We start from the raw sequence: 109,531 nt of genomic DNA, 5'->3' as shown, positions 1-109,531 counted from the left end.
ACCCCAGAGGGACTCCTCAGCCCTAGCAACTAGGAGAAGGAGCCAGGAAATAATACCCAGAGGTTTCCAGAGGGAGGAGTTTTGGCCCCTGGAGTGGTATTACCAAAGTGTCCTCATTCAGTGCAACCCTGAGTCTCTGCCCATCACATCTACTTCCTGTTAACTTCATACCCTCTCTTGACCTCCTTGTTGACTTCAACTAAATAATCCCTAACATGCCTTTCCTGTCACACTACTCGCTTCTTCTAAAACCTTCTGTGGCTCTCAAAAGTACCACACTCCTTAACACGACATGCATGGCCTTTCATGATCCAGCCCCAGTTATTTCCAGCTTCCTTCCTCCACTCCTCCTCTTGCCTACACCTTGTTTGTACTAAGGTCAAACTCCTCATTGTCTGTTCAACACTCTGTACAACCACACCTGCTAAAGCACTTCCCCATGTCTGGAATGCCCTCTTCAGGCTGTTCTAAATTCATGTCTTTCTGTCTTCAAGATTCTACTCACCTCTTCTTCCTCTAGGTAGCCTTCCCTGTCTCCACCCATGCGTCCAGAGCTACCTTGATGGACATTTATTTGTTCGCTGAACAGTAAGTGATGGTGACTAATTGTGTGTGTTTATGTGTATGTGTCTTCCCAAGTGCATGGCTGGTATCTCAAGGGTAGAATCTCTGTCCATATTCTCCCCACACTGGGCCTATGCTGGGCCTGGCAGAGTAGGTGCTATTCAAAGGCTTAGTAGTTACACAGCTCAAGAAGGGTGGCTGGCACAGAAGTCTACACCTGGCCCCTCTACCCTGGTATAAGAAGCATGCTATTGGGGACAGTGTTTTGGTTCTCCAAGCCTAGGGAAGGGGGTTCCTGGCATATACACTGATACCCTAAATGACCTGGATTCTGCTCCCAACCTTAGCTGATCCCCATGTACAGTCTGCTAGGGCAGATTCCAGTTTTCAGCTTCTTTGTAGAGTCAGGGGTAGCAATGGAAGTAGCGGGCTGGGGCCCAGTGGAGTCCCATCCTGAAACTCCTGGGACCCATCCCTCTCCACTACAGAGATTTATCATCAGGGAGGAGGAAACCTAAAACCTTAATTCATCCAAACTCCTTATTTTATAGGTGGAAAAACTGAGGCACACTAAGACATAGCGAGAGCAAAGTATTTGGTCCAATTGTCTTAACAATTAGAGCGTGGGCCTGGGCACTAAAGGGTCTCGGGTTTGATTCCAGGTCAAGGGCACATACTGGGTTGCAGGTTCGATCCCCAGCCTCCATTGGGGCTCCTGTGGGAGGCAACCAATCAATGTTTCTCTCCCCCCCCCCCCCCGCTCCCTTCCACTCTCTCTAAAAAACAATGGAAAAAATATCCGTGGGTGAGGATTTTTTTTTTTAAAAAGTACTTGATTAGAATTATAAAGCAGCAGAGCCATCTGCTGACACTGACCCCAAGGAGTAGACTTAGTATTCTGGGTCCCTCACTTGGGCCTAGGGGCTATAAAAAGAGGCAGTGAGACCCATGCTGGGGGTGATCCTGGAGTCTCATTTCTGATCAGATGTAGGGTGCCACTCCTGTGTACGTACATGGATAGACATGTGCATCTATGCATATACATGAAGGCATCCATATACAAACATACACACATGTGCCCATGAGCTCACACCCGCAGGGTCAACACATGCCCATCCAATCCCTGACCAGATGTAAGCACTTGCCCAATTTTATGGGCCCCAAGATTGGAAGTCAAGAGGCCACCCTTTCATTCCAGTTAGGGCTTTGGGCTTGCCCTCACAAAACCCTGGGGGCTCCCCAATGACTTGCCTCTCCCCTCCCCCTCCCCCTACTTCAAAGAGCAGAAATGTGTCAGCCTGGGTGTGTCCTTCATGGGACTTTAGGTGTACTCAAAGGTATAAATAAGCCTACTGGAGAACTGAAACCCAGTGGGTAGCTTGGAATCTGAGTTGAAACCAGCAAGGCCCTATCATGTAGAAGCAGAGTCTTCCCTCCTCCCCTGCCCACTAGGTTTACGGAGTTAAACAAGTAATATTAATGATGATACTATTGGGATTTCTATGTGCTAGGTACTATTCTAATCCCTTACCTGTGTTGATAACTCATTTAATCTTCACAAGAATCCCCTAATATAGATAATACTACAGGCCCAGTGCACAAAAATTTGTGCACTTGGGGGGGGGGGGGTCCCTCAGCCTGGCCTATGCCCTCTTGCAGTCTGAGACCCCTCGGAGGATGTCCACCTGTTGGCTTAGGCCTGCTCCATGGGGGATCGGGCCCAAGCTGGCAGTCAGACATCCCTCTGGCAGCCCGGCAGCCCTTGGGGGATGTCCACTTGCCAGCGGGGAACAGGCCTAAGTTGCAGTTGGACATCCTTAGTGCTGCTGAGGAGGCAGGAGAGGCTCCCACCACCACCACTGTACTGGCAGCCGCCAGCCTGGCTTGTGACTGAGCAGAGCTCTCCCTGTGGGAGTGCACTGACCACCAGGGGGCAGCTCCTGCATTGAGCGTCTGCCCACTGGTGGTCAGTGTGTGTCATAGTGATCAGTCATTCCCAGTCTTTCTGATGTTAGTGTCAGTTTGCATATTAACCTTTTATTATATAGAATAGAGGCCTGGTACATGGGTGGGGTCCGGCAGGTTTGCCCTGAAGGGTGTCCCGGATCAGGGTGGGGGTCCCGCTGGGGTGCCTGGCCAGCCTGGGTGAGGGGCTGATGGCTGTTTTCAGGCTGGCCACACCCCCTTTAGGGTGGGGGATCTCCACTGGGGTGCCTGGCCAGTCTGGGTGAGGGGCTGAGGGCCATTTTCAGGCTGGCCAAGCCAACCCCTCACCCCCCCGCCTGCCGGTGACAGAAGCTCCCAGCCTCTCCTTTTTCTCTTTTTTCTTTTTTTATCCTGGAATTTATTTACCTTCTATAATTGAAACTTTGTAGCCTTGAGAGGAGCTCAGAGCTGGCCAGGGCAGGCGGGAGGGAAGCTTGGCTTCCTCCATCACCAGGGGCAACCAAGCCTCCTGCTTGCTCCAGTTCCATGGCTGCCGGCCGCCATCTTGGTTGGGGTAATTTGCATATAGTCGCTCTGATTGGCTGGTAGGCGTGGCTTAAGGCATAGTGGAGGTACGGTCAAATTGCATGTTTGTCTTTTATTAGTGTAGACTAGAGGCCCGGTGCACAAAAATTTGTGCACTCGGGGGGAAGAGGGGGTCCCTCAGCCTGGCCTGTGCCCTCTTGCAGTCTAGGACCCCTTGGGAGATAACGACCTGCTGGCTTAGGCCTGCTCCCGGGTGGCAGAGGGCAGGCCCAATCCCTAGGTGCAGCTCCTGGTCGGGCTCAGAGCAGGGCCGATTGGGGAGTTGGGGCGCCGCCCCTGTCATGCACAGAGCAGGGTGGATAGGGAGGTTGCAATGCCACCCTCAGTCACGCTCAGGGTAGGGCCGATTGGGGGGTTGGGGCACCGCCCCCTGTCACACTCAAGGCAGGGTTGATGGGGAGGTTGCAGCGCCACCCCCTGTCACCCACAGAGCAGGGCCAATCTGGGGGTTGGGGCGCTGCCCCCTGTCATGCACAGCGCAGGGCCCATCAGGGGGGTTGGGGCTCCTTACCCTGTCAGGCACAGAGCAGGGTCGATCAGGGGGTTGGGGAGCTCCCCCCTGTCACGCACAGAGCAGGGCCCATCAGGGGGTTGAGGAGCTCCCCCCTGTCACTCACAGAGTAGGGCTGATAGGGGAGTTGGGGCACCGCCCCCTTTCACACACACAGCAGGGCGGATCAGGGGGTTGGGGCGCTGCCACTCTCACACTCAGGGCAGGGCCGATGGGGAGGTTATGGCTCTACCCCATCACACACAGAGCAGGGCCCGTGGGGGGTGGGGGGGTTGGGGCGCCGCTGCCTGTCACACACAGAGCCGCAGGGCGATCAGGGGGTTGGGGAGCTCCCCCGTATCAGGCACAGAGCAGGGCTGATCAGGAGGTTGGGGCGCCTTCCCCTGTCACGAACAGAGCATGGTGGATAGGGAGGTTGGGCCCCGCCCCCTGTCACACACAGAGCTGCAGGCGATCAGGGGGTTTGGGCGCTGCCCCCTGTCACACTGATCCCGGTGCCTGGAGGCCTCTCAGCTCCGCTGATCCCGGTGCTGGGAGGCATATTACCCCTTTACTATATAGAATAGAGGCCTAGTGCATGGGTGGGGCTGGCTGGTTTGCCCTGAAGGGTGTCCTGGATCAGGGTGGGGGTCCCCACTGGGGTGCCTGGCCAGCCTGGGTGAGGGGATGATGGCTGTTTGCAGCTGGTCACACACCCTTCAGGGTGGGAGTCCCCACTGGGGTGCCTGGCCAGTCTGGGTGAGGAGCTGAGGGCTGAAGCTCCCAACTGCTCCTTTTTTTTCTTTTTTTTAAATTCTGGGCCAGCTTTAGCTCTGGCTCCAGCTCTGAGGCCTCTGCTGCTGCTGAAAGCAGGTATCTGGTTTGTTTAGGTTCTATAATCGAAACAATGTATAACTCCAGCTCTGAGATCCTGGCTCGCTGAAAGCAGGTTTCTGGGGTTTTGTTTAGCTTCTATATTTGTAACAATGTTTCTTAGCAGCTCAGGGGCCGGCAAGGCAGGCGGGGAACATTGGTTTCCTCCGTCACTGAAGCAAGCAAGCCTCATGTTAGCTTCAAGCTGCCTGGCTGCCGGCCGCCATCTTGTCTGGCAGTTAATTTGCATATCTCCCTGATTAGCCAATGTGAAGGGTAGCAGTCGTATGCTAATTACCATGTTTTTCTTTTATTGGATAGGATTCTTCCCATTCTACTGGTGAAGAAACTGAGACAGAGATGGGAAGAAATTGGATTGGCAAAGCCACCTAAAGTAGACATACTCACAAATTCCCCCAACAGAGAAGCCTATATTTTACCAAGGAGCCATATCCCCTGAACTCCTATGCAAAAAGCTTTGTTATTCAACCCAGAGATGTCTGCATTGAGGGTAACTCTGTGTGTGTGTGTGTGTGTGTGTGTGTGTGTGTGTGTGTACATCATGAAAAACTGTGGTCTGATTGTCAGTCAATCCAGATTTCAATCATGGTTCTATTAATCCTGGGCTCACTGCCTGTCCCTGGACAAGTCACTTTCTCTGTCTGAGCCTCAGTTTCCCATCTGCAAAATGGCTGGCTCCAAGATTTCTAAACAGTACTCCATTCCCAACCTCCAAGCATCTGTGTTTGTTTGTGTGAAATGTGCTTACTGCCCCTGATGAGGAAGTGATGGGGTCAGTACAGGATTCATTTCAGGGAGAGGAGGCAGGTGGCAGGAAGCCAAATTCTGGTCTTAGTTTTAGTCCATCTGTTCATAGTGTGAGGGTGGGGTGGTGACTTTGGTGTTCTGTGGGTGTGCTCTGAGTGTGGACAAGTACCCAGTGAGCTGCTCTGGTGTGAGTGCCCTGCATGAATTCACACATTTGGAACTTTTGAAGGAAAATGGTTGCATCCCCTCCAGCTTTGAGGCTGGGAAGGAAAGAGTAGACAACAGGGTTCCCAGCCACTCTTCTGGGAGCAAATGGTTTCCCCTAAAGCTCAGAGCCCTGTCCTTTTCTGCTCACAGCTTTTCCTTGCCTCCCTACTACTTCTAGATGCAATTCACACTGCTGGCCAGGCATCCTCTCATGGTACCTGGTACACCGTAAGCATTCAATAAGTGACGACAAGAGGCATGATTGAAGCTGCCCTCACCCACCCTGTTTATCCTGTCAACACACACACACACACACACACACCCTGCGCAAATGATCACACTCTAAACCACCATCAGCCTTCCTGCTTCCAGGATTTTGCTCTTGCAGTTTCCTCCTCCTTTGGAACCCTGTCCACTTACCCACCCCATCTCCTGTGTTTATACCCTCTCTATTCAGGACTAATCAGCAGCTTATATTTATCTAGCATTTACTTTGTGCCTGTAACTCTCCAAGATGGACTCTGCTGTTATCCCCATTTTATAGATGAGGAACTTGGTGCTCAAACTGCTGAGGCTCAAGATCACTGAGCTAATAAGAGCCAGTGCATATTTCTGTATCTTTAACTGTGCTTAGAAATATAGTATATACACATGTGTGCAATAATAAATAGCATAAAAGTTATAAAGCCTACATGTGAAAAATATACAGGTTTTTTGCCTATCACTCCCATGTTAGCCTTGAAGGAACAAACTGCCATGTTGTTGAGATGGCCACATAGCAAGGACTCAGGCGGGGTCTCTAGAAGCCAACGGAGGCCCCCAGTTAACAGAGAGCAAGAAAATGGGGATCTCAGTAACATGGCCACACGTAAATGAATTCTGCCAACAATCTGAGGGAGCCTGGAAGCCAAACTTTCCCTAGTTGAGTCTCCAGATGAAGACACAGCTGGCCAACACCTTTCAGCCTTGTGGGTCCTGGAGCAGAGAACGCAGATAAGCTGTGCCTGGACTTCTGACTTATAGAGCTGTGAACTAATAAATGCGTGTTGTCATATATATATATATTTAATGTGGCACATCTTATTTATTTTAAATTTTTAAAATTTTTCAGTTACAGTTGACATACAATATTTATATTGGTTTCATGTGTACAACATAGTGGTTAGACATTTATATATCTTAGGAAGTGACCACCCCAATTAAATGGGTGTTGTCATAGGCCCCTAAGTTTATGGAGGTTTGTTACACAACAATAGAGAACTGCAACACATATGTTGAAAAAGTTTTTGCATAAAAATTAAGAGGCAGCTTGAGTTACTAATTTAACTCTAGTATATTTTGTCTCAGTGCAAATATTTTTGTGAAGCTCATTAAAAGTGTTATAACTTGGAACAATGATTTTTTTTAAATATATTTTTATTGATTTCAGAGAGGAAGTGAGAGGGAGCAAGAGAGAGAATCATCAATGATGAGAGAGAATCATTGATTGGCTGCCTCCTGCACGCCCCCCACTGGGGATAGAGCATATACCAGGAATCAAATAGTGACTTTCTGGTTCATAGGTTGATGTTCAACCACTGAGCCACTCTGGCTGGGTGGAACAATGATTTTTTCTATCTTGTTTTTTTTGCCAAAGTCATATAGTTGAAATGGAATAATTTGAATATGTGAGTTATAACTCCAGGATATCTATTAGCCAAAGGGCACTTCCTCCAGGAAGTTCTCTAAGATCTCTCTGGGAGAAAGTAACCTCTCCTCAGAGGTCCCCAAACACATGATTTTCCTGTCTCTTTGAGCACTACCTGCTCTCAGTTCACCACACACCCGGGAATGCCTAGTTACCTTCTGGAAGACAGATACCTTTTCTGTACTTGAGAATCTCATTCAGTGTAAACAGAAACATAGAGACATTATGATTCAGGGAGATAAAGTTTAGGAGAGTGAATAAGCCCGGGTGCTAGGGGAATCTAAAAAAAAAAAGTGGGGGTGGGGAGATTTGCCCTGGCTGGTGTGGCTCATCTGGGTGTTGTTCTGTGTCCCAGGAGGTTGACTGTTCAATTCTGGTCAAGGGTGCATGCCCAGTTGCAGCTTTGTCCCCTGTGGGCGGCTCCCTCTTTCCCCCTCTCCCTTCCTCTCTCTTTAAGAATCCATGACATTGAAGGTGTTAAGCCTGAACCATGTGGGACCCTGGGATTTCTTTGGGTAATGGAGGTATCTGGGCTCAATGGTATCTTTCAAAGATTCTGATCCATTCTCTGGATCAAGCTGTTCCCCTCATCCCTTCCCTTGGTTTTACCTACCCCCCCTCTGGGCCCAGAATGGCAGCCTCAGTCTTCACCATGGCCTGCTCTCTGTCCTCAGAAGCCCTCCTATTCTATGAAATTCTTTTGGTCCAACTCCCTTGATTCCAGCCAAGAGTTTACCGCCAGGAGCTTTTGGCAGAAAAACCAGGAACAGAGGTTCTGAATAGAGTGTAAATATCTATCAAGTCCTGGAGTTGCCTGGAGACTCCCTGCTTATTCTCCATTGCTTGTCTGGTTTTCTGTGGATACTGCCCTCCCTTTCCTGCCAGAGGACTATTCACTGGGCCTACTTTGCTCCTGGGGGCAGAACCTTACCTGTGAACCTTAAAAAAAAATGTGCCTTCTTGTAGGAGAATAAACCCTTCCACCTGTAATGGAATGGTTATTTAAACATCATTTAGTGGACTAAGTTTACAAATGAGGAAACTGAAGCCTAGATGAGGGGGAAGGACTTGTGCAGGGTAACAGAAGGAAAGAATGAAAGGGGTAAGGGATAGGACAGGAACTTGAGGCTTCTACCTCCAGTTCTTACTGCTTCACACTCTCCTAGAGTTCAAATACATTCAACCTGTATTCTCTCAAAATTTAGTATATAGCCCTAGCCAGTTTGGCTCAGTGGATAGAGTATTGGCCTGCAGACTGGAGGGTTCCAGGTTCAATTCCAGTCAAGGGCACATGCCCTGGTTTCAGGCTCAATCCCCAGTAGGGAGCATGCAGGAGGCAGCTGATCGATGATTCTCTCTCATCATTGATGTTTCTATCTCTCCCTCTCCCTTCCTCTCTGAAATCAATATGTATGTGTGTGTGTGTGTGTGTGTGTGTGTATATATATATATATATGTATATATATATATATATATACATATATATATATATATATATTAAACCTAGTATATAAAGTTAACAGAATTGTAGTATATTCATCCAATGGACTATATTAGGCATTTAAAAAAGGAATAAACTGATATCAGCAAAAAATGTGGATGGACCTCAAAACACAAGGCTGAATAGAAGAAACCAGATGCAAAAGAGTAGATACCATATGATTTCATTCATATGAGCTCCTAGAACGGGTAAAAGTAATATGTGCTAACAAAGCAGATCAATAGCTGCTTGGGGGTGGTGGGAGGACCGACTACAAACGGGAACAAGGGACTATTCTGCAGTGATAGAAATGCTGGATATTTCCTGTTCGTATACTAAATCTAGTTGGATGGGTGCATTTACAGCGTGTCCCCCAAAAATGTATGCACACTTTAACAGCTGATAGCTCAATTTTGAAAATGAAATGTATTTTAATAAACACTGCCTGTATAATTATTCAAAATATGTGTATACATTTTGAGGGACACCTTATATTTGTCAAAACTCATTACACCTCAACTAAATTGGTTTAAAAAGAATAAAAAGGCAACATTTAAGTATACTTATTCAATTCAGTCAAGAAAATACAATATCATCACTGACCTACATGCCCAAAATCAACATTGACCAACTCATTTGAGAAGGGCAAAGTCAGCAGTTCATAATTCCCAGGTCAGATGTTTTTTCCATGTTTGAAATGAAGTTGTCACAGATTTGGGTCAGAACATCATTTTCCTTAGACTTTTTGTTCAAGAACTTCCTCTGTCATAATAACTATTCCTGATTTGAGTCAAATTAGAAAGCTAGTGACTAATGCCTCCTTGATGTTTAATACAGGTAACTTATTGACTTGCCAGATTTAATTTTTCTTCTGAAGGAGCCTTCAAAGCTTTTTAGCGCTGTCCTTTAAAAAAGTATTTGCACAAGTGTTAATAATCATGGCTAATATTGATTGCCTTCTGTGTTCCAGGTATTCTAAAGGTTTTTCATGTAATCTCTCATTACAGTTTCACAATGATCCTGACAGGGAGCTACCCTTATTATCCACATCTTGCAGGTTCTGAAACTGAGGCACAGAGAGTTTGAGTTATCTGCCGAAGGTGTGAGAGCTACTAACTGACAGACTGGTATATGAATCCTGCCAGCCTGGCTCTTACACTAAATTCCTGCATATCTAGTTGGATGGGTTCTTCAGATGACCTCTTTCCACTGAATGGACTGAGAGAGAGATATTTTTGGAGGTGGAAGAAAGAGTGGTGGGGTATTGAAGGGGTTGAACAGAGAGGTAAGAGGTCGGAGCCAGCCGTCCCCATTTTTCTGGGCTGCCTTGCTCAACCTCACATTGATCAGGACCTCTGGAAATATGACCCTATGGTCAATTGACTCTGGTTTTCAGCCCAGAATACCAGGGACAGGGAGCCAAGTAGGTGAGAGGTGACAGATGAGGCTCTTTGGAATGATGCCAGCAACAGCCCAGGTGCCTCCTTCTGAGCCAGGGTGTCCTTAGGGAAAGCAGGTGAGACAGGGGGCATGACATGAATCCTCCTTTCAGAAGGAGAGTCAGCCTCACTCCTTTGCCTGGGGGTGGTTGTACTATCTACCTGAAGTCAATTTTTAAAAATTAAAATGTAGTGCTGGCTGGTTTGGCTCAGTGGATAGAGTGTTGGCCTGTGGACTGAAGGGTCCCGGGTTTGATTCTAGTCAAGGGCACATGCCTCGTTTGTGGGCTCAATCCCCAGCAGGGGGTGTGCAGGAGGCAGCCCATTAGTGATTCTCTTTCATCATTGATGTTTCTATCTCTTCATCTCTGAAATCAATAAAAATATTTTTAAAAATTAAAATGTTTTTTAAATGATACAACAATTTACATAAATATTGTATAAATTCCAAGCAAACTTTTTAAAAATATATTTTTATTGATGTCAGAGAGGAAGGGAGAGGGAGTGACACACAGAGAGAAACATCAATGTGAGAAAGACACATGAGAGAGACACATCAATTGGCTGCCTCCTACATGTGCCCTAGAGATCAAGATATGTGCCCTTGACCGGAATCGAACCTGTGACCCCTTCAGTGTGCAGGCTGACACACTATCCACTGAGCCAAACCAGCTAGGGCAAACCTCACTCTTTTTCACACCTGCATTGTATTCCCATTGTAGTATGCATAGTATTTACCAGTCTCCTAATGAAAGAAAAGTTGTTTCCAATATTTTATTACTACAGATAATACTGCAATTAATATTTTTATCCATTATTTTGCATATTATTTGTAAGAATATCTATCAGTAGGGATTAGTAGGTTGAGATTATCTAAAAAATTTTAGTAGCAATGTAAAGTTGATAGATATTGCCAAATAGCTTCCAGGATGTAACAATTTATACTGCTTGTAAGTTATTTTGTTTCTACATCAATCTATACTCTGTCCTGCAGAATCACATTTTTCACTCAGCAATATAACTTGGAGTTCTATCTATGTCAATACATGTAGATATACCTCATTAAAGGAAAACTGCCTTACAGTTTCCCATTGTATGGTTGTTAGATAGCTTATTTAGTTGATCACTTATTGATGGACATTTGGGTGGTTTTCAACCTTTTTGCTATCACAGACAAATGCTCTAGTGACTATTCTTGTATGACTAGAATAGACTCAGAGAAGTGAATTGTAAGATGATAGGTATACATATTTCAATTTTAAATAGATGCTGTTGAATTGCTCTCCCAAAGTATTGTACCAATTTAGACTTCTACTAATGGTGCATAAGAGCTTTAGGTTTACATTTAGGACTAGCCCATGTACTTCCTCCTGAATCAAAGTTCAAAGTCCCAGTTATCACTGGGATCATTCAGGCCCTGATACCCAGCCCCCTATAGAATCTGAGTGGACAAGCTGAGTGTTGGGAAGGATGAACACATATGAGGGCCAGGGTGTCCCCCATTAGTCAAGTGGTCACCCAGATAACACAACTCTTTCCAAAGAAACGGCTACTTTGGGAGAAAATGAGCTCTCCCTATCTCCAGAAGTGTTTGAGTGGAGGTTCGGTATCAACAAATGCATGGAGCAAATTTCACTGTGTCTAGGGTTGTCGTCTTGACCCAGAGATGAGTCAAACCCAGATCCTGCCCTTTCAGAGCTTGATACTCATGGGGAAAATAGATAAGTAAACAGATAATGACATTCTGTCTACTAAGTATTGAGTTGGCCTTCCTTTTCTGAAAATATCTGGAATTTCCTGCTACACACATGGAAATGCTGAAAATAAACACAATAAACATCCTTTTAAATGTACAACAGGACTTGCAATAGTTTGGATTTTAACAGACAATTGGGGAGAGGAAGCCTTGAGCTTACATGAAATTTGAGGTTCTTGATAAACTAGGACCCTTTGGGTCTAGTCCACATTGAAAGAGTGGACTAGGGATAAACAAACAAACAAATATCTGACTACTAGCAAAGGAGACAAAAATCCGTGTGTCCTATGTGTCTGTCTTGACTTGGTCTTTAGGTGGGAGAAAAAACTATTTCCTGAGAATTTGAAACCACATGCCTGACCTCCGTGTATCTGGGGTTCATATTTATATCACCTGCATGACTGGGAATCCCTGAGGCTGAGAAATCAATATAAAAGGAGGCCTACTCCAGAACTCTATCAGATGCCTAGCAGAGACAAATGCAAACCCTTCACCCACCCCCCATTGCAGACTACATAGGATTCCTATATATAAAGCCCTTCCAAACACTAATTCGAAAGGAAAAAACTGATGAAATACACAAGGAAAAATCCACCACAAGTAAGATTCAACTAACAGAGGAATCACACTCCCAACAACTTCAGGTAACAGAATGATCAGACCGCGATCATAAGTGTGGGACAGAGGTAGCTGGTAAATGCTTTGGGAGCACAGAGAAGGAACTACCTCCCTGATGGAATCAAAGTCTTCATAAAGGGATGGGCCTTGAAGGATATGTAGGACTTGGCCAAGTAAGGACAGACGCTGTTGGGAGTAGCCAATGGGGTGTACATAGTAGAATGTACCAAGGGAATGGCTACTTATTAACTTATTTTCTCAGGTGCAAAGAGGGCAGAAACATAGAGGAAGAGGGAAGGGAGGAAGGGGGATAGATCATGCTGGCCCTTCCTTTGCAAGCCATCTTAAGGACTTAGTTCTTTTTAAATATATTTGTATTTCAGGAAGGACGAAAGGGAGATAGAAACATCAATGATGAGAATCATTGATCGGCTGCCTCCTGCATGCCCCCCCCCCCCCCAACTTGGGCATGTGCCCTGACTGGGAATTGAACCATAACTTCCTGGTTCATAGGTCAATGCTCAACCATTGAGCCACATTGGCCAGACAGGACTTAGTTCTTAAACTAAGTGCAAAGGAAAGCCAGTGAAGGGTTTTAAGTGAGAGGTTAGTGATATTCATTCATTCATTCATTCAACAGCGGTGTCAGGGATAGAGAACGAGTTGAGAATGAAGAGTGGCAACAAGAGACTATTCAAGAGAGTATAACAGACATCTAGGTGAGAAATCCTGGTGGCTTAGACCAGGGTGGTGGCAGTGAAAATGCAGAGGAGTAGATGAATTTGATTGATATCTAGGTCAAAGTTTGAAGATAGATTGTATACAAGGGATAGGGAAGTGGGAGATACCTAGACTGATTCCCAGGTTTTTGGCTGAGCATGTGAAACATTGGTGGTGCCATTCACAGAGATAAGAAATTGAGTTTTTGGCACAAATGTCATTAATTGGGTATTTGTTTTTATTTTCCCAGGCCAGGGTGATTTAAGCTATGTATTCTCTGGTTAGGGAAGATGTCTAGCGAGCTGGCTACAAGCTGCCCAAACACCATTTGACTTTATTTAATTTTCTTCTCTCAGTTTCCCCATTCCAGTTGCCCAGGAATTTTCCTAGCTTCTTACTATCCTGCCACATTTTCTTTCTTTCTTTATTCTTTTAAAATATATTTTTATTGATTTCAGAGAGGAAATGAGAGGGGGAGAGAGAGCGAAACATCAAAGATGAGAGAGAATCATTGATTGGCTGCTTCTTACACTTCCCACACTGTGGATTAAGCCTGCAACCTGGGCATATGACCTGACCAGGAATCGAACCATAACCTCCTGGTTCATAGGTCGACACTCAACCACTGAACCATGCTGGCAGAGACATTTTAATTTCTTGATAGTGTCCTTTGGAGTACAAAAGTTTTTAATTTTGATGAAGTTCAAGTTATTTCTTCTTTTGTTGCCTGTGCTTTTGTTGTTATAAGAAGCCATTGCCTAACTCAAGGTCATGGAGATTTACTAGTATTTCTGTGTTTTCTAGGAGTCTTCTATGACCTTATATTTAGGTCTATGATCCATGCACACTCCTGTTTAAGAACCACTGGTTTGGGTTACATTTTCTACTTATCATGGCTAATCACTGTTCTTCCCAAAGACAATCCAAACCCTAAGAATTTTTAAGTCATTTGTTAGGATAATACAAATAATAATAAAACAGTTAACAATGTATATATTGAGCACTTGCTATGTGCTAAGCATTTTACATTACATAATCTTGCTCAATCTTCACTATGTTACCTAATCTTGCTCAATCTCCTCCATTTTTCAAGATGTAATATACTTTACTTGAAGATGATGTAATACATATCTCCTCCTTTTATGTAAAAGGAAATAACAACACTTGTTTTGTACTGGTCTCAGCCTGTCAATAACCAGTATTGTAGCTGGACCAGCCCTTGTGGTTCTGACTATGATTTCAAGATGCCTTTTAGCAATAACCATCAGGAAACTTTGAAAAGATAAGGTTTATTACTTACAAGACCTGCAAGACCTGAAAATTACACAGCACACCTGGGGCCACATAGCAAGGTTAAGGAGAGAGAGAGCACACACTAACAGGCCACAGGCCTGAGTGGCTGCTTTTATTGGGCAGCGGCCTAGAGTTTGTAGGTGAAATTTAAAACTCATGGGCTCACACTTTATTGGTGAATTTAAAAAGCAGGAATTTAAAGCCCCAGAAGAAAGCAAAATAAACAAGTAGCCCAAATGATGTTATTTAAATCAACCAATATCTCTAAAACAAAGGAGTCTCAATAGGAGGAGGCCATCTGGCTCTTAATCTTAATTGTGTGACTGGCAGCGTGTTTATTCAAGATAGCTGTCTTTGAAGTGGATGCCTTGGCAATCAAAGCTTAGGACAGGTATTTGCGTAACATAAAAGAAAAAAAAAACCCAAGGTCAAGGCCTACGCTACACATTTACATCTTTAGGAAAGAAGGTTGTACAGACTAAGCTAATGTGTGTTAAAAGTATGGCACAATGCTTAGCAGAGCAGGGCTCGAAGGATGAGAGTGCCTTTATTCCTTCATGATCCCCTCTCCCAATGGAGACCTGCTCCTCCCAATGGTCGAGAAAGCTATCTGTTCCCAGGCTGATTTTTGCATTCAGCTAGCATCCTGTTCTTTCTTCCTTCTCTCATCATGGTTTGAGATTTTATTTTTATTTGTGTTATTCTTAAGACTATCACATCTCTGCAACTGCTCTCTAAGTTCCATAAAAGCAAGAAATAAAACTTTGTCATTGCAATATTCTCCAACACCCAGTATAGATCCTGAGGATGTAATGATCTTAAAAAAAAAAAAAAAAAATATATATATATATATATATATATATATATATATATATATATATATTTGTTTAAAATTCTCCAAAGGCACATGCATTGCACTTTGAATGAAGCCCAAATTCCCAACCATGGCGAACAGGTCCCTACCTGATTCGCTCCTATCTGCCTTTGCATCCACACCTTCTATTCTACTACTCTCTTCTTGGACCATACCTTACTTGTTCTCCTTCTTTCTGACTCAGCTTGGAAGCTCTGATTAATTTCTCATCTTTTAGATCTCAGCTTAAATGTCACCTCTTCTCAGAGCCTTCCCTGATCACCCTGTCCAGTGTTAATGTTATCATCATAATTAGGTAGTTAATATGAATAATAGGAAGAGAGCAAAGGGGAGGCCAGCCATTATAAGCATGGTCATCTAGGTAGCTTCTGCAGGAAGCTACAGCTTCAAGCTCCCCAGGGAACCAGTGGTCCATTCCCTGCAGATCGGTGGGGGAAGGGATGGAACCAAGGGGGAGATGAGTGTATGGGCTGTGAAGTCTGGGTGACATAGGGAAGGCTCTTGCCTATCAGTTTAGCCTGGGGAACAATAAATTGGCTAGGGGGCAGACCCCATCAGAAGAGTGCAAAATCTTGGAAGGTCCTGGTTAAAATTCCCAGACAAAGAGTTCCCTTCTCTTGTCTCTTGCTCTTGTTCTCCTTTGCCCCTGACCTGTACTCCCCGGTGTGCTCGCCTGCCATGTGGGTTTAAGCAGCCTCATGGCCCATGCCTGTGCAGACCCCACACACAATGGATTGCAGCTAGGAATATAAGCTAAACTAGCCAGTTGCTGGACTGGACTGGACTTTAATATGGAATAGAAATTCCGGGCTGCTGAAGACAAGATTGGACTTTTCCCATGGTGGGACCTTGGAGGGGAACCTCCTTAATTTTACATCATCAATAAAGCTTTCAACAAGACCTTATCCTCCCACTGGGGCCCTGGGAAATTCTTTTCCTCATAGCACCCACTTCCATGGATAACATTACCACTACCCTTCCACCAAGTTATTCTTCATCATGTAACCTGTTTCATTTTGTTTACAGATCTGAAATTTCTTCATATATTTAATATTATTATAGCTAACATTTAAGCACTTTTCATACATTAATTAATGAAGTGGTGTGCTTCTGAATTCTTATCAAAGGGCTCTCCAAACTATAAAACCCTGATTTGGAGTGTGTGCTCACTTCTGTAATGTAAACACTCCCATTAGGAGGGATTTCAAGCTACCAACCTGTTTTCACTGAACACGGATTTGGGAAGGGCAGGGCAGTAGTACACAATATCTATATATATAAAAGCCTAAGTGACCATCACAACTGAACGGACAACCAAACAGGCTGCGTGGGGCGGCCAGGCTGGCAGGGGGGTTAGTGAGGGGTGACCAAACGACTGAGCAGCAGGCTGCGTGGGGCAACCAGGCCAGCAGGGGGGTTAGTGAGGGGTGACCAAATGACTGAGCAGCAGGCTGCATGGGGCAACCAGGCCAGCAGAGGGAGGTAGTGAGGGGCAACCAGGCTGGCGGAGGGAGCCGATGGGGGCGACCAGGCTGGAGGGGGAGGGCAGTTGGAGGTGACCTGGCCAGCAGGAGGGGCAGTTAGGGGCGATCAGGCAGGCAGGCAGGTGAGTAGTTAGGAGCCAGTGGTCCTGAATTGTGAGAGGGATGTCCAACTGCCGGTTTAGGCCCGATCCTGGGAATCGGGCCTAAACTGGCAGTCGGACATCCCCTGAGGGGTCCCGGATTGGAGAGGGTGCAGGCTGGGCTGAGGGGACCCCCCTGCCCCCATGCATGAATTTTGTGCACCGGGCCTCTAGTTATACAATATTTGCCTTAGTGAAATACCAAACCACCTCAAGAGCACAGTTAAAACAAAGTGTAGTAAAAACAATTAGGAAGTGATGAGTTTTGAATAAATATTCAAAAATAAATACTACCTTGTTTTTAATAAAATTTATTTAGTTGTAAGTTTATATAATTTAATTTTTTATAATGGCTGTGTTTAAAAGTGGGAGAATTTCTAAGCATTCCTCAGTTGTTTCTAGCAGGCCAGCAGGAGCCAACAGCCAGTTCATTTTTCAGATGAGAGATCTGAGGCACGGAAAGGTTAAGCAACTGTTCCAGGCCGCAGGCCTAACACATCTGTCTCCTAAGCCAAAATGTATCCTCAGAATCCAATATAGTGCCTGAGAACAGATGTCGTTCAATACACAATTGCAAATACATGAATACATATTTGTCTCTAAAAACATAAAAGAGAAACACTTAAGCATTAAAAACAAACACACCAGAGCGAAACTAACATCTCCTTAAAACTCACTCACAGCCCCACGGAGATCAATCCCTCATCTGCCTACTCTCCGCAGCGCTCCAGCTCCTGAGCGCCTTTACAGTTCACCAGCTGTCACAGGAGACGTCGCCCACCCCTTCGCCACCGGCTTGACTCGCCCGGCTTCCCGTCGTCCCGCCCTGCCGGGCCGCAAGGCTTCCTGGGAGTGGTAGTCCCCTGTCAGGCAGCTGCGGCGGCGGCAGCAGCCAGGCGCTCCGGGCCGCGGAACTACAGGGGTGGCGCACGGGCCTGAGGCTCTTCCGCATCGCCTATCGCTCCCCGGCGGCGCGCCGCCGCAGCTATCATGGCGGCTCCCTTGGCCCTGGTGCTGGTGGTGGCCGTGACGGTGCGGGCGGCCTTGTTCCGTTCCAGTCTGGCCGAGTTCATCTCCGAGCGGGTGGAGGTGGTGTCCCCACTGAGCTCTTGGAAGAGAGGTGAGGCCACCGGCTCGAGTAGGCGGCCAGGTCCCTGTGCTCTCCGGGCCTCTGTGAATGGGAGACGGGGCAGTGGCCGCCAGCACCACGCTCTGACCCGCTCCGGCGCCCTCCGCGGGCGGGAGGGCGGGGCCTAAGGACGCGTCTTCCTGGGGGAGGGGGCGAGGGACTGTTTGGTGAGGGTTGGGCCCAGGAGCGGGATTACGGGCGGGATGGAGAGCTGAGGGGGTGTGTCCCACTGGGGCCTTGAACCCAGGGAAGTGGCCTGAGGAAGGGATACTTAGAGGGCGTGCAAGGTGGAGTGGGAATTGAGGGGGGCTTGGGATTTCACGCGGGGTCCGTGGCGGTGCTCCCTGGAGGGTGGGACGGTGTGTGAGGGGCGGGGGGGGGGGTACCCCAGGTGAGGTGTTTAGACGTCTACTCTCAGTCTAAGCTCGCAGTGCAGCTTTTCCTACTGTTTCTTCTTTTTTCTTTTTATTATTATTTTTAAAATTTATCGTTATTGTTCAAAGTATTACAGATGTCCCCCTTTCCCCCCATTGACCCCCTCCACTCCACTCCCCCCAGGCCTGCACCTCATTATTGTCTGTGTCCATGGGTTATGCATTTATGAATTTAAGCTCTTTGGTTAATCTCCCCCCGCTTCCCTCTGAGATTAGTCAGTCTGTTCCATGCTTCTATGTCTCTGGGTCTGTTTTGTTCATCAGCTTATTTTGTTCATTAGATTCCACATGAGTGCGATCATGTGATACTTGTCTCTGACTGGCTTATTTCCCTTAGCATGATACTCTCCAGGTCCCTCCATGCTGTCTCAGAGGGTAAGGGATCCTTCTTTTTTCACTGCTCCATAGTATTTCATGGTATAAATGTACCACAGCTTTTTTATCCACTCATCTACTGATGGGCACTTGGGCTGTTTCCAGATCTTCGCTATTGTAAATTGTGTTGTTATGAACATAGGGTTACATACATTCATATATATACACTGAGTGGCCAGATTATTATGACCACCCCATCAGTACTTCATTGGGCCACCTTTTGCCTTCAATACTTCGGCGATTCTTGGCTCCACAAGATGTTGAAAGGTGATGCGAGGAATCTGACACCATGCCTGATGAATAGCACTGTCTAGTTCTGTGAGATTTGATGGTTGTGGAACCAGCTGCCTGATGGCTCTTTTAACTTCGTCCCACAAATGCTCAATTGGATTGAGATCTGGTGATTGTGGGGGCCACCTAAGCAAGGTAAAGTCTCCCTCATGTTCTTGAAACCACTCCTGCACAATACGAGCACCATGGCATGGCGCATTGTCTTATTGGAAGAAGCCATCTCCATTGGGATATGCCATCAACACGATAGGATGAACTTGATCAACAACGATACTTAGGTATGTTGTGCTATTCAGACATTGTTCCACATGAATTAAAGGGCCCAAATCATGCCAGGAATACATGCCCCAAACCATAACACTGCCCCCACCAGCTTGAAGGGTTGTATCATGTAAGTGGGGTGCATGCTTTCATGCTGTTTCCGCCAAATTCTCACTCTGCCATCTGCATGATGCAACTGGAAACATGATTCATCGGACCACATGACTTTTTCCCAATGCTCGACTGTCCAATCCTCGTGGTCCTGTGCGAATTGGAGACGTTTTATCTTGGTAACTGCAGACAGAAAAGGTGTTTGAACAGGCCTTCTGCTGTTTTGCTGATACTCGCTCCATGTCTCCGAGCGCCAACAATCATCCCATGTTCAAAGGCTGTTAAATTGCGTTGTTTACCAATATCTTCAGAAAAAAATCACTTCTACTGTCGTCGTAAACAACCTCCTTCCCTATTTATAATGGTCTGGCCCTCTAGCAACTTCAGCGCAAAATTATAATTTGCCTACAAACATCAGGTCGTCATAATAATCTGGCCACTCAGTGTATATATGCATATATATCCTATATAATAAAAGGGTAATATGCAAATTGACCCTAATGGCGGAACGACCAGAACGACCGCTTGACCAGTCACTATGAGGCATGCTGACCACCTCTCAGTCCCATCCCCCGCCTGACAGGCTACAATCGCCCGATGGCAAACAGAGAACTGGGGTGGGTGGCGGCCGTGGATGGGCCGGCTGCGACCCCTCGGGGGATGACCACCTGCTGGCTTAGGCCCGCTCCCCGGGGGATTGGGCCTAAGCTGGCAATCAGACATCCCTCTGGCAGCCCGGGAGCCCTCGGGGGATGTCCACTTGCCAGCGGGGAGTAGACTTAAGCTGCAGTCTGATATCCTTAGTGCTGCTGAGGAGACGGGAGAGGCTCCCACCACCACCACTGTACTGGCAGCCATCAGCCTGGCTTGTGGCTGAGCAGAGCTCCCCCTGTGGGAGTGCACTGACCACCAGGGGGCAGCTCCTGCATTGAGCGTCTGCCCCCTGGTGGTTAGTGTGTGTCATAGTGACCAGTCATTCCCAGTCTTTCTGCTGTTAGGGTCAGTTTGCATATTACCCTTTTATTATATAGGATAGAGGCTTGGTGCATGGGTAGGGGCTGGCTGGTTTGCCCTGAAGGGTGTCCCGGATCAGAGTGGGGGTCCCGCTGGGGTGCCTGGCCAGCGTGGGTGAGGGGCTGATGGGGGTTTGCAGGCTTGTCACACCCCCTTCAGGGTGGGGGTCCCCACTGGGGTGCCTGGCCAGTCTGGGTGAGGGGCTGATGGCTGTTTGTAGGCTGGTCAAGACCCCCCAGTGGGGACCCTCACCCCATGGAGGTTTGGCCAGACTGGGTGAGGGGCTGATGGCTGTTTTCAGGCTGGCCACACCCCCTTTAGGGTTGGGGGTCCCCACTGGCTTGCCTGGCCATTCTGGGTGAGGGGCTGAGGGCCGTTTTCAGGCTGGCCAAGTCCCCTGGTGATGGAAGCTCCCAGCCTCTCCTTTTTTTCTTTTTCTTTTTTTTTTATTCTGGGATTTATTTACCTTCTATAATTGAAACTTTGTTGCCTTCAGTGGAGCTCAGACCCAGCCGCGGCAGGCGGGAAGCTTGGCTTCCTCCATTACTGGAGCAACCAAGCCTCCTGCTTGCTCCAGCTCCGTGGCTGCCGGCCGCCATCTTGGTTGGGTTAATTTACATATAGTTGCTCTGATTGGCTGGTAGGTGTGGCTTAAAGCATAGCAAAGGTACGGTCAATTTGCATGTTTGTCTTTTATTAGATTAGATACATAATTTATTTTTAAAGAAATGTTGAAAGATGTGAAGTGTAGGGTCAGCTTTAGCTCAAGTGGTTACTTCGGTTTCTGCTCGTTGCGGACACATAACCCTGCCTTAAGATGTGAAGTGTCCGAAGCAGGGTTTGAAGATTTTCTTTAAAAACATTTTTTTTACTGAAGTACAGTATATACAGTGCCCAGAAAATAAATGTAGAGCTTAATGAATTTTTGCAAACTGTGTATACCATGTGGGCAACACCCAGATCAAAAAACAGAACATTACCAGCACCCCAGAAGTCCCCTTCCTGTGCTTGAACTTTAAATTCTAGAGTTTTGATGTTATAAATTTTTTTTTGTTGTTGTTAATTTTTACTAGAGGATATTTTTAGTGTTTATTTTTGTTGTTAATCCTCACCCGAGGACATTTTCCCATTGATTTTTAGAGAGAATGAAAAGGTGGGGGAGGGACATAGAGAGAGAAACTTCGATATGTGAGAGACACATCGATTGGTTCCCTCCCACACTCACCCTGTTTGGGACAGGGATTGTTCCTGCAACCCAGGTATTTGCTCTTTACTGGGAATTGAACATTTGAGTGTACGGGCATCCCTCTAACCACTGAGCAACACCAGCCACGGCAATCCCATAAATATTTTGGAATGGGAAATGGCATAATAAGTGAGTGTTTAAGAATAATTAGAGCCCGGCCAGCATAGCTTAGTGTTTGAGCTATGAACGAGGGGGTTATAGTTGGATTCCTGGTCAGGGCATATGTGGGCTCAGTCCCCAGTAGGGATGTGCAAGAGACAGCTGATCAATTATTCTCTCTCATCATTGATGTTTCTGTCTCTCTCCCTCTCCCTTCCTTTCTGAAATCAGTAAAAATACTTTTAAAAAAAGAATAATTAGAGCTAAGAGTTCTAAAAATACTATATATCATTGACTGACTTATTTCACTTAGCATGGTATGCTCCATTTACCTCCATGCTGTCTCAAAGGGTAAAAGATTCTTTTTTACTGCTGCATAGTATTCCTTGGTAATAAATGCACCACAACTTTTTCATTCATTCGTCTATTGATGGGCAATTGGGCTGTTTCCAGATCCTAGCTATTGTAAATTATGCTGTATGAACATAGGGGTGCATATATTCTTTCTGATTGGTGTTTCGGGTTTCTTAGAATATATTCCTAGAAGTGGGATCACTGAGTCAAATGGCAGTTCCATTATTTAATTTTTTAAAGAAATCCCATACTGTTTTTCCATAATGGCTGCACCAGTCTGCATTCCCACTAGCAGTGTAGTAGGGTTCCCTTTTCTTAACATCCTCACCAACACTTCTCATTTGTTGATTTGTTGATGGTAACCATTATAGTATCTACATGATCTCGCTCATGTGGAATCTAATTAACAAAATAAACTGATGAATGGAGTGGATCTTGAGACATGGGAGCATGGAACAGAGTGCAGAATCTCGGAGGGAAGGTGGGGGAGGGTGGATGGGTGGGAGGTAATCAACCAAAGAACTTGTATGCATATATGTATAACCCATCAACACTGACAGGGTGGTGAAGGCCTGGGGTAGGGGATGGGGGTGGGCTGGAGGGGGTCAATGGAGGAAAAAACAGGGACATATGTAATACTTTCAACAATAAAGATTTTTAAAATAAGTAAATAAATAAATAAAAATTCTGTATAATAGAGATTATGATAAGCCTCATTTTATCCTCCAGTTATTCTCTGTTAGATGGTGTTATTTTCCTCATTTGACAGTTGAGGAAACTGAGATTTAGAGAAGATAAGTAATTTGTCCCAGTTTCCCAGGTGACAAATGGTAATAAAGGTAGTAGTAATTCATATGTATGATGGTAAGAACTTAGATTTTATATATCTGCATATAATATTTGCATTTAATTTTTTGTTGAAGCCACTTGGTTCCTGCTTTCTTCTGGATACCATAAGACCCAAGGCAGTATTAGGCCCTCCTTCCTCTGCTCTCTTAGCAGTTTATACATACCTCTATTAAGAGCATTTCTTTTTTTGTTTTTTATATTTTTATTAATTTCAGAGAAGGGAGGAGAGAGAGATGGAAACATCAGTGAGGAGAGAGAATCATTGATCAGCTGCCTCCTGCATGCCCCACACTGGGGATTGAGCCCACAACCCAGGCATGTGCCCTAACCAGGAATTGAACCATGACCTCCTGGTTCATAAGTTTACTCTCAACCATTGAGCTATGCTGGCTGGGCTTAAGAGCATTTCTCATTTTATATCATAATTCTTTGTTTATATCTAGTTTCTCTACTGTATTATGAGTTCCTTGAAGATTAGAACTGTTTTAGTCATCCCTGAATTCTTTGTGTCTGGCATAGAGTAATTGCATAGTTAACTACTTATTGAACAAACTAGAGGCCCAGTGCACGACTTCGTGCACGGGTGGGGTCCCTTGGCTTGGCCAGCAATAGGGGCCAATCTGGGCCATGGGAGGTTGGCTAGGGGGAAGGCCCGAGGGAGGTTGGCTGGCAGGGGGAGGGACCATGGGAGGTTGGTTGTGGGAGTGCACTGACCACCAGGGGGCAACTCCTGTGTTGAGTGTCTGCCCCTTGGTGATTAGTGGGCATCATAGTGACCGGTCGACCAGTCATTTGGTCGTTCAGTCGCTTAGGCTTTTATATATATAGATATGGAAGAAAAGAAACCATAAGATCTGGTTGCTTATAGGATTGACAGGGTGAAGGATCCAAGATGAGGCAATGTAGTATGGTCATTAAGAGCACAGGGCAATGGGGGGATAAGCACACATTTGTAATACCTTAATCAATAAAGGAGAAAAAATAAAAATAAAAGAGCACAGGGTCTGGGATCTTAAAGAGGATTTTAGTCCCTCTCTGCCTCTGCCATTTACTATCTGTATGATCTCCAACATCAGCTTTCTCATTTATAAAATAGGAAGTTATAATATGTACCCCATTAAATTAGATGATCCATGTTGAAGTTCTTAGCACAGTAATGAAAGTCAAAATGGCTAATTCTAAGATTTTGAGTTTCAATAATACGAAGAACAGTGATGATACTGGCTGAAGTAAGTGAGTCAGAAACGATAGCAATTTAAATAAATCTCCATTAATGGACATTGGGATTATTTTTAATTTTTCCCCACTCTTGAGCATGGTAATGAACTTTCTTCTTTGGATAAATTGCCCTGAGAACAATCATTTCTGAGTCAAAAAGCATACACTTAAAAGGTACATATTGAAGAAAAATTAATGCAAATGTCAAACAAAGCACATAAGCAGCGGTTCTCAACCTGTGGGTCGCGAACAATGAAAATACATCCTGCATATCAGATATTTACATTATGATTCATAACAGTAGCAAAATTACAGTTATGAAGTAGCAACGAAAATAATTTTATGGTTGGGGGTCACCACAACATGAGGAACTGTATTAAAGGGTCGCGGCATTAGGAAGGTTGAGAACCACTATTAGTGATTGCTCATTTCACCACCTATGAGCAACGTTTCTCACAAGTTTCTAATTTGTTATCTTACTGTGTTTTGAAATGGAGCAGAATATACATAAATGAAACAGTTTAAAGTAGGTGGAAGTTACAAGGAGATCAAAGGAAATTTATAGTTTAATATAAAACGTTCCCATAATGAATGGTTTGCCACAAGGGAAAGGGATACTGTATGGAAGAAAGCTCCCCATTATCAGAAATGTTCCAATCAAGACTTAGACCCACTTTCTGGGAATAAGGTTAAGGGGTTTAGATAAACTATAAGGCCTTTTTTTTTTTTTTGTCCTGGGAGTATCTAACACTGGCTTATGGCCATCTGCATATGTCTTTGAAGTAAAATGAACTTGGATGTCTTACTTTTCAGTGGTTGAAGGCCTCTCACTGTTGGACTTGGGAGTGTCTCCATATTCAGGAGCAGTATTTCATGAAGTAAGTGTTCTTGTTTTCTTTTATGGGTACTAAGAGTAATTTATAGCCACAAATACCAAAGCCTAGCCTCCAGTTAGTACAAACATTTAAAAAGATCTATTTTTTGAAAATCATATTTAGAAATAGCCCTTTTGTACATGTCCTTCACATAAGAAGTTTTCATGGTTGCAGTAGAAATGATCCATATTAAGATTGGACTTTGGGGAGGCACATGAGACTTCTGTAGAGGTTACCATTTTTAATGGCAAGTGAATTATAAACAGTTCCCAGTTTCTGAATAGGTTGTATGCTAATTGGCATGTAATTGGTTCTTTGGAACATGTTTTCCCATGAAAATTGTGATAGCAATGTTGGTTTCTTAGAAAGCCCATAAAAGCCTATTTAACCCATAAAATTAGTTCGTAAGAATAATAAAATCACTCTTAATTCACCATTCTTGCTTGGGTTACCTGACAAATCTTTTTTTTTTTTTTAGCATTTGTTTTTAAATATATTTTTATTGATTTCAGAGAGGAAGGGAGAGGGAGAGAGAGATAGAAACATCAATGATGAGAGAATCATTGATTGGCTGCCTCCTACATGCCCCCTACTGGGGATTGAGCCCACAATCTGGGCATGTGCCCTGACCAGGAATTGAACCATGACCTCCTGGTTCATAGGTAAATGCTCAATCACTGAGCCACGCCTGCTGGGCTTGACATGTCTTTCTGCATCATCTTGCTCCTTTATTCTGCAGTCAGAGCCATCTTTGTAAAATGTGAATCTGATTTTGTTGTTGTCCTGCTTAGTACCTTTGAGTGCTCACCATTGACCTCAGGATGAAATTCAAACACCTTTTGGGGCATAATGCCTGGTGGACCCTACTTACCACATCAACCATATTTCTTTCCATTCTTCCCTTCCTATTTTATTTTTATTTTACAGAGAGGAAGGGAGAGGGATAGAGAGTTAGAAACATCGATGAGAGAGAAACATCTATTAGCTACCTCCTGCATGCCTCCTACCAAGGTACATGCCTTTGACCCGAATCAAACCCGGGACTCTTCAGTCCACAGGCCAACACTCTATCCCAGGGGTGGGCAACCTTTTTGTGAGTGCGTGCCAAAACCAGCAAAATCTCTGACTCAAAATTCTTCTGTGTGCCAACCCTAATTTTTTGAGAACATGTTACACCTACTTGATATCTCTTAAGGTGTACATATGTGAAGAACCTTGAAGAAATAATAAAATTCATTCGAGCGACAAAAACACAGTATATGATGATGAAAAATACATTTATTTTTTAATGTATACATGTACACTGATAGTCCGACAGAAAACTTTATGACTCCATTTGATATTATCAGTGGGACTTTTGCTGCTGCATCACTGATGACAGAGATTTTACATCAGGTTTATATTTCGTGACCTTCAGAGATATGCATGAGCTACTACTTTCATCCGTCAGGCTACTCCTAATTATGAGACTTAACAAAATTCATCACTGAGAACAAAGATTCACAAGCGTATGTGGATGAAACCAAAACACTGGTCGGATCTAGGAAGGCAGGGAGAGTTAAGGCAGAGGCATTGCTCTTCCCCTCTCTCATCAATCCATGTCTATGGTCTTTAAGATAACTTGTTAATTAAAATTATTTATTTATCTAAGATGCAACTACACTGAATTTATCTGACAAATAAAGAAGTCGATATTAAGAAAAAAATTGTAAATGGAAGATTATAAGAGAGGGTTTCGCGTGCCAGAAAAAGTTACTGGCGTGCCATGTTTGGCACTCATGCCAGGGGTTGCCCACCCCTGCGCTATCCACTGAGCCAAACCAGTTAGGGCCTTCCTATTCTTATTGACCATATTATTTTAAAGTAGAAGTTTTCTAATTTGACCATTTAATCCCCAAATTTTACAGATGTCTCCCTAATACCTACTTTGAGCACTATTTTTTTTCTTTCATCTCATTTTCTAAAGCATTATTCAACCTAGTTCTCATGGAGATAACAATTGTCTTTTGCATTCATAATTCATTATCTTTGTATTGCTATCTAATCAAACCATAATAACAAGAACTACTAGCAGAAGTAGGTTAGGAATAATTTAAGAGAATAAGCACACAGTTCAGTTATTGGGAACAGGCTGTATGGGCATACCAGAGAGTAGCCCACTAGCCAGGAGGGCTCTGGGTGCTATAGGCCCTGGGCAGTATGTTTTCTAGACAGACTAGGAATCCCCTGAGAGAATCCTGACATACTTTCGTTATGCTCCAGCACCATATTATCTATGTATCTTTTTCATGCCATTGTCTCCTTATGGAGGGCCATTCTTCCCTTTTTGGGGGGGTTTGTTCTCTATTCTGATATTAGCTTAGGTTTTACCCTTCCAGGAGCCATTACTCATCACCTTAGACTAGGTTTGATGTTCCTCCTGTATTTTGCAAAGTATCTTTGCTTATCCTTTTTATGACTCATATCACACTCTTGAAATTACCTTTGTACATGTTTCGCCCATTATAATATATGCTCGTCAGAACAAGTACTGGCACCTTTTCATTTATTTTTTAATACTAGTGTGTAGCTCTGTATCTGCATGTGTATTCTAATCCCTCCTTCCCTTCTCTCTTCCTTTAATAAAAACTTGTTAAATATATACCAAATGCCAGCTATGCTGCAAGGTGCTGGGGATACAGAACAAAATACAACCCTTGGCCTCATGGTACTTATATTTCTGAAAGAAACAGACAGTGAGTTTGTAAGAAAACAAACATTTCAGCCGAAACCGGTTTGGCTCAGTGGATAGAGCGTCGGCCTGCGGACTGAAAGGTCCCAGGTTCGATTCCGGTCAAGGGCATGTACCTGGGTTGCGGGCACATCTCCCAGTAGGAGGTGTGCAGGAGGCAGCTGATCGATGTTTCTCTCATCGATGTTTCTAACTCTCTATCTCTCTCCCTTCCTCTCTGTAAAAAACCAATAAAATATATTTAAAAAAAAAAAAAAGAAAGAAAAAAAAAAAAAAAGAAAACAAACATTTCAGAGCAAAGAATATCACCAGGGATAAGGAAGGTGATTTCATCACAATAAAGATGTCAATTCATCAAGAGGACATAGCAATTTAAAATTTTTATGTACTTAATGGCAGAGTTTTGAAATACATGAAAACTGATAGACCTGCAAGGAGAAATAGACAAATTTACAGTTATAGTCAGAGATTTAAATATTCTTCTCTCAATGATTAATAGAATAAGCAGATATATAAAAGACTTGAAAAACACTATCCACCAACTTGACTGCATTGACATTTATGGAACATTCCATCCAATGAGCAAAACACATAATTTTTAAGTGTATATGAAACATTGGCAGGATAGATTATATTCTGAGCCATAGAATAAAACTCAATAAATTTAAAAGGGTTGAAGTCATACAAAGTATATTCTCTATCTACTATGGAACTAAATAAAAAATTGGTATCAGAAAGATATCTGGAGAATCTCCAAATATTTAAAAATTAAGTAACTAATCCCTAAGTAACCCATGAATTAAAGAAGAAATCAGAAGGGAAATTAGAAAGTATTTTGAACTGAATGAAAATGAAAATACACCCTGTAAAAGTATATGGGATGTCACTAAAGTAGTACTTAGGGGGAAATTTACAGTTCTCAATGCCTATATGAGGAAAGAAAGGTCTCAAATGAATGACCTCAGTGCTACCTCAAGAGACTAGAAAAAGAAGATAAATTCAAAGTAAGCAAAATAAAAGAAATAAAGATCAGAGCAGAAAAAAGTGAAATAGGAAACAGAAAAACAATAGAAAATTACTGAAACAAAGTTGGTTCTTTGGGATGAACATAAAATTGATAAATTTTGGGGGATGGTGGATAGGTTGTGGTGATGGTTTCATGAATGTATTCTTAGGTCAAAATTTATCAAATAGTATTTTATACTGATTTTTCCTCTATAAAGCTAAAGTTTAAAAAAATGAGATTTCAATTAAGTGGTAAGTACATGTAGAAAATTAAAGTTGGGTAAAGGGAAAGAGTGACAGTCATATATGTGTTAATATTAGATAGTGTTCAGGGAATACTCTCTAAGGAAGTGAAATTTGAATAAGAGATCTAAATGAAGAGAGTAAGCTATATGATGTCCCTGATTTGGGAATGAGCTTGGCATTTGTGAATTGCAGAAAAATGGCCAGTGTTGCTAAGGCAGAATGAACAAAGAGGAAAATAATAGAGATAAATTTTGAGAAGAAGTTAGGGGCCAGATTATGTAGAACTTTTTATAGACATGGTTAGGAATTTGGATTTTCTATTCATTTTTAATATAATTATTTTTAATATTTTTATTGGTTTCAGAGAGGAAGGGGGAGGGAGAAAGAAACATCTACATGAGAGAGAATCATTGATCTGCTGCCCCCCACTGGGGATTGAGCCCACAACCCGGGTATGTGCCCTTGACGGGAATCGAACCCAAGACCCTTCAGTCCGAAAGCCGACGCTCTATCCACTGAGCCAGATTGGCTAGGGCAATATAATTATTTTTAATGTCCAGAGTTTGTAATAGGAGGGCCAGAGCTTCCTCCAAGATTCAAGTTTATAAAACCTTAATTGGCTAGTGAGGCCTATTGGGATACTTCTTATTTAATTTGGTTTCTGGGAGGACTTCATTCACATCCTCAATGGTCATTTGAGCAAATGGAATTATGTTCTTCATGTTCTCCAGCCCTTTCATGTTCTTCAGTCGTGATCTCTGAGGGAGACAAAAAACTCAGCAAAACTTTAACATCTTTTTTTTTCTTTAGTATCCACTTGGACAGTTTATTTGTCTTCTGGCACAGGCATCTTCAGGACATTAAGCTTCTCAAAGCCATGTGCCAAGCTGGCCTTCACCCATGACCTTGTAGTAATCCCAATCAATAACAGTGGATTCTCAGGTAGAGTAGCCAACCTGGAGGTAAGGATCTCATTTTGGCATTTCAGTGAGTTTTAGAACAAGTTTTCACCCAGCCATCATGAGATCTTTCAACAACCCCACTGTCCACAATAGCAAGTAGATTTTACTTTTACATATTGAAAGACTTTTAAACCAGGAAAGAAGTGTTCATATTTATTTTACATTTGATAAATATTGTTGTGGACACTGTGAGGAAAATTGAATCTAGGGGCAAGAAGTGAAGCAAGGAAGAAATGGTGAGGATACTTATACAGTAGTCTAAGCAGGATGACGGTGGCTTGGAACTAGAGTGGTAACAATTAATATGGTGAAAAATTATTAGATTCTTTAAAAAGTGATAGATTCAAGTTATATTTTTAGAGGTAGACTTGTTAATAAATTGGATGCAAGATATGAAGGCAAGAGAGGATTTTAAAGATAGCAGACTTTTGTCCTAAGCAGTTGAGTGAATGGTGGTGTTATTTAATGAGATGAAGCATACTAAAGGAGGAACAGGTTTTAGTGGGGTGGAAAAAGAGTTCAGATTTTACCATGTTACTTTTGAAGTGCTTATTGGATATCCAAATGGCAGTGTTAAAGCAATTGGTTATACCAATGTGAAATGCAAGAAGACAGGTCCAGGCTGGAGGTATAAAATTGGGATCAATCTATAGATGATATTTGAAAACATTAGACTGGATGCCATTACCTAGCATGATAGCCAGCTTCCATCCAAGATGTCCCCTAAAGATTTCCAACTTCTGGTATTCACAGTATGTAATCTCTTTCTCATTGTACCAAAGTTGGTTTGTGTGACCAGTAGAATATGTTAGAAATGGTGGTGTGTCACTTCCTAGATTAGGTTATAAAAGACACTGCAACTTCTGTCTTAGACTTCTGCAGCTTCTTTCTCTCTCTTGGATCACTGGCTCTGGGGGAAGCCATGTCATGACCAACCTTATGGAGAAGCCTTTATGATGAGGAACTGAATCTTCCTGTCAACAGCTCAATGAGTAAGCTTAGAAGCAGATACTCAAACCCCTTTAGAGACTGCAACCTCATGAGAGACTCTGTGCCAGAGCCACCCAAATAAGCCACTCCTGGATTCCTGACTCTCAGACACTGTGTGACATAATAAATGTGTGTTGTTTTAAGATAAGTTTTAGGATAATTTGTTACAGAGAAATAGATCACTAAGACTCATAGGGAGTAAATTTACATAAAGAAGAATACAGATACCTAGAGCACTCCAATATATCAATGTTGGGAAGGCGAAGAGGAACTAGCAAATAAAGTTGAAAAGGAGGAATGCTAAGATAATGTAGTACATGGAAGCCAGATGAATGAAGTGCTTTAAGGAGGGAGTGAAAATTGTGTCAACTGTTATTGCAAGATGGGGAAAATTTGGACTGAAGATTGATTTGCCCAAATTGAGATCTTTAAAAACTTTGGCAACAACATTTTCAGTGGACTATTGGGACGAGACTGATTAAAGTATACTGAGGCAGATACAACCTTTGTGAAGAGTTTTGCTCTAAAAGAGGCCAGAGAAATGGTATGGTAGCTAGAGGAGATATCTATGAAGACTTTTAAAATATTAGTATCTGCATATTTAATTGCTATTGGAAATAATTCTATGGATCAAGAAGTTGATAATGTTAGAAAGAGATGATAATTGAATGAACCGTGTCTTTGAGGAGGCAAGAAGGAATGGGATCCAGTTGATAGGTGGAGGATTTGGCTTTAGATAAGAAAAAAGGAAATTCATCACTGTTAATATGAGACAGGTAGAGAATATAGGTATAGATATAGAAAGTTGGTCAACTGGGTAAGAGGAAAATAAGGTAGTTCTCATTCAATTGTTTCTCTTAGTGGAATAAGAAATGAGCTTGTTGGTTGAAAGTAAGAAGTGGGGAGGGAGGTTGGTGGTTGAGGAGAGGGGAAGATATGAAATAGTCCTTTCAGAAAGTGTATGTTGAATGAATAAATGGAAGAGCTATGTCTAACCTCTTAACCATAGTTTAAAATGTCATTTCTCTGGGAAAATGCATTCTTAGATACAATGAGGAAGGCTAGAACACATTGTTACTCTTTTTCAGGTGTGTGTGTGTGTGTGTGTGTGTGTGTGTGTGCACATGCACTTGTATAAAAGAGGATAAAGGCATGAGATAGTGATTTCTAGCTAGAAGAAGCATGTTAACTCATTCTTTACATGTATAAAATAATCCCTTTAGGACTGTTAATTTTTTTAAACATATATTTTATTGATTTTTTTACAGAGAGAAAGGGAGAGGGATAGAGAGTCAGAAACATCTATCAGCTGCCTCCTGCACACCCCGCACTGGGGATCGAACCTGGGACCCTTCAGTCCACAGGCCGATGCTCTATCCACTGAGCCAAACCGGTTAGGGCTAGGACTGTTAATTTTTAAGAACTCTGGATGCAGGGGCAAAACAGCTGCTTCCCTCAAACACAGGGGAGACAACTTCAAACTCAGAGCCCTTTGCTCCTCATTCATGATTATGGGTTAATTTTCTTATAAGCTGGGTGTTCATAAATTTATAGCCAGCTGTAGTTTAGTATTTTGGAGTAATAAAATATAAATAAATAAAATTATGTCAAGCCAAATGAAAAGAATACTTTTGAAAAGAAAGTCCATCATTGCTTTGCATTGTTAATCTTCAACAGATTTTAGTTCTTAGGGAAAGGTGAGAATAGGTGAAAGTGGAGAAGGAAAATCTGTACAGGAGAGAAAAAAGGAATTTAGCAACCACAGGTTAGATTTAATGACTTCCTTCAACAGATGTGCTGTGTTCTATGTTTAGCTAAGTATTGATAGTTAAATTGTGAATTTAACAACCTTTATTGGGAGTGTAGGCTTCTCTATAAATAGTATTATATGCAGTTAAACTATTGCATATATGTTAGTTCATAATGGAAACCAGCCCATTTACTGATAGGCTTTTTGAGAACTATTTGTTCTGATATTTCTGAGACTAATTTAGAGCCATTCTAAACTATCTGAAACATCAAAACACTTTGAAAGGAGGCTATTGGTAATATAAATATCAAGTTACTACTTTTTACTAACAAAGATAAATGGGGAAAAAAGAATCCATTAGTAGATAGTTGTAAAAGCTTAATTCTTTTAGAACTTTGAAAGGCAAAGCTGATGCCCCCATTTTCAAAAAGAGGTAAAAAGTTGATCTCAGGTAGCTAATAAATTGAGGTTTACTGTATGCTAAGTACTTTGTGCAAATTACACTTCATCCTTCCAAGAACCCTGTGAAATAGGTCACTATTCTTATTTTACAGCTGAGGAAACTAAGGCTCAGAGGGGAAACAACTTGTCCAAAGGTACACAGGTGAAATCTGGTTTTAATATACTTCTATTGATTTCAGAGAGGAAGGGAGAAAGAGAGATGGGAACATCAATGATGCGAGAGAATCATTGATCGGCTGCCTCCTGCACGCCCTGAATTGGGGATCAAGCCTGGACCCCGGCCATGTGCCCTTTAGTCCGCAGGTCAATGCTCTATCCACAGAGCCAAACCAGCTAGTGCAGTGGTTCTCAACCTTCCTAATGCTGTGACCCTTTAATACAGTTCCTCATGTTGTGGTGACCCCCAACCATAAAATTATTTTCGTTGCTACTTCATAACTGTAATTTTGCTACTGTTATGAATCGTAATGTAAATATCTGATATGCAGGATGTATTTTCATTGTTACAAATTGAACATAATTAAAGCATAGTGATTAGTCACAAAAACAATATGTAATTATATATGTGTTTTCCAATGGTCTTAGGTGAGCCCTGTGAAAGGGTCATTCGACCCCAAAGGGGTCTTGACCCACAGGTTGAGAACCGCTGAGCTAGTGGAACCTGGTTTTAAACTTGTGTCTGATTCCAAAGCTAGCTTGTTCTCACTACAAAGCCTGTCGATGACCTTTACAATATTATAGGACACATTTTTGTGTGTATTTGGGTTTGGGAAGAGGCGCTCCTGAGTCACCAGCATGGACTCACTAAAACCAAGTCATGCACTTTCCTATTACAGTAGCAGACCAACCCTCCTCCATAGAACAATTAGAAAAGCAGGATGAATACAAAAAAACATCTGCTTGAAGTCACTGGAAAGTACCAAGATAGCCAAGATTTAAGAGGCTGAGGTTCCAGAGAAGAAAGTACAAAATGTGAGACTGACATTCCGAGCTGCTTTCTCCTTGATGCATTTACCAATTTATAAGAGGCACAGGCTGAGAGGCAGAAAAACAGAACAGAAATTGGCTGGTAGAAGGTTAAGGAATTATTGGCGATCTTATGGTGCTCGGGAATATGAATTTGAATGCATGGCTAACCAAGGTGGCAGGGCTCTGGTAGAGGACTTGGCTTTCACTTGGGCCCTCTGAAGGACTATTCTCAAGAAAGAAGGGTAGATATTATTATAGACTAGTTTTGTAAAGACTGAATCCAGCTTCTAATTTGCTAAACCCCTGATTAGATTAATGTGATATAATTCTATTCTAATTGCTTGCCAGAACTTAAAGAAATCCTTTCTGGCTTGACTGGTGTGGTTCAGTGGTTGAGTGTCAACCCATGCACCATAGGTCACTGGTTAGATTCCCTAGTCAAGAAACAAACATGCCTGAGTTGACCCCTCAGTAGGGGCCTGCAGGAGGCAGCCGACTGATGTTCTCTCTCTCCCATTGGCTTTTCTATCTCTTACTCTCCCTTCCTTTCTCTCTAAAAAAAACAAAACAAAACACCAAAAAACATACACAAAATAACAAAAACCTTTCTGAAGGAAAATAGCCTCATTTAGAATCTCTGCAATTTTTCATACACAAATGTTCATCATTCAGTCCAAAATTACTAAGCATAATAAGTGGCAGGGAAAAAAAGCAATAAAAACATTCACAGGTGATCTAGATATTGAGTTATCAAATTTGGATTTTAAAATACATAACTGCAACCAATAATTAATATGTTCAAAAAAGAGATGCCAAGACAGAGAATTTTACCAGGGAACTGTAATATGTAAGGATGAATCAAATGGAAATTCTAGAACTGGAAAACAGAATAACAAATTAAGACTTTAATAGCAGGTTATACAAAGGTAAAGAAAGGATTAGTGATCTGGAAGATAGGTCTGTAGAAAATATTCAGATTGGAACTTGGAGAGAAAAGGATAAAAAACGGAGAAAAAAAAAGCTTTATGAGACACAGCAAAAAAGGTTTAACATACATACAAATGGAGTTCCAGCATGGGAAAAGAGACAGAATGAGGCAGAAACACTATTTAAAGGGGTGGCTGGAAATTTTTTCAATGTTTTTGAGAGATTTTAATCCCAAAGCCCTATAAACACAAGCAGGATAAATTAAAAGGAAAGCATACATCATAAAAACTGCCCCAAACCAAAGATATTAAAAGTAGCCAAAGAATAGTAAAATGGAAACTAACTTTTCACCAACAAAAGTGGTGGAAATTCAAAAGACAATGGAGAGTTAGAATTATCTGCCAAACATAGAATTCTGTATTAAGTGAAAATATCTCTCAGAAATGAAGGCAAAATAAAGGGACTTTCAAGCAAATGAAAACTGATAAGGCTCTGGCCGAGTAGCTGAGTTGGTTAAAGAGCATCGTCCCAAAAAATCAGGATTGCGGGTTAGACCCTGCTTAGGGCACATACAAGAATCAACCTATGAATGCATAAATAAGTGAAACAACAAATCAGTGTTTCTCTCTCTAAAAAAAAAAAAAAAATCAATAAAAAATTTAAAAATAGATAGAATTTGTTGCCAAGACTGTTGCATTAAAATAATACAAAAGAACAGAAGGATTATGTCCTTTACAGCATCATGAAATATAGGAAGGAGTAAATAACAATGAAAATGGTAAAAATGTGGGTAAATCTACATAAATATTTACTGTATAAAATAATGTCTTGTGGGTTTTATATATAGAATTAAAGTTGTAACAACAGTAATACAAAAGACTGGGAGGAGCTATATGGAGTTAAAGTGTTCAGAGGTCTTTATATTGTCTAGGAAGTAGGAAAGATAATAATTTATATTATATTCTAATCAAAGCCAATGATTTACATCATAATGTGAAGGTTTACCATTGAAAGAATAGTAGGGGGGGGGGGGGCAAAGAGGAACAACTGTAATAATCTGAACAATAAAGATTTAATTAAAAAAAAAACACAAAAAAAACAAAAAAAGAAAAAGAAAGAATAGTAGCTAAATATATAGGGTGGGGCAAAAGTAGGTTTACAGTTGTTTGTATGGAAAATAATAATAAATAATAATACAAGAATAAACTCTTACCCTGGCTGGTTTGGCTCAGTGGTTAGAGTGTCCACCCTTGGACTGAAGGGTCACTGGTTTGATTCCCAGTTAAGAGCACGTACCTCGGGCCCTAACCAGTTTGGCTCAGTGGATTAGAGTGTCGGCCTGCGGACTGAAGGGTCCCAGGTTCGATTCCAGTCAAGGGCATGTACCTTGGTTGCGGGCACATCCCCCGTAAGGGGTGTTCAGGAGGCAGCTGATTGATGCTTCTCTCTCATCGATGTTTCTAACTCTCTACCCCTCTCCCTTCCTCTCTGTAAAAAATCAATAAAACACATTTTTTTAAAAAAAGAGCACGTACCTTGGTTGTAGGTTCCCCAGCCCCGGTAAGAGTGTGTGAAGGAGGCAACCAATTGATGTGTTTCTTTTACATCTATTTTTCTCTCTCTCTCCTCCTCCTCCCTCCCTTCCACTCTCTCTAGAAATCAGTGGGAAAAATATGTCCTTGGGTGAGGATAAAACAAAGAATAAACTGTTTCACATACTCACAACTGTAAACCTACCTTTGCCCACCCTGTATAACCAACAAGCTAATAGAGAGGAAAATGGAATAATAAAAATATGCAGAAGCAAGCAAGAAAGGAGAGACAATAGCATAGAGAAAATGGGACAAATGGAAAATAGTAAGATTAAAACAAAAGTAAATCAATAATTAGATTAACTGTAAATAGACTAAAAATCTAACTAAAAGGTAATCATTGTCAGATAATATTAAAGACAATTATATGCTGTTTTTAAGAAATACATCTTGCATACAAGGACACAAAATTGAAAGTAAAAATATGGAAAAAGATATATCATGTAAACATTAACCCAAAGAAGCTATTATATAAGTCTTAGAACTAAAGTTCACCTTATACCTGTAGTGTGTTAACACTTCTTAAACAGATATTTATCGTGTTGGGTTTTGTTTATTCTCTTTATTCAATTCAGCAGATATTCCTAGTGGCACAAAATTATCCAGTGATACAAATTTATTCTCCCTCATATGTACACTGGCCAGGTAGCATAGAACAGTATTCTAGGAAAAAAAGACATTGTTACTGACAGGCTAGCTTCTAACCCCACCCCCTACTATGGAAACTGATAATAGTAAGACTTATGTTAATTTGCTTGTTTGTTTTTCTCCTGCAGACTCCATTAATAATATACCTCTTTCATTTCCTGATTGACTATGCTGAATTGGTATTTATGGTAAGCAACCTTCCACATAAAATGAATATGTATATATTTTAAATTTTATTGTCTTTAATCTTTTTGTTTGTAAGAAAAAATCTATTTCAGGAGCCCAGGAGTTTCTTAGAATATAAAAGCAAAAACGTATTTTTAATTTGGATTCATGGAACTAATTCTACATTTGACCCTTGAACAATAGGAGGTTAAGGGTGCCAACCCCGCACACAGTTGTCTCTCAGTATCCAGGGGCATTGGTTCCAGGACAACCTCTCCACCCTTTCCCTGCCACCCCATGGATATAAAAAAATGTCCTTGGGTGCCCAAGTCCCCTATATAAAAGGATGTAGATCAATGCATATAGTTGGCCTTATGCATCTGTGGACTTCCAACCCTGGATGGAAAACAGTACAAATATTTACTGAAAAATATCAGCGTATAAGTTGACCTATGCAGTTCAAACCCAGGATGTTCAAGGTCAACTGTATTATGGAAGTATGAAGAGTAGTTTATGACATCTGACCAGTTCTAATTTCTTATACGTTTAAAATTTCATATGTGAACTGTGTAGCCTTGAATTTTCTAGCTCCAAGATTCTATGATTGGCTTTCATTATGGTGCCAGTGTTGAAGATATCCTCAATGTCCTAAGCATTCTGCCAAGAGATTCTGTGACAAGAACTTAGGCCTGGTGAGACTTTCAGGGGTAAGAAATTGAGAAGACAGGGCTATGTTTTGAGAGCATAGTAATTTGAAACACCTGCTTAATCTAGGGTTGAAAATCTGGGTGAAATAGGAGGTCCATTGAGCTCTTCCTTAATAATTATAATGAGTGCTGTTTATTGAGGACTTACTCTGTTCTAGGCACTTGACATACATCAGGCCTACAAAGCAGTGGGTTTTATTTCCACTTTACAGAAAACTTAGTAACTTGCAATTACAGAGCAAGTTTTCCAGTCATACCTCCCTGAAAAGGCTTTCTCTTTGGGTAGTCAAAGTGAGGGCTGAGGTTCTGCCTCACTTTAAGAAGTCAGTTCTGGATAGTCCACCGCCTTCCAAAACTTCAGACCCTAGTAGCATTCCATCACTCCCACACTAATTGGGTTCATTTCCTGTTATTACTCTTTCTCTTGACAGATAACTGATGCACTCACTGCCATTGCCCTGTATTTTGCAATCCAGGACTTCAATAAAGTTGTGGTGAGTAGTCAGTGTGTTGGACAAAACTAGTAGAATCTGGTAACCTGCTAGTATCTGTTATTAAAAAGATCAAAAGTCATGCATGTACTTAAGGATCCAACATTTTTTAAAACACTAAGAAGTGGGAGTGCAGCTTCTGGTTTGTTCAGCCAGTCCTGCAACAGCCGAACAAGACAGCTTTACTAATACAGAAAGGTTCGCTTAATCTTTGTAGCTTAATATCCTCTCACCTGTGCCAGTTCAGACTTTTTGAAGGATGTGGAATTGAACTACAATTATATTAATGAGGACCCTTAAAAAATTATTTCATACCTTTCACCAGTTTTGTTTTGTGTTTTTTTTTTACAGAGGAAAATTATAGCTTTTAACTCACTGTGTTATGCCTATCTGAGGTAAAATTGGATTCCCAGTGTAGCTTCTATTTCCCTGCAGAGAGCAATCTTAATTAGAAAAATTGGCATGTATTAAACAGCTGTTGAAAGTGTTGATGCAAACTTTAGTTTTAATCCATATGTAATAGCCAAGGAGAATTGTATAGTGGGACTATTTTCATTTTCCTTGGTTCTGAGAGAGTTAACAGATTAACCATGTGTACTATCTATGTAGTTATTTTAAAAGTTGGCTGCAGTCCTCCTTGATTGGCTGAGAGCCACTGAGAAGATTTAGACCAGGGTGAGAGAAGGCTGCATCCCATTAGTGTTGTCTGTTTGTGGTTCATTTTCACTTCTGTTACCAAGTAATAGAACCAGAAATAGCAGTCTGTCTTTCTGTAGCACTGGTCATCAGTAACAAATAAAGCTAGTGAATTCTAGAATTTTGGACCTCAAAGACACTGTTAAAATATCTAGACTGAGAGTTTTTTACTTGGGGTCCCTTATTAGGTCTATAAAACCCTTGAGATGGTATGAAAATTTGTATATGTATGTGCATATGTCATTCTTTTTCATGTGGAGAGTCCATAGTTGTTAACAGTGCTCAAAGAGTCCTTAATTCCTCCCCTAAATGATTAAGAACTACATTTTAGAGACTTAGTAACACTAAGAGCAGGGAGTATATATCTTAAACTAATGGAGCATGTGACTATTGGATGCTAAGTGAAGTAAGTCAGAGAAAAAAAGGCAAATACTGTATGATTTCACTTTTAAAAAGTCAGACTCATAGAAACAGAGTAGATTGGTGGTTATTGGGGACTGGGGATGGGGGAAGGGGATTATTAGTCACAGGGTACAAACTTTTAGTTATAAAATAAGTAACTTCTAGGGAATCGAATATACCTATAGCATAGAGACAGTAGTTAACAATGTTGTATTGTATACTTGAAAGTTGCTAAGAGAGTAGATCTTAAATGCTCTCACTACAAAAATTAATTATGTGAGGTGATAGATGTGTTAACTAACCTTATTGTGGTCATCATTTTGCAATATATAAAGGTGGGCAAAAGTAGGTTTACAGTTCATATGGAAAATAATACAATAATCTATACTAATAAAAGGGATCGGTCCTAAACCAGCAGTTGGACATCCCAGATTGGAGAGGGTGCAGGCTGGGCTGAGGGACAACCCCCCCCCCCACCTGCACAAATTTCATACACCGGGCCACTAGTTAATAAATAAGAACAAGAATAAATTTTCTTGTACTCACAACTATAAACCTACTTTTGCCCACCCTATATATGTATATCAAATCATTGTATTGCATATCTTAAACTTACACAATGTTATATGTCAATTATATTTCAAGAAAGCTGGGGGGCGGAATTTTTATGGGTGAGATGAAATGCTTTAACAAGATTCCCTGGAAGGTCAGAGATTATACTAGTAAACTGAGCATGAGATTCATAAGCAGAGGAATTCAGAGACAAATTAACAATGATTATTTTCTTCTCCGAGATAAATTGTGTATGTAAACCATAGTCTTTGTTTTTGAAGTTATATGCTAAAATATTAGTGGTGAAGGGTCATGCTATCCACAACATACTTTCAAACGGTTCAGAAAAAAAATATGTTTTTGTGTGTATAGAGAGATTTTAAAAATGTGGCAGAATATTAACAGTTGCCCAGCCAGAGTGGCTCAGTAGGTCGAGTGTTGACCTGTGCTCTGAAAGGTTGCCAGTTCAATTCCTGGTCAGGGCACTGTGGAAAGCAACCAACAGATGTTTCTCTCTCTGCCCCCGCTTTCTCTCTCTATGCATGTCCTTAGGTAAAGGTTTTTTAAAAAAAGAAACAAAAAATGTTAGCAGTTGATGGATCTAGGTGTTTTATTGAATTTTTTTCAACTTTTCTGTAGTTTGAAATTTTTCAATGTAATAGACTAGAGAAAAAAAATAGGTCCATGTCTTTACCTACCAATGTGTGTATACATGTGTGTGTGTGAATCGAACCATGACCTCCTGGTTCATAGGTTGATGCTCAACCACTGAGCTACATGGGCCGGACGAGTTTACTGGTTTATGTGACAGAAACATCAAGGAGAATATTGTTGGCTTCATACACCAATAATTTATTTCTGAATTTATATGAAAACATATAGAGGTTTTTGAATTTTTTCTGTGTGATTTAAAGAGGGAGACCAAAAACCAAATGAGCTAATTGTCACTACCTTGTTTTTTAGCACACCAAGACATTCTGTTATCATTGGCACCAAGTTAAATTTTGGAATAGTTTTGTTTATTCATCCTCAGAATTCAGCCTATAGGAATATTTTGTTTTGTGGTCAGAATAAGAATTTCATTTAAACTGCATCAAAAATTGCCCTAGCCAGCTTGGCTCATTGGGTAGAGCATCAGCCTGCGGACTGAAGGGTCCCGGGTTCGATTCCAGTCTAGGGCACATGTCCGGTTGCAGGCTTGTTCCCCAGTAGGGGGTGTGCAACAGGCAGCCAATCAATGATTCTCTCTCATCATTGATATTTCTATCTCTCTCTTCCCTCCCTTCCTCTCTGAAATTAATAAAAATATATTTTTAAAAAAACTATCAAAAATTAACTCATTCTAAATGGCAGATTTTGATGATACTAATAATCTGTGGTTGGTTTGGATAGAGTACTGGCACATGTCTTCCTCCAAATCTTCCCCACTTTTTCAGAATGGGTCCATATCATACAGTCTGGAAGCAGTTTAGTCTTGCTGGGATTTGAGACTTTTTTTATTCCTGGTAATGGAGCTGTGTCTATAATGAAACTGCATCCCAGAAAATTGTGATGCAGAGAGGGGGAACTCCATCCCCGCCCCATCTCCAACTGTTAGCCTGTAGAATATGAATGCTGATTGATTATGACCAGTTGACTCTCATGACACTTTACATCTCCCTTACTTGACAAAAATAATGCTCGTCTAGTTGTCCTTTGCTTCCTGTTTAAAACCAAGAATTCATGTGAGAAAACTGCAGGTGATTTGGTAGAGAGTGATAAAAATCTGTATCCCCTTAATGTGCTTAGAGAGTTGTGAATTTGGAGGATAAGCTCCTGAATTTGGAATGTGCTGAGGCTAACAGTTGGAGTTGCAGTGGGGGTGGAGTATTCACCTCCCATCCCTCCATAGGTTTTGGGAATGCAAAAGGGTGTAGGCACAGCTTCAATGATTAGAAAACAGCTCTTTATTTGAAGTAGGGGAATTATGTCCTTGCAAAATCAAATCTTGTGAGGGACAGGAAAGGGCTGCATGGGGGAGTGGGTAAGGAAAGGAAGGAAGGAATACTCCATCCTGGAGATTTTTTTTTTAATTTAAAAAATTCTACTGAAATATAACACACATATGGAGGAGAGTGCAGGCATCTGTGTACAAGCTGATTAATGATCACAAAGGTGCCCTGGCTGGTGTGGCTCAGTTGGTTGGGCATTGTCCCTGGTCAGGGTACATGCCAGGGTTGTGAGCTCGATCCCTGGTAGGGGGTATGCAGTGGGCAGTGGATCAATGTTTCCCTTTCACATTATTGTTTTTCTCTCTCCCTCTCCTTCCTTTCTCTCTATAAAAATAAATAAACTATTCTTTTAAAAATATGATCACAAAGGTAACAGATCCAGGTAATTATCCTTTAGGTTACTTTTAACCTCTCCTGTGTAGCTTGAAATCTCATCATTGTCAAGGTGCTGAATATATCTAAAAATACCTGCCTTTTAAATTGTACTTCTTAATATATTTTTATATTTCTTTTTTAAAATATATTTTTCTTGATTTCAGAGAGGAAGGGAGAGGGAGAGAGAGATAGAAACATCAATGATGAGAGAGAATCATTGATTGCCTCCTACATGCCCCCTTCTGGGGATCAAGCCTGCAACCTGGGCATGTGCCCTTGATTGTGCCCTTGATTGGAATTGAGCCTGGGACCCTTTAGTCCGTAGGCCGACACTTTATCCACTGAGCCAAACTGGTTAAGGCTATTTTTATATTTCTAATATTTTCTTGGTGTGTGTGTGTGTTTAATTTTCCTTAGATTCTTAGCCACTTTCCTATCTCTAACTGGATGCAATGAGGATTTTAAAGAGAAATTTTGTCTATGTTTAGGGAAGCTGAGTCAATATTGAGCCAATAAGGCATAATGGCAGCTGTGCTGGTGATACTGGGGAAGACAAAAGGAGAGGCAGCAAAGGATCTGGGGACTGCTGGCCTAACTGCCATTCTCTCCTGGAAACTCTCCTTTCATAAAATCTTTCTATTTTAATGTATTTTGGAAGATTGGGATTATAAGGAAGTACTTTTCTTTCACTGTTGGCACAGTGTCACCTTTGCCCAGGGTCTACTCATCCCTGTTTAGCTGCCTTCATCTCTGAGTGTAGTCCTGCAGGTTGGCTTCCGGCCTGGGGAATGGGTCTGCATTCCCCCCTGTCTCTCTGGCTGCTCCTATATGAACTCCCTGTGTTTCCTTTTAACAGCCTTCTTTGTGGATCTCACACCGTTCAGGTGGCCTTCTTTGTGCAATAGAACTCCAGAACCCTTAGCTAGTGCGGCCTCAGTCCTTTTACCACTGCCACTGCAGCTGTCCTCGCTCAGTGCTCTGTTTGCTGAGCCAGCCACCTTTTCTTGATAAAAGCTCCTTAGTCTATATTTTGTCCTTTTTTATTTATTTTATTTTTTTAAATTTCTTTGTTGGTTAAGGTGTTACAAATGTGTCCTCATTTCCCATTAACCCCCAACCTCCTCGCCCCCACCCCCCACCCACTCATGCTGTCATCCCCCTGTTGTCCGTGTCCATTGGTTTGGCTTATATGCATGCATACAAGTCCTTTGGTTGATCTCTCCTCCTTGCCCCCTCCCTCCCCTAGTTTCCCTTTTGTCCTTTTAATTAGACAACCCCAACTGTGCATGACAGCATAAATTTTACTGATGATAATTCCTACCACTTAACTTGGACTCTCGGCGATGATCAAAGGGAGGTTTTTGAATTTTGAAGTTTGTTCAGGTTTTCTGATTATGCCTCTAGCTTAAATTATACAAGAAATCCGGGGTTACTTGTATTCCTGTGATGACCCTTTGATTTTCTTTTGAACTGAAAGATGACTCTTTTTTTATTTTTACTTAAAAATTTTAAATTATTAGTACCTAAGATATGAAAAAATATATAAAGAATAATACGCTCAGCCAGCATGGCTCAGAGGTTGAACATCAACCTATGGCTCGATTCCCGGTAAGTGCATATGCCCGGGTTGCGGGCTCGATCCCCAGTGTGGGGCATGCAGGAGGCAGCTGATCAGTGATTCTCTATCACCACTGACGTTTCTCTCTCTCCCTCCCTCTCCCTTCTTCTCTGAAATCAATAAAGTATATTTAAAAATGCATACTATGTTATCATTTGCAACAGCATGGATGGATCTGGAGAGCATTATGCTAAGTGAAATAAGCCAGTCAATGAAGGAAAAATACCACATGATCTCATTCATTTATGGATAATAAAGACCATTATAAACTTATGAACAAAAATAGATACAGAGGCAGAGCTGCCTCGAACAAACTGTCAAACTACAGCGGGAAGGCCGGGGAGGGTTGGGGGGCAGGAGGCGGGGGGTAAGAGATCAACCGAAGGACTTGTATGCATGCATATAAGCATAACCAATGGACATAAGACACGGTGGGTAGGGGAGGCCAGGGGATTGTCAAGGGCGGGGGGAAAAAGGACACATATGTAATACTCTTTGTAATACTTTAAGCAATAAAACAATAAAAAATGCATACTATGAATCTATTTGGCTTAAAAAATAAAACATTACACATAAAGTTGCCTCTCTCTATACTTTCACCTCCTTATTCCTCCTCTCACCAGTTACCACTGTTCGGACTTTAGTGTTTATTATTACTACACATGGCCTTATAAATATCCCTAAGTCACATGTAGTATTATTTTGCATGCTTTTAACTTTATATAAATGGTACAATGCAGTATATATTCTGTTGTCACCTGTCGTTTTCATCATTAAATCTTTACTCACACAGTTAAATGCTAACTACTATGGCTGCTCTGAATTACTCTATTTTATAATAGGTTGCAGCATTGATTTTATACTGTCGAAATAAGATTCTGTGATCATTAAACGAGCAAGGCTACCCATTTTTGGGTTCAAAGACTTTTTCCATCTATAGTCTGACCCATGTTTACTTATAGGGTTGCGTAACTCTTTTTCATTCTGGAACACACCTGTGAACTTGTTGGGACATACCAGGGTAAGGCAAAAGCTCTCCACCCCCATCTCACTCCCTCTTACCTATCCAGCTGCCCAGCCACACCCAGCCCTCTTTCTCTTCATCCTGGCCATTCCCCACTTCCTCTGTGGAAGTCAAAAACTTGAAACAGGGGAGCTCAGAAGAAAACTCAGGATACTGTGACATTCAGGGGATCATTTCACTTTGCATGAAAACATTTCACTTTGCTGATGGGACTTTGGAGTCTTTAGGCCACTGATAATAACTCTTTAGAATGGCTAAGAGCTTTGCTTTGCCACCTAGTCATTCATATAGCCATTCAACAGGTATTTATCGATTGCTCACTGTATTGGCAATAAACACTGTCCCTACACTGTGGAACTCAAATAGTCTAGTGAGGGAACCACATATTAGTCACATAAATTTTAAAAAAAGTTATAACTGTGAACAGTGCTATGAAACAATGTACATAATGGGGAGATTTTACCTAATCGAGGTTGGGGGTGAGTGTGCCTTCCTGAGAAAGTGATTATTTTATTGAGATCTAAAGACCATGTGGGAGTTCACTAGGGTAAGAGAAGAGGTTGTTCCAGGTTAAATATAAAGGCCTGGGAGCAGGAGGGGCATGGTATGTTCATGATAGTTGAACCCAGAAAGTGAGAGGTGAGGAGAGTGGGAATGAGATGTGCCTGGAGAGGTGGGGCCACGTGGGTCATGGAAGGACTTTTGTTTTTATCCTAAAAGCAACGGAAAGTAATTTGTTTCATGTGTTTTGTCATTTTTTCCAGTTTAAAAAGCAGAAACTCCTCCTTGAACTAGACCAGTATGCCCCAGATGTGGCCGAACTCATCCGAACGCCAATGGAAATGCGTTACATCCCTCTGAAAGTGGCCCTGTTGTAAGTATTCTCTGACAAAACAGGCGCAGTGCCAACCAATGCGAGGAAAATCTGCTGAGACTTTCTCATGTTGTTTGTTGTATTTTTGGAGATTCGCAGTCGTAGTCATCAAGTATTTGCTGTAGTTCTGTTGCACAACTGGGGCTCTGGCCAGCAAGAGACAGAGCCATTCTTTCTCTGTCGGGACAAAGCTTCATACAGGAACATGCACAATCCACCCTTCACAGATGCTTTTTCACTCCATCTGAGCTCTAGCCTACTTGTAACCACTGTTTGTTTCTTTAAAAAAAAGAGAAAAAGATCATTCTTCAGTTGTGATAATATGGATTGAATAAAATTCTGATCTTTATGTGGTAGTTGTTTTGAGCAGCTTCTATCCTTCATGTACAAGTTAGCCCCCCATTTGTAGTTCAGAAAACAAGTGCAGTTCCAAACAGACCCATCCCGGGTGCCTAAAAGGGGTGACCAGTTTGGGAGAGTGAAACTTCCGGAGGCTCTGTGAACGAATGCCCCAGGAGTGCTCAGTGCTGCCAGTAAGTTTAACTCTTTCAGGTTATTCCCGTTTATATTCCTGAGATAGGCACATGTGAATAATCATTCAATCAACCAATAGTCATTGAATATTAATAATATACTAGTTTTAGGGATACACAGTAAACAAGTCTGACAAGTTTCCTCATGGAAAAACATGACCTTAGAACTTTAGAATTAGAAGGAGCCTTATGAGGACAGTTTATTCAACCCTCTGCCTGTGTGTGAATCCCCTGTTCAGTAGTCCAGATAGTTGGCTGTGTAGCTGCTTCTTAAACATCACCTTCTATTTAGAAATGGTTCCCCCCACCACCAGTTTTGAGGTATCAGTTCATATCTATGTACTTCAGAAATATTGCTGGGAACTATTTAATAGAACCAGAGGTTTAGAAACATTATGAATCCCTTATGGACTAATATGTCTCCTGAGGGTAGTTTTGTAATAGCAGCAGCCATTTCTTTAAAGGTTGTGTAATAAGCCTATCTGTAATTGCTGGGGAAAAAACACACCAACAATTTCTAGGCCTTTGTCTTTAGAACTGCTAGTGTTACAGCCCTGGGAGGTATTGGATTTAAGGTCTTTATTTGTAAATAATAATTATAATCTCCCTGAGACACTGGTATGTTTCTTCCTATCTGATAATCAGAATTATGTAACTGGTCTCCCTTTTCACACTGTCTGCCAGGAAACGCAGAGCCAGATTTGAAGCTGATTATTACAGGGCTGTAGAAGACAAGTTGGGTCTTCTTTCCCCGGCCTTTACTTTCTCCTTTTATTAATGTTTTCCCTGGTCTTGTATCTTTATTTCTATTTTTATTTTACTGTTATTTTTTTATTCTCAGTTCTTATTTGAGTCACCTCTAATCTTTTGTGGGAGCAAGATAGAAATAAATAAAAATAATAATCTATTATGACTACATGAGCTTTCCTTACCACATTTCAAATTCATTTTCTTAGTCCATTCCTTTTCATCTCAGGAAAAAGACTAGATGTTTCAGCTCAATTCCATCCTAGAGGAAGTTCAGGTGTCCTGTGAAGTGCTATGGCATCTAGCTTGTCGAAGTCAGCAGATAACTTATTTTGTCCTTGGGATCTGGCTGGTGGATACTGTTTTACTACCAAGAGGGCTAAATCTAAGATGCTGTACCTTTTGAATGGAGGTAGCCTGTGTCACAGTGTAGGAACCTGACTGAGGAAAAAGTGCTTTTTTGGTTTTCAGACTTGCATGTAGCCATTCCTAAGATATATGATTGTGGGGAAATTTGGTATAATTTTATCATTTTGAAATCTGAGGTAGTAGAAAGAATATAGGCTTTAGAACTGGAGAGACCTAATTTGAATATATTCATTAGCTTGTGAACCTTGGGCAAGTTAATTAATCACTGAGTCTCAGCTTCCTAATCTGTGAAACAGGAATAATGTTATTGCTAGTTTATAGGATCTCTGTAATGATTAAATAAGACAGTTTTCTATAGACCACATAGCACAGAATAAGGAGTGAAAATTCAGTATCTTTTATACATTGGCCTCAATCCCACTCCATTCTCTTTTACTTAGGAGAACTAATTTCTAAGAAGCTGCCTTCCCTTGAGTATGTTTTTAGTAAATCTCTTTAATTTTCTGGATATAGTGGCATAGACTCCCTGGTCCTTTGACCAGGATTACTAATACCAAATATGTGTGCTTTTCCCCAGCTATCTCTTAAATCCCTACACGGTCTTATCTTGTGTTGCCAAGTCTACCTGTGCCATCAACAATACCCTCGTTGCTTTCTTCATTTTGACCACGATAAAAGGTAAGACACCCAAAAAGTACAAGCCCTGATTTGTGTAACACTTATACTGTGGACTTTAAAAAAATACAATGCAACACTTTAAAAAATTGTTTTTAAATTACGCAAGTATGAGTGGATAAAAAAGCTGTGGTATATTTACAATAGAATACTACTCAGCTGTAAAAAAGAAGGAAATCTTACCTTTTGGGACACCATGGGTGGACCTGAAGAGTATGCTAAGTGAAATAAGCCAGTCAGAGAAAGCCAAATACCATATGATTTCACTTATATGTGTAATCTAAAGAACAAAATAAATTAACAAACAACCCATAGTTACTTAAAACAGACTGACAGCTGTCAGAAGGAAGGAGGGTTGGGGAACTTGGTGGAAAAGATGAAGGAAGTAAGCAAGACAAAAACAGAAACAGACATTATGGTGATTACTAGAGGGAAAGAGGGGTGGGGGGCGGTGGAAGAGGGCAAAAGGAGAATAAATGGTGGTGGAAAGAGACTTGACTTTGAATAGTGGGCGCACAATGCAGTATGCACATGATGTGTTACAGAATTGTACACTTGAAACCTGTATGATTTTATTAAGCGGAGTCACCCCAATAAATTAAATTAAGAAAAAGAACTACAAAAAAAAAAATTACAGCCCTAACCGGTTTGGCTCAGTGGATAGAGCGTCAGCCTGTGGACTAAAGGGTCCCAGGTTTAATTCTGGCCGAGGGCATGTACCTTGGTTGTGGGTACATCCCCAGTAGGGGGTGTGCAGGAGGCAGCTGAACTGATGTTTCTCTCTCATCGATGTTTCTAACTCTTTATCCCTCTCCCTTCCTCTCTGTAAAAAATCAATAAAAAATATATATTAAAAAAAATTACAGCCTGGCTGGTGTGGCTCAGTGGATGAGTGTCAACCTGTGAACTAGGAGGTCACAGTTTGATTCCTGATCAGGGAACATGCCCAGCTTTTGGGCTTAATCCCCAGGTGGGACATGCAGGAGGCAGCCCATTGATGTTTTTCTCTCATCAGTGTTTCCATCTAAGCCAAAATAAAGATTTATTTAAATATCTTGAGCCCTGGCCCGGCTGTGGTGGCTCATTGGATTGAGCATCGTCCCATGGACCAAAAGGTCCCGGGCTTGATCCCCAGTAGGGAGCATGCAGGAGGCAGCCAGTCAACGAGTCTCCCTCATCATTGATGTTTCTATCTCTCTCTCCCTCTCCCTTCCTCTCTGAAATCAATAAAAATATATTTAAAACAACAAAACAAAACATCTTGAGCCCTGGCCTATGTAGCTCAGTTGAGTATTGTCATGTACACCAAAAGGTTGCTGGTTCAATCGATGTTACACCCTCATATCGATGTTTCTCTCTCTCTCTTTAAAAATCAATAAACTATTCTTTGAAAATTTTCTCAAAATTCTATCATTCAGAGAGTTACTGTTAAGATTAGAAATTTTTTTTCTAAATGGCTTATAATGAGATAGCAGCCCTCTGCCTCTCTCTTCTCACCTGTAGTTCAACTTCTTCACAGCATTGCTTCTGGCTTTTGCTAGTATTTACTTCCATATTTCTAAATAAGACTTCATATTGCTATGTAATGAATTATAACTTTTAGATATCGATTCCATTCTCATGGAAGATAAAGATTTAGCTTTTTTGTACCAATATCTCCACTTCCCTTTACCTCATTTTATTCAAGGAGTTATGCCACAGTTTTGATTAAATCAGTAATTGGTACCTGTATTTTATGACACTATATATATATATATATATATATATTATTTACTGCTGGGCAAAATAGTAAGTAAGATTACTTTTTCTTTCTTATACAATCTTCTGTGTTTCCTCTGGTCAATAATTCTCTCTTTTTTCCCACCTCCAATTGCTTCGCTAGATCCGTCAAGTGCCTAAAAATAGTTTTAAAAAATTCTTAAAAACTTCAAATAGTCTATCGGTGCTATTATTTTTCTGGAGACCTCCCTCACGAATCCTCCATTTTGCCCCAAGCTGTCCTGGTGGTTGTCCAGGGCTGGTTCAAAACTGCTATTCTGGGACTTTTCTTTATAATTCTCTTGCATTGTATTCCTTATTTCCTGGATTTCTTCTCTCCTTTATTGATTTTTTTCTCTTTGTTTTGCTGAAGTAGTTCCTCGAGTAGTTTTCTAAGAAAGGGTGTATTAAATACATATCTTGTGTCATTTTGTGTCTGAAAAATGTTTTTGCTCTAGTACAACACCAAATTAATAGTTGGGGCAGAGTATACAGTTCTAGATTGGAAAAACTTTTCTTTCAGAATTTTGAAGGCATTGCTTTACTGTCCTCTAGCATCCTGGTTGTTATTGAGCAGTTGGATACCATTATATTTTTTTTTTGAAAGATTTAGGAACTTCTTTTTATCCTCAGTGTTTTGAAATTTCATGATGCTATGGGACACAGCAAAAGCAGTCTTGAGAGGGAAGTTCATAGCTCTACAAGCCTACTGCAAGAAACAAGAAACAATGAGAATAAATGACCTAACTCTACAACTCGAGGAATTAGAAAGAGAGCAACAAAAAAAGCCCACTGTAAGCAGAAGGAAGGAAATAACAAAGATCAGAGCGGAGATAAACGACATAGAGACCAAAAAAACAATACAAAAGATCAACAAAACCAAGAGCTGGTTCTTTGAAAGGATAAATAAGATTGATACACCTCTAGCCAGGCTCACCAAGAAACAAAGAGAGAGGACCCAAATAAACAAAATCAGAAATGAAAGAGGAGAAATAACAACAGACCCCATGGAAATACAAAGGATTGTTAGAAAATACTATGAACAACTCTACTCCAACACACTAGACAACCTGGAGGAAATGGACATATTCCTAGATAAATACAACCTTCCAAAACTTAACCAGGAAGAATCTAAAAATCTCAATAGGCCAATAACTATGGAGGAAATCGAAGCAGTAATCAAAAAGCTTCCAGCAAACAAAAGCCCGGGGCCAGATGGCTTCACAGGGGAGTTTTACCAAACATTCAAGGAAGACCTAAAACCTATCCTCCTCAGACTATGTCGAAAGATCCAAGAGGAAGGAACACTTCCCAGCTCATTCTATGAAGCCAACATCACCCTAATCCCAAAACCAGATAAAGACAATACAATGAAAGAGAATTATAGGCCAATATCCCTCATGAACATAGATGCCAAAATCCTCAACAAAATCCTAGCAAATCGGATCCAGCAGTACATCAAAAAGATCATACACCATGACCAAGTAGGATTTATCCCAGGGATGCAAGGATGGTACAATATCCGCAAATCAATAAACGTGATACATCACATAAACAAATTGAGAGAAAAAAACCACATAGTCATATCAATTGATGCGGAAAAAGCATTTGACAAAATCCAACACCCTTTCTTGATAAAAACTCTCAGCAAGATAGGAATTGAGGGATCATACCTCAACATAATAAAAGCCATATATGACAAACCCACAGCCAACGTCATAATCAATGGGCAAAAACTAAAACCATTCCCCCTAAAAACAGGAACAAGACAGGGATGCCCCCTCTCACCACTCCTGTTCAACATAGTACTGGAAGTACTAGCCATTGCGATCAGACACGAAGAAGAAATAAAAGGCATCCAGATTGGAAAAGAAGAAGTAAAACTGTCCTTATTTGCAGATGACATGATACTGTACATACAGAACCCTAAAGACTTCATCAAAAAATTATTAGACTTAATAAATGAATTCGGCAATGTAGCAGGATACAAAATTAATACTAAGAAATCCATGGCATTTCTTTACACCAATAGTGAACTTACAGAAAGTGAAACTACAGAAGCAATCCCATTTACCATTGCACCAAAAAAATTAAAATACCTAGGAATAAACTTAACTAAGGAGGTAAAAGACTTATATGCTGAAAACTACAGGACACTGAAAAAAGAGATAGAGGAAGACATAAACAGATGGAAGAATATACCGTGTTCATGGATTGGTAGAATCAACATCATCAAAATGTCCATACTACCCAAAGCAATTTATAGATTCAATGCAATCCCCATTAAATTACCAACGGCATATTTCACAAATCTTGAACGAACGTTCCAAAAATTCATCTGGAATAAAAAAAGACCCCGAATAGCTGCAGCAATCCTGAGAAAGAACAAAGTAGGTGGGATCTCAATACCAGATATCAAACTGTATTACAAAGCCACTGTTCTTAAAACAGCTTGGTACTGGCACAAGAACAGACATATAGATCAATGGAATAGAATAGAGACCCCAGAAATCGACCCAAACCACTATGCCCAATTAATATTCAACAAAGGAGGCAAGAGCATACAATGGAGTCAAGACAGTCTTTTCAATAAATGGTGTTGGGAAAATTGGACAGATACATGCAAAAGGATGAAACTAGATCACCAACTCACACCATACACAAAAATAAACTCAAAATGGATAAAAGACTTAAACGTAAGACAGGAAACCATAAAAATACTAGAGGAATCCACAGGCAGTGAAATCGCAAACATATGCCGAAGAAATTTCTTCTCTGATAATGCTCCTAGGGCAATGGAAACTAAAGAGAAAATAAACAAATGGGACTACATCAAAATAAAAAGCTTTTGCACAGCAAAGGAAACCATCAAGAAAACAACAAGAAGACCCACTACATGGGAGAACATATTTGCCAATGATACCACCGAAAAGGGTTTAATTTCCAACATTTACAGGGATCTCATGAAACTTAACAAAAGGAAGATAAACAATCCAATAAAAAAATGGGCAACGGACCTAGATAGACACTTTCCGAAAGAGGACATACAGAAGGCAGAAAGACATATGAAAACCTGCTCAAAGTCACTAATTATACGAGAGATGCAAATCAAAACGACAGTGCGTTATCATCTCACACCTGTCAGAATGGCTATCATCAACAAATCAACAAACAACAAGTGTTGGAGAGGATGTGGAGAAAAAGGAACCCTTCTGCACTGCTGGTGGGAATGCAGACTGGTGCAGCCACTGTGGAGAACAGTATGGAGCTACCTCAGAAGACTAAAAATGGAACTCCCATTTGACCCTGTGATCCCACTCCTAGGAATATATCCCAAGAAACCAGAAACGCCAATTAGAAAGGATATATGCACCCCTATGTTCATAGCAGCACAATTCACCATAGCTAAGATTTGGAAATAGCCTAAGTGCCCATCAGCAGATGAGTGGATTAGAAAACTGTGGTACATATATACAATGGAATACTATGCTGCGGTAAAAAAAAAGGAACTCTTGCCTTTTGCAACAGCATGGATGGAACTGGAGAGCATTATGCTAAGTGAAATAAGCCAGTTAGAGAAAGATAAATACCACATGATCTCACTCATTTGTGGATTATAGAGAACAAAATAGACTGATGAAAAGGGACAGACCCAAAGACTGAGAAACAGCGATCAGGCTATCAATCCTTAGAAGGAAAGTAGGGGAGGGCGGGGGTAAGGGGAAGAGATCAACCGAAGGACTTGTATACATGTATATAAGCCAAACCAATGGACATGGACAACGGGGGGATGGGAGCATGAGTTTGTGTGTGGGGGGGAGGTTGGGGGTTAAAGGGGGGGGATGAGGACACATTTGTAACACCTTAACTAACAATAAAAAAAAAAAAGAAAGATTTAGGAACTTCTTTTTATCCTCAGTGTTTTGAAATTTCATGATGCTATGTCTTGACATGGGTCTTTCTTCATTCATTATACTGGGCAATTGGTAGGTCCTTTCAGTGTAGAGACTAGTGTCCTTTAGTTCCAGAAGGTGTTTCTATATTATTTTTTCAAATTCTCTCTGTTTTCTCTGTCCACTTATTTGTTCTATTAGATATTGGACTTCCTTGATTGATTTAATTTGCATATTTTATTTTCTATTGATAGTTCTAGCTCTTTTACTTCCCCTTTTTCTGGGATATTTCTTTGTTTTTATCTTCCAACTCCTCTATTGAATTTTTAAATTTTGTATTACATTTTTAAGTTTTTCCTTGGTCTCAATTATTTTTTGAAGTAGCCTTTTTTTTTTTTTTTTTATCATCACAGTAGTCTTTCTTACCAGAGTTTTGGTGTTTTTTTCCCCAGTTCTCATTTGTTCCAAGCATAGTCTTTTTGTCTTCCTGGTCATCCCTCCACCACTTTCTTTTCCTGTTTCTTTCGGGCTCTGTCTTTCATATGGGAGAATTTTCTCTCATTTATGGTGATCCTTGACTGTTTATGTTTAAGAGTGAGGCACTAACAAGATGATTTGAGACTGCAGGGGCAGGACTTGTTAATGGATCATTCTCCTGTAGTGAGATTGGGTATTGGGCTGACTCTTTTGGTTGGAAGTACCCCTAATGTCATCATTTATAAGTTTTCTTTTTCTCTGAAACTATTTACTGTTTCCAGAGCGGAATTTTCCAATTTCCTGCCCAACAGTAACAGAGTTGGAGTTGCAGTGGGATGGGGTGGGGGGTTCATGTGACCAACTATTGAAGTTGTGAGAGTAGGAACAGAGGAGGTGGCAGATTACAATGTATAGATTTTATGTAATCTCATTTCTCTTTAGCCCACACTTCTCCTTAGACCATTACTGTGCTTAGTACACCCTAAACTATGCCTCTTCAGTTAATATTCTCCAAAACTGTAGTCTCTGGATGGAGTAGAAAGTTGGAAGTTAGAATGCACATAGTTGAGATGAGACCTGGGGTTCTGCCTGATCTGTATACAAACTTTCAGCTTGATTTTCATCTCTGTACCTTACCCCACCTTCCATAGTATCTGATGCCTTCAAGGTGATGAATTTCTCAGAAGTTCTGTGAGATGAGTTGGCTTTATTTTTATTGGTATTCCTCTCTGAGATCCCTGAATTGTAATTTCTTTCATATTGCTCATTTGTCCTTCTTCTACCTGCTTTGTTTCTACTATTTATTACATTTTATTTTGCTATAATCTCCTCTCCTGTTGTTTGTGGTTTAAGACTAGTTTTATTCCTTTATTGTCATTTTAAGTGAAGTTTTTGGAGAGAGAGATGATACACATGTGACCAATCTACCATTTTTAACTGGAAGTCTGTTAGCTTTGGGGTATATATCTCCATATTTTTCCCCTCCATTTTTCTTTCAAACTTTTAAATATTGTATCTATTAACTATCACCACAAAAATGTTATTCAACAAACCACTTCAAATCTCAGTGGCTTAAAACAACAACAAGCAGTAGCTTCTATATCTGTAAGTCCACATGGGTCAGCTAATTTGGGTTGGACGTGGCTAGGCAGTTTGTTGGTTTAATCAGGGCTCATTCCTGCATCAGTAGTTAGCTATAGTTGGTTAAACTAGACTAAACTCTTCTCCACATGTCTGTCATCTTCCAGGGGACTAATTTAGGTATGTTCTTTTTTTAAAAAAATTTTCTTTATTGTTGAAAGTAGGTATGTTCTTGCCATAGTGATAGCAGAGGCACAGCTGTGAGCAAGCCCAGTCAGGCATGCATTTCTTACGTTTCTGGTTGCATCACGTGCTAACATCACAGCAATCAAAACGTGACACATGGCTGAGCCCGGGGTGGAGACTTCCATCCTGCCCACAATGAAAGGGCACTGCAAAGTTACATGGTAAACAGCCTGGACATAGAGCGGGGTGTAGAATCTGGGCCAAAAATACAACCTACTACATATGTCAATAAACATCTAGTCTGTCAATTTTAATGGCTATATATTATTCCATTATATGGATGAATGTATAGAAATTCTTTTTTTAAAAATATATTTTTATTGATTTCAGAGAGGATGGGAGAGGGAGAGAGAGAGAGAGAAATCTCAGTGATGAGAATCATTGATTGACTGCCTCCCGCACCCCCCCCTCCCCCCCCCCCCCAGGGATCAAGCCTGCAACCCAGGCATATGCCCTTGACTGGAATCAAACCCGTGACCCTTCAGTCCATAGGCTGATGCTCTATCCACTGAGCCAAGCCAGCCAGGGCTATAGAAATTCTTTAACCAACTTCTATACTAATTAAATATTTAGCTCATTTTCCAGTTTTCAGATATTTAAATAATACTACAAATTAATTTCTAATGTACAGTAATTTTCAAATCATATTCAATTATTATCTTATAATAAAGTCCTAGAAATAGAACTATTGTGTCACTGGATATGTACCCTCTTTAGGATTTCTGAAATTTATTGCTAAATTGCCTTCAAGAGTTTTACCAATTTACACTCTGGTAAGAAGTGTATGAGAGTCCTTATTTTTATACATTGTTGCTAAATAGTTTGCACACTCAGGAAATAAAGTATCAAAAGTTTTAAATAGAACCTTTTACTTACAGTTTACTTATCTTTTCTAGGGTGGCATATAAGAATGACTTAGGTCTTTCTGTAGGCCACTTAGTACTAACTTATTATTAGGTTACTTAAAATGACCTGCATTGTCTTTTTCTGAAGATTGTGCTCTGAAATAGTGAAGACTGTTTACTATTTGCAGAGCACCAGGCTCAGGTAGACTCATTTATCAAGGTACTTGGTATCCATTAAAATACGGATTATATGTTGCAGCTGGCAGAAGGGACTGAGCTCTGGTCTTTGGAAATGTCACCTTTAAAATAGCCATGCGCAGCCCAGCCAGCATGGCTCGGTGGTTGAGTATCGACCTATGAACCAGGAGGTCATGGTTCGACTCCTGGTCAGACACAAGCCTGGGTTGCGATCTCGATCTCCAGTGTGGGGCGTGCAGGAGGCAGCCACCAATTGGTGATTCTCTCTTATCATTGATGTTTCTATCTATCTCTCCCTCTCCCTTCATCTCTGAAATTAAAATAAAATAAAATAGCTGTGCGCAAAGCTAGAAATACTGAAGACATGCTCTCTGAAGATGCATTTAATAGAAGTCTTACACAAAAAATATAAATTATACCATTTTAAAAACATCTTTTGTATAACCTTTTAAGTCAATGGGAAGGTTTTGTTTGGGGGAAAACCTGTAAAAATGTTATATGTATCTTTTTTCAGCCTAACGCTCTCCCAACTGAGCTATTTCGGCTCCTCTATATGTATCTTTTTTGCAGCCATATTATTTTTGGTCACCCAGAGCAAAAAACAGTTTTTATTGTATCACTTCAGATTTCTGTCAAATGAATTTATAGACATTTTTGTAATGATATACATACAATTTTGTTTTACTTTTATCACTTATTTCATAAGAATCATGTGACGTTGGTCACATATTTGCAATTACTTTCCATCTTAATTTAGTTTTTAAAAAATTTGGGAGTTTAAGTACTTGGTAAGAATAAAAGATATTCAAACATAGAAAATGAGAAGTAAGTCTGCTATCACCCCTCCCTACCTCCCGTCTGTTCCTCAAGTATATTTGTCATGGGGTCGCAGGCCTTCCCTTTTGCTGGACATTTGTTATTTTCCACTGTTGGCAGCTGTAGAGAGCATCACAAATAACATTTCTAATCTGTTAAAATATTTGGAGAATCCTGTTTTAGTTAGGTCTCTGAACTACTCTTAACTCTTTGAGTATATTAGTAGTAATTCCTACAAAAGTAGATACAGGAGGTTAGTTCACTTATAAAATCTACAAGTCATGTTTTTCATTTCATATTTATTCCACATACTTTAGATATTTAACAAAATTAATAAAGGAATAATTCACTATTTAAAGAAGAAAACAGTTGGGAGAATTCACAAATGAAGGAATTTTATATTGAAAAACATGAAAAAATATTCAACTCCATAGATAATTAATAAAGAAAAGCAAATTGAAATAACAAAGAAGTGGCTTTATATTTCCCCTTTCAAGTTGCCAGAGGGTTTAGAAGAAAACTTTCAGTGCTGGCAAAGGTGCTATCCAAATAGGCGTTCTCCTACAGGGCAAGCTGACTTATACATCTTGGCAAGCAGGTTGACAGTAGTCTTAAAATGTTTGTACTTTTGCTTTATTAATTTCACTTTTGAGAATCTATTGTAAAGGAATGTAGACATACAAACAAAGCTTTATGATGTGAAGTCATTAAATGCAGTTATTTATGATGATTGGAAAATACTTCAAAATAGAGAGAGAAAAGCCTAAGTAAAACACTGTTCATATAGTTAAATATAGTGTGCCCATGAACAGGATATTTAAAAACAGTTGCAAAATAATTATATATTTTAGTAAAATATAATCTCAACTATGTTAGAGTGCAACAAAAAGAGAAAATATATTCTGAAAGATAACTTGTTTCTGTATAGTGACTTTATGGGTGATTTTCATTTCTTTTCTATATCTATTTTCCCCCCAAAGTTTCTTCAATGAGCACATAATTAAAAATAAATTAACTTGATAAACAAGAAGACAGGGACAGTGGAAGCACACTTTGCAACTCTATCCCACACTGCCAAGGATCAGGTGCCCCGCAGAAGGGAGTGACCTCATTTGCTCTGTCTTAACTCCTTCTATTTGTTCTACCTTGGCTTCTTTGTGGCAGTCCAGGGTTGCCCAGGACATACTGAGTGACAGGCCAGGACAAGGTCCAGGCCATTATATTGTGATGTCCTGTTGGGGAGTTGGCTGGGAAACACAGGTCTGTGGGCAAGGTTGATAATAGTTTAGTAGAGTAGCTTGAGTTTCACTTCAAAGGTAGGGGCTTTGGTCTGGGATTCTCTGCCTCTCAGTGAGCTAATGAAAATACTCCATCCTACTCTCCATTAAGCTTTAAAAAGGAAAACAGACAAATGTTAATAAGTACTCCTGTACATTGTTGGTATTTATCAATAATGAAATGTTCCAGACTAGAAATTCTCAAGGTTTGCCACCTAAGGACCCTTACAACTCTCCTTAATGTATTAAAAGAGGCCTGTGTAACAAGACTTACTATAGGATCTACTAGTATATATTTATGGTTCAAGATGGCATTCATGCCAGACAGCTATTGTTGTACTGGCTGTCATCATCATCATCATTATTATTTACAATCTAAGGGAAAAGAGGTCTAAATAGTCAGGTATTGCGTGTTTTAAACATTCTGGATGCACACCAGTTGAAAATCACTGCTGTCGAGTAAAGCCCTTCCTATGGAGAGCGTCATAGAGGAGCCGAGGACCCAAGTACAAAGCAGCCTTGGGTAGAGTTTTGTCACATTAACCCACTTCAAAACCTGCTTGTTCCAGTTACCAGCTTTTTAACCTTAGGCAAATCACACAGCCTCAAGAGCTTCAGTGTGATCACAGAGTTAGTATTTGCCTCCTGGATTAGTGGAGGAATAAATGAGAACTATAAAATGCTTAATGTGCTTCCTTACCAGAACTTGCTTAACAAATAGTTGCTCTGCTTATTGTGATTTTTATGGTACAGCAAGATTGAGATCAAGAAGGTAGCATATTGCCCCAACCGGTTTGGCTCAGTGGATAGAGCGTTGGCCTGCGGACTGAAGGGTCCTGGGTTCGATTCCGGTCAAGGGCATGTATCTTGGTTGTGGGCACATCCCCCGTAGGAGGTGTGCAGGAGGCAGCTGATCGATGTTTCTCTCTTATCGATGTTTCTAACTCTCTAACCCTCTCCCTTCCTGTCTATAAAAAATCAATAAAATATATTTTTTTTAAAAAGAAGGTAGCATATTGATGCAATTTAAGAATGTGGAGTCTGGAACGAGACACTCTGGGTTCAAACCCTATTTCTGTTATTCACTAGTGTTATGACCCTGGACAAATAACTTCTCTGTTCTTCAGTTTCCTTACGTGTGAAATGGGGATAGTAATAGTACCCACTTATGTAGTTATTGGAAGGACTGAGTGGGGTGACTAGTTCCTCCTTTTAGGAAGCACCATTAAGAGTATGTCTGTTATTTTCAGTGAACAGTTGACCCCACACTAATAAGAATGATCATTAAATGGATACTGTCATTTAATGAAACATTATCTATATAGAACACTAGCCTTAGACCATCAATTACACTCTACTGATTTCTAAGATACTTTGAAACTTCTGTTGTAAACTAGGCTTTTCTAGTCACTGCTTTAAGGCAAGCATGTCAGACTCTTGGCCTGCGAATATTTTTGTGGCCCAGCCAATATAACGGTATGTAAGAAATGTTTTAATAAAAATTTTGTAACTTAATTTTTACAATGTCTTGTTATACATAATTATTAATAATGAACTACAACATATGCTTATGACTGATTACTATAATTATGTTGCATTCATTTCCCTTATGTGCCTTACGCACAGGCGCACCATTTCTCTCCACTAATACTAGCAGTGAATATTTTAGCAGCCCATTGCCACGTCAGTAGTCTTGTACTGACTTGTTTGGTGTGCGCAACAGGAATTATTTCACTTTTGGAGAACAAGAAAAATAGGTTTATTTGCATTACACTTATTAATTTGTGCAGTTATTTAATGTCTGGTAAGTTAATGTTCAAGAAAAAATATCAATTTTTATTAAAATGTTCTATTATTTTATGTTAATGATTACTCATTTATTTCAGCCCTTTGTATTCAGCATGTCTCTATCGAAATAAACCTATGTTTCTATGAAAATTGAAGCTTTTGTTTTTAAACCTTGTTTATTTGGCCCGTGTTAGTCTTTGAGTTTGACATGCTTGCTTTAAGGTGATCTGTTATCTTAAGCCATTGAAAGGGAATAGCTATGTGTTTTGAAAGAAAGAAAAGAAATCAATCTTTTTCTTATGACAAAGACAATGCATGTTCATTATAGAAAATTTAGAAACTTCATAGAAGCAAATGTATGAAAAATCATCCATAATCCCACAAGACAGAGATAACCACTGTGAACTTTGTTGCCTAGCCTTTTAGCCTTTTTAAACAAGTTTGTTTATGCATATGGTTTTTAAATTTTTATAATTCTTTATTGTTGAAAATATAATTTTTAATTTTTATTGATTGAGGTAACATTAGTTAATAAAATTATTTGTGCTTTTTTTTTTGTTAATCCTCACCCAAGGATATTTTTCCATTGTTTTTTTGTTTGTTTTTTAGAGAGAGAGTAGAAAGGATGGGGAGAGACAGAGAAAAACATCTATGTGAAAAAGACATATTGATTGGTTGCATCCTGCATGCACCCTGACCAGGGCTGAGGATCAAGCTGCAACTGGTACATGCCCTTGACTGGAACTGAACCTGGGACCCTTTGGTCCAGGGACTGACACTCTCCACTGAGCCAAACTGGCTAGGGCTGTTTAGACATATTTTTTAAGAAATCCTAGTATATATCTCTTTTGTAACCTTCACTTAATAGGATTATAAACATCTTTCCGTGTCATTGCAAATTTCTTATACCATCATGTTTAATGATTCCATAATGGCCCATTTTATGTAGGGAATGAAAACATTATTAATAAAATGAATATAATTTAAGCCCGGTCAGTGTGGCTCCATGGGTAGAGCATCAGCCCTCGTACCAAAAGATCTTGGGTTTAATTCCCGGTCAAAGGCACATGCCTGCGTTGCAGGTTTGATTCCCAGCCCTGTTGGGGTGCATGCGGGAGGCAACCAATGGATGTATCTCTCTCACATAGATGCTTCTCTCTCTCTTTCTCTCTTGCTCCTCCTCCCTCCCTCCTTCCCTCTCTTTCACTCTCTAAAAAAAAAAAAAAAAAATCAATGGAGAAAATATCCTTGGGTGAGGAGTAACAATCAATCAATAAACAAATAAATGTTAATCTGGAAAAAAAATAAACACATGTCTTGAAGATAGTACATGAGGAAGGGTGTTATAAAAATAGTGTTGGGAATGTGCTCTCCTTAGAGCACACCCACACCCCTCCTTTTCTTGGGCATGAACTTTTGTTCTCTTTTTCCTAAACTCTAAGGGTCCCCACAAGACTTGCAACCAGGGAAGCAACAGCAGCTCGTCCTGGGCTAATCCCCTGAACCTGTCTCCAAGGCCCCCTTTTCTCTGACTTTTCAGTAAGCTAAAAGCAGTCCTGCCTTGGCCCACTTCTGTCATGTGACTTTTACTTCTCAGTGAGTCCAGGAAGCCTGGTGTACCTCACTTCTTTCCTATAAAGTTTTTAGAGAGCCAAAGCAGCACCATCTAGGCTCTCTCCTGTTGCTTCTTCTATCCTAAGCTCTTCTTTTGTTTCAGTGTCCCCAGCTTTAATAAATATATTCCCAAGGAAAAAAATAGTGATGGGGTTTTAGAACATCTAAAAGGATAGGTTTCACACTCTGAAGAGCTTAAACAATAACTGTAGGCATAATCAATTGGTAACTTAAATAGGACATGGTGTTAATAGACTTGATCCCTTTATTCATCTTTGGGCTGAAGTGTTGTTTTTGTTTTTAATTTTAAAAATTCTTTATTGTTGAAAGTATATGTCTCCTATTCCCCCCATTGACCTCTCCCAGTTGCTCCTCCCCCCAGCACTGGCCCTCACCGCCCCCCCCCCCCCCCGCCCGACTGTCTGTGTTTATTGGTTATGCTTATATGCATGCATACAAATCCTTTGTTGCTCTCTTACTCCCCACCCCTTTGGGCTGAAATTTTATGAAATCTTTATGGTTCTGGAAATGTTACAATAAATATTCCTGTGGTATTTCGGGTTGCTAAAGGTAAATGATTTTTACTTCCTTGTTTTCCTTTCATTGGAATTCAAGCCAAGAGGCTTCCCGTGAGTTTCCAAAGCACCTTGTATATCAGGGGATATTTGACAGGTGATTTATTTGAAAAGTTATAGAAAGTTTCTTGATTTGGGGACCCTCTGAATCTAATTCTGATTGATGAGGCTGGATTATTCCATACTTCTATTTCTTTTTACAGGTAGTGCCTTCCTCAGTGCTATTTTTCTTGCCTTAGCAACATACCAGTCTCTGTACCCGCTCACCTTGTTTGTCCCAGGACTCCTTTATCTCCTCCAGGTAAGCACTTGCTGGTCAGAAGCCAGCACTCAAGTGACATTTGATACATGGCCTGGTCTCTGCTTGGGGGAAAGGAGGGCATGGCTTAATCAGGCAATGGGACTGGGTCTCCAATTCACACTTACTAGTACAGCACAGGCTTGATTGGAACATTGTGTTAAGATGGAAAGCAAAATAGTTGTCAAAGATTAATGGTACTATGTCAAAAGAACAGTGGAATCAGTCCAAAGGGGCTCCTGCTGGCTATATTTAGGATATTTTTAGCATCAAGTAATTGTAAAACACTGAATAAATAAAAATCTATGTGTCCATAGTTATGCTCAGAAAAGGGGTGAGGAGAGGGGAAAAAAGTATACATTATCATTAGGTTTGGCTGTTTTACCAATTTCTTACTCTGAAAATTAATAATTAAAAGGAAAGAATTAAGCAGCTCCCTACCTTTTAAAAAGGAACTACGGTTCTTTCCCAATTAATAAGGCAAACTCTACAGAAGAATGCAGCTTATAAATGTAGAAGGAATGATAGAATAGCAGATCACCAGTGAAATGACTGACTCTAGCAAAGATCATCAAGGATGCCAAATCTTCAGGTGAAAGATTTTTGGAGAACTAGGATATTTGCATGGTGCCAAAATATTACGCCCCACTCCCACCTCTAAATTGTCTGCTAATAGAAAAGGGAAAAATAAATATTTACAAAGGAATGCTCTGGCTGTCACCACCTTAACCAAGTAATCCAACTCAGCATCACTTATAGCAGAACAGCCTGACATGGTGTGCTTCTCGATGTGATGCAGCACAAAGTGCACAGCATCAACTCCGAAGTATTCTGACCTAAATGGGTAACCTTCCTTAAGCCTCTAGCTATGACTTGTGGTTTTTAGGAAATACAAGTGTGGAGGAACAAGTTAAATGATACCATGAGGAAACAGTAAAACAATCAGAATGTAGGATGGTCTGTAAGATAGCTAGCTGGTCTGGTTCCCTTGAAAAGTTGTTGTCATGAAAAAGATCAAGTGAGAGTACTGTTCTAGACTAAGGAGACACAATAACCAAGTGGAATGGGTGAGTCTTGATTGGATTCTGGTTTGGAAAAAACAGCTGTAAAGTATGTTTGGGGAACATTTAGAATATTTTGAATATACATTAGCTATTAGATGATGATAGAGAATTGTTAATGTCTTAGATGTGATCATAGTATTGTGGTATATAGGAAAATCTCCTTACTTTTTAAATATGTGTATATATATTTATTTTTTAATACTTATTTTTATTGATTTCAGAGAGGAAGGGAAAAGGAGTGAGAGATAGAAACATCAATGATGAGAGAGAATCATTGATCGGCTGTTTCCTGCATGCTCCACACTGGGGATAGAGCCCGCAACCCAGGCATGTGCTCTGACCAGGAATCAAACTGTGACCTTCTAGTTCATAGGTCAACACTCAGTCACTGAGCCATGCCAGCCGGGCAGAATCTCCTTACTTTTAGGAGCTACATGCAGAAGTGTTTTGGGGAGAGATGTCATGATATGTAGAAAATTTATGCACAGAGAAAAATTTATATACACAGATAAAAAGTATGGCAAAGTGTTAATATTTAATCTCAGTGACAGATATATGGTTGATTAGCGTATTCTTTCAACTTTTTTGTGTGTTTGAAAATTTTATAGTAAAAAGGAGGGAAATAGAATACAGGCTCTGAAGTTGTCCTGGCTTGGATGGGTATTAGCTTTGTGATCTTGGGAAAGTGACTACTTCTCTATGCCTTGGTTTACTCACCTATAAAATGGGGATAATATAATAGTAGCTACTGAAAAGGGTTAATACATGTCAAATATTTAGAACAGAGTATGATAAGAGTTCAATAGATATCAGTTATGGTTATTAGTGCTCAAATGTTCAAAGAAAGGACAGGGTCACCAGCTTGAAGGTACATGGAGTGATGAGGGAGAAAAGAAAATATTTCATTTTCTATTGTCAAAGGAACTGTGCAAGTTAGTTTGTACTTCTTTGACACTGCAAACTTGCCTCCATTCTGCTGGTGGAATTTTGAGAGGGTAGGAGGTAGACAAGCTAATGTCCAACCAGTGTCAGAGGCAAAGCTTTTTTCCTCTTCCCCATGTGAGACACAGGAAGGCTTCAGCATCAAAGGCAGGGGATGCTGCATCTAGCTCACTAGGGAGTCACTTATGAGAGTGGTAGTTTGAGCCCTCTGGTCTCCTCCCCCATTTCTACTCTTCCTCTGACCTTGGCTTAGGGCCTAGTTTCCCAATGAGAGACAAGCTTAAAATGTTATGATCTGATAGCGTGTAGAATAAAATAGAGAGCCCTAAAGTGCCCAGGACCTTGAGGCTGAGCTGTGAGGCTAGCAGAGGTGCCGTTAGTGAAGTTCCTAGTTTCCTCCTTCCTTTTGCTTGGGATCCTAAAGCCTTGGATCCCCTTACATGGCTTGAGGTTCTTATTTTCTTTGAAAGAAAGTAACAGAAACCAGGGGAAAATACTTTGTGAGTGCCCTTAAGGATCCAATCTGACCTCTTGTCTTTGAACTGGAAGGGTTATTCCTGTGATTTCTATACTTTCTGGAGTTTGGGGTAGATTACATGGTTCTACCTTGTATCAAAGGAGCCAAACCCAACCAGGTTTTTCTTGATAATGGGTCCCTTCCCTAGGCATTTTTGGGGCTGTTCAGAATTCTTCATATCTTTTCTCTTTCCCCAGCAGCTTTCTGTTGTCTCTGCTGCTTCCAGAAGGGGGTCAAGGCAGAGGTGGCAATGGTGTTAGCTTCCTTTTCTTTTAGAACAGGTAAAAATGAGGGTAAGGGAATGATCATGCATTTACACGTCTCATCATTAAACTCTAAGAGCTTAGGTATAAAAAATTTTGTTAAGAGTTTCTTTTCTCTCTTTTTTTAAATTTTATTTTTCAATTACAGTTGACATTCAATATTATTTTGTATTAGTTTCAGGTGTACAGACAGCATAGTAGTCAAACAATCATATAATTTACAGTGATTTCCCCAATATTTCAAGTACCCACTTGGCACCATACATAGTTATTACAATACTAGAGGCCTGGTGCATGGATTTGTGCACTGGTGGGGTCCCTTGGCCTGGCCTGTGTCCTCTCGCAATCTGGGACCCCTCAGGAGATGTTGGAGGCCTGGTGCACGGATTTGGCCTGATCCCTGCAGGCCAGGCCGAGGGACCCCACCAGTGCATGAATAGGGCCTCTAGTCCTATATAATAAAAGGGTAATATGCAAATTGACCAAACAACGGAATGACTGGACACTATGACTCACACTGAACACCAGGGGGCAGACGCTCAATGCAGGAGCTGCCCCCTGGTGGTCAGTGCGCTCCCACAGGGGGAGCACCACTCAGCCAGAAGCCGGTTCATGGTTGGCTAGCGCAGTGGTGGTGGCGGGAGCCTTTCCCGCCTCCGTGGCAGTGCTAAGGATGTCTGACTGACAGCTTAGGCCCGCTCCAGAGAACGGACCTAAGCCATCAGTTGAACATCCCCCAAGGGCTCCCGGACTGCGAGAGGGCACAGGCCGGGCTGAGAACCCCCCCCCCTCCCCCAGTGCACGAATTTCATGCACTGGGCCTCTAGTATGCATATAAGATCTTTGGTTAATCTCTTCCCGCCCTCCCCACTCCCCTGTTCCCTCTGAGATTCATCAGTCTGTTCCATGTTTCCTTGTCTGTGCATTGAGCATCTGCCCCCTGGTGGTCAGTGTATGTCATAGCTACCGGTTGAATGGTCGCGTAGGCTTTTATATAGAGAGATACAGATTATTGACTATGTTCCCTATGCTGTACTTTATATCCTTGTGACTATTTTGTAACTACTAATTGTACTTCTTAATTCCTTCATTATTTTTCACCCAGTCTCCCAAATCCCCTCACCTTTAGCAACCATCAGTCTGTTCTCTGTATCTATCAGTCTGTTTCTAATTTGTTTGTTTATTTTGTTATATAGATTCCCCATATAAGTGAAATCATATGGTATCTGTCTGTCTTTGTCTGATTTATTTCACTTAGCATGATACTCCCTAGGTCCATCCATGTAGTTACAAATGGTAAGATTCTATTCTTTTTATGGTGGAATAATATCCCATTATATATACACTAGAGGCCTGGTGCATGAAATATGTGGGTTAGTGTGTGTCCCTCAGCCCAGTCTGCATCCTCTCCAATCTGGGACCCCTTAAGGGATGTCTGACTGCCTGTTTAGGCCCAATCCCGGGCAGTCAGACATTCCCCTCACAATCCAGGACTGCTAGCTCCCAACTGCTCGCCTGCCTACCTGCCTGATTGCCCCTAACTGCTCCTGCCTGCCAGCCTGATCACCCCCTAACCATTCCCCTGCCAGCCTGATCAATGCCTAGCTGCTCCCCTGCCAGCCTGATTGCCCCTAACTGCCCTCCCCTGCTGGCCCAATCGCCCCCAGTTGCCCTCCCCTGCCAGCCTGGTCGCCCCCAACTGCCCTCCCCTGCAGGCCTGGTCCCCCCCAACTGCCCACCCCTGCAGGCCTGGTCACCCGCAACTGCCCTCCCCTGCAGGCCATCTTGTGGCAGCCATCTTGTGGTTGGAGTGATGGTCAATTTGCATATTACCTCTTTATTATATAGGATATATATATATATATATATATATATATATATATATATATACATATATATATATCAACTTTTTTTTATCTACTCATCTGTTGATGGACATTTAGATTGCTTCCATATCTTGGCTATTGTAAATGAACATAGGAGTGTTAGTACTTTGGAAGAGTTTCTTTTGTTAAGACCTTATTTAAAGCATTTCTTTGAGTTTATTCTGATAATTGACTTCTTTTCACAATATTGTCCTAGAGAGAAAATGATTTCTGTTCAGAAAAAGCTTTTCTTCCTAGTGATTTAGAGAGTTGGGGAAAGGGAGATAATTATACATTTCTCCTCTTCCTTAGTATAGTTTGGTTTTTCTTGAAGCAGTCTGAGAATCCTCTTACTTCCCTAAATATTTTTACATATTAGCAACAATGTGACTTGGGGGATATAATTATAGGTTAAAACTTTCAGGTTGAGAGTGCACATAGTCCATTAACCACATCTGGCCCACGGATGTTTTATTTGACCCTAGTGTTTAATTATTTAAAATTAGTTGTCAATGTTTTAAAAATTCATGTTAAAAATTTATATTTCCAGCTTCTTTTGAAAATTTTGAAGATTTGTCTCCTTTAGAAAAAGTATGCTCTCTTCATTTTACCACAATCCCATATGCTTCATCTCTTTTCATTTGTTACCTGCCTCATCCTGTAGGTATTTGAATATTTGTGTGTGTCTATGTTTATGTCTACAAAAAAGTCTAGAAACAATGACCAACCCAGTATCAATGAGCATCCTTGGGACCCAGATTGTGATCTTAAAATGCCATTTACCCATCAAAAGAAACCAAGGCTTCTGAGAGAAATGGCTGATTGTAGGTGTAGGGCAGGCAATGTACAGGATAATCCTGGAACATTGTGATACCAGATAACAAGGAAGCTATCAAAGGCTGGCTGCTGGGGTCACCTCAAAAGGACTCAGGATCCAACTTGGAGATGCTCCCAGTGACAAAAAGCGGGCAAATTGAGCATTGGGAAAAGAATTGCAATGGATTGAAGCCTATAAATATATTTAAATTCATAATGATATCTAAAAGAAAATCTAATTGGTCAAATTAAGAGAGCTGAAAGAGAACCCATTCATTATCTTGAAAACTGGATAAATAAAAGAAAAAAAAATAGGCATTTATCCTGCCTTTTCTGTTTCATGAGGTAACCTATAGTAAGTGAGAGGAAGCATCTCTTTATGAAATTATTTCAGCTTACAAATGGTAACAAAATGATAGGATAGTATAATTCTGCAACCCCAGTTGATCTAGGCATAGAGGATTAGTAGCTACTAACATCAAAAAACAAACAAGCCCCAGCCAGTTTGGCTCAGTGGATAGAGTGTTGGCCTGTGGACTGAGGTCCTGGGTTCGATTCTGGTGAAGCGCACATGCCTGGGTTGCAGGCTCAATCTCTTGTGGGGCATGCAGGAGGCAACCGATCAATGATTCTCTCTCATCATTGATGTTTCTATCTCTCCCTCTCCTTTCCTCTCTGAAATCAATAAAAATATACTAAAACAAACAAACAAAAATCATGCCTCCTGATGAAAGAACACACTGCCACCAAAGTTTTGCCAAAAGGATCAAAGCCAAATTTGATCAAGCCTCTGGATCCAGCTGCCAATTTATAAGAAATACTGAAGACAAAGTATGTAATAGCAAAAACCAGATTGTAGGACATTCCATAGGTTAAATGCCTCAGGTACTTCAACAGATGAATTCTAAGGAAGAAAGAAACAGCAGTGCATGGGAGTAAGGTGGGGTATAGGACCTGTGCATTAAAAGAGACTTAAAAGTTGAATCAGATTATTTTTAATAGACAAGACTTAACTATTATGTAAAGGGATGCACATTTATGTGGCAAACCATAAAGAAATGCAAGGAAGTGATATTTTTCTACTATCAAAGCCAGGATAAATGTGGTTACTTTGAAGGGAAGAGGGGATTATGGTGGAGACAGGACACAGAGAAAGACTTGGGGAGTCACTGGAAATGTCTTTCTCTTGACCCGGGTAGTGGTTATAAGGATATTTGCCTTATAATCATTCAGTGAGTTATATATTTTACGTAGTTTTCTGTATTTTAAAATAAAAAGGTTTTAAAATTGATCAGAACATTTCAGCACCATTCTTTCAACACTTCTACTTACACACTTTTCATTTTCAGTTAGTATTTGCTATTGAGCAAAAGAGGTAGTAAATGAAAAGAGGTGGGTAAAATGAATCCTCATCTGTTCACTGTGAAATTTGCAGTCTGGACTTGTAGATTAAGTTTGGCTCTAGGGTTTATAAATAACAAGAAATCAAAGGATTCCTTGAGTTTCTTTTAAAAATATTTTAGGCATGCCTCATTTTATGTAACAGGAATAAGTCCTGAAAGGTTAAGTGCAAATTCAGTGTTTATAGGTAGACTTGGTAAATTATACATTACTTTATATTTTCAGAGCTTTGTTTCCCAAAGCAAACCTGACTCTCAAGACTGTCTTAAAATTAAAAAAAATTATACCTAAAATTTATTGCACATTTTATAATCACAGATTTGCCAGGGGAAAAAAATCATTTCCACCCAGACATTGACGCTAACACTTTAGGTCCAGTAAGCACTGAGAACATAATAGCAACTGGAAACTTGGAGCTTGCTAATGGGATTTGCAAAGAGTGAAACCTCATCTCCTGGGTGTGTGCTTAGGACTCTCTCCCCTAAGAGAGCTGCTTTGAACAGTGTACCTGATTCAGTTCTTCATGCCTGTCTTTTTCACTTTCCACCTGTTTCTTTTTAAATACCATTAGTAGAGAAGAATGACAAAAAAACAACAACACACACACACAAAATTTGCTTTCAAGGTTCTGTTTTTTTCCTCTGGGCTGTGGTTCCCTTTCTTCCCTCCCTTTGTCCCTTCCTTCTATGCTAGATGGCAGTATTTTTCAGGAAAAGGGAAGGATCAAAATAGATGACCAAGGACAGGTAGAACTGTAGAAAGGAACTCAGAACCTAAGTGCCTTCTTCTTTGAATTTAACTATGGATGCCTCTTTGTTGAATTATTTTTCATCCCCAGAAATGTACTATTCTCTTGAAACTGTATTTTAGGGCAGTGTTATCAATAGAACTTTTTGTGGTGATAAAAATGGCCTATATCTCTATATTGTTAATATTGAGCAATGAAGTGTGCTAGTGAGACTGAGGAATTGAATTTTTAATTTTAATAGATTCCCATTAATTTAAGTTTAAATAGCCACACGTGGCTAGAGGCTAGAGCACTTTATTTATTTATTTATTTATTTATTTATTTATTTATTTAAAATCCTCACCAGAAGATATGTTTTTACTGATGAGAGAGAGAGAGAGAGAGAGAGCACATTGTATGAGAGAAACATGCATGGCTTGCCTCCCATTTGTGCCCGGCAAAGTAGGTATATGCCCTAACCAGGAATCAATCAGCACTGGAGGATGGTCCCACCAACTGAGCCACACCGGCCTTGGCGGGAACACACAGTTTTACAGAGGGGTGAGAATGAGCTTAGAGAGGGTTGATCAGATTCCCCTCCCCTTGTATCTGTTAACAGTAATGTTATCTCTAGCTTAAATCTCTTGATTAGCTTCCCATTGTCCTTAAAATCTTTACAGTGGAGTTATGATGTCTATAATTTATTTTTTCATACTTTTCCATAGACCATCTGGCACTATATCCGTGCCAATTAGCTGCCTCAATTTAAATGGCAATGAGTTACTTTAATGAAGCATCTCACTCCATTGTGGTCATATAGTTTGTATCAGAAAGGCCACACTCCACAGGTGGCTGTTCTCAGTGCTTTGCTCTCTATAACTTGAGCTTCACCTTTGATAGTTAGCATGTGAATGTCAGAAACTGATTGGATTTTTATTGGTGAGACTAGAGGCCTGATGCACGAATTCGTGCATGGGTTGGGTCCCTTGGCCTGGCTGGCGATCGAGGCCTATCAGGGAGGGGGGCCAGCCAGCAGGGGGAGGGCCACGGGAGGTTGGCCAGCTGGCCAAGGGGACCACAGGAGATTGGCCAGCTGGGGGGAAGGGGACACCGGAGGTTGGCTGTGGGAGTGCAGTGACCACCAGGGGGCAGCTCCTGCATTGAGTATCTGCCCCCGGTGGTCAGTGCACATCATAGCGACTGGTCGACTGGTTGTTCTGGTCATTCAGCCATAACGGTCACTTAGGCTTTTATATATAGAGATTATTAATTAGCAAAATGAATTTTAGAAGTAAACAACTCCAAGGGCAACAGAACTCCTGCCTCTGGGATATTGTCACTTCTGCTCTGAGTGAACCCCTTGCAAGTGGCAATTTAAGCAATTAAAGTGGCTTAGTTAGGTGGAGGATTGTCCTGTATACCATAAAGGTTGTGGGTTCTATTCCTGATCAGGGTGCACAGGAGGTAAGCAATCAATATTTCTCTCTCACATCACTGTTCCTCTGTCTCTTTCTGGGTGTGTCTCTCTGTCTCCTCCCCCAACCCCCATCCCCTCTTCTCTAATATCAGTGAGCATATCCTCGGGCGAGGATAAATAATAAATAAAAGGGGAGAGAGCTGGGACTTACTCGACCTTCTAGGATAGTTTGTGTGAACTGTTTTGTGCCTGCTTGCTAATGAATTTTTGTTTAATAAATGTTGCAAAATATGCCAGAATCTGCTCTGGAGCTTGCTTTTTTTGTAGAGGAGAATCTATCTCTCACCAACCTCAAACTTCTTTCAAGGTAACTGTTAAAGAACCTATGCACTATACATGACTAAAATGGTCACCAATTTGCACACTTTAAAATGGTTAAATGTACGTTATATGAATTTCCCCTTTAAAAAAATTGGATACTATCATTAGCTTATTGCTCATATTTTTCTAGCTTTGACCATGAAGAGCTCCTTCAGATTTGCTCCTGTGTTATTTTGACAAGCCCCGACTATTTTTGAGCCTTTCCTTCCCTTTTTTTCTGGTACCACAAGATGTTCCAGGCTCATCTTGTATTTTCCTCACCCAGCCCTGAAATCAGTACTTCTTCAGGGACACTTGGATTCCTTTTATTGAAGAATGTTATTTAGAAACCAAGGGTTTTAGGTATGCTTATTGTTATTAGGGAATCATTGCTTCTAACAGAGCTATGAAATAATGTATGTATGCTAACTGACATATACACACATCTATAATTCTTTTTTTTAAAATATATTTTTATTGATTTCAGAGAGAAAGGGAGAGGGAGAGAGAGATAGAAACATCAATCATGAGAGAGAATCATTGATTGGCTGCCTCCTGCACACCTCCTACTGGGGATCGAGCCTGCAGCCTGGGCGTGTACCCTTGACCGGAATGGAACTTGGGACCCTTCATTCCGCAGGCAGACACTATCCACTGAGCCAAACCAGCTAGGGCCATCTGTAATTCTTTACCTTTCTATCCGTTTATACTGATACCTATGATTCTAGCCAACACCACAGGGTTCACTTTAGTCTCTCCCTTTTCCTTATAACTTCTTTCTCTTAACAGTGAGAAACCTAGCTTTCATTGTCTGCAATATATTTTCTTGTCTGTTCAATTCTAGTATGCACATAAAGTAGTTCTAGAATTGCTGTGAGAATACCCCCACAGAAATACACTTACTGACTTGATTATAGCGCTCATGTATAGTTCTTATTGTCTTTAGCCTTACAGTATTCTGTCAACTTACTGTTTCTCATAGTCACTTAGTTTAGTTCTTTTCTACCCCCATATGACCATTTAGTGTGGTTATGTTATTGATTTGTGATATAGTTAGGTTAACTTATTACTGTTTATATTCATTTTTTAAAATATATTTTATCGATTTTTTACAGAGAGGAAGAGATAGGGACAGAGAGTTAGAAACATTGATGAGAAAGAAATATTGATCAGCTGCCTCCTGCACACTCCCCACTGGGTGTGTGCCCACAACCAAGGTACATGCCCTTGACTAGAATCGAACCTGAGACCTTGAGTCCGCAGGCCGACACTCTATCCACTGAGCCAAACTGGTTAGGGCTGTATTCATTTTGGATTTCCCCTATGTCCTGGTTGATTTTAATTGTTGGGGGGGGGGGTATGTGAAGGGACTGAAATATGATTCTAAGAGTCAGCTTTACAAAAAGATATATTCAGCAACTCTAAGACTGACACAGTGTCCCAGACCCACAAGGAAGTGAGACGACAATCTTTCTGCTTTTCTAGTCTGCTGTTGTCTCTGGGCAAGCCTATCTAGCTCATCCATGACTTGTGTTGTCAAATCTTCATTGCACCTACTTTTCGTTGGACCAGTAGTTCTGACAATGTCACATCCTTGTCTTCATTTCAACTATTAGATTGATTTATTGCTCAAAATTCTCAGTATGTTCCTGTTTTTTTACAAGCAGAATGCCCTAGTCCCGAGATAAAATTTCCCAATGGGGACATTTGAGGAGGTCAAATCAGGTTGATTCAGGCCATGTCCAGCTCAGAGTCGAAGAGTGACTAAGATATGCTTCTCGTCTGAGTGCTCCAGTATGAATTTTTTAATACAAACCACATGCAGAAATAGATGATATCCTATATATTTTTAAAAAGATATATTCAGAGGATTATTATTCTGTCCTCATCCCTGCTATCTTTTTTTTAAATTGATTTCAGAGAGGAAGGGAGAGGGAGAGAGAGATAGAATCAATAATGAGAAAGAATAATTGATTGGCTGTCTTCTGCATGCCCCCTACTGGGGATCGAGCCCACAACCCAGATATGTGCACTTGATTGGAATCGAACCCAGGACTTTTCAGTCCATAGGCCGATGCTCTATCCAATGAGCCAAACCAGCTAGGGCTCATCCCTGCTATCTTGGTCTTTGTTTTCTACCTTTCCTGTCATCCTAAGTAATTATTTTCTTTAGTTTTCGGTTTATCTTTCCTGCATTGCTTTTGCACAAATGAATAGATCCATGTATTTTTTATTTTATTTATTCATTTAAATTTTTTTTTTTTTAGATAGGGAGGAAGGGGGGGAGAGAGAGAGAGAGAGAGAGAGAGAGAGAGAGAGAGAGAGAGAGAGAGAGAGAGAGAGAAACATCCCATAGATGCCTCGACCAGGGATCAAACCTGCAACCCAAGTATGTGCCCTGACTGGAATCAAACCCGTGACCTTCCAGTCCACTGAGTCACACTGGCCAGGGCACATGTATATTTTCTTACATCCTCCCCTTCTTTCTTGTACTAGATACTCTTTTTGTGTTCTGCTTTTTCCACTTAACATTATTTCTTGGAAATTATTGAAACAGAGAGATATTCCTTATTCTTTTTTTTTTTTTGTACAGCTGCGTAGTACTTCATTGTGTGTTAACTTCTCTCCAGTATATGGGAATTTAGATTGTTTCCAGAATTTTGCACTTAAATTAATGCTTCCATGAGTAACCTTGTGTATGTGTACTCTTGTATTATTGGAGGTGTATTTTTGAATTCCAGGTAGATTTCTAGAAGTAAATTACTAGATCCAAAGATAAGTGCATGTGTAGTTTTGTCAGTTCTTTCCCATTTCCCTCCAGAAAGCATATACAAATTTTCTATTCCCACCAGTAAAGTAGGAGAGGACCTGTTTTCCCACAGGTTCACTAACAAGATGTGTTGTTACATTTAAAAATTTTGCCAGTCTAATCATGAGAAATGATGTCTCAGTGTTGTCTTAATTTGCATTTCTCTAAATATAAGTGAGTTTGAACATTTTCTTCATATTTGTGCATTGTCTGTTTATTCCTCCCCCCTCCTCATTTTCTGTTGGATTTAGATACTTTTTCTCTAAATTTTTAAGAATACTTTATGTATTAAAAGTATTAAACCTTTGCAAATATTTTCTTCTAATTTTTCAGTTGACTTTTGACTTTGTTTATAGTTTTTTTTTTTTCCTTTAACAGCTTTTATTATTTATCAAGATATACTTTATCTGCCCTGACTGGTTTGGCTCAGTGGATAGAGCATCAGCCTGCAGACTCGGGGGTCCCAGGTTCAATTCCAGTCAAGGGCATGTACCTTGGTTGCGGGCACATCCCCAGTGGGGGGGGGGGGGGGTGCAGGAGGCAGCTGATTGATGTTTCTCTCTCATCGATGTTTCTAACTCTCTATCCCTCTCCCTTCCTCTCTGTAAAAAAAATCAATAAAATATATATATTTTTAAAAAGATATACTTTATATACCACACATTTTTACCTATTTAAAGTATACAGTTTAGCCCTAGCCGGTTTGGCTCACTGGATAGAGCGTCATCCTGGGGACTGAAGAGTCCTGGGTTCGATTCTAGTCAAGGGCATGTACCTTGGTTGCAGGCACATCCCCAGTAGGGGGTATGCAGGAGGCAGCTGACCGATGCTTCTCTCTCATCGATGTTTCTAACTCTCTATCCCTCTCCCTTCCTCTCTGTAAAAAAATCAATAAAATATATTTTAAAAAATAAACTGTACAGTTTAATTGTTTTTAGTGTATTCACAGAGTTGTGCCGCCATAACCACAATCAATTCTAACTTTTTATCACCCGAAAAGGAGCCCCATATCCATTAGCAGTCATTCTGTTTTCTCCCAGTGCCCTCTCACCTCCAGCCCTCTATCCTGCACATTTATACTAATAAAAGCCTAGGTGGTCCTCGTGCCCTCGCGCAACGTCATCACAAGATGGCCACCACAAAGATGGCCACACGCACAGCGGAGGCAGGGCCTGGCGGCTGCTCCCACATGGTGAGACCTGGGAGTCCCACAGCTCCGTGCAGCACAGAGGAGGCAGGTCCCGGCAGAGGAGGCGGGTCGCGGCAGGGGAGGACAGGTGGGCGATCAGGCCAGCAGGGGAGGGCAGTTGGGGGCAATCAGGCCAGCAGGGGAGGGCAGTTGGGGGCAATCAGGCCAGCAGGGGAGGGCAGTTGGGGGCGATCGGGCCGGCAGGGGAGGGCAGTTGGGGGTGATCAGGTCGGTAGGGGAGGGCAGTTGGGGGTGATCAGGTTGGCAGGGGAGGGCAGTTGGGGGCAATCAGGTCGACAGGGGAGCAATCCTGAAAGACACTATACACTTTATGTATTAAAAGACACAATCCTGAAAGAAACTGTACACTTTATGTATTAAAAGTATTAAACCTTTGCAAATATTTTCTTCTAGTTTTTCAGTTGTCTTTTGACTTTGTTTATGTATTGGGCCGGCAGGGGAGGGCAGTTGGAGGCAATCAGGTCGACAGGGGAGCGGTTAGGGGGCGATCAGGCTGGCAGGCAGGCGAGCGGTTAGGAGCCAGCAGTCCCGGACTGCTGGCAGTCGGACATCCCCCAAGGGGTCCCAGATTGGAGAGGGTGCAGGCTAAGCTGAGGGACAACCCCCCTCCCCTGCATGAATTTCGTGCACCAGGCCTCTAGTTTCATATAAATGGAATCATGCAATATGTGAGCTTTTCTTTCATTTAGCATGAGGTTTTTAAGGTTCATTTCTGTTGTAGCATGTATCATTGGTACTTCATTCCTTTTTATTGCCAAACACTATTCCATTAGTATAGTATTTTTATAGTATGCTATATTTTATTCATTCATTCATTCAGTTGATAGACATTTGGATTGTTTTTACTTTTAGGCTATTATGAATAATGCTGCTATGAACATTCATGTATAAGTTTTTATGTGGACATATATTCTCATTTTATTTATAGTGATTTTGTTGCATAGAACTTTTCATTGTAATGTAACCAAATTTAATCAGTCTTTTATTGCCTCTGGATATTTTAGTTTTCCCCGACATCATAGTTAAAGACAATTTTACCATGCTTTTTCTAACATTTCATGCTTTCATTAAAAAAAATATTTACATCCCTAATTGATTTGGAGTTTACTACAACAATGGTGTGAGATATAGGTCTGATTTTATCTTTTTCCAAATGGCTACCTAAATGTCCTGGCACCATTTATTAATAAGTATTTTGGTATAATGCTGGACTTTTTGTTCTATTTCACTAGTCTGTTTGTCTATATGGTGTATGTGCCAGTATTACACTGTTTTAATTATAGAGGTTTATAGTGTATTTTAATGTCTGATAGGGCTAGTCAACACTTCATGATTTTTCCTTATCACTTGTTTTCCTAGCTATTCTTGCATGTTTGTTTTTCCATATGACCTTTACATTGTTTTGTATAATTCCATAAAGTAGCTATTTGACATTTTTATTGGGATTGCATTATTGAATTTAATTTATAAATCTGTTTAAGGAGAACTGACATATTTATAATGTTGAATCATTCTAAACAAGAACGGGAGATATCTGTCCATTGGTTCAAGTTGATTTTAGTGTCTTTCAGGATTGCTTTAAAATTTTCCTTGAATAGGTTTTGCACATTTCCTGTTAAATTTAAATCTGAGTTTTATTTTCTTCGGTGTTATTATAAATGTGGTTTCATCTACCATTGTGTCCTCTAATTTTTTATTATTTGTGCATTTGAAAGCTATTTCTGTGTTAATTTTTTACCCTGCCACTTCACTGAATTTTGTTGTTGTTATTTTCATCATAAATAGTTGTTGCATATATCTAGATACTAATATGATTTCTTGAAGCTGTTTGTGAGACATATATATTAACAGCTTTCTTATGTTGAACTAACCTTGAATTTTTGGAAAAAACTTAACCTAGTTATAACAGAACTTTATCATGATCTTTTTCATGTGTTGCTGAATTATATTACATAATATTTCATTTAGCACTTTCGCATTTGTATTGGTTAAGTGATTTTGGTATCAAGCTTATATTATTTGCTATGAATGAGTTAATTTATTATTACAGTCATATGTTCCTTGTATGTTGATAGAACTTTCCTGTGAAACTGGCTGGGCCTGCTCTTTATCAGGCGGACATTCCCCGAGGGGTCCCAGACTGCGAGAAGATGCAGGCTGGGCTGAGGGACACACACACCCCCGCCCCCCACCAGTGCATGAATATCATGCACCGGGCCTCTAGTTGATGAATAAAATAGAACTAGAGGCATGGAAACATTGAACAGAATGGCGAATCTCGGGGGGGGGGGGGAGGGGGCGATTGTGGGAAGAGATTAACTAAAGAACCTGTAGACACAGACAATAGGGTGGTGAAGGCCTGGGGTGGGAACTGGGTAGAGGGGGACATTGGGGGAGAGGGAAAGGGGAACTCTGTAAGTACTCTCAACAGTATAGATTTTTTAAAAAATAAATAAATAAATGTCCCCAGCCCAGTGGTGTAGCTCAGAGGTTGAATGTTGACATATGAACCAGGAGATTACGGTTCAATTTCCGCTCAGGGCACATGCCTGGGTTGTGGGCTCGATCCCTGGTGGAGGCATGCCGGAAGCAGGTGATCAATGATTCTCTCTCATCATTTTTTAAAAATATTTTTTTATTGAATAAGAGTGGTGAAAGGGAAAAAAAAAAAGTGGTGAAAGGGGACATCCCTGTCTTGTTCCTGTTCTTAGGGAAAAATATATTTTTATTAATTTCAGAGAGAAAAGGAGAGGAAAAGAGCAATAGAAACATCAATGATGAGAAACAAACATCAATCAGCTACCTGGGAGTGCTATATTTTATAAGCTGTCATGAGACCAAATTTATTAAATATGCTATTCACATGTGCCACTTGGTTACTGGTTTTTGTCTGTTTGATCTATTCAGTTATACACTGATGATTAATTTGTCTGTTTTTCCTTTGTAGCTCTGTCCATGTCTGTTTTATATATTTTGAGACTGTGTTATTAGCTATATACAAATTTAGAAATGTTAAATCTTTCTGATGACTAGCACTTTTTATGATTATGGAGCATCCTTATCTCTGTAATACTTTTTACATTAAAGTTTATTATCTGGTAACAGTATAACCAAACTAATTTTCTTTTAGTTAGTGTTTACCTAGTATATATTTTCAATCCTTTGATTTTCAACCTTTTTATTTCCTGCATTTTGCAGGACAGATCTTGAAGTTTAAAGTGATAACTGCCCTCTATTATTGTCCTCCCTAAATGTACCGTTTTGCCTTCTCTCCTAGCGGCAGTACATTCCTGTGAAAGTAAAGAGCAAAGCCTTCTGGATCTTCTCTTGGGAGTATGCCATGATGTACATGGGAAGCCTAGTGGTAATCATTTGCCTCTCCTTCTTCCTTCTCAGCTCCTGGGATTTCATCCCTGCAGTCTACGGCTTCATGTAAGTAATGACCTCATTAGAAAACTCTGGAAGCTAATTTGGTTTTCACAACTCCAGCTGAAATCAGAGTGCGAGCAACCACAGGGAGCATCTAGACACCGTGGTCTTCAACTTTAGTGTGAATCAGAATTACCTTCAGGGCTTGCTAACACCCCCATTGCCGGGTCCCACTTCTAGAGGTTTTTAGTAAGTCTGAGGTAGGGACCAAGAATTTGCATTTCTAACAAGTTTTCAGGTGATGCTGATCTGCTGGTCCAGGAAACGCCCTTTGAGAACCACTGGTCTAGGGCATATATTTGATCTAGTGCATTCTCTAGGAACATCCAAAGCGACTGCCAGCCTCTGCCTAGAAGGTTTTGGTTCAGTCCCAAAGAGGAATGGATGTATTCCTTTGCTGCAAGAGGGTCTCTTTAAAATAAAGCCACCTCCCACGTGTCAACCTTTTTAGAAAAAATCAAAATGGGTTTGCAGTAAGAATTCTGCAGACATTTCTAAACACTCTCTGTATGGTATACTAAAGCAGGTTGCCACTGCCCAAGCTTCAAGGAGCTCACAGCCCAGTGGGGTGGTAGACACTTAAACCAGGGTGGGGAAGGGATCTGGAGTGGCAGACTCCCTTTGGGGATTCTGGGCTGCTAATTTGTGTTAAATCCTGGCTGAATATAACAATATCTTAGTAACTTTCAGCTCTTCATGCTCTGCCTTGAATAGGAATTTGTAACGCCTTGGATAGGAGTGAAAAGCCTTTCCTGGTTTTCTGCTGGCCACAGACTGTGTTCTGTACCTCATTTCACAGATGAGGAAACGTAGTTACAGCAGAAGGCAAGGCCTTGCCCTGGGGGAAGCTGTGTTAGTGAAATCTGACCACGAGTCCTTCCCTATTTGTTCTTCATGCGCCATATGTTCCCCTTTTAAAATTGTGAATGACATGTTTCCACTCCATATTTTTTCAAATAAAAAATATAATGTAAATTTTTAGAAGAGCCAGAATTGCAGCCAATTTTTATCTGATACAACTCAACAAAAAGTTTTCCAGTTAAACCCGTACTTCTCAAATGGGGTCTGGTATCCTCGCCAGAATCTGCTGATGATTCCTCAGCCCCTAGAAGTCTCACTGCAGTGGCTCCTGCTGTGGGATGCTGAGCAGGAATGGGGAGGAGCAGAGTCTTTGAGCTTGTTCCTCTAGGCAAGTCTTTGGAATGCCCCAGATAGATCCTGTTCATGTAGAACCCATTCCTCTTTTGTTACAGTACTGAGTATCTCCTAATTTTAAACATATATGTCTTGGCAGTACAATAGGAGCTGGTCTTTTTATTTCTAGCATGAATCCCTGCCTCATTTCAGATATTTGATACATGCCAGAGTTTGGCTCAGCTAATATTTATTATAGGTTGTCATTCTCGGCCCCTTGTTTTTGTTAATCACCTACATCCAGGGTGCCTATAGAGCCCCTCACAGCCTGACCTCTGTGGAGACAAAGTCACTCTTCACAGCCTAGTAGTGATCAGCGTCTTCAGGAGAAAACCAGGTTAAAGCAGACCATTTATAACTTTGCTCTCTTTTTTCTCTCCCTTTGTTTTCTTCACTCCAGACTTTCTGTTCCAGATCTCACTCCAAACATTGGTCTTTTTTGGTACTTCTTTGCAGAGATGTTTGAGCACTTCAGCCTCTTCTTCGTGTGTGTGTTTCAGATCAACGTCTTCTTCTACACCATCCCCTTAGCCATTAAGCTGAAGTAAGTGGTTGGACCTGCTCCTTCTTTGTTCAGAGAACCATTTGTAGCCTTGCCGGTGCCTTTCAGATTGGGAACATCTGCTATTAGGTTTCTGCCATCTTTGCCCAGGGAACCCTGCCCTCAATCGCCCTGGGTGTCAGTGGCCATAGCCAACAATAGAGTCACACATGAGTGCAGGCTGCAGGGAGCACCCTGATATTTCTCCTGGCCTCACTCTGGGGCATTTGCGCCCACACTGCTGCTGAGTCCACTCACTGTTTTGGATAACAGCAGAGGTTGGAGTTGCAGATTGTCTTTGGAAAAAGTGAATTTTATTGGTTGTCCTGTATCAGCAGCCCAGTGACAGTTCGCCCAAGGGGACTCAAGATGTGTTAGGTCAACAGGTGAAAGGCCACAGAGAGTTCCTAGTTAGACAACAGCACCACCATTATGTGAAACACCACCACCACCAGGCTCAGAAGTGTGGGGACAGAGCATATGAAGATACCTGACCTCCCCCACTGCTGCCCTCCTGTGCCCGGATAGGAAGCTCCCTGCAGTGTCTGCTTCCAGTGTGGGAACAGGGCCCTGCAGGCCACCTGTCTCTAGGCAGTGTCGCAGGAGGTTCTGGTCTCCATCCTTGTTGGCACTACATTTTTACTGGTCTTTTCAAAGAAATGTTGCAGCTGTTACCAGCTACCTAAAAAGCCAAAGCCAGTGATTTGGATTATCTTCAGGAAGATGATCATTGAGGTAGCTGAACCCTTAGAAGCTACAGGGTTGCGTGACTTTGCCAAGCTGAGTTTCTGTAGTTGCTCTGTAGACGGATTGGAGTGTTTGGGTGTGTACATGTTTATTGGATTTTCATGTTTGTCAGATTTACATCCATTGAGTCACCCTGACCTTTGACCTGCAAGACAAGAATGCCATTAACCTCTGAAGAAAACCTCCATGAGTTGGGCATCCAGGAACTGTGCAGATGTAGGCCACGTGCATGTTGCTTAGAAACAGCTAACAAGGGTGTAGATCTGGCCTCTTTCTGTTTGCTTCCCTTTTGCATGTGGTGAGCTCTTGGAGGAACACTGGAGACTGAGCTCTGTCCCCGCCCTGCCTGATCAGAGCTTTCACTGTGCTAGGCACCCAGGAGAACAGTATCGGTGGTGCTTAGGTGTTCTGAAGACAAACAGCTCATTCGCCTACTAGCTAACTCGACTTTCCTGAACCTGATTTCCTCATCTGCACAGTGCAGGTGACAGCACTGCCTACCTCGAGGGGCAGTTGAGGTGTAGTGAGGATCACGTGCAACACTGTAAGAGAAGGGCCCAGGACAGAGCTTAGCAGAAGCAAGGGTTCAGGGAATGGTAACCATTTTATTATTGGCTTAAGGTAACAAGAACTCCAGTTCCAGCCCTTACGAGCTAAAAAGCTGCCCAGCTCTCAGTTCTCTTTCTGGAAAAGAGTTCATCGTAGCTAAGGGTCTGTAGACCCCACTGACCCAATTGTCAGAGGAAAAGCATCGGCAAGGAAGCACTTCCTGCCCTGCGTCCAGTTGTCAGAGGGGCCTCTGGCCAGGGAGACTACCTAGTTACAAGCAGGCTTTTAAGCACAGTAATAAAGAACGGCTGACTTCGTTTGTTTTTTCCTTGGTGGCTCCTGGGGGCTGGTTGTGGGGAGGGTGATGGGAAATGTCTCTGTGCGCTGTTTCTCTAGAGTTTGCTGAGCCCTCCTCACCACCTTGGGCATCTCTGGGTCCCCACAGATTTTTGTTTGTTTGTTTTTAAATATATTTTTATTGATTTCAGAGAGGGAGAGATAGAAACTTCAATGATGAGAGAGAAAAATTGATTGGCTGCCTCCTGCACACCCCTACTGGGGATCAAGTCTGCAACCCAGGGATGTGCCCTGACCGGGAATGGACCCTGGTTCATAGGTCGGCACTCAAACACTGAGCCACGACAGCCGGCCGCACAGTTTTCGGCTCTGCTACTTGACCTGGGCCCAGTGTCTTACGGGTAGCAGAGTCAGCCCTTGCCTGAAGTTCCCTGGAGAGTAGTTTTGGGTTTGAGGGATAGAGTCAGGAGTCTCAGGGGTGGGCCTGGTGCCTGACTGATCTCTGTCTGTATGTCTGTCCTGCCCTACCCCAGGGAGCACCCTATCTTCTTCATGTTCATCCAGATTGCCATCATCTCCATCTTCAAGTCCTACCCAACAGTGGGGGATGTGGCCCTCTATATGGCCTTCTTCCCCGTTTGGAACCATCTCTACAGATGTGAGTATTCATTCCTGCCTCTTATCCCCTGGTGGCAGGTATGTGTCAGCCTAGCCTTGGATGAAGCAACCAGGGAAAAAGGAATTGATGGACATTTGATGGGCATCTGCTATGCCAACAGTACCAGGAGAGAGGCAGTGACATGAGGCATAGTAACTGCCTCCTTGGTGCTATGGACTAATGATGAAAATAAAAATAACTACCATTTATTGAGTACTTACTATGTACCTGGCCATTGTGGTCCTAAGAGTATTACATGCATGAGCTCATTTTATCTTCATTCCAGCCTTTGAGGAAAGTATCCCCATTTTGCAGATGAGAAAACTGAGGTACAGAAAGGTAGAGCCGCTTGTTCAAGGTCACATGTCTGGTTAGTGGAAGGGCTAGCATTGGAATCCAGATCTGTGAGCCTCTAGCCAATACTGTCCAATAGGACTTTCTGTGATGATGAAAGTGTCCTATGTCTGCACAGTCCAATAGAGTAGCCACTAGTGTGACTAAGAAACTGAATTTTTAATTCAGGTTAAATTAACCTTAAGAAGCCGTACCTGGTGAAGGCTATCATATTAGTGCAATGCTAGACCTAGGGCTTTGAACCGTTTCTAAGCGCTGCACCCAAAGGTCTATAGAAGACAGATGGCAATACTGGATTTCCTGCCCAGGTGAAAACCCCTCTAATCTCTGATCATCCCCTGCTCAGAAGGTGACCGAGTGGGGATCTAGTTGTGCTTCCTAGTCCCCAGTGTTCCCCTCGGGGGCTCTTAGCCCTCTGTGTGGGTTCTTTTCAGTGTTTGTGGGCTCCGTAGGCTCATGATTCACTTGCCTCTGTGTCCCCAACACCGAGGATCAAACCTGACGCACAGCACAACTCGGCAAATGTTTGTGGATGGGGGATTTAAACCTCTAATAAAGAGGCAGTGTCAGCGGCCCAACACCACCTGATTCTCTAACCAGAATGGAAAGGAAGCTGTTGAACTTTCCTTGCCTACAGTGGGTGTATAGCAAGGTGTCAAGAATGAATTCTGAAGGGCAGGCTTCAGAGGAAGTGACTTTTTATTGTTGTTTTGGGGCTGTCTGGGAGTCAACCAGGAAGTGAAACTGACCAGCTGCCAGAAAGAAACCTACCTGTAAGAGTGGGCCTCTGAGCAAGGTAAACAGCTGGGTGGGCGGGCCAGGCAGGCCTGCTCGTGCAGGTGATGGCCCGGTGGGGCGATGACCAGTCCTGCCTGACTGGGAGGAGGAAGTGGCATCTTCTGCCTGTGACTTCCTCATTGCACAGATAAGAATCACCAGTCCAGCAGGCTCAGGGTCAGAGTGGGGCCCCTTGGCAGAGAGTAGCTAATGACAAATCATGAAGCCACCAAACACGTGAGCACACCCAGTTTGTGACCTAGTGGGTCTTGGGGACATCGAGCCTCTTTCCCTGAAAGTAGAGTACTTTTTTCCTAGCTGTCTCCCCTGCACGGAGCATCTCTCCCTCAGGCAACACCTCTCATCCCATATTGTCGAACACAGTCTGGCCCAAACTGGCCCGGGTCTCGTTCCTGGCTCTCCTGTGTGTTTTAAGGCAAATCATTTAATCTTTCTGGGCCTCCCATTTTTCCATCTGTCAGATGGGGAGAATATCATGAGTGTTTTGAGTTTGAGACAGTGTAAATAACAATAGCGCTGTGGTTGTCAGAAGTAATAATTCCTTGGGGAAGGAGGTCTTCTGCGTAGTTCCAGGATCAAAGTTTTAGGCTTGGTAACCAGAGCCATTCAGCGTCATTCAAATAAACATATTCTTCAAAACTTGAAATAAGCTATTTTATGCCCTCTGGGGTGATGAGGCACAAAAAATAAGGAAGGATTTTCCGGGAACCTGGATGGTCTAATGGATGTTGTTGCTGGCAGGCTGGGCTGTTTCAGCTGTCTGAGGGCCCTGCAGAGAGGGTTGGCAGCCGTCCCTCAGTGCCGAGTGCCGGCGGCACAGTACTCACGCTTGGGGTGTCTGTTTGGGGCATGACAACTGTGAGTCATGACACCCATGAGGAGTGTCTTCAGCCCGGTCCTGAGAACCTGTGAGTGGAGGCTTTGAGACGTCTTTAAGCCTAAGTTGAATATATTCAGACTTTTAATGTGGCTAAGAATTCAGTTTAAATGTTAGTTACCAGTGCTGACATGCCTGCTAACACAGTCACCTTTTTGTTTTCTGTCCTGCTCAGCGGGGAGAAGAGGCACAGGGGCCCTTCCCTGAGTGTAGGCCCCAGACATACCAGGACTCTGGTGCCTGGGGCCAGGATGAGTCATAGGACACACAATTGTGGTGTTAGGGAACAGCCTGCTGGCAGAGCCCTTGGCACCTGCCGAGGTCCAGCTGAAAAAGCCAGTTACCAAAGGGCTGGATTTTGTGTTTTATTTTGTTTTAATTGACTATTATATAAAGATAAAATACTATTGATAAAAAATATATATAAATTATAGAAGAATAATAATACAATAAATTCCCATGTACCCAGCACCTAGTTTAAGAAAGGGAATGACATCCTAGCTGGTTTGGCTCAGTGGGTAGAGCATCAGCCTGCAGACTGAAGGGTCCCAGGTTCAATTTTGGTCAAAGGCACCTACCTCAGCCCTGGTTGGGGCCCGTTCCTGAGGCAACCAATCGATGTGGCTCTCTTGCATTGATGTTTCTCTCTCTGTCTCTCCCTCTCCCTTCCACTGTCTATAAAAATCAATGGGAAAATATCCTTGGGTGAGACCTAACGAGGGAGGGAGGGAAGGAGGGGGCGGGGGGGAGGGAGGAAGGAGGGAAGAAAGGGAACAACTCCATGACCTTTGAAATCCTTAAATTCCCTCTGTGCTCCTCCTGATGGGACTGGAATTTTATTTCTGAATGTCTGAGGCTTAGAGAGAGAAAGTGATTTGCCTGAAGTTTCAGTTTGTCAATAGTGGAGCCAGAGATTGGATAAGCCAACCCAGTGAATGTAGTGGGGAACTTGATTCCGTCTGGCCTGGCAAGTCTCATGAAGGGTGAACCCTTTCGTCTCACTAGGCCCTGGTGATCTCTGACATCTCTGACACCTTCTGGTGCCTGGAACAAGCTGTCCTGTGCCCTGGGTCCCTACTGCATCTTCTCTGGCATACAGCTTTAATCCTCTGGCCCGTCAGCCAGCAGGAGTGAGGAGCAGCTCCCCAGTCCTGCAAAGGTCACAGCAGGCCAGAAGCCAGCTGGATGCTGGTGACATTTCCTCCAGGCACATGGGAATGTGTGTTTGCAGGTCTTCATAATTGCACCCAGGAGCTGCCTGTGAGCCTCTCTCAGTCTCTGTGCACTAGGTCACCTTCTTGTCACCTGATCTGAAGCCCAGAGTTGCTGGAGGAATGGAATAAAGACCCACCTGGGCTATCAGGCCACTGGAGTTTTCTTTCAGGAAAAATGTATATTCTTTTCAGCAAAATAATTTCCAGAGGGTGAGAAAAGAACACTGAAATGTAAATAGTGATATCGAAGTAGAGCAATGATAAATAGGTTTATTATTTCTCAAGGTTGTAACATTGCTTAATAATAACAACAACAACAATAATAATTCTCAGTGCACACATCCCTTTTCTCAGACTTCCTGTTCTGGGAGAGAGGATGAGAGGTCTCAGGAAGGCTTTACCCTGTCAGCTGTGAAAGCCCAGAATTGTGGAAATTTCAGATCAGAAAAAAGGACCTCAGAAGCCCTCCAGGCCAGTGTTTCTAAATTGTGGGATTTCAGAGACCACTAAAATTTCAGAAAGCTCTGATGACAGAGTTGCCAACTTTTTATTTTACTGATGACATTAAAACAGTCAACTACCAGCCCTAGCTGATGTAGTTCAGTAGGTTGAGCATCACCCAGTGCACCAAAATGTCGCCAGTTCGATCCCTGGTCAGGGTGCATGCAGGAGGCAACCAATCGAAGTTTCTCTCTCTTCCTCTCTCTCTGCCTCTCTCTCTTTAAAATCAACAAAAACATTTTTAAAAACAAAAAACAGTCAACTACCAACCATTCATTTTCATTTCATAAAAGAGAGGACTTTTTACAAAAGCAACAACCAGCAACAAAAAAATACCTGTCATTTCTCAATAAGAATGAACCTTAAATTGAAAGCATTCAGCTTTCATAAGAACTTTGAACTACCTGTCCTGGTCATTTTCCCTGTGACAGCGAAGTCTCTGTTGCAGACTGCTGTGGGTCTCCTCTTTGTAAGGTCTACAACTGTGACCCAGTGGTTCACAGCCGTGGCTGCATATTGCAATCACGGGGGAACATATTTTATTTTATTTTTATGGGGTAAGCTTTTAGAAACCATGATGGACCCATCCCTAGAGACTCTGATTTACTTAATGTGGCTTCCACAGATGATTTCATTTTGCAACCAAAATTGAGAACGCTGTGTAATCATTCTCCCTCCCAATGCATGAAACCCTCACAATAGCATTTCAGCCAAGTCTTTGGACAGCTGATACCAACAGCCTTAAGGTTCCAGAGTTTCCCTATCCCTTCAGTCTCCCAAAATTCTGACTTAGGAGAAGGGATTTCCTGAAAGTCAGGATCAGATTGGGGAAGGGAACTTCGACTCATTAAATGCCTACCATTACCAGACTTAGTGCGAAGGTTTTTTTGTATTGTTTTTATATTTTAAATTTAAATTTTATTTTGTTTTTTTGTTAATCCTCATCCGAGGATATTTTTCCATTGTTTGGGGGGTTTTTTTGTTGTTTTTTGGGGTTTTTTTTTTAAAGAGAGTGGAAGAGAGAGGGAAAGACAGAGAAATATAGATGTGAGAGAAACACATCGATTGGTTGCCTCCAACCAGAGCCAGGGCCCAAGGAGCCTGCAACCAAGGTACGTGCCCTAGATCGGGATTGAACCTGGGATCCTTTGATCTTCAGGCCAACACTCTATCCACTGAGCCAAACTGGCTAGGGCTTTTTTGTGTTTTCATAAGGTATTCTTTTTAAAAAAATTAATTTCAGAGAGGAAGGGAGCGGGAGAGAGAAATAGAAACATCAGTGATGAGAAAGAAACATCAATCCGCTGCCTCCTGCAAGCCCCACACTGGGGATCACGCCCACAACCCAGGCATGTGCCCTGACCAGGAATCAAACCATGACCTCCTGGTTCATAGGTCGATGCTCAACCACTGAACCACGCCGGCTGGGCAAGGTATTCTTTTAATTAATTTATTTTAAATAATATTTCTTAGTTCACTTAAAAATACAATAAAGTGTAAAGAAAGAAATAAAAAATAGCATATAATCTCACTTTCAGAGGTCCCCTGTTGAATTAGGAGGGGAAAAAGCGCAGGGTAGTAGGCAGAATAATGCCCCCTTCTCACCTCCCACAACCGTGTTCACATCATAATCCCCCAAACCTGTGATTATATCACCATCCGTGGCCAGAAGACCTTCAGGTGGGAGAGGACCCTGGAATGGCCAGGTGGGCCCCATGTAGTCAGGTGGGAGCCAGGGGTATGTGGGAAATGTCTGGACCTTCCTCTCCGTTTTGCTGAGAATCTATAACTGCTCTAAAAACTAAAGTGTGTTTTTTGTTTGTTTGTTTTAATCCTCACCTGAGGATATGTTTTCCATTGATTTCTAGAGTGAGTTAAAGGGAGGGGGAGAGAGAAAGAGAAACATCGATGTAAGAGACTCATCGATTGGTTCCCTCCTGCATGCACCTGTACCCCTAACTGGGGCTGGGAAACCTGAAGCTCTTCGGTCCATGGGCCGATACTAACCACTGAGAAAAACCGGCCAGGACTAAGGTCTGTTTTTTTAAAGAAGTGGTGAGGGAGTCAGGAGAGGAGTTCAGAGTGGTGCAGTGTGAGAAGGGGTCAACCACGTTGCTGGTTGAAGATGGAAGGGGTCATGAGCCAAGCACTCAGGTGGCCTCGACCCACTACAAAACCAAACGAGCGGATTTTCCCCTAGAGCCTCCAGAGGGACTGCAGCCCCGAAGGTACCTTGTTTTTTAGCCTGTGAGACCCATTTTGGACTTCCGGCCTCCGGATTTGTGAGATAGTAAGTTATATTGTTTAAGCCACTGAGTTTGTGGTAATTTGTTATAGAAGAATAGAAAACACACAGTAATCCGTCCGTGCCAGGTTTTCCTGTTCAATCCGTGTAACACTCCTATGAAATTGGCGTTTTAGTCCTGTTTTAGAGATGGGGAAGCTGAGACTCAGAGGAGCCTGCTGACAAAGCAGGAATTTTAACCAAGGTCTCTCAAGCAGAGGCGAGTCTGTGCCCCACTGTCATGCTGCCCTCCCGTCCAGCTGAAGGCACCTGCCTGCCTGGCTGCGCTGTGTAGCAGGCCCTCCCTGGGGCTTCATGGAGAGCTGCTCCTTAGTGGGATTCCGCATTCCTTCTGGGGTGGTGTGATGTTAGAGGGAGGGTGTCTAAAAGAGGTGTTTAAATCACCTACGGAAGAGTGAGGGACATTTGAAGAGCAAGACAGGAGACTTAAAACATGAATTAAGGAGAATGGAAGATGTGTTTCTAGGACCCTCTGAGATTGGGTTAGAGAGCATGTCTTGCTGCCCAGAAGCACAGGAGGAGGTACGGAGTCCAAATCCCACTGGCTTTGGGCACAGGGAACCATGACTCAAGGGTCTTAAGTTGGCACCCAGTGCCTCTGAGTAGCAAGGGGAGAGGGCTGTTCTGCGTTGGGCTGCAGCAGGCTCTCCCTGGGCCTCTCGGTCCTGCAGGGCCATCACAGAGAATCAGCACTGGCTCATTGTGACCATCTGTCTTTTCAGTCCTGCGGAACATTTTTGTCCTCGGCTGCATCATTATCGTCTGCTCCCTGCTCTTCCCCGTCCTGTGGCACCTCTGGATTTACGCAGGAAGTGCCAACTCCAATTTCTTTTATGCCATCACACTGACCTTCAATGTTGGGCAGGTAAGAGTTAAGGGTGGCATGGGACAGGGATTCATTTTGTATTCTCAGACATTTGACCTAGGCTTGTGGGTTCTGCAAACTAGGGGTTTGGATGTGAATGAGGGGACAGTAGCTCATTGTCTGGTAGAGAAGATTGGGACATGAGAGCAATGGGAAAACTGCACCTGCTAACATTTATTGGGCTCCATGCTGAGCTATTGCCTTGTCGAATTCTCACAGCAAGCATAGTGTTGCCCTAGTTTATAAATGGGAATTGAGCCCTGGCTGGTTTGGCTCAGTGGATCGAGCGTCAGCCTGCAGACTGAAGGGTCTTGGGTTCAGTTCTGGTCAAGGGCACATACCTCGGTTGTAGGCTCCTTCCTGGCCCGGGTCCTGGACTGGACATGTGCAGGACGCAACCAATCAATGTGTTCCTCTCACATTGATATTTCTCTCTGTCTTGCCCTCTCTCTTCCACTCTCTTTAAAAATCAGTGGAGAAGTATCCTCGGATTAAAACAACAACAACAAATGGGAATCACGGCTCATGAAGGTTGCCTCTTGCCCAAGGTCACTGAAGAGCCAAGAACAAAATGTAGGGAAGGCTTGGTTTCTGAGACCACCCTCTTTCTGTAAGAGTGCCTGGCTGCACGGCACCGAGTGAGTGCACTGTGTGAGGGTGGGGAGGGCAGGAGCAGGGGGCAGCAGGAGCAAAGACAGGGACCTGAGAAATGGTTGGGTCTAACTATTGGGTGAGTCTGGAGTGCAAATTGCACGGCTGGGAGTAGCAGGAGAGGAGGCCATGGGATCACTAAATGAGAAGTACCAGCAAGGAGCCCAGCCTCCTTGACCCAGGGCAAGCCTCCCCCTTGTGCTGCAAGAGCAGGGGTTTTCAGCAGCAGAATCACTGGGGGGAGCTTGTTAATCTGTATTAAATTCTGTAGTTATATCTGATTGTTACCATTACATGGCTTGGATTGTCAGTAAAATAAGCAGATTTTCTAATCCCACCTCCACAGATGTTGACTCGGTAGATGTGGAAAACGGTCAGAAATCTGAAGTTTTGTTTTTTTTTTAAATATATTTTATTGATTTCTTACAGAGAGGAAGGGAGAGAGATAGAGAGTCAGAAACATCGATGAGAGAGAAACATCGATCAGCTGCCTCCTGCACACCCCCCGGGGATGTGCCCGCAACCCAGGTACATGCCCTTGACCAGAACCGAACCTGGGACCCTTCAGTCCGCAGGCCGACGCTCCATCCACTGAGCCAAACCGGTTTCGGCAGAAATCTGAAGTTTTCACAAGCTCTTCCAGAGATTCTGTTTCAGGTGGACGAGCAAACACCTCCAGAGGCCCCTGTTCGCTGTGCTGCGTCCTCAGGGCGGCTCTGTCCTCATCATGGAGGTCCTGTGGGATCCGTTGTACTGTGTTTACCGTTTCATGTGCCATCGGCACAGCCAGGCGTGTCCTGTGCATAACGGGCTGGAAGGGGAGCAGGGCTGGCTGGGAGACTCTGATGGTGCTGAATAACCCCAGGCGCAGGCTCGCCTCCAAGGTTAGCTGCTGGGAAAGAAGGAGGGAGTTCGGGCTTTTGCTATGAATGATGGGTCTGGTATTTCAGCATGGACATTTCTGGGCAATTAATGTCCAGCCCAGCTATTTATCTTGATTTGTGAACAGCAGGAAGAGTGATGGAGGGCCTGTGGCTTGGGTGGGACCAGGCCTGTCACATAGTTATTGATGGTGGGTGCTCAGCACCTCCTACCTGTTCCTGCAGGATTCGACTTAGTGTCTTGTAGGAATCTGGAGGGCTGGTCTGGCTCTTCGGTCTTTCTGAAATCCCCTTACTTTTCCTTTGAAAGTGATGACTGGCATGTGAGGGCATTGGGCCTGCCCTGGGATGCTGGGAGCTTGGTGAGCGCTACTGAAATACCCCCCAGTTTGTTGTCCAGTCATGAGTGTCAGGTGGGCCAGCAGTGGGATTGCAGTGATTAGGAAGCATCTGTGGACCTGACAGAGAACAGCTTTCTATGTGTTGCTTTTGGCACCTTTATGAAGCAAGGGTCTCTGTAAAAGGCATGGAGATCTCGGCAGGTGGTCAGGTGCCATCAAAGGCAAGAGGAACTGAATTGTTGGGACAGGAGGATGGTGCTGGGGGTGGGAAGCAAAGGCTGGGTAGATGGAGTGTGTTAATGACTCAGCTACAGTGAAAAACCAGACTGAATTTTTGGCATTGCCTTTACCTTGAAAATAAAAAATCTTAAAAAAAATTTTTTTTCAGTATATTTCTATTGATTTCAGAGAGGAAGGGAGAGAGAGAGAGAGATAGAAACATTAATGATGAGAGAATCATTGATCAGCTACCTCCTGCACGCCCCTCACTGAGGATTGAGCCCACAACCCAGGCATGTGCCCTTGACTAGACTCAAACCTGGGACCCTTCAGCCCACAGACCAACGCTCTATCCACTGAGCCAAACCAGCTAGGGCTAAAACGTATTTTTAATCATACAAGCAATACATGAATTCATTATTAGAAGGGAAAAGAAGTCCACATAGAAGCATATGGAATGATATTGGAGATCTGCCTGGGCCCTATCCCTTCCCCCGTGCAGATGTGATCACTGGGTCAGTCTGGTGTGTGTCTGCCGACGTCCCCTGTATGTTTACAGACAGCTTTACATACATACGCACACACAAGAGCTGTTCTGTTTATATAAAGAAATCACATCCTGCACTGCTGTTTTTTTTAGTGATCTGATCTCACGATAATTCTTTAATGGCTCCGCTATCCCATGATTAGATGTACGATGATGTATCCCGATGGACACTGAGGTCACTTCTGATTGTTTTGCTATAAATGGAAGAGTATTGCCTTGCGTATCCCTCCACATACTCTTGTATAGGCATGCCAGTATTTTCTTAGGATAGATTCCAGGGCATATACATTGTACATTTGGCCAGATATTGCCAATTTGCCCTTCAGACAGATCAGACCAACCTCCAGGCTTCCCAGCAGTGGTCCAAGTGACTGTAAGCTGTGGTTTGTTCAAGCACAGCCAGCACAATGTGTCATCGGCCTCCTAGGGTCTGGGCTCTGTGGCTGAGCCAGAGACAACTCTGTGGGGTCAGATGCTTCCGGGACTACTGGCTTGGGGCTTTGTGGCTGCCACCTCCAGATCACTAAAGGGGCTTGTCAGGTGGGGGCCCTTATTCACCAAGGCAGGCACTCCAGGAATATTGATGTCTGGGAGCACTGGCTGAGGTAGAAGAGCAGCCCTTGTCATGAGAGTTATACTTACCCCTGCCCTCGCGCCTGTTGGTAGTCACAGGGTTTAAATATGAGACATTCAGAATGTTAGTATGAGTTAAATGTCACCTCCTCAAAAAGGCCTTTCTCGAGGTTCCCCTGCCCACTGTCTCTTTCTTAGCCCCCTTTATAGCACTTGCCCAACCTGTGACTATATTATTATTATTCTCTCTCTGCCTGTGAGCTTCTAAAGGCAGAGCTTGGCCTGTCCTACCCACTGCAGGGTCCCAGCTACCAGTGCTTGGCACAGAGCATTGTTTAGCAAATATTTGTTGAATGAATGAATGATCCAAAGATAGCCAGAGGGACGTCATGTGATTAATGGCCAAATGTGCAGAGTAAGCGCTGGAGGAATCTAGAGGGAGCAGATACCTTTCCTGTTGTGAGTGGTCAAGGGAGGCCACAGGGAATGAGGAGTAGGAACTGGACCTTACAGACTCAGAGAGTGAGTCTCTGGGAAGGGGAGATCACCTAGGAAGTGGGCAGGAGGGAGCCAAGTCACCCCCAGTGGCTAAGGTCAGTGGGTGGCTGCTCTGTCCACAGCCCTCCTCCAGCTCCTGCCAGAACCTGGTCTCTGGCCAGTGAGGCCCCAGCAATGTCCACAGCGCAAGGCCCCTCTGCTTCAGTCTGACCTGTAGTCAGTGTTGCCATTGAAAAGTATGACATTCAGGGACGGGTCCCAGCCCCACAGCCAGCTCTTCTCAGCTCTCCCAGCTGGACGGTGCCCGAGTCACTGGTCCTCACTCTCCTCTCCCTGGGCAAGACACATCAGCGGTATCCTGAGAACCGATGAGTGTGGATCTTCAGCAGGCGACCAGAGCCAGGCCGTCATTGCTGAATCAGGAGCTGAATATAGGGAACATCTTGGCCTGTAGATTTTAAGCCTGCTCTGTTAGAGTTGGTCAGTGCCATACCCTATAATAGAACAAATTATTGGTAGATTATTAGTTTCACCAGCCGGTAAACACTGGTGACCTCGGCCCACGTCCTTCCCCCGGGGCCAGTAAGTGTGTTTCAGCATGTGGCACGGACCATTAGCTAATTGTGCCTCCGAGTCAGTGACCAGGAAATGACAACACCCATCCGTAGAGGGGAGCGTGTGTGTGTGTGCGTGTGTGTGTGTGTGTGTTTACTGAGAGAGATCAGTTGATTGAGGTCCCTTTCCACTTCCTTACTGTGAGATCTTCAGCTAGTGATTGAATGTCTTTGGGGGGCAGTTTTCTCCCACCTCTCAGGGTGTTGAAAGAATTGAACATGTTATGTGTGGTCCTGTTGCCATTATTCATATGTCAACATGGGAAATAGCACAAACTTCCTTTTCAAATACCCAGAGCAATTTCCTAGGAAACCATTTGGACCCAGAAACTGAGGGAAATAGAACAGTCCCCCTCCTTTTTGTTTCTGACCCTGTTCTTCTCCAGGTCAGCGACCTGCAAAAGAGAGGTCATCAAGGATGACATATAAACAAAAAGGAATGCATTTTAATTTGGCTTTTCTTTTTTCTTTTTTCTTTTTTTAGGTGACTTTGAGGGTACATTTATTAAGGCAGGAGACAGTGAAAGAAGGAAGGGCCTAGCATAGAGAAGCAATAGGAGAGCTAGGTGAGGCTGCTTTGGCTCACTGGGAAGTCAGAGAAAAGGGGGCCTGGGGACAGTTTCAGGGAGTTAGCCCTGGATGAGCTGCTGCTACCCATTGCTCCCCTGTTTGCAAGCCTCATAGGATCCCCCAGAGTTTAGGAGATGCATGCCAGGGGGCAGGGCCGGAGCGGGGAGCAAGAAGAGGGGAAGGAAATGGCATGGTTGTGTTCCCCAGAGGGGGGTGTGCACCAAACTTAGCGTTTTAAAAAGAGTAAAATAAGATGTCCCACTCACCCTGATTCAACTTAAAGTCAGGAAACATAGGAACCTTTCCCCAAAATTATAATAGGGGTTCATGTTTAAAGAGAGCTTGCTAGAGGCCAGGCTCCTATGATCTTTGTCTTCTGGATCATGTGCTTTTGTGGCCTGGACCTTTCCCTGTGCTTTGCAACTTCTCTTGTGCACATGGAGAAAGGCGTGTGTGTTATTGTTGGCATCACAATGGAAGTATGACTTTTTGTCCTTTTAATAAAACGCCTTGGTAACCTGTGTTCGTACATGAGAGAGGAAGCTCCTTTTTGAGTCCCGCATATGTAGACCCATCACACCTGATGTAACTACTCCCCTACTGACAGCCTTTTAAGTTGTTTATTTTATTACTAGAGGCCCAGTGCACGAGTAGGGTCCCTAGGCCTGGCCAGCGATCAGGGCTGATCTTTGGGGCAACTGGCAGGCAACGGGGGTGGGGGGGGTGGGGGGGCCGCTGGCACCCGCCTTGGCTGGCCTGGTGCTTCCCACTAACCGCTGAGCCCCCCCCCCCCCCCCAACTGCTGCTGGTCTGGGCCTGCGGGCTGGGGGCAGCTCCTGCGTTAAGCATCTGCCCCCTGGCGGTCAGTGTGTGTCATAGCGACCAGTCAGTCTGCCTGTTGTTCCGCCATTCAGTCAGTTTGCATATTAGGCTTTTATTATACAGGATGATAAGGAATTCACTTAATTCACCTTTGAGGGAGGCACTGTTATTATTCCCTGACATAAGTGAAGAAGCTGAGGCTTGGAAGTCACAAAACTCCAAAGAGGCACACTTATTCTTGCGCTTGTTCATTATGTCCTCCCTGTAGATTGCGGATTCCACTGGGGCAGCCCCCTGGTCTCTCTCCTTCACCACTGTATCCCCAGCACCAAGAATATTCACTGACTGTTTATTGATGAATGAATGGAGTGAGCAGGAATTAGAAACCACATTTTACAACCAGTGATCTCTCAATCTTATATACCCTAACCTCCCAGTTCCAGTCTGCTTTGGTCCAAGCTGGGCCTGTGGCAAGTTCTGCTGATTCCTAGGGGGTCAGAGCCAGGGCCCCCTTCCCCTCCTGCCTGTGTGGCAGGCCCTGAGAGCCCCACTCCTGCTCTGTCACACCCTGCCCATCCCTTCCAGCAGAGTCTGGAACACGCTCGGAGCTGCTGCCTCCTCACATGCGAGGCCGCCCTGGTGCTGCTCTGTGCTACAGACCCTGTAGGTCCTGGGCTGGCCCTGTTTTCTGTCTTCAGGGAGCCCTGGAATCTGGGCACCAACCCACTGGCGCGTTGGGCCCTGCTCAGCACTCGCTTATTCACTTCAGGACAAATGAAACCCCAGTCCTGTCTCCTGGAACTGCCTCTCACTTGGCCTGATGCCATTCTGGGGAGTGGCCATGTGAGGGGACATGGGGCAGATCCGCAGTGTTGGGTGGTCTGTAGCCCCCACTTGGGACCAGATGGCGGCCCATTCCAGGCTTATTCCTGTGGATTGTGTGGTGGAGGGTCCCTGTGGCCCAGGCTGAGCCCTTGTCCAGCTGGCTGTGCATGTTTACCTGATTTCCTCTTCCAGTGGCATTTACCAAGGTCTTCATTCCTTTGTCCCCCTCATCATCAGACATCCCAAGCTTGTCTCTCACAAGCTTTCATATCCTCCCCGACAGCCAGAGTGACAGGAAAAACCTGGGTTAAATGCATGGGGGAACGGCCAGCCAGAAGGCCTGGGCTTAGGAACCCCTAATTCCAGTAATTCCCAGCCCATCTGGCTCGCTGGCCTTAGACGAGTCACAGAGCTCCTTGGGCCTGATTTACTTATTTGCAAGTACGAATTAGGTGCCTGCTGTGCACCAGACGCTCAGCTGGGGTGAATGAGAGACGTAGCCCTGCTTCTAAGGAGCCCACAGTCTGGGAGAGAAAGAAAAGGAAATAGGCAGGATTGGGGTAGCCGGGTAGTGCTATGAACAAGACAAACAGCTCAGAGCTGGGCAGTTAAGGAAGCTCTGGAGGGAGGCCCCTCTAAGTGGAGTGCTGAGACGCGGTGTGTGGGGGGAGCTCTGTAGGCCTGGTGAGTGCCACCTGATCGGAACGAGGCCATTTCAGGTCAGCAGTGTCAGAGCCACGTGGCCTCCTGAGCCTCACTGTGCTGAGGACCAGGCTGAGCTCTGGTTTTAAGCTGAGGACAACTGCGATAAGATTCATGCTCTGCAAGCCTCACTCTGCCAGAAGGGAAGAGAGGTGAGGGCTGTAAGCTGGAACCTGAGCCCAGGGAGGAGGCTGTTTCAACCTGGCGAGAGGGGGTGGTTGCCTGAGTTTCCTCAGCCTAGAGGGGGTTGTGAGGGGTTGGGTGGGGAAAGCTTTGTTCAGTTGGAAAGTGCCACATAGAAAGTGATTGCCAAAGGAAGCAGTTTTCTGTCTCTAGGTCTTGCTTCCACACCCATATTCCGTGTTAACATCTTATATTACCATGACGCATTTGTCAAAACCAAGAAACTGACCCTGGTCCATTATTACTAAGTAAACTCCAGACTTGATGTAGATGTTCCAGTTTTCCCTGTCATGGCCTCCTAGGACCCAGTAGGAGGCACCACATTACATTTAGTTGTCAAGTCTCCCTGTGTCCTCTGCTCGCTTTCCTCATTTCTCATGACCTGGACAGTCTTGAGGAGCATTGGTCAGGGAGCCTGTCGGGCGCCCCCACTTCCAGCGTGGCTGATGCTTTGTCATCATGAGACCAGGTGTGGGTTCTGGAACACTCGGGCAGTAGGACCTGCTGGCCACCTGATTTCATGCTGCTGCCCTTCATCGTCTGGTTCCATTGTTTCCAGGCCCCTCTAGGGGGAAGTTGCCGTTTTCCCTGCCCCTGCTCTGTTCTTTGGGAGCGAGTCACCAAGCCTAGCCCACCCCAGGGGCCCGGGGGTGATAGTGGGCAAGAATTAAGCTCTACTGTCTGGAAGGGGGATTATCTTCATAGTTTATTTATTTAGGCTGGAGAAGAATTTTTATTTTATGTACAAAAGACTCCACAGTGCACACTTAGCTCAGCTTAGTGGCCGGTTCCTTGGCCTTGGCCTTTTCCAGCTTGGCAATGCAAGCCACCGACTTTGGACCCAGGACATTGCCTCCCCAGTGGCAGCGGATCTCATCATATCTGTCCTTGTAATTGGTCTGGATAGCCCCCACCATCTTAGCCAGAGCTGCCTTGTCTTCTGAGTTAACCTGCGTGAAGGCAACAGTGGTGCAGGTCTTCCTGTGGACGAGACACCCAGCCTGGCCTTCCCCTTGCTCATGCAGTAGGGAACCCCCATCTGCCAGCACAGGTAGGGCAGGCAGACCACCAGCTGGATGGGATCCACATTGTGTGCAGTCACCACCAGCCGAGTCGTCTTGTTCTCTCACTGCAGGGTGGTGACAGTGTTAACCCCTGCCCAAAGGACAGGTGGCCTCTTGGAGGGGACATCCCCTTTGCCGGCAGCTTTTTTCTCAGCCTGAGCCACCATTCTCTGCTTCTTCTCTTGCTTTGTCTCTGGTCTGTACTTGTGGGCCAGCTTCAGCAGTTGAGTAGCCGTTTGGCGGTCCAGGGCCTGGGTGAGCTGGTTAATGGCAGGAGGCACTTTCAGATGCTCATAGAGAATAGCCCTTTGCTGCTGTAGCCGAATGTAGGTAGCGGGGCCATTTGACAAAGCAGGTGAGGTCCCTTTTGGGTTTGATGTCCTGTCCAATGCCAGAATTCCTGGGCCTTTTCTCAAACAGGGGATTTACCACCTTCTTGGCCTCCTGCTTCTTCATGACAGCAGGGGCGGAGCCACCTTCTTCCCCTTGGCCTTCTTCCCCTTAGGCATCTTGGGTGGCGAGAGGAGAGAGCTTATTATTATTATTATTATTACTATTACTACTACTACTAGAGGCCCGGTGCATGAATTTGTGCACAGGTGGGGTCCCTTGGGGTAGGCCTGCGGGGATCGGGCCAAAACCCACAGTCCAACGCCACCTACTGCTCCTGCCTGCCACTCCCACTCATCCCGGCCCCACTGCGCCTGCCTCGGGCTCACACCCAGTCAGTCCCAATGGGGAGAGACTCGCACTGCTGCAGTGGCGCTTGCCAGCCCTGAGCCCTACATCTGGTGCCCGTCCCAAGTGGGGATTGCCGGGACGCAATGCGGTGGGATGCCCTTGCTGGCCCAGCATCTGAATCTGTCCCACTGACCTTCATGTCGGTTGTCGGGTCCATCTGACAGCCGCTTTTATATCCTTTCTTCCTTGCCAAGCATCTAGGGAGGGGAAGTGGCCACCGTGCCTGAGGCCGGTTTCCAGGAGGCTGGCAGCCCTGTCAGGATCAGTTGTGCCAGCAGCACCAGTCCGTTGGTGCCTGGCTTGTTCTCCCAAGATTGGACCTGCAGGACTACTGAGGGAGGGAGTGGCTGCCACTGGGCTGGTGGGCTGCCAGGACAGGTCAGTCAGCTGAGCAGTGCTCCCACTGTGGGAGTGCACTGGCCACCAGGGGACAACTCCCTTGTTGAGCATCTTCCCCCTGGTGGTCAGTGTGTGTAATAGCAACTGGTTGTTCAGTCTCTTAGGCATATATATATATATATATATATATATATATATATATATACACACACACACACACACACACACACATACATACACACACACACACTAGTGGCCTGGTGCATGAAATTCATGCAGTAGGTGGATTCCCTCAGCCCAGCCTGTACCCTCTCCAATTGGGGACCCCTTGGGGGATGTCTGACTGCTGGTTTAGGCCTGATCCCAATTGGGCCAGTTTAGGGATTAGGATCGGGCCTAAACTGGCAGTCAGATATCCCTCTCACAGTCTGGGACCACTGGCTCCTAACCGCTCACCTGCCTGCCTGATCACCCCTAACTGCCCTCCCCTGCTGGCCTGATCTTGCCCCAACTGCCCTCTCCTGCCGACCTGATCTCGCCCCCAACTGCTTTCCCTGCCGGCTTGATCTCACCCCCAACTGCCCTGCCGGTCTGATCTCGCTCCCAATGACCCTCCCCTGCCAGCCTGATCATCCCTAACTGCTCGGCCCCCACCACCATGGCTTTTTCTGGAAGGAAGTCAGATGTCTGGAAGATGGCCGATCAACCCGGTCTAATTAGCATATTACCCTTTTATTAGTATAGATAGATTATATAGGATAGGATTGCTTAAATGAGGGGTTGGGGGGAAGCCTTTTTCAGCAGGAGGAGATGCTCTTGGAAGACAAAAATACATAATCCCTATATCTGGACTGATAGCCAGCCATATGCACTATACTGCCAAACGGGTTATTAAAAAATTGAGCCCCGCCGAAACCGGTTTGGCTCAGTGGATAGAGCGTTGGCCTGCGGACTGAAAGGTCCCAGGTTCGATTCCGGTCAAGGGCATGTACCTGGGTTGCGGGCATATCCCCAGTAGGAGATGTGCAGGAGGCAGCTGATAGATGTTTCTCTCTCATCGATGTTTCTAACTCTCTATCTCTCTCCCTTCCTCTCTGTAAAAAATCAATAAAATATATTTAAAAAAAAAATTGAGCCACTTTCTTACACCTTACACCAAACAGCTGTTACCCTTAAAACCCCTCCTCAGCCCCCACCCTAGGTTCTGCCTTCGCAGTTCACCCAGATTTGGTTCTGATTGGTCGGTTTCTATGCCAGTCAGCATCTCCAGGCCTGATCAAAGAGGCGAGGCTGATCAACAGCCACCCCACACTGCTGGCGAGCAGGCTGAACTGCTGATCTCTCGGAGAGAGAGAGGCATGGCTGCTGGCGAGACCTGGAGAGAGAGAGAAGCAGGGTCTGACCCGCTGCTTCTCTCTCTGCAGTCCTCACTAGCAGCTGCGGTATCCGCTGATCAGCCCCACTCTCTCTCTCCCTGAGAGCTCAGCAGTTCAGCCCACTCGCCAGTCCCCGCCCACTGGAGCCTGCTGTGAGTGCTGCCTGGAGTTCGGTGGAGCCTTTGGTCGTTTTGGGTGTTATGGACCCTGGGTTTTTATATATTAGTAATATATTAGTAATATATTTTTAAATATATTTTTATTGATTTCAGAAGGGAAGGGAGAGAGGGAGAGAAACATCAATTATGAGAGAGAATCATTGATTGGCTGCCTCCTGGATGCCCCATACTGGGACCAAGCCTACAACACAAAGTGTGCCCTTAACTGGAATCGAACCTGGGACCCTTCAGTCTGCAGGCCGATGCTCTATGCACTGAGCCAAACCAGCTAGGGCTTATTTTTAATTCTTCTGCAAGAATATCAAAAGGAATTTCCCGCCCTAACCAGTTTGGCTCGTGGTCCCAGGTTCGATTCCGGTCAAGGGCATGTACCTTGGTTGCGGGCACATCCCCAGTAGGGGGTGTGCAGGAGGCAGCTGATCAATGTTTCTCTCTCATCAATGTTTCTGGCTCTCTATCCCTCTCCCTTCCTCACTGTAAAAAAAATCAATACAATTTTTTTTTTAAAGGAATTTCCCACCATTTATGTATTATTCAATTATGTATTAGATGATTATTTTTATCAACATAATATATGCATCTAATTTACAAAGTTAAGGTTTTTAAGGAGAAATAATAACTCCCTAAAGTCTTCAGCTATTTATTTGTTCAGGAACTTCTGGATAACATGCTTACTCTATTTGTATTTCTTGGTTCTTTTCTCTTTTATATAAATTGAACTATATGAAATTGACAATATTCATCTGTTTCTGAGCTGCCAAAAATGGCAATTTCATATGGTTCAACCGAATACCTAGTATTTTGACTTCCTATTACTTGTCCAGCTGATTGTGTGACATTGGAGTTGGCTCATTTCTTTTGTGAATTGTGACTTTGCACTTGCCCTTCATCTGACCTGGCTTGAGGATCAGACCCCACCAGCTACGGGCTTCCCCAGACCAGGAGCCTGTGCCTGTGTGAGGAAGGGGCTGTGGGATGTGAGGTCAGCGTTTGCTGTGGTACCTGCCCCCGCCCCCCCCATAGGGCAGCTGTGGTGCAAGGCCTTGAGGGCGTCCTGGACTGTCTGCTCTGCTGATACCCACAGTGCCTGAGTTCTGTGCCTCTGGCGTACTGGTGCATGGCCCTGCAGGGTCACGGCCACGAGTCCAGCTCTCCCTGAATAGTTTTAGACCAACTATTGAACCTTTTGTGCCGTAATTTTCATCATCCTTCCAGACAGGCTCCAGTCGTGTCCTTACCCTAAAGCCATCGCTGGTATTGGCCCTGACCTCCTCCTCCAGACCACTCTGTGCTCTCCCTCCTGTCCACAGTGTGAGAGGCTGCCCAGGATTGGGGTCTCAGGGCCAGGGGCGGAGATCCCAGGCTCAGCTCAACCTCTGATCTGCTCCAAGACCCTAGCCAGGTGGTCCCCCTGCTCTGGGCTTCTGTCTCCCCATCTGTGCCAAGAGGTGGTTGGTGCTGATAGTCTGAGAGGCCTCCGAGTGCCTGAGAGCTGGTGGTGTCTGCACTGGTGAGCCCCTCCCCTCATCCTTCCATGGGGCTGGCCCTGCTCCTCCTGCTCCAGGCACTGGAGGTCTTGGGAGCTTAGGCCAAATGGATTGTAAGACTGTAGGTGCAGCATGTGGGGACCTTGGCAAATCCCAGTTCTGCTCTGGGCCTCTGAGAGGGATGGTGGGCTGCATGTCTAGGGCTCTTTCGATTCTGTGGTTCATACAGGAAAGACGGAGAGCTGGGTGCACATACCATTGTGCCCAGTGCAGGGAGGGAGGAGCACTCGTCAGACATCACAGAAACGAATGTAAAACGGCAATTTGGATGAGTTTGTGCTGCCAAATAGAGGTTAATGGGGCCAAGACTCAGTCTGGGGCATATGGGTGGGCTTTTCTGAGGAAGATCTTCCTGAAGTCTGAAGGGGGGCAAGCAGTTGTTGACTAGATGAAAGTGGAGAGAGCATTCCAGGCAGAGGAAACAGCCAAGATCCTGCAGTGGGAGGGAAGAGGCCAGTGTGGCTGGAGCAGAGTGAGGTGGAACATGGGGGAGCGTGAGGCATGTACACGGCAGGGACCAGGTGCAAGGCCTCAGAGCCCCAGGGAGCTTATCTTCACCATACTAGCTAGCCATAGGAAGCCTTTAGAGCAGCGGTTCTCAACCTGTGGGTCGCGACCCCTTGGGGGGTCGAACGACCCTTTCACAGGGGTCACCTAAGACCATTGGAAACACATATATAATTACATACTGTTTTGTGATTAATCACTATGCTTTAATTATGTTCAATTTGTAACAATGAAATTGGGGGTCACCACAACATGGGAAACTGTATTAAAGGGTTGCGGCATTAGGAAGGTTGAGAACCACTGCTTTAGAGGGTTTTAACATGACCAGATTTGTTTTGAAAAGCAGCCTCTGGCTGCTAGGGAAAGTGGACTGAGGGAAGGGGAGGTTTGAGATTAGGGAGCCCAGAGAGGAGATGCTAGTGATGACAGTGGCTTGTCCAGGGTGGTAACTGTTAAGATGGGTAGAAATGGGTGGATTTGCGAGCTTAGGACAGTGGTCGGCAAACCGCAGCTCGCGAGCCACATACGGCTCTTTGGCCCCTTGAGTGTGGCTCTTCCACAAAATACCATGTGCGGGTGCGCACGTACAGAGTGAATGAAACTTCGTGGCCCATGCGCAGACGTCGGTTTTCAGCCTGGGTGAGTCTATTTTGAAAAAGTGGCATTAGAAGAAGTGGGGGTACGTTCGCTGAGGTCGACGCCTCAGACTGAGGACGTTTTTAGCAAAGGCCAGCTTAGGAGTACCCTAATTAAGTTAATAACAATGTACCTACCTATATAGTTTAAGTTTAAAAAATTTGGCTCTCAAAAAAAATTTCCATCATTGTACTGTTGATATCTGGCTCTGCTGACTAATGAGTCTGCCGACCACTGGGCTAGGAGGTAGAACTGACAGTACTTAGTGGCTGTGTATATGGGAGAGGTATCAGGTGATCCTGTGGCCGGAGGACCTGGAAGATGTGGGGCCTGGGTTCCCAGTGGGAGAAGCTGGTTTGACAGGGAGCCTGGCTAGGGTGCATCCTAGAGGCCTGTGGGTACCCACGAGGTGAGGTCTGGCTGCAGAAGCACCAGTCTGGAGTTCAGGCCAGGGCTTGAGAAGGAGGTGTAGACAATGGTGGAGGGAGGGAGGGCCATACGGGCACTTCTAAGGTGTCAGTGAGACCCTGCAGGGTCAAGTGTAGATCCTGAGGTGGTAGGGTCTCCCAACACCCGCCTAGCTCCTCAGGGGCCCAAGGTTTAGGGGGAGGTACCTCGAAGCTTCTCACACTCTCTCCTCTCCCCCCACAGATCCTGCTGATTTCTGATTACTTCTATGCCTTCCTGCGGCGAGAGTACTACCTCACTCACGGTCTCTACCTGACGGCCAAGGACGGCACGGAGGCCATGCTTGTGCTCAAGTAGGCCTGGCCGGGCACAGGGCTGCACGGACTCAGGGGGTGGACAGGCCAAAAGCTGGGCCAAGCCCTCGAGCCAGAATTGCCAGCAGGCAAGTCCTCAGGCAGATGAGGTTCAAGTCCAGGGTCACGATCTTGGCACCAGAGGAGAGCCAAGGCTGGCAGCAAGGCCTGTGGGGCTTTGCCAGGCGCACCTCCGCTTGGACCCACAGTTTTTGGCTCTGCACACAAAGGAGCCCCCTCCCAGACAGGACAGGGGAGGAAGCAGGTGAGCAGGGTTTGTTAGGTTGTTGACTTAATAAATTTCTTTTTGGTATGAAGTCTACCCTGGGCCCACAGGACACTCCTGGAAGGTGTGGGCCCCTAATACCACCATGGTATACTACACAAGGGTGTGGGCCCCCAGAATGAACCGTAAGTCCACACAACAAGTTGTGCACTGGTGAGCCGAGAATGGCGTGGGACAGGCCACCAGCAGCCCTCCCCACTCCCCAAGCAGCTGGAGGCAAAGGGCCAGACAGGCCTGAGCAATCTTTATTCTGCAAAGGGACAGTGACCACAGATCCATACACCATGTCAAGACCAGGTGAGCCAGGGGCCAGTCCTTCAAGGGTGGGTGGTTCCAGGCAGGAAGCAGAGCCTCGGGTGGGGGAGGGGCAGGCAGGGGCCTAAAGTAAAAAAGACAAACCAGACAGAGCGCGGGTGGTGGGGGCTGCTCCCCACCGTCCACCAGCCAGCACCCAGAGGGGCAACCCTAACGTGACAGGCCCAGGATGCACACAGGGCGGAGGCGGAGTGGTTGGTATCCCCTAAGGGGTAGCATCCCTGCCCGGCCCCCCAGGGGCAGAGGAAGCTCAGTTCGGGAGCCAAGAGCTCCCTGGGCAGAGCCTGACATGGCCCCCCTCTCCCCTTCCAACCCCTCCCCCTACTGCTGGCTCAGAAGCCGAAGGTTTCCTGGGAGGCGTAGACCATGTAGAGGAAGCCATCGTCATCCTTCTCCTGCTCATAGATGTCCGCGATGGGCGTGGACACGCTCACCATGCTGTGCTGGTTCACCAGCAGGAAGAAGGCCTGCGTGGGGTTCAGCTGCAGGCGGCGCCTGAGGACAGGAGGGCAGCCCACAGTGAGGGGCCTGGCTGCCGGCGGGTGTCGCCCCGGCTCCCTCGCCAAAATGACTCCCTGCCTCCACTTCCCATCCCTGACCTTGAACTTTCCCAGAGAGGGACCCAATGCCCCTCCTATGCCCACTCCCACTCCTCAGAAGGACCTGGCCACCCCAGCAGGACCCAAGTCCCCCCTGAGGGTCGCCGCCCACGCACCGGATTATCTTGACCAACTCGCTCATGTTGACGTGGTCCGGGACCAGGAACTTGGTCTTGTCCAGGACTGGCAGCTGCTTCTCGCCCTTGTAGCGCTCGATGATCACCTGGGAACGGGGCGGGCGGGGCCGCGTGAGCTCGGGGCGGGGCCTGGGGCGGGGCCTGGGCCGGGCGGGGACGGTGGGACTCACCGGGATCTTGCTGGGGTGCTGGTCGCGGATCTGCTGCACCTCCTTACAGCGGTCGGCTGCGGAAGGAGGTCGGGCGCTGAGGCTGGATCTGGGTCCTCCGTGCCGTTTGCCCCGACGGCCCTCGAGGGGCGGCCCGGCCTGGCCCCACCTCCCCCAAGCCCCCGCCCCCCGGGCCGTCTGGCCGGCCTGGACACAGGACAGGGTGGGGAGGGCCCAGCCCAGGTCAGATCTGCCTCCCAGCCTGGGGTCCGGCTGGAAGCTGACGTCACAGGGCTGACGTCACCTGCGCTGGAGGTTGGGTCGCGCCCCCAACTCCCCAATCCCCATCCCCTCCCCAGATTCGCAGATCGCCCACCAGGCCTCACCGAAGCTCCGCCGCTGCTTGAAAGGCCGGTCCGAGGGCATCTCGCGGGCCCGGCGGGGCGCGAAGGCCGGGACTCCGGGGCGGGGAGGTGGCTGCGGTACCGGGGCGCGGGGGCTCCACACCTCGCGCGCAAGGGCTCTGGGGCTCACGCTGAGCCCAGCGTCGGAGGCTCCGGGAGGTAACTCGCTCGGGTGACGTCAGGTCACAACATTCCTTAAAGGGGAGGCCGGCGCACTGCTCCCATTGGGCCGACGCAAAACCCGCCCGCCGGGACCTTGACGTCAGGGCGCAAAGAGCCTGGATTCCCCGCCCGCACCAGGAAGGGGTGGCGGCTCCCAGGGGCGTCACAGTCGCGTGACGTCATGGCCTGCGTGGCCCCTCTGTCCCAGGCGGGGCTGAGCAGAGATTGGGAAGCTAGGAGGCAATGTTGGGAGCGGACCCTGCGCTTCGCAGTGGGGAAATCACTGCCCGGCTGCAGCTCAGCATCCTCTCCCCCCTCTGTCACTGCCCTCTGACAGCGCACAGCCAGGCTGTTAGTTCCAGCGACAGTGAGGTGCCGAGGATGACAGAGCCAAACTTCGTCCTTGGGGCTTATGGTTGGAGAAGGGAAAAGGTGGGTGGGCGAGATCAAAACATAAAAGAGCAAGTCACTAAAAAGGAACAGAGCTTTTCAAAGAAATCCCTAGAATTGAAAAATAGAGCTATGGACATTCAAGTCTCAATAAGGCAAGCAAGCAGATTGCACACAGCAGAAGAGAATCTCTGAACTGGAGAATAATCAGAAACAACTAAAGAAACAAGGGGATGAAACATGTAAAAGGGAGTGAGTGGAAAGGTAAAGTGAGAACTCTCATGTCCGATCAGAATTCCAGAAGAGAAAAGAAAGAATATAGTAGAGGCAGTTTCTTAAGAAGAGTTTCCAAAGTTGATTGAAGACCAGGATCCTCACATTAAATCCAGAGCAGGATAAATAAAACTAAAATCAGCACCTATGCATTTTGTAGTGAATTTGCAGAACTTGAAAGACATCAGTTGGGGAATGGTGAGCAGCTGAACTGGTAAACATGTAAGTCATCTAAACAAGTACTTAATTAGGACATGAATAGTGATGATTAATTTGTGGAGCGCAAACAAGAAGCATGAGACACAGTAACAGGTAAGACTGGCGAGGGTAATCAGAGCTCAGGTGTTCTAAGAAGCTTGGTTTATTTGAGAGGAGGAAGAGGAGGAGAATGATAATTGTCCAGCTTTCTACAGTGAAGCACGTATTTCAGACACTTAAGAGGAATCACTAAAAGTATGACTTCTGGTACAGAAAAGAGAAAAAGTTGGTAAAGGGAATTAAAATATAATGGCAGGCAGGAAAGAAAAAAAGGAAGAAAAATAAAAAGACTGGACTGTAAAGGGTGCCAAACCAGAGGTAGGAAATGTTTCACATTCATCTATTAAAACAGAGATGATCAAGTTGATCAAGCAAAATAAAATGCAGCTCTATGCCATTTACCAGAGGACATTTAAGACCTAAGGGCACCAAAAGTTAAAAAAAGGGGGGGGGGTATACTTGAGAAAAACTACCCACAAGATATCTATAGGAAAATCAGACAAAATAGGCTTTAAGGCAAAAGGCATTATTAGGGATAAAGGAGCGTCACCAGTCCAGCTGGCTTAGCTCAGTGGTTGAGCGTCACCCTATGAACCAGAGGTCAGGGCTTGATTCCCAGTCAGGGCACATGCCCGGGCTGTGGGCTCGATCCCCAGTGTGGGGCATGCAGGAGGGACATACAGGATTTTCTCTCATCAATATTTCTATCTCTCCC

At 43.3% G+C, this 109,531-nt stretch overlaps 2 protein-coding genes and 1 pseudogene across 3 annotated transcripts; 1 reads left to right on the top strand and 2 right to left on the bottom strand.

Moving 5' to 3' along the window:
• Positions 1 to 17,797: 17,797 nt before the first annotated feature.
• PIGU (phosphatidylinositol glycan anchor biosynthesis class U) lies at positions 17,798 to 106,165 on the top strand. Its single transcript, XM_081097018.1, has 12 exons — positions 17,798 to 18,045; positions 25,120 to 25,184; positions 37,592 to 37,651; positions 38,767 to 38,829; positions 46,249 to 46,358; positions 48,585 to 48,685; positions 63,453 to 63,550; positions 80,216 to 80,370; positions 81,962 to 82,105; positions 84,229 to 84,353; positions 91,125 to 91,267; positions 105,734 to 106,165. The coding sequence occupies exons 1-12, from the start codon at positions 17,916 to 17,918 to the stop codon at positions 105,845 to 105,847; spliced, it is 1,308 nt and encodes a 435-aa protein (XP_080953144.1). The 5' UTR covers positions 17,798 to 17,915; the 3' UTR covers positions 105,848 to 106,165.
• LOC308522863 (large ribosomal subunit protein eL8-like) lies at positions 99,427 to 100,266 on the bottom strand (annotated as a pseudogene). Its single transcript has one exon. The product of its transcript is annotated as a large ribosomal subunit protein eL8-like (transcript).
• A 187-nt stretch (positions 106,166 to 106,352) lies between the features above and the next one.
• Positions 106,353 to 109,297, bottom strand: MAP1LC3A (microtubule associated protein 1 light chain 3 alpha). The gene is made up of 5 exons (XM_081097017.1): positions 107,716 to 109,297; positions 107,351 to 107,406; positions 107,160 to 107,266; positions 106,770 to 106,939; positions 106,353 to 106,508 (listed from the first exon to the last, which is right to left on the bottom strand). The coding sequence occupies exons 1-4, from the start codon at positions 107,753 to 107,755 to the stop codon at positions 106,777 to 106,779; spliced, it is 366 nt and encodes a 121-aa protein (XP_080953143.1). The 5' UTR covers positions 107,756 to 109,297; the 3' UTR covers positions 106,353 to 106,508; positions 106,770 to 106,776.
• Between the last annotated feature and the right edge of the window lie 234 nt (positions 109,298 to 109,531).

Source organism: Myotis nattereri (genome assembly GCF_964212035.1).
Source record: "Myotis nattereri genome assembly, chromosome: 8".
In the NCBI taxonomy this organism is placed as follows: domain Eukaryota; kingdom Metazoa; phylum Chordata; class Mammalia; order Chiroptera; family Vespertilionidae; genus Myotis; species Myotis nattereri.
This window is presented reverse-complemented; position numbering and strand designations above follow the sequence as displayed.

Bases quoted from the DNA above. Each gene is read 5' to 3' on its own strand.
- MAP1LC3A (XM_081097017.1), bottom strand. From the start codon at position 107,755: ATGCCCTCGGACCGGCCTTTCAAGCAGCGGCGGAGCTTCG. The intron at 107,407-107,715 runs GTGAGGCCTGGT...CTCCTTCCGCAG, and splicing joins CAAGCAGCGGCGGAGCTTCG to CCGACCGCTGTAAGGAGGTG. The intron at 106,940-107,159 runs GTGCGTGGGCGG...TCCTGTCCTCAG, and splicing joins GAGTTGGTCAAGATAATCCG to GCGCCGCCTGCAGCTGAACC.
- PIGU (XM_081097018.1), top strand. From the start codon at position 17,916: ATGGCGGCTCCCTTGGCCCTGGTGCTGGTGGTGGCCGTGACGGTGCGG. The intron at 18,046-25,119 runs GTGAGGCCACCG...CTTACTTTTCAG, and splicing joins ACTGAGCTCTTGGAAGAGAG to TGGTTGAAGGCCTCTCACTG. The intron at 37,652-38,766 runs GTAAGCAACCTT...TTCTCTTGACAG, and splicing joins ATGCTGAATTGGTATTTATG to ATAACTGATGCACTCACTGC.